The sequence below is a fragment of the Chenopodium album genome, chromosome 24 (genome assembly GCF_948465745.1).
Source record: "Chenopodium album chromosome 24, dcCheAlbu1.1, whole genome shotgun sequence".
Classification (NCBI taxonomy): domain Eukaryota; kingdom Viridiplantae; phylum Streptophyta; class Magnoliopsida; order Caryophyllales; family Amaranthaceae; genus Chenopodium; species Chenopodium album.
This window is the reverse complement of record NC_137857.1, coordinates 38574399-38716853: the sequence shown is the minus strand read 5'-3', so window position 1 is coordinate 38716853 and position 142455 is coordinate 38574399. Positions and strand designations below refer to the sequence as shown.

Below are 142455 nucleotides of genomic sequence, written 5' to 3'. Positions count from 1 at the left end.
ACCATATCATTGCAATATACATACCTACAATATTTGACATTGTAGGCCTTCAAATTCTTCTTCATAAAATCTCCAAATTCCTCATCTCCTACTCTTGGCTGTCCATATGTATAAACTCCCTCCAATCTATCAAGCAATTCTTTCTCTTCATGTAATATTAGAACACTAGCGAATAAAATCGCTAATGCACCACCTAAACTATGTCCCGCTACTACAAATTTTGCGTTCTTGTTATCTTTAATTATGTTTCTAAGGACTTGTCGAATTTTGTAATATGCAAATTGTGTTTTTTCATCCCTCGATTCGATATCCTTTGGCCATCCAACGCCATCTTTAGTGTTTTGGAGGCCTAATGCCTTCATGAATCCACCATGAACTTTGCCTACGTTCGTTAGGCTAAACCAAGAGATATCAATGTCTGCGCTACAATCGTCTGCGTCGAAGGGGTTTGTGCCTCTAAATGCCACTACTACTGTGTCTTTGTCCTTGCTTATGTTGCGAGCCATGAATGCATGCGTAGAGTTGTTTGCTTGAAAATCTACAACAAATGACATTTCAATTAAGCAAATAATTATTGTTTCCTCCATTAGGTCATGTTCACATCACCTTAAAAAAAAATATTCAATAAAAATAATTTCAGAGTAAAAATAAGTTTAGTTAAACAAAAATAAGTTCATTGGTTCACTTAAAATTAGTTTTTGCAAAGAAGAAATGTAGATGTGAATTAGTAAAATTAATTTCTTTTCAGAAAAAATAATTTCAGTTCAGTAAAATTAATTTCAATTCAGCAAAAACAATTTCAGTTTAGTAAAAAAAATTATAGTTTAGCAAAAATAAGGTGAAGTGAACAAGACCTTAGTTAAACTTCTTTGCATATTTTTATGTACACTCCAAATCAATAGCTATAGGGCCTGTTTTTCATACGTTTATTTTCAGTTCAGCTCAATTCAGTTCAGCTCAGCTCAGTTCAGTTCAGTTCAGTTCAGCTCTCAATTTCCTTCTCTTATAAAATATTCAGTTCAGTTCAGTTCAGTTCAGCTGAGTTCAGTCAATGAGAACAGGCCCTGGACAATACATATAACGTAACAATACGTAATATAAAGAACACAATGAAACTTATACTTCGTACGAGTTTTATACTCAATGCTTACCATTTCGGAAGTTATAGGCCCCTAACAATTCCATCTGTTAAAATATTGGACGAAATAAGGTTATATGTAAGAATATATAACAATGGAAAAAAATATAATGTATATAGAAATTGTATATTTGTATGAACATATGATGATATGCAATAACTAGCGATCTAGGCATAACGTATATAATATACAAGTATATAATTGTAAGAATATATAATAATGGAAAATAATATAATGTATATAGAAATTGTATGAACATATGATGATATGCAATAACTAGCGATCTAGGCATAACACAAATTTTGAATCGTGACACAGGTGAGACAAGAAGTATGTATTTGTTAAAATTCAAATTAACTTACATCCTTCGTGTAACTTACAACTACTTTTATTATTATTATTATTATTATTATTATTATTATTATTTCTTTCCCCTTTATATTTCTTTCAATAAACTACTAACCCCACTATTTTTCTTTTATAATTTTTTAATACTCCAACTATGAACTACCCCATTCACTTCTTATTTCATTTAAGTCAATAAAATTGCCTAAAACTCTGTGTCGATCAAATTAGTGTAACACTAATTTAAAATTGGAGGGAGTACCTCTAGTTAGGACTTGTTCTCTTCAATTTGTTTCAAATACTTATTAGTTATCCCTTAATAAATTCAGATTAGATCAAACCAGACCATAAACATTCAGATCATATCAGATTAGAACTATTAATTATCATTTATATATTGTTAAAATAAAAGAGCATATACGTAAAAAGTTGTACAATACCTTCCAATGGTCCTGAACAATAGTTTTAATGAAGGCAGAATTTTCATAGGATAACTTAGCAGCCATCCAAGTAAACGAAGCTTCATAATTGACATGCCCCGGTTGTATTTTTGGGTCCAAATCGACTCTTCTGTCAAGAAGTGCCATTATTGATCTATATGTGTTGCTTGACTCATTAGGCATTATCACATTCCCTGTCCACAATTTCATTAAATTCTTCAGTTGAATTATTAACTAATTAAGTAATTATAGATGAAAATTGAAAAGTATATACATATAAGGAGTATGATCATTAGTTTCTTCAATTAAATTAATATACTAATCAAGTAATTATAGATGAAAATTGAAAAGAATATACATATAAGGGTATGATATATGCATGTACGGATGTACCATCATTTTATGAATAATTCCAACTGACAATGCAAGTGACACTTCCATATTATGCTTAGACCAAATCACATTAATCTACACTGTAAAATTATGAGGTAAAACCTAACATGAACGATGAATAATTATCTTAATCAATTAAAATGCGTAAAACCTAACATGAACAATGAATAATCAACGACCATACAATTTAAACATTGTTGATTCCTTCTCAAGATGACATAATATCTTAGGAGTTACGACCACTTCACAAGTTTGCTTGGACCACGACATATCAATAAACACGTTCTTTGACTTAATTAACACAGTTGCATTCTACCCACCCACCCAAAAAAAAAAAAAAAAAAAAAAAAAACCGTAGTACAGAATATGTTGGGGGGGCGGGGGGGGGGGGGGGGGGGGGGGGAGTTTATTTATACAATTGTTGAATTCAATTAGCGGCTAGCTAGTTATTAATCAACTCATCCAAGTCTTTTTTTCAAATTCTTTTAGTGTTCAACCCGATTCATCCAATTTATCTTATGGTATCCAAATTTCTAGTTCAGTTTGGGGTTGGTTAAGTTCTAGACCCCTTCCAATTATTGTTGCGGGGGGGTTGAACACGTGGTCCTTCCTACCAAGCGGAACCCCAATTACCACTACACCAACAGCGAATTGATATCCAAATCTAAATTAGTGGGTGAGTGAACTAATACAGATTACAACCGGGGACATACATGATTATTATGCTTGGCCAATATTCATCATTGATAAGCATTAGCTGAATTATATATTCACATAAAGTATCCATAAGATACAATATACTTCGTATATTAATTATTTAAAGTTTAATTAGTGTTAATTCTTAACAGCTGGCTAATTAGACTTTATCAACAAATTGTTTAATTTTTTCATGTTGCCTTGGATCACATCTGACTAGTACAAATAAATGGGACAGATCTTTAAGAATTATAAATTATGATTAAGATCCAATTTGATTATTACTCAATTTCTAAATGGATCTAAATGGCACTTAATTGGCATAGTGTGTAAAGTTATGAGCAAAGGAATTTTCCGATGACTAGCCTTCGCTTTTTAAAATAAATTACATTTTGATTTTGTTGGCCTTAATATGGGCACTTATACACAAAATTTAACCGTATAATGTGCAATGTTGATTAATATCGTTGGCCTTCGCTTTCAAAGATTAGCTAATGTTTACAAATTTTATTTTTAAAATTGGCAAGTAACATAGCCTTTAACGTACGCAAATGTATCAATTTCTTCCAAAATTATCAACCCTCTTATTTTTCTTGGAAAAATTGGTCTAGAATAACCTTTTAAAAGACAGCTTTTGTTTAGGACAACCTTTAAAAATTTTCTTGGCAAAGTCAGACCCTATTATAATTTTATTTTTGTTAACAACGACCAATTCCCACTTTCAGGTGTTGACCCACCAGAATCTTAGAAGCTTGATATATACTACGTAAATACAATAATATCAGTTATGCTGTAGCAAAAAAATCGAGGAAATAAGGAGGTAATTGTAACGTGGGGTTCTTTTTTTTTTTTTTTTTAGACCTTTTAGGTTGGAAAAATTAAAATTGTTCATGCATGTATAAAGTGAATTAAAAGAATGAAAAATTATAAGAACAAATTTAAATATAATTAATGGAACGTGAGCACATGATAAAGTAGTGTAAATACAAGATAATGTCTGCCCAAATAGAGTAGAGTAAAAAGAGAATCAAGTTTATTTTAGACACAAACGATCAAAAGTGTGAAGTTTAAAGAGGAAGGAAGATCATATAGCTAGTTAAAATAGAACAACACTAATTTTATTGATAAAAATTTTCAAATACAGAAAATAGTGATAATTTAACATTCATTATTCTAAAATTACCGATAAATAATTATTTAGAAATTACGTACTTTCATCAAGTCTAAAAAAATATACAAATTTATGAAATATTTTTTAATTGTAGAAATTATTTACAACTAACAAGTTATCCAATGAATTTTCTATAAGCACATATAGTAGAAAAAAATAATACATATAAAGTCAAAAGCACTACTTGGAATTTATTAGAGCTAAACTACTCCTTCGATTAATTATTATTTTTATCTATTATCTTAAGAGATTATGAGATCATGTTTGATCCAGAAAATACTTAAATTACAAAAAACAAATAAATAATTATCTATCTAAAATGATATGAAATGATGAAACTAGATGATTAGTAATAAGTTATGTTCTTATGTAGTTAGATAATAGGATTAATATTGCAACGAGTATTTATTATTCAAATATTACAAAACAAAATGAAAGTACACTACGACAAAATAGTTACCTTTTTTTTGAGGCACTACAAAATAGTTACCTAATACTAATATTTTGCAATTACAAGCCACATGAAGTTCACAACCATCATTATTTTGTGAAACCCATATGCAAAATAAATACTATATAAGCTAATTTAAGAATAAATACTATTATTAAAGATATTATTTATTATATATATATATTAGCAAATTTAAATTAAGATAATAAATACTATTGCTAAGAATGCTAACCTTGGATAAAATTTAAGAACAACTTGAGCACACCACCATTATTTGTGATTAGATTCATCCATGCTATAATGAAATAACCAATGTAATTCATTGGTTTCTTCATGATACGAAACAACTTCAACATAACAACCGAAGTAACAACGAGCCATCGATAATTAAATTTTCTTAAATCTTGTTCAAATTCCCAAGGGCTTACAATGAAATTATTTCTATCATTAAAGAAAAGAAGGCGAAAAAGATCATTAAAACTAGCATTTTCTGGATTCAATTCAAGATAATCCTTGCATACTAAGCTATCTGAAGAACAGTAGTAAGACATGCCTAGCTTTGAAGAAATGAGAGAATTTGAAAATGATGCAATGGATGAGCATGTGGTGTCTTTTAGTGGATGTCACAACTTCTATTTATATATTCATTTTTGTTGCTCTATACACACGAAAGAATCTAGGATTCCAAATTTGGGGCGTTAGCATCATTATAATATTCCTTTTAACTGTTCACACAAAATAAAATAAAAAAAAAAACCAACACTTTGTTCATCACGGAGCTTTAGAAATTAAAGTTGAAATGAGTGAAGTTGTCAATTCGTGCATTTAAGCTATCAAAATCTGATTGTGATCATATTATTAGTAGAAATCTGAATCAAGTGTTATACGGGTTGGTATTGGATAGGATAGAGATTGGGCTTGACTTAGGAGTCGAGACTCTTGAGAGTGGCAATTAGTAGTTAATAACGTAGTATAAACAATTATCTTGCATGTTTCGTCATTAATAAAAACAATACACTAGGCCTGAGTCGTGTTAGTTCTTGCTTTGCCAAATCTCGGCCCCGAGTTTAACTTATACTCGTATTAGTAAGCAGATATATAATTAGTCAAAAGCTAATTATGCGTTTACACGTTTTCTTTTTGCTTCACGGCTTCACCAAACCACTGAAAAGGAAGTGTTTTTTTTTTTTTTTTTTTTTTTTTTTTTTTTTTTTTAAAAAAAAAAAAAAGAAAAAAGGAAGTGATTTTGTATATCGCAAATTCTGAAATTCAAAACCCAAAAAAATATAATAAAGGAAAATTAATACGAGTATATAGATATATAAAAACAATATACGTTTGCTAATGCACAAATTTAATAATACACATTTGCCAATGCACAAATTTAAACATTAATGTTATCAATGAACAAACATTATAAAAGTTGATATTTTAAGAATAAATATCGTCACGAATTTATCAAGATTCTATGTGACTATATTTTTTCATTACATATAAATCACAAAAAACGATCAAAGGTAACTGTGTGAATAGTACTAAGTAAAAAACGTGTCAACTAAAAAAATGGAGGTAGTATAATTAAGCTAATTGTGATAACCGGTCTCTTTGGTCGATAAAAATGGAGGTAGTATCATTTGGCGGGCCGGGCCAAGGTTAAAAAATCAGCTCACTTCTCGGGTCGGGCCAAGTTTTGGGCCGAAGTTTTTGTGCCCAAACCCGCCCAAAATGGTCCGGCCGTGCGGGCTTTTCGGGTCGAGTAAAAGAAATCAATTAAAATGCATAAAAAAGGCATTCCCAAACCCCCCCCAAAAAATTAAATTTATGGGTCGGTCCGACCTGATTCGAGGGGTGAAAATTTTTTGCCCAAAACCCGTCCAAAATCAGGCCGGACCGGTCTAACTTTAAACACCTCTAGCCAAAAAACATAAAGTCTTTACAAAAGTAACATGATAATACATTAAAGAACATGTTCTTTTTCCTAGTTACTCGGGTGATTGATTTTTATTTATTTATTTATTTTTTATAAATGTACATACATTAAAGAACATTTTGTATAATATAAAGAATCTAATAATCAAATTTAAAGAACATATTATTCTCATGTCTTTTATAAACATCTATAATGTTCGATTTTTTTTCGCCCATGTTCTTTTAAATATATCTAATGTTATTTTCCGGTGCACCATGAGTGCACCAACCATACATTATTGTTTTGGGAGCAAAAAAAAAAAGTAAAGAGGAGTTTCAATTAAGCAATAATAGATTATGTTGCTTAATCAAATTGGGAGACAATAAGGGCAAGTTAAGGAGATTCACCTCATGTGGTAGGTTTTTTTTCCTTCTTATTTTTAATGAATTATTTAATAACCCTTATTATATCCTATCTTGTCTTATTTAAACTTATTTACTCTTATACTTCGTACGAAGTATATTATCTAATATAATCGAACTTATTAAACGTCAATTATTATTAATCTATTACTCGTTTATTATTTTATCTAAACCCACTAGTAATTATCCTTATCAAAACTTATTAAATTTAAAATAAATGAAATTAAGGTCAAACATTAAATCAAAAACATGAAAAGAAAATAGATATAACCTTAATATCATCATAGATTAATAAAGATAACTAAATACATTATTGTTGTTCAAATTGGAATGAGATGCATGTAAATAAGCCAACTTTTTTTCTTAGACTAACCAAGCATTGAGGCCCTTGATAAAAAATTAAAGGGTAGCAATGCAAACGAGATTTAAATCTAGTTGAACCCTAAATTCAACTTCATATGATTAGTTTTAATGTTTTTACCATCACTTCAGCTTCTTTCTCAATTACCTTCCAAGCTGCAACCACATGACGCTTCTCTGTGAGTGTGGTCCCCACTGCAAACCTCAACATGTAGACCCCACTTGCAATTGTATGAGTCATGTAAACTTGACCTGTTGAGTTGATCCGGTCAAGTAACTCCCTATTCAAACACTCGATTTTTGTTGATTCGAACTCACTTATCGGATTAAACCGGAAACAAACTAGGGCAAAATTTGAAGGTGCTACAATCTCAAACCGATCATCCGATTTTACCAAACTCTCAAAATACCGAGCCATGCCAACGTCAGACCGAATATGATTTTGAAGGTTTGTAATCCCATAGGTCCGAAGCACGAACCATAAACGGAGCGACTTGAACCGTCGACCCGTACCAATTTGCCAATCTTTATAATCCACCACCAAATTCGAATCACTAAGTTCATTCTTCAAGTACTCCGGGTTAGTACCGAGGGCTTTAACCACCAAACTCGGGTTTTTCACCCATAAGCAACAACAATCCAAGTAAGTTAGTAACCACTTGTGTGGTGCAATACTTAGGGAGTCAACTCGGTCAACCCCGTTTAAGTGGTGCCTAAACTCGGGGCATATACAAGCACTTCCGGCATAAGCAGCGTCAACATGGACCCAAATGTCATAATCACCTAGTTAAGGGTAAAGGGTCAAACTTTGATGGTTAAACACGTAATCTCCATTTCCAACAATTAACTAATTAATGAGATGAGATAATGATCAAGAATTGATGAACAATGGCATTATATAAGTAACACATACAAAAAAAAAGTAACACATACAACTTTCCCATCAACTCTAATCAACTTTCTCCATCTTATTTGATTGTAGTGCACTATTTTACTTTGACTTATTTAGGTGCAAATAAAATAAGCTTCAACCATACTAGTGATTTCTAATAGTTAAATAAGACTCTATTCAACTAAGTTGTTTCGGTATGAGATTTTCCTATCAAGTTTGATGTGATTTTTAGATGTAACTAAACTTTAAACTTATATGTACGTAGTCGTGAAGGAAAAAAATTTTGTTAAATAAGATATCATTAAATTTTATTCATATTATTGTGTATATATTTTTCGGATATGTAATTTTTATAATTTTTTATTTAAGAAAGTAAAGAGAAAAAAGATACTCCGTATTAAAAATTAAATAAATTCGAATTTTATGGGACTAACCTGTAATATCAAAACGTTTACCAACTAAACTAATTAACATATACGTAAATAAAAATAATAAAATGTTAATGTATGTCATTAATCTTTTGAAAAAAAATATTGTTCGGTATGTATGGACTAACCTGCAATATCGAGGAGTTCTTCCAATGGATCAATGGCGGCTGTGGAAGTGGTCCCCACAGTAACACATAAGTAAAGTGGGACCATGCCAGCCGCCACGTCAGCTTTAATGCACTTGCGAAATTGAGAGGGTGGCAATGCAAAATTTGAGTCGACCGTTGTAGGAATTAATCGAATATTATTAGGTGGTATGCCGATCATCTTGCATGCCTTAGCGAAGGTAGAATGTGTTTGATCGGAGGCATAGACTACTAGTTTTGATAATGGATTATCGACGTTAGTCATCGCCATTGCTCGGTTTCGTGCTGCTACGAGTGTGCATATTATGGCCTCACTTGTTGTTCCATGTAGCACACCTCCTCCGGTCCCTTATATATTAAACCAACTTGGATACATTAGTATGGTGTATGTGTATGTATAACACACTTATGAAATTTTAAACTTATTTGTATCTACATATATGAGTAGTTTAGACATATAACAATCGGGATCACATTTTACGGTTGAAATGACAAACACTTGATGATATTTACATGTGGTTATGCCTTGTAACAAAGTAACAAGTATGAACATGGATAAAACTATTATATGGACATTGAAAACCGACAAATGCAATGCAGGCTTGGGATGCGGGTGTGGGAAAAGGACTTTTTGAGTGTTTTGACATTTTTATATACGTATTTTTTTTTAATATTTAGAGATCTACAATACTAATATTAAAAATTTCAATAAAGTTTAGTACACACTATTGTATAGTAATAGAGCTATGAGAAGAGAATGTTAGAAAACTTATATTATATTATGTGATTCAATTGGGGACACATGCAGATTCAATGAGTATGTATATACATATATAGTACATGAGCAAACAATAGAATACAACTAAATACATTTGAGCATTTGACTAGATATATTAGTTAAGAGTTATAAGTAGGGGTGTCCGTTCGGTTTTCGGTTTGGATTTAGTCCAAATCCAATCCAATCCGAAATATAATTCGGTTTTCAATTTTTCAATCCAATCCGATCCGAATTCTCCCTTGATCCAATCCGATCCAATCCGAATTAAAATTCGGTTATTTGGATCCGATCCGAAAATCCGAATTATAATACATTATTTTTTAGCTCCTAATACAATTATAAAAATAAAGCTTTAATACAATAAAAGTCTTTAAGATAATGAGTAAAATAAATAGTTCAACGTCAAGTCATTAATTAATTAATACAAAGTCTCCCTAATTTATTTTTTGTAGTAGTAAGTATTTGAGCTAAACTTAAAAAAAATAAAGAAATTCATATTTATACAAGCTTAATTTTACAATTCGGTTTTCGGTTTGGATTGGATCCAATTAGGGTAAATCCGATCCAATCCGAAAATCCGAATTTCCAAAAAATCTCTATCCGATCCAATCCGATTTAAAGTTCGGATCCGATCCGAATTGATAATTCGGTTTGGATTGGATTGGATTTCGGTTTTTATCCGAATTATGGACACCCCTAATTATAAGGATATCTTTGACTATGAAGTATGAACCTAAAAGAACTACTCCGTAGTAACTCAAGGAATTACACAACTAACAAAAACTATAAACAATAACTAATAATGATATATAGTCATCATATCCTTTACATGGTGATGTACATATATATATATATTGTCTATTTATTTTTATATTTACCAATTAATTATGTGTAAGATATATAAATTTGCCATTTCAAATATCGGTCGTGTATCAATGGTGATATCGAAAGGTGTAACAAATGTCAATATCAAAGCAGCTTCTAGCCTTCTATAATGAATTTTCTAATTATTACTAGCTATTGGTGACATACAATAATAGTTTTCATGCATAGTAGAGTATGGCGCTTTGTACTATTGGTTGTAACTCAATTATTCCATTTTTTTTTTAATAGCAATCATTCCATATTAAATGAAAAGGTCAAACAATAGTCACACAATACAAGAGATATGTTGCAACTCGATTTTAAAATGAGAAGACCAACCAATTGTTATATACTCCCCTTGCAGGAAAAGGATTTATTCCTTTATATATATATATATATATAATAGGTTTTATCACTCTTAAAGTCCTTAAGTCATTCTTTAATTAAATTTTGTACTTACGATTTTGAATACATAAAAAACAATTATTTGATCGAGAAATTTTATGTTAGTAGCTTAGCAAACAAAATGTTTTTTTTTATATCCTTCCTATATCACGTCGTTAGCCCAAATAGCATATATACACTTTTTATTTATATATAGCTTTAATTAATTACCATATTTGGAATGCATAGATATACGTGCTTGAGTGTTTCATGCATGATAAATGTATAAAAGTGTAATGCAAATTATAATTAATATATGTATAAAGTAATATAAAGCATTTGTTATTAGGAGAGGATTAATACCAGAGAACATGAAGGAGGTTGGGAGCTTAAGCATGGAAGCAAGCCAATCCATAACAACCATCTCTAACTCCGTAGAGGCCGGAGAAGCGAGCCAGTTAAACCCAACGCTATTAAAAGCGTTACAAAGCATGTCACCTACGAAAGCAGCCGAGCTAACGGTTGCAGGAAAGAATGCAAAAAAGTTAGGGTTAAGCCAATGTGTCATACCAGGGAAAATGTACTTGCTAACATCCCCTAGGATGGCCTCAAACGGCTCTGGCCTAGACGGAGCCGTTTGAGGCAGGGATGATAGCAAGTAGCCAGGTTGCACTTGGCTTAAAACGGGGAAATTTTCAATATTTTTGTAGTAGTCCGCAATATAATCTACCATTTGATGGGCTTGTTTTCGGAATTCTTCGTGGTCTAAGGGTTTAAACTCGGGTGTGTTCGAGGGGGAGGATGTGTTTGTGAGGTTAGGGTCAAGGCTTCCCATGGTAAATTTGGGGTGGTGAGAAGCCTATAGAAGGGTGTAGAAAGGGTAGGAGAGGGGTTTAAGGGACAAGCTAGTTTAAGGGGTGTAAGCCAAGGTAGGGCTATTTAAGAAGCAAAATTGGTCTATGTCTTGAGACTCTTGACACAAGGGTAGTTGATAAATTAAATGTATCAATCATGATATTCGGCTAAATTAATTTGTTTCGATGATTTATATTGTTTCTCGTTGGAGGGAATGAAAAAGGCAATTAATTGAGGACAATTTGGTGCTGATCGAAAAATCTACCGCTTAGTACGATAGTCCACCAATGAAAAAGAGTTGTGTGACTATTCTCCTTAATAGATAATTTTTGTAATATAATCCCACTATAGGCACTTTGGGAGATGAGTCCCTTACCCTTCTTCCCACTTTCAGAGTGCCTAGTCTGCTAACTCAAGTCGGGTGGACCTGTAAGAAGTTCTAATCCGATAAAACCCTTCTCCTTAAAATAAAAAAATAAAAATAAAAACTTCATAGTTTAAAATCGTCAAATAGAAAAGTATACTAGTAGAATAAAATCATCTTACCCAATACATCAAGTCGCTCATTCATCAATGACCAATAGCTAGTATCTATTTTTATAGTAATACTTTGTAGATCGATGCCAAGGGAATGTGGTAATATAATAGTCATTTAAAACGATCATGATACTCTTCATGACAAATCAAAGGTTATTAATATTGGAAAAATAATACAAAGTAAATCAAAACTTATCCAATAAAAATATAAAATTATACATCAGTATTACATAGCTCCACAATTGTAATAGTACAAATAGTACAAAATCAGATATCTAATACTACCTCCGGTCCACATTTGTTGCAACTTTGGGGGTAGTTGCGGAGGCCGAGGCAAAATTTCCTGAGCATATTTATTGAAAGATAAGGGTATACAATTAAGTATTAATCAAGTAATAAATAAAAAAAATACAAATTCAACCCAATTTTAAAAATAAAACCCACCACCAACCCAGCCAAGACCACCAACTCAGCCATGACCACCAAACCACTGACCCCAGAAACCCAACGAAACCACCAACACCGAAACCACCGACCCCCGAAACCACCGACCCCCGAAACCACCGACCCTTGAAACCACCAACACCGAAACCACCGACCCCCGAAACCACCAACCCCAACACCTAACACCGAAACCACCAACCCCAACAACCAACTCCGAAACCACCAACCCAACACCGAAACCACTAACCCCCGAAACCACCAACACCGCAACCACCGACCCCCGAAACCACCAACCCCAACAACCAACTCCGAAACCACCAACCCCAACACCGAAACCACCAACACCGATACCACCGACCCCCGAAACCACCAACATCGAAACCACAAACCCCAACAACCAACTCTGAAACCACCAACCCCGAACCCACAAACCACAGATCTGGAAAAATAGTAGAAAGGATTGAAGGAGGAGAGAGAACAAAATGGGGATGAGGAAGAATATGTAGAAATTTGATGAATAATGGTGATGAGGAGGAAGATGAAGGAGGATGAAGGTGGCTGAAATCGGTTTGGTGGCTAAGGGGTTGATTTTGATAAAATAGGTAAGTTAATTAATGTTAGGGTTTAATTAAGCTAATTAGATAAAAATCAGTTTTGTAATTAGGGTGTATTTAAAAAAAGTAAGGGTAAAATTGTAATTTTACCACTAAAAAGTTACTACAAAAGGAAATAAATGGGAAAGTTCCAACTAATGTGGACCAGCCAAAAATGGCAAAAGTTGCAACAAATGTGGACCGGAGGTAGTATACAAATTGGATAAATGCTCAACCAAACACGATAATCATTAATCAGTACAATATCGAATATCTTTATTCAACATTAACATCAACGGAATTATACTATAGCTGTCAAAAACTGACCCGACCCGAGAACTCGACCTGAACCGGCAATGATCTGAACCCAACCTGTACCCGTACAATGGGGTAAAACTAATGACTTGTAACCCGACCTGAACCTAACCATATGTTAACCGACAACCGATTTGATCCAATACTTTTTTACCTGAACCCGAACCTGCTCCCGACCTGAGAGTAACCATCAACTGATTTAATCCGACCCAACAACAATCTGTACCCGAAATAGTACCCGACCCAATTAAAACCTTTACCCGAGTCATGAAAGCTTTAATAAAATTTATATGTCTTTTGTTCAACTTATATACGGGTACAAATCTGTAAATCCACAATCCGATTCAGCTTGTATACCTTTTGTTCTGTATTACTCATATATAGGTTTAATAAAATCTTGATAAAGCTGATCAAATTATGGAATGCGTAATTATATAGGTTCAGCTTAAGCACATCGATATTTATTGGAATTGAACTTAAACCAAAACCCAACTCAACACTAACTAGAACCCGAATCTACCATCTATTAACCCAAACCAAACTCACACATAACCTGATCCTGAAATTGAATCCGATCTCAATTTGGCTTGAATTGAACCCGACATATATCCGAAAAGGTGAACGACCCAAAATAAATTCAACTAAAATTGACCTAACCCAAACTTGAATTTAATATGAGGCTAGATTGACTCAACATAACCAGATCCTAATTTCACCCGAGACATAATTTGACGCAACCCAAATCCGACTTGAATACCCGAATCAACAACTATACTATAATACACGAAACCGGAGCGATTTAGGAGGTGTTGGGAGCTGGTGCTGGAATTTCACTAAACACTAAGGGATGAGTCCCGGGATCATATAATATTGTGTGGACCCATATATGACCATTATCTGGCAACGTAAAGGCCCCGTGAGAGCTTATAGCCAATACAAGAGGCATGTACGAAAACAGGTAAAATGACCATTTAAAAGCAAATTGGATGGTTTCACCCACCTAATTAAACTATCAAAGGGTATTGGGGACCATGGCAAACATCCAGCGAAAAAAGGTTAAAAAATTACAAAATTGAAGGCTATATAATCCACAGTTTTTGGGGAATTTTTGAGGTTTCCGGCCCCGGTGGCGAAAAGTATTGAGACCCTAATTAAAACTGTTAAAAACTGACCCTACCTGAGGACCTGACCTTATCTGAACCCATATTGTACTCGAACAATGGGATGGATTATAAACTTCAATTTTGCCACTTTTCGGCATTGGGCCCCAAAACCTCAAAATTTCATTAAAAAGCATGGATTATAACCTTCAATTTTGTAATTTTTTGACCTTTTTATTTTCACCCGAAAATAAAAATTGTCGAGATGTTTACCATGTTCCCAAATATCCTCCAAGAGTCCAATTGGATTGATGGAACAATCCAATATACCCTTAAACGGTCATTTTACCCATTTAAAACTTGAAGTGATTTCGTAAGATCAAGCCTACCACGGACGTTTATCACAACATATAATGATCATATATGGTTTCAAACGGCATTATATGACCCCGAAATGTATCTCATAGGGTTTCAAGGCTTTTCGCCACCGTGCCCCAAAACATCAAAATTTCCTCAAAAAACGTGAATTATAGCCTTTAATTTTGTAATTTTTTGACATTTTTTCGCTCGCAAATAAAAATTGTCGTGATGTTAACCATAGTCCAAAATACCCACCAAGAGTCCAATTGGGTCCGTGGAACCATCTAATATGCCCTTAAACGTTCTTTTTACCCATTCACAACTTGAAAAGATTTCGTAAAAACAAGCCTACCACGGACGTTTATGACAACATATAATGATCATATGTGGTTTCAAATGGAATTATATGCCCCCGAGATGTATCGCTTTGGGTCTCAAAGCTTTTTGCCACTAGGCTCCGAAACCTAGTGCGCTAGACAAGATCTCCCTCTTTAATAGCGGTATCACTACCAAAGACAACAATCCCTACATTCTCATTCTCAAGATTTAAGGCTATTCCTTTCACACCGCTGGCAAATTCCACCACAAAATTTCTCAAAATGCCTTCAATTTTGCAATTTTTTTACCTTTTTTCGCCCATAAATAAATATTGCCGAAATGTTTACCATGGTCCCTAATATCATTCGGGAGTCAAATTGAGTCGGTGGAACAATCCAGTATGCCCTTAAACGGTAATTATACCCGTTCACAATTTGCAGTAATTTCGTAAAATCAAACCTACCACAGACTTTTATGACAACATATAATGATCATATATGGTTTCAAACGGTATTATATAATCTGGAGATGTATCCCTTAGGGTTTCAAGGCTTTTTTCCACCAAGCCTTAAAACCTCAAATTTTTCTAAAAAAGCGTGGATTATAGCCTTCAATTTTGTTATTTTTTGACATTTTTTTACCGAAAATAAACATTGCCGAGATGTTTACCATGGTCCCTAATACCCTACAAGAGTCCAATTAAATCGGTGGAACCATACAATATACCCTTAAACAGTCATTTTACCCGTTCATAATTGAAGTAATTTCGTAAACTCAAGCCTACCACGGACGTTAATGAAAACATATAATGATCATATGTTGTTACAAACGGAATTATATGACACAGAGATGTATCCCTTAGGGTCTCAAAGCTTTTCGCCACCGGGCCTAGAAACCTCAAAAAAAATTCCTCAAAAAGTGTGGATTATAGCCTTCAATTTTATAATTTTTATAACCTTTTTTCCCCCGGAAATTAAAAATAAGATGTTTACCATTGTCCTTAATACCCTCTGGGTGTACAATTGGATCGTAAAACTATCCAATATGCCCTTAAACGGTCAATTTACCCGTTCATGATTTGTAGTGATTTCGTAAACTCAAGCCTACAACGGACGTTTATGACAACATATAATGATCATATATGGTTTCAAACGACATTATATTACCTCGAGATGTATCCCTTAGGGTTTTAAGGTTTTTCGCCACCGGGCCACGAAACCTCTAAATTTCCTCAAAAAGCGAGGATTATAGCCTTTAATTTTGTAATTTTTTGACCTTTTTTCGCCCGTAAATAAAAATTGCCGATATGTTAACCATGGTCCCTAATACCCTCCAAGAGTCCAATTGCGTCGGTAGAACCATCCAATATGCCCTAAAACTGTCTTTTTAACCGTTCACAACTTGAAGAGATTTCGTAAATTCAAGCCTTTCACGGAATTTATGAAAACATAAAATGATCATATGTGGTTTCAAACGGAATATATGACCCCAAGATGTATTTCTTAGGGTCTTAAGCCTTTTCGCCACCGGGCCCCGAAACCTCAAAATTTCTCAAAAAGCCTTCAATTTTGTAATTTTTTGACTTTTTTTCGCCCATAAATTGTCAAGATGTTTACCATGATCCCTAATATACTCCGGGAGTCAAATTAGGTCGGTGGAACCATCCGATATGCCCTTAAACGGTCATTTTACCCGTTCACAATTTGCAGTGATTTCATAAACTCAAACCTACCACGAAAATTTATGACAACATATAATGATCATATATGGTTTCAAACGGCATTATATAACCCTGAGATGTATCCCTTATGGTTTCAAGGATTTTCGCCATCGGGCCCCTAAACCTCAAATTTTCATCAAAAAGTGTGGATTATATCCTTCAATTTTGTAATTTTTTATTGTTTTTCGCTCGAAAATAAAAATTGCCGAGATGTTTATCATGGTCCCCTAATACCCTTCGGGTGTCCAATTGGGTCGGTGGAACCATCCAATATGCCCTTAAACGGTCAATTTACCCGTTCACGATTTGTAGTGATTTCGTAAACTCAAGCCTAACATGGACATTTATGACAACATATAATGATTATATCCGGTTTCAAACGACAATATATGACCTCGAGATGTATCCCTTAGGGTTTCAAGGTTTTTCGCCACCGTGCCCCAAACCCTTAAATTTCCTCAAAAAGCGTGGATTATAGCCTTCAATTTTGTAATTTTTTAACCCTTTTCGCCCGAAAATAAAAATTGCTGAGATGTTTACCATGGTCCTTAATATCCTCTGGGAGTCCAATTGTGTCGGTGGAACTATCTAATATTCCCTTAAATGGTCATTTTACCCGTTCACAACTTGTAGTGATTTCGTAAATTCAAGCCTACCACGGACGTTTATGACAACATATAATGATCATATATGGTTTCAAACGGCATTATATGACACCGAGATGTATCCTCTAGGGTCTCAACACTTTTCGCCACTAGGCCATGAAACCTCAAAATTTCCTCAAAAAGCGTGTGTTATAGCCTTCGATTTTGTAATTTTTGACCTTTTTTCGTCCGAAAATAAAAATTGCCGAGATGTTTACCATGGTCCCTAATACCCTCCGGAAGCCCAATAAGGTCGTTGAAACCATCCAATATGTCCTGAAACGGTCATTGTACCCGTTCGCAACTTGTAGAGATTTCGTAAACTTAAGCCTACCACGGACGTTGATGACAACATATAATGATCATATATTGTTTCAAACGGCAGTATATGACCACGAAATGTATCCCTTAGGGTCTCAAGGCCTTTTGCTACCGGGCCCCAAAACCTCAAAATTTCATCAAAAAGCGTGGATTATAGCCTTTAATTTTGCAATTTTTTTGATCTTTTTTCGCTCGAAAATAAAAATTGTCGAGATGCTTACCATGGTCCCTAATACCCTCCGGAAGTCCAATTGGAGCGGTGGAACCATTTAATATGTTCTTAAACGGTCATTTTACCCGTTTAAAACTTGCATTGATTTCGTAAACTCAAGCCTACCACATACGTTTATGACAACATATAATGATCATATATGGTTTCAAACGGCATTATATGACCCCGATATATATCCCCTAGGGTATCAACACTTTTTGCCATCGGGCCCCGAAATCTCAAAATTTCCTCAAAAAGTGTGGATTATAGCTACAGCTGTCAAAAACTGACCTAGCGCGAGAACCTGGCCTTAACAGACAAAGATTTGAACCCTGCTTGTACTCGAACAATGGGGTGAAACTAGTGACCTGTAATCTGAGTTGAACCTTACCTGATCTTAACTGAAAACCCATTTGATCCAATACTTTATGACCTGAACACGAACCTGCCTCCGACCTGATAGTAACCGTCAACCGATTTAATCCGACCCGAAAACAATCCGAACCTTAACTAGTACCCGACCCAATTAAAACATGAACCCGAGTCATGGAATGTTTAATAAAATTTTCTTTACCTTTTATTCAACTTATATACTGGTATAATTCTGTTAACCCTCAATCCGATTTAATAAAATCTTTTGTTCAGCTTATATAACTTTTGTTCTCTATTACTCGTATATAGGTTTAATAAAATCTTGATGATGCTCGATCAAATTATGGAAGGCGTAATTATATAGTTCAACTTGGCCACATCGATATTTATTAGAATTAAACTTGAACCAGAACCTGACTCAACACTAACCCGAACCCGAATGTACCATTTTGTTAACTCATCCAAACCTGACTCAATATAACCCGAACCTGAAATTGAACCCGATCTGATTTTAACTCGAATTGAACCCGACCTATATCCGAAAAGGTGAACGACCCGTTATAATTTGAACTAAAATTGATCCAACCTTAACCTGAACCTGATTTGAAGCTAGATTGACCCGACATAACCTGATCCCGATTTAACCCGAGACCTAATTTTACTCGACCCAAACCCGACTTGAATACCGGAATTAACAGCTCTAAATTACTACGTATTAACAAATTCTCGATATAAGTGGAGTACTTCATTAAAAGAAATAGTAATTGAAATTGTCAATGAACAAATAAACAAACAAACCTTGTAATTGGAGAACGCAATTTCTCCCACTTTCTCGCTTTCCACAATTCATAGATCAAGGGCAAAATATGGAATAATGTTGGATTGTGGAATTATGTAGGATGAAAGCAGGAGCCATCCACAATCTTTTATGTACTCCGTTGTAATTGTCTAGTACTTCCTCCGTTTTTTTTAGTTCACACCGTTTGACTTTTACACTATTCACATACTACATTTTAATTCATTTTTATGATTTATAGATACGATAAAATATAATTATGTAGGATCTTATTTGAATCGTCTATATGTATATTTTATTAATATCCACTTTGTATAATTTTACAACATTGATAATTAAAGTTATTAAGCGTTAAAAACATGCATTGACAAGCGTAATAATAAAAAAAGTGTAAACTAAAAAGACAGATCGCACTCAAAAGTAACGTACTACGAAGAAAAATACAAATTTACGTGGTTCGCTGTTGTAATTTATGTTAGCTACGTCTTAGATTGGGAAGAGGCAAATTATTGTTCTTGTGGACTTGTGGTGTGACCGTGTGACACACATTCAAGTCATATTCTAGCAGGTTACGTTTATTAGTTTGGTTCACATGCAATTGGAGTCATTAAATACTGTTGCTTTGAACAATTCAATTATCAAGTACGTTATTTTAAAGTGATTGAAATTGAAGGTTTTTATACCATTTTCTATTTCATTTAATTCTTTAAGAACAATCTAAATTCACCATACTTCAACAAGACTAAGTTATTAAACTCAAATTAAAATACTTAACAAGTTTCGCCATACATGAGCACACTTCACTCATATGATGTACCAGTAGATTTATTGAAATTAATGACAAAAACATGAAAAATTAAAAATTAAAAGTCGAAAATAGTTAAATTTGCTCGAAAATTTGCATGGCTATTCCTAGCGTAAAATAGGTCCATAACAATAATATATTAACAATGGAAGTTTCAATTAGGTTCATTACCAGGTCTTACTAGTTCAATTTAAATTCAAATTAGTTTAGCTCGTGTCATCATTTTCTAACTATAATATGGCCTCAGTCCGAATTAGTTGTTCCGTTATAATTTAAGTACTAACACAATTATTGGACACATTTTTTTATAATTTATTTTATTTTTTTTTTTTTTAAAAAAAAAAGGATCTATCTTTGATTTTGTTGTTCACCCATTGACCCCACAAACAAAATAAAAACAGCCAATGGAAGCACGCAAATCTCTCGCTCTATAATTTCCATTTACACTTTGCATTTTTGCAAGCATAGCAACCCCCTCGAAAGCAGGAAGTTAAAGGTTGAGAAAAAGATATAGAAACAGAGAGAATATTGCATGAATATTATTCAAAAAAAGAGAAATAATATTATTGATAAAAATTAAATAACAACCATGGCGGCATATAGGGCTGATGATGATTATGATTATCTGTTTAAGGTTGTATTAATAGGAGATTCTGGCGTTGGAAAATCCAATCTTCTTTCTCGATTCACTCGAAACGAATTCAGCCTTGAATCCAAGTCCACCATTGGTGTCGAATTCGCTACTCGTAGCATTCGGGTTGATGATAAGATTGTTAAGGCTCAAATTTGGGACACTGCTGGCCAAGAAAGGTGACATCAACAAGTATTCATTATTATTTGCTCACATTTTTGTTTTAACAAATGTTTAGCTTCTGTTTCATATTTAATTGGTGCACGTTTAGCATGGAGTTATGTTTATCAAGTTTTGTTATGCAAAGGAATTGAAGTACATACAAAAAGTATGAGGGAAAAACAATGTGCAAGCACCTTAAATTGCATCAAACATTTAAGTGGGTGCACGCACATTGTTATTTTATTTTACTACTATTTTTATGAAACAAAAAAGGTAAGAAAAACATTAAAAGACCCTCTTTACCAAGAAAATCCTTGCATACGTATTGTGTATGCATGTGTTTTGCGTATAGGTGAAACTTGAGAGTATAAATGGAGATGTTCATAATGCCAAATTAATTGAATGCTTTACATGCAAATTTTAGGCTTTTGCTATTCGTGCAAATTTGGAATTAACATTTGGTTAAATATTTCGAGGCCAAGTAATTTGGAATCGAGTTTTGTATACAATGTGTAATGTTTTTGATGCATTGTTGCTCATGTTGTTGAATGCTAGAAAACTGTGTAATGTACTTGGGATTTGATGTACATGTGAAGTAATAACATGTAAGTGTGTTTTAGAATGATCTTATAAATTGGACACAATTAGGCTTTTGAAGCTGATTTTATGCTGTGTATAGCTCAACATTTTAAATGCAAGATTGCAAGAAAGAAAGTACTTTTACCTTGAATTAACGCCAAAACTGTTTTCTTAGAAAGAAAAGAGGCAGAGAATTAGTTTTAACAGGACATTCAGCCTTAGCTCCTCGTCTCACAGGCAGGATGACCGAGTTCTTGTGTTAGTGTATAAATAATCATGAGTTGCAATGTGCACCATCTACAAGGCATCTTCTTTGCTTTCCTATGGATTTTCAAATGTTTTGTCCTCAGTCGATTATGGTCTAACTTTAGATCTTTTGCCTTCATGAAGGTATCGTGCAATAACGAGTGCATACTATCGAGGAGCTGTTGGTGCATTGGTTGTCTATGATGTTACCCGTCATGTCACATTCGAAAATGTGCAGAGATGGCTGAAGGAACTCCGCGATCACACAGATTCCAACATCGTGATCATGCTTGTTGGGAACAAGGCTGATTTACGTCACTTGCGTGCTGTCTCTGTAGAAGATGCCAAAGGTTTTGCTGAAAGGGAGAACACTTTCTTCATGGAAACATCTGCCTTGGAAGCATTGAACGTCGAGAATGCCTTTACTGAAGTTCTATCTCAGATCTATCATGTTGTGAGCAGGAAGGCACTCGACATTGGAGATGACCCAGCAGCATTGCCTAAGGGACAGAACATAAACATTGGCTCCAAAGATGATGTATCAGCGGTCAAGCAATCCGGATGTTGTTCCAATTAGTCAACAAAAACAAGGAGGAAAAAAAAAAAGAACAGAAAAGTGCAGATTCAGAGAAACAGGAAAATTGGAGAGGATAAAAAGTTATATTCTACTGATACACCCTGTTCATATCATTAATTTGATTAGTTATTTGTATAGTTACTCAACTCTAATCATGTAACTTTGAGTGGAAAAGTAGGACTTCCTACAGATCTTTCTGATTAGGCATGGACTTACTTTGATAGTATATTTATGTTTCATTCCTCTTGAATTTCAATTTTGCAGTTTATGAATCTGTTTTTGCTTTACACTCTGGGTCTGGTGAGCATGCTTGCCTTGTTGATAAGTTGGGTCAAAAATCAAAATGTACAACGGAATTACGGAACTGTAAGCGACGTCCACTAAAGATTAAAGGACAGCATAAAAGTTGGATAAGAATCAAAACTCCAACCTCTTAAGTAGGAAAGTAATAGCAACTTGGTTTAAAGGATAGCATAAGTCAGACAAGAATCGAAATCTCAACCTACTAGTAGGAAAATAACATTACTCTATTATCTCTTGAAGCCTCAATTAATCTATCGTGATGTTGAATGACTGATAACATAATACAGGAAAGAAAAGAGTAACTTTATTGGAATTTCATCAAAGGTTAAAACAATCTCCATCACTAAAACGCAGAGTTAGCATTTCCAAAATTAATAGCTACAAATCTGCCTATGGAAAAGAGATTTCCGAATTTCTGTACAATCACATACTAGTACTATATAAGAAGTGAATCAAGCACACAGGGTAAAGCAATAAAAGTCAAGCTCTCACGTTCAACACTCAGCAGGGATTGAAAGGGAGTTTCAAAAGAGTCACCAACATACAGATTTTATAGAGCTAATGGTCTAAAGGTCAGCTCCAGCATGATACCTCAGAATGACACAATGCACATCAATAAAAAAAACCTGCACCATTCTCAGGGGCTCAGGGCACGTTCAACCTGCTACTATTTCTCCATCTGCAATATTTAAGTGCCCGAATTTTAGCCAGGCCTGACTAACATCAGAAAATGCAAACCACAAGAAGCAAGATAGGTTGAAAAGTCTAATGCTATTGCCAATAACTAACACAGAACTATGCTGAATCAATTGTAAAAGAGAAAAGCCAGGCCTGACTAACATCAGAAAATGCAAACCACAAGAAGCAAGATAGGTCGAAAAGTCTAATGCTATTGGCAATAACTAACACAGAACTATGCTGAATCAATTGAAAAAGAGAAAAGTCATCCTTCATTGAGCCATCTCAATGAGCTATATATCTGTCTGTGAGCCTGTGGGGGTTCTCTCATTAGAAAAGCACATCATAGAACCACATCAAATTTTCATCATGCACGGAGAAGGTCCAAAGTCTTCATACCCCTTTTACAAAACATGGTGTATTTCCAATTTGAAAGCATACAAGCAAGACACAACACATGCTCTGATTTAATTAATAGGAACAGAAAGGCCAAATAGCATAGCTTGCTGCTTTAGGAATTAGGTTCTTTCATTTTGGTAAAAATCTGTGCTTAAAGTTCATAGAACATCTCAACAGTAATACCATTTCAATTTTCATGAACACCGTCATGTGAAACAAAGCATGTCCCTTCAATATATCCTCTTGTTGATTACTCCATCCCAGCTTAGAGTTTCCTTTACCAAATATGGGATGTTCCGATTCAGTTAGCAGTTAGTAGTTAGCTTCTACCCATTTTCACTCTAAAGTTGAACCCTCGCCTGCCCACCCACTCACTTTTTTCCCTGTATGTTATCTCCCTCTGAAATATAATGCTCTATCTCAACCATAAGATTGATGACTTTAAGCTAGAATAAATTTTAGTGGCAATTCAAATTGCTCTTAAGTTGAACCCCCACCCGCATACCCACTCAGCTAATCATACAGAGGAGAACAATATTAGTGGCAATTTAAATACCTCTTCTCTAGATACCATAAGCAGAAATCTTCTCCAGTAACAATACTAGTGACAATTCAGATACCCATCACAATGATAACTTTGATCTGCTACGGAGTAAAATCCTTTCCCAAGCAGCTTAGCATACGGAGGTGAACAATACTAGTGAGTGGTGACTATTCAAATACCACTAAACTAGATACAACAACAAGAAATTACTAGGCAGTGCCAATCACCATGCACAAATTTATGTCAAGTAGCCTCATCCAAAATCTTGGCCATACATGGAACCCCTTTACAGATGCTGCATTTTAACTCCAACAGTCTCCTCCATGTCTATCACAAGTTTATTGTCTTGAAAGCCAACTCTACATCCAATGGAAATTCTTACGCACACCAGGGGAGAAGGCATTTAAGGCAAGTCTGTTTGCATATATTTGGCAGTTACTTCCATCTACCAATCCATTTCATCATGTCCAAAATATGAGGAACTAAAGTTGTTAATCTAACTACCACCTTTATATTTAAGTTGGACTTACATTGAGAGCCCCTCCCTATCCAGCAACTCGCTGCTAACACCCCCCCCCCCCCCCCCCTCCCTTCCCCCAACACCCAATCAACCTATCCACAAAGCATAATCATCATTACAGCCAAAAACATGCCTAAGAATACAAAGTTAATTTACTAAAATAATGATTAAATCATCCCATTATCCCCTTCCCTCTTATGTCCCCAGTCTACCCGCACAAATGCACACTCGTCCTTAAACAAAAGATTAGCTCTTTCATCAATACTTCATCTTAAGCTTGTCTAAATGACACAAATTGAAATACATATAGTTACTACATTAATCTTGAGTCCTGACCACCCTCCATTTTACCTCAACTACCTATACAAGATACTCGACACTTAGACATGGGTATGAAACTCTTCACACTTCATTTTAGACAAATAACAAAAAGATGGTTTTATGGGACTTGTATCAGACCTTGAATCCGAGTAACTTATTTACACGTATACATTCGGTATTCGGGTGCCCTGAACTTTCACATGCCTGCTCAAATCAACAATATCACAAGCAAACATGATTATCAAACACTCAAATTCACTCCACTAAATGACCAATCTCACAAGCAACCAACATGACATTCCATTATACAGTATATTACACATCACACAACCCTACTAAAATCACAAAAAATCAAGATTAAAGCTTTCAATTAAAAATGCCCTAAATAACATTTCCTCAATAAAAATACCCAGGAAAACAAAACCCCATCTGACAAATTGAGTAAAACAATAAAGTTCATAAACAAAATTGAACCAAGATCAAGTACTAACCCCAGAAATCACTTTTCTCCTTGATTATGAGCAGAAGTTGAAGAACCCTCAGATTTTTTATGATCAGATTCTTTAGAAGGAAGAGGGTTACCACCTTTGATGATCCAACCAAGAGCAAAGAAGGCCCCACCAGCAAGAATAGCAGTACCCCAAGCATGAGAATACCATCTGCTGTATTGCCTTATAGCAAACCTCCATTGATCTCTCAAAGTTGCAGCATCCGGGTTAACTGACTCGGGTGGGTTTGGAAAATGGGCCCTTTGACCCGAATTAGACCCATTAATGGTGCTGCTGCCATTGTTGTGAGCTTCAATTGAGGGTTTTGTTGAAGGTGATTTGGATGTTGATTGTGGTGTTGAGGGTTTTGGGTGTTCTTGGTGGGTTTTCGGGTTATTGGGTTCTGCCATTTTTGTGGGGTTTATTATTTAAAGCTTTTCAAATTGGAAACTCTTCAATTGCTCTTGGTTTCTCGGTCACTTTTTTTGTCACAACAAAACTGGCTGTGCGCCTGTGCACTGTTCAAACTTCAAAACATCAATTGTTCAATTGTTGTAAAGTTTGCCATCTGTTGTGGTTAGTAGATGTGCATGGAAATGGATATCTTTACCATTTACTCATTTAGATAGCACATGTAGACATGTAGTCGTGTTTGGATATTTAAAATTATATATCAATAAAAACTTTAACGACATTTAAACACGTACTCAATTTATTCAAGTCATAAGGTCGAATCTAATTAGTTTAGGGTCTGTTCTCATTGACTGAACTCAGCTGAACTGAACTGAACTGAACTGAAATGAATATTTTTTAAGAGAAGGAAATTAAGAGTTGAACTGAACTGAGCTGAACTGAAAATAAACATATGAGAATAGGTCCTTTGTCTAACCATACAATTGGGTAATGGTGCTGAAAAATCCATCTAAATCGTACAAATAACGTAAAGTAGATCAATTTGTTCCATGTAGTGGCGGACCTATTAAGGAGCCTGGGTGACACTGGTCTCGTCAAATTCTTTTTGTAAAAAATATTTTATTTAGTTAAAGGTGTAAATTTATAGGTTAAATACAATATTAAAGCCATAGATAATATTAAATTAGCTTTGTTATAGTGGTAATGCATTGAGCTTGTTTTAAAGGTCTTAGGTTCAAGTCTTTTATGCAAGCATTTTTTTGAATTAGTGCCCCTCCACACTAAATATTCTACAAAATCCATTGGTTCCATGAACCTATAAACTACTAAAGTCATGGATCACTAACACTCAAACTCACTATACTACGGGCCTGTTCTCATTGACTGAACTCAGCTGGACTGAGCTAGCTGAAATGAATATTTTATAAGAAAAGGAAATTAAGAGCTGAACTGAATTTCAACGTAAAAAAACAGGCCTTGCATCAGAACGTCACCAATCTCACAAGCAAACAACACAAGTACATACACAACATTTTGGTTACATTGCACATTACACAACCATGCTCAAATTACAATGATGTCAATAATCAACATAAAAACTTTCAAGTCAAAACCCAAAACAAAAGTTACAAAACTCAATTGAAAAATTATCTTAATAAAAACTAAAAGGTGCAAACCCAAGAAAAATCATTTATGTTGTTGATTTTGAGCTGAAGTAGAAGAAGCCAAAGATTTATGATGATCAGGATCTTTGGATTGAAGAGGATTACCACCCTTAATGATCCAACCCAAAGCGAAACAAGCCCCACCCGCAACAAAAACGGAGCTCCAAGCAAGAGATGACCACCTTATGTATCTCTTTACAGAAAACTTCCATTGATCCTTCAATGTTGCAGCATCCGGGTTCACTGACTCCCGTGGGTTCGGGTAATGGGTCTTTTGACCCAAATTTAAGTGCTTCGGGTCATCGTGTTGGGTCTTCGGGTTGTGGTGCTCTGTCATTTTTCAGCTTCAATTGGTTATTTTTTTTTTGTTCTAGGTTTATTGAATTGATTGCAAATTTTTAAAGGTATAAAAGAGGTTGTGCATGGTTGTAAGCAAAATTGTGACTTGTGAGTTTGCCACTTTGCCATCTGTTACTGTTAACAATGCTTGGTGTACAAGTAGGATAAGATGCTCATATTGTAGTGCGGTGGTGGTAATCTAGTTGTTTGGTTTGTGTTCCGGTCAGCTCATATTCGAGTTCGAGTACAAATTTTATGTTGGGCCATATATAATACACATATTTTAGCAATATCTACGAAATAATTTTTAAAATGGGTTAATTTATAAAATCAATATGAGTTATTGAAGTAATCTCTTTATTTTACACTTTTTTATTCTGTATTATTCTATACTATATTAAAGTTTTAGAGGAATTAAGTTATTTGGAATATGCATGATACACAATTACATCTGTAATTGACTAATTGTATAATTCATATTACTCCATACAATTGAATGTCCATAATAAAGTTGAGAGGCTTTATTTTTTTTTTTTTGACAGCTCAAAAATTGGAAATCAAAACCTATCAATTTAGAAAGTTGAAACTTGAGAGGCAAAGTTCATTTTTACTTGTGTTAGGTTTTGACTTTCAGATTAACTTGTAAGAGTAGAGTACTCTAAGTGTCGTTCTAACTGTTATCTTTTGAATGTAAATTATATCGAAGAAAAAATTATTATAATCTTCACATTAAAAATCATTGCGCTAGACCTTATAAACATGACAAAGTTTGACTAATGGCTTGTTTATATTAAAATGAAAGAATGAACCACCTTGATCAATTGAATCAAGGAGACGAATATAAGCTCAATATCTACTCAAACAAGTGAACAAATCTTGTATTTAATTGTGTCAAATATGGGTAATAACACAAGTACACAACATACAACTGCGTACGACTCCAAATACAAATATTGAAAATAATATGACAACTATTAAAAAAAGAAATCAATAAATGAACGTAATTTGATACAATTTCAAGCACTTCCTTATACATATATTTCCTCTTCTTAAATGGTGTTTGCTTGATGAAGTTAATTGCCACCACCGCCGTCACTAGGTCCTGATGCTAAACGTTCAAGCAAATAAGCCATTTTATTCTTTGTCCATTCAGACAAAGGGTGCTTAGAAAGGTAACTATTACTCGCATTTGTAAAATCTTCTTGTAGCATTCTGGTAGCTTGAACACGAACATGACATGAAATTGCTATCACTAGCACAAACAAAATGATCAATAGGCTACGTCGACCCATAATATTCATTTTGTTTCCTACTTTGTGATCCTAACACAAAAATTCTCTCTTAGTATGATGAAAGATATGAAGGTTTAGTTGTGATTTTGGTGTTATTTTTGCTAAGAAATGCTTAGTATATATAGTTAATTAGCTTTCTTACTAAATGGAGCTTCCACGAAAGTAGGGGACTTTTGCTTTGACCGTTAAAATGGTAACACATACCAATTTTTTTTTTTTGAGGGAACAGCATCGAGCAAATTTATTAATCAAGGGACAACGTATCCGAGAGTACATAAGGGGCAACCTCGTTTGGACAATGGTTAATCCAAACCTGTTCAACCCCGAAGGGCACAAGCCTAGCTAATTCATGAGCGACAATATTACCAGAACGTCTAACATGTGACCATGTAAATGAATTAAAAGCACAGCTCAAGGATAGGATATCTTCGATCACACCATCAAGATCAGAATAAAAGATTGCAGCCTTCGATAATCGGTTTATCAACACTTGACAATCCGATTCTAGCACCACATCAGCATACCCATAAGCTCTAGCCAGTTTCACTGCCATGGCTAAAGCCTTGGCTTCAGCGATCTCAGGGGGCCATCTTGCACGAACCCTTCGCACTGCAGACAACAAAACCTCCCCTTTGCTATCTCTAGCCACCACACCTAGGCCTACCCATCCTTCCTCTGACAAGCTAGCATCCACATTTAGCTTCGTTACACCAGCTGCTGGCGCTAACCATCTGTTTGGGCTGCTGCAAACCTTACGACTTGCTGACCCATAAATCTTTTTGCTGTAAACACCATACTCATCTGCTAATCTTCTCATCCTTTCAAGTAGGATGCTATTTGGAGTAATCTGGCCCTCAAAGACCTTTCGGTTTCTCTCAGACCATATAATCCATGCCAAATATGCTGCTCTCTGAACTAACCGAGCCTCTCTACTCTTCCACCGTTCCAACAGGTCGCAAAAGGTGCCACTTCTGTCTAGCAGTAGAGCTCCATATCCACTATCCTCCCACAACTCTTGAACTCTAATGCAGTCAAAGATCGCATGAGCACTTGTCTCTTCCTCCTGCCCACACCAAGGACAGTCAGCCACATCAAGCAAATGACGATGCTTTAGTAAACCCTTAGTTGGCAGAGTCTTATTGCATAGCCTCCAGAAGAAATGTCTCACCTTCGGGGAAGCCTCCATCCTCCAAATTTCCACCCATGCTTGGTGGAAATTGTCAAAGTTGCATCCCTTCCCCAACATGTAGGCTGTTTTCGTCGAATACAAGCCGTCTTTAGAGAAAGCCCAAGTGATAACATCTCGAGGTGCTCTTATACTTAACGGAATTGACAAAATGCAGTTTTGGTCTCGATCATTGAAATTAGCAGCAAGAACCTCCATTCTCCATTCCATACGCTGCATATCAATTAGATCACAAACTCTTGAAATCCCATCCACCGGAGCACTAGTTATAAAACGCCCTTCTTCATCTGCTAGCCAAGGGTCACACCATATATTGATATTTGTACCATTTCCCACACGCCAAATCACTCCTTCCTTAACTAAAGCCTTGCTGCTCCACACACTTCTCCAAGAAAAACTCCCACCAAAGCCTAGAGAAGCATCTAAAAATGACGTTTTTGGGTAGTACTTAGCTTTCATAACTTTGCTCAAAAGTGAATCCTCCCTGTGAACTAATCTCCATGCTTGCTTTCCGAGAAGTGCATCATTAAAAATTTCGAGGTCCTTAAACCCCATTCCTCCTAAACATTTAGGAGTACACATTGAGTCCCAAGATTTCCAATGCACCTTTCGTTGAGCTCCTTTTTGTCCCCAATAAAACCGAGCCATAACCGATCTGATATTTTGTATTACAGAGCTAGGAAATTTATACACCCCCATCAGATAAGTCGGGATTGCTTGGATGACCGCTTTTAGGAGAACTTCTTTTCCAGCTCGTGAAAGCAATTTTTCCTTCCACCCCTGCAATTTCTTCCAGATTCTATCAGTAAGTGCTGCAAAAATGGCCTTTTTTGATCTTCCTACAACCGTTGGAATCCCCAAGTACTTCTCGTGCATGTCCACCTGTCTCATATTCAGAACACCCATTAAAACACCCCTCTGCTCGACGCGAACACCTTTGCTAAAGGAGACCTCCGATTTTTCATAGTTAATTTTTTGCCCTGATGCTACTTCATATCTGTTGAGAATATCAACTATAATTTCACACTCACGTTGGTTGGCTCTAGCAAAAAGCAAACTATCGTCGGCGAACAAAAGATGGGAAATAACAGGCCCACTCCTACTTGCTCGTGCACCATGAATTTCCTTCCTCCGCACTTTATTGTTAATCATATGAGAGAAAGCATCCGCTACCAGAATAAAAAGATAAGGGGAAAGGGGATCCCCCTGTCTCAAGCCCCGGCTTGGAACAACCGACCCACACACTTTACCGTTAACAATAAAAGAGTAGGAAACCGTCATCACACAGTCCATAACCAAATTCACCCATCTACCATCAAAGCCCATAGTAAGAAGAAGTTTTCGCAGAAAGCCCCACTCCACTCGATCATATGCCTTACTCATGTCGAGTTTTAAGGCAATGATACCCCGTCTACTTCGGCTTCTCTGTTTCATAGTATGAAAAATTTCCAGAGCAATGAGAGCATTATCTGTAATAAGTCTTCCCGGGACAAATGCACTCTGATTCTCAGAAACAACTTCAGGGAGAATATGCTTCAACCGTATCACAATCGCCTTTGATACTAGCTTATACAACACATTGCATAGGCTAATAGGGCGGAATTCAGACATAAGAGTTGGATCATTCACTTTCAGAATCAGGGCTATGTTAGTATTATTCACGGAACTTGGGGAACAAATCCCATGCAAAATATTACTCACAAAACCAAACACATCATCACCAACAATATGCCAAAATTTTTGATAAAAAATTGCGTGCATACCATCAGGCCCTGGGGCTTTACACGGGTGCATTTGTTGTAAGGCAAGGAAGATCTCATCCTTAGTATAAGGGCGTAGCAGCTCCCTATTACTGTCACTGGAAATAACAGACTCCACATGTCGTAGCACTTCATGAATACTAGTCTCATCAGGTTCCGAAGAAGTAAACATATTTGAGTAGTATTGCGCTACTACCTTTTCAAGCTCGTCTTCCTCTTCCCTCCAAACACCCCCCTCATCAAACAACCCTTTAATTCTATTCTTTTTCTTTCTTTGTGAAGCCTTATGGTGAAAATAAGAAGTATTGCGGTCACCATCCCTAACTTCTAGCACACAGGAACGAAGATACCAATATGCTTCGTGCTTAGCGTGGAGGTCATCTAGTGTTTTCTCCAACTCTGAGCATTTCATACAATTGTCATGAGTTATAGGCTGCCCTTGCACTTCCCGTAAGCTATTTTCAGCCTTCACAATTTTATCACCAAGGTCATCAAACTTCTTCTTGCTCCACTCCATCAAATCTCTCCCCATCACACCCAACTTCCCCACAATATCAAGAGTACTAGCTGCTGCCCATGACTTCTTAATTACTTCCTCGCAAGACCCATCAAGAAGCCATGCCGTTTCGAATTTAAATTTCCTTCGATGCTTACTCTTTCTTTTTGCAGGCTGATGAAAGCGAACCACAATTGGTGTGTGATCAGATGTGTATCGCAACAAGTGTTCCACATTTGCTTGAGGGTACAACTGCAACCATGATAGAGAAACCAAAAATCTGTCCAACCTTTCTCTAACACGAGTTTGCACCGTATTACCTCGCTCCCAAGTCCACCATTTGCCTTCAAAGCCTAAGTCTCGCAACTCACAAACATCAAGGGTCTCTCTAAACTTGACTATCTCACGCCTTTCACGGGCTGCTCCCCCTTCTATTTCTTCGTATGAAAGCAGCTCATTAAAATCACCTCCAAAAATAATCGGACCCGGGGCTTCACTACATAGCTTCTCAATGAGTTCCCAAGTGCAATGCTTGTTAGCTTCTTCAGGCCATCCGTACATACCTACAAACCTCCACACAACATCCCCCTTCTTAACATCCCCGCAAATATGATTTTGAGAGTAAGAAATTAAGGAAAAATCAATACTCTCTTGTCTCCAGAAAACACAAAGTCCACCAGATTTTCCTCGGCTAGCCACCCCAAAAGAGTTCGAAAAATCAATTTTTTCTTTAACTTTTTCCGCCGCATCCTTACTGATCATAGTTTCCGAGATAAAAACTAGGTCAGGGGCAATCAAATTACTCCATTTGCGGAGTCGACGAACTGTCTCGGGATTGCCCATTCCCCGACAGTTCCAGCATAAAATACTCATAATGCCTGACGGGGTTGGTCATTGCCAACCTCCGTCGATAAATTTTTAGTCATCAAATCCTGCAAGTCACTCCTACTACGCTTACAGGCCTCTCCAGTTCCAAGATCATCAGCACTATCCCCTTCACCATCACACTTGCTCTTTCTTTTCTGTCCACATGCTTCAGAAATCTCAAGACTACCTCCCCCTACTTTAGAACCTACAGCAGATTGTATTATCTTTTTTCTCACCTTTCTGCCATGTACTAAATTCTTTTGTGACACACCTATGTTAAAAGGTGCAACACTGAAGCTATTCCCAGGACTATCATCATCACAGTCCATCTCTGATGATTCCTCTTGTACAATAACACCCTTAGAAGGCAATATCAACCCCACCCCCTCGTTCCTAACCTCCTGAGATACCTCCTTCTCACACTCTGTATGCTCCAAGAAAGGTACACTCACATCCTTCCCCGTACTAGTATCCCCTTCCTCCTTCTCTTGGGATTTCAATAAGGGTACAGCTTCAGATTTTGGCACAAAAACTAACTTCTTTGACACGCTCCAGTCCTTCACTTCTTCAACCTCTGTCTTTCTTCCTCTCCTAGGAGAGGCTTTAAGCCATGTCCCCCACCCGAAACCATGACTTTGCATCTCCTCCGAAACATTCACGCAGTCCTTTTCACTATGTCCCATGACTCCACACAAAAAGCAAAAGAAAGGAAGTCGTTCATACTTCAATTTGATCTTAACAATAACGCCTTCCCTGTTTTTGACATTCTGAAATCTTCTCAAGGGTTTATTAACATCCAACATAACTTTCACCCTTCGATTCTTCCCAATACCCAGCAAGTCATTCTCAATTTCAATTACATCTCCAATTCTTGAAGCAATAGTCCTCACATGGTCATCAGATCGGCAATTGAAGGGGAGATCCTCCAATCTAATCCAGAAAGGGGAATGGGTAAGAGTCACGTCATTAGGCTGTTCATCTCCATTAATTCCGTTAAGGATCAAAAGGCTCTGTTCGAAGCACCAAGGTCTGCCCGACATCACCTTCTCTTTGTCTCGCCAATGGAAAAATTGAAACACGAAGGTATTCGCTCCAATTGGTCGAATTGCTACCTTCCCCACCATCCCCCAAGACTGGGTTATAGTTCGCCGGAACGCATCTGAGTTAACCCCTCTGTTGGTCAAGAGTTTGCCCACTAACATAAGCGAAACCCTAGCCTTCGATTCCTCCGAATTCACAGCACCAACATCCACAATTTCGTTCTCATCATCTTCAATGTTCAAATTCGAGTATCTGTCAGCAAGTTCGTCAGCCATATTGGCCGGAGAAGCACCACAAGCGTGGTGGTAGGATCGCCTTTCTTTCGAGGTAGATACGCCCTTTCTTTCGAGGGAGGTTTTAGGTGATTTTATTTTCTATTTTTTCTTAACACATACCAATTAATATACCATGACAATAACAAAAAAATAAATTCAATCGGCTGCTAAAAATTTGAGTTCAAAGTTTTGAATATTTGTATAGAAAAAAGAGGCAAATTCATTCTTAGAGAAGTATCTAGTAAGGAATCTAGGATGCAAAACGTCATATTTGATTACTCAAAGAAGAGAATGTGGAATATATATTTGTCATTTGACTGTTCTGTGTTCTTGTACCTAATTTCTTTTTATATTAGGAAATTAACAGGCAGATTACCTTAAATTACGAGTAATGGAAGTAAAATAGCTTCGAAATTATGAACTTTTACTCTGTTTCAAAAAAGAAAAACTCTCTTTGAATTGAGTGAGCAACTGAGCACAGATCAGTTAAACAATACTAGGAGTATTTTTTTAGTTTAGAGGTTTAAAGCAAATCAACCACTAAGACATTTAAATTAGTTAGTACTCTAGTCATATTTGGTTCCTCTCTATTGCCTCAAAAAAAAAAAAAAAAAAAAAAAAAAAAAAAGGTTCCTCTTTATAGCTTCAGTTTTGCTTAGAATTCATTATTACCATACTCGCCAATTCGCCATGGGTGATAAAGGTGGATTTTAGGTTGTAACTGCCTGTCCGCCCCTGCCCCTTCAACATCCCTACCGTTTTTGCACGAGAAATAGAGATAAGGAAAATTGGAGTATGGTATAATTATGGGAAATTGATGAGTAAAATAGGAATATAATATGTATCATCCCATGTTTTGTACTCCGCTACTATGTATAATTTAAGATTAGGAAAAATTCACATGAATAATCTCAACTATTGGTGGTCTAACTATGAGTTAGGGCCTATTCTGATTTACTGAACTAAGCTTAACTGAACTGAATTGATTGGAGCTGAACTGAACTGAATAGAACTGAAATGAATTGCTTATGAATGAAGGAAATAAAGAGCTGAACTGAACTGATTGGAGCTGAGCCGAAAATGGAGAATTGGAGAGTGTCTTTTAGATATGATATGCGACCTGTGTTAACTGTTTTTAGGAGGTTATTCGAGCCACATGACATGTTGAGATTAGTGAATAATTAAAATAAAAAAACCCAACCCTAGTCAACTTTAAGTTAGTGTGGGTGTAGCAAGCCTGGTGGTTGGTCTACTGAAGGCAAAACAAAGGGTGGCTATGCCACGTTATATGCTGACAGGGGCGTGTTGGTGGTTGATCAGAGTGATTGTTGCCACTTCATTAATTTTGAATAAAGAGGAAGGAGAATTAGGGGCAACTGGGTAAGAGCAAACAAGAGAAATTTAAGAGCGCAATAATGGAGTTAAAAGGGAAGAGGCTTGGTCAATGTTAGCCTTGTTAGGTGAAAGGAACAGCAGCATGCCGATGATTGATGCAGGTGATTTAATGGGATGCGGTTATTGGTGGCAAATACAAAATGGTGGCTATTTGTTTGAGCCATCGAAAGGAAGGAGAATGAGAAGGTCTACATTTGTCGATGGTGGCATTAAGTAGGAGATAGGCAGCGACTTAGCGAGGGAGAGTTAGGGCGAGTAAAAGAATGGCATACGCAATTGGCCAGGTGGTGGAGTGGACCAGTGTTGTAGAGCTGGGCTAGGGGAAGAGTGCTATAACATAAAACTTTACTTGCGTAACCAATTACAAGTCATATCTGATCAATTTCAGAAGACACCCTCCATAAACCATAGTTCAGATTATGATCCCCTCGATTGAACCTAAAAGTGAGATGTAAAAGTGTAAAACACCCACCCCACCTCTCAACGTACGAATTCATACCTAGTTCCCAATCAACGTACACACTTCAAAGGTTGATAAAAACATAAACGTACACGCTTCAAAGGTTGATAAAAACATAATCATCCAAACTCAACCGTCTCTTCATACCTAATTGACATAAACTAATGCCCACGTACACCACTGAGTCCTCATAAGTCGTAATAACACAACCAAATCTATATACTCTGGAGTAGAATGAATTGCACCTCAAATTAGAACAAATATAACTTACAATGCACAAAATGGTTGTTCAATGTTTATAAAAGTATAATTTTTCATTTGCTATAAGCAGAATAACATGGTCAACCATCAAGCTAAATTAAAAACAGGGTAAATTATCACAACCAACACAAGTTGGGGCATATTTATGCATAACTTTAAAACAAACAAATTATAGCTATTAAAAAGCGAACTTGTTCAAGATTTTTCCTCTGCCTTCAAGATTTGCGGGCTTCAACTTTCTTTTGTTCCTTGGCTGTGGCAAATATGTACAGTTAGAGATTCCCAAACACTTGCATAAACACAAAAGATAACAAAATTAAAGACTACGTTTTCAAAACCACAAAAGATCTTACCAGCTTTCTCTTCCTCTCTCTTCCTAGCAGCCTCTGCCCTTTGTTCACGAATAAGTTTCAACCTCTCTACATATGAGCGTAACAAAAAGGGTAAGAGCTTTAACTTGATTAAGCATACTGTTGATAAAAATATGAGTAATATACATATATGACCGGGGATTAGTGCCAACAGGGTTAATTAGAACATCCCATTGAACCAAAAACCATGTACTTACCCAAATCTTTCTTTGCTTGTTCCGTTTTCCCTTGTTCTTGCAGTTTCATGTATCTTTCATGAGCCCTCTGTTTTTCCAACTCCTCCCTAAAAAAAAGATAAAATATACCATGGTCATATTCTGAATAGTGTCGCTCTCTTCACTCAAACTACTTAAAAGCAGCATTTTTTCATTTTAGAAAATCCATTTTTCAATCCCCTGACATATCTAGGCTGGTTGCCACAAAGTGCTATAAACATGCCAAACTTCATAAAAGATAAGGCAATTTATATAATCAGGCAAAATAATTGAGCAACTTAGTCTCATTCTTGTATGTGAAACACATAAGTGGTAGTCATGCCTACTTCTAACCAATCCAAATCAGCTGACCAATGCACAAGATCCCAACCATGAAATAGTCATAGGAAAGATGTTTAACATGTTCATAAAACTATGTAACAATATCAATCCAGTTATCTCACCAAGACAATGTTGCAAACAGCAGACCTTTCTTGGATAGGGCCATCGCACAAGACATACAATGGAATATTTCCAAAAATTATTTTTACCAGATGAAGAGCATATACAACACTTAATAAACAGCCTCAAAAAAAATAAAAAACAAAGGCATCAACGAACCTCTCACGTCTTGTAAGTTCAGTTGTTTTGTCAAGCTGTAAAAAAGCAGAAGTAAAGGTAAATCCCTTGTATTAACCATTCAAATAAAACAAGAAGCAGAAAAACATTGTACTCACATCAATATCTTTTGCCTTTAGGTTCTGTTTCTTCACCACGTTGGGGTTGTCGATCTCAATGATCCCCTGTGTCCCTTTCATTTTTCGCTGAAAAAAGAAACAGAATGATCACAAATAATAAAAGATCTAATAGGGAACAGGACACACAATCTACAAGCATAAATATACAAAATCTATGGGGAACTTTATATAAACAGACAAATTAAAATGGACCAAGAAAAAAAAATAGAAAATAAAAAGGCTTACTTCAGTATCTTCATCAGATTCTTCTTCTGATTCTTCTTCTTCCTCTTCTACCTCTTCTTCCTCTTCTTTTTTCTGATAAAAAAGGTCAGTGAAATTGAATCATAGATGCATTGAACCATGATAATTTGCATATATTATATTACAGACTATAATATTATATGACAAGTTAGACAGTTACCTGTCTAAAGGTGCGTGGACGAGAAGTTCCGCCTACTGCAGTCATTAAAAACAAAGAAAAATTATGTAAGACTTTGCTTCCAAGAGAACTAATGTGAGGTGTACGTATACATGCACATGAATACATCTCCAGCTAAACATTCACACACACACACACAAAGCATCTACACAGTAAAAAGCAACAAAAATGTGTTCAACAAATGTGCAACCCTATTTAATTCATGAACTACTCACCAATGTGCCATGGTACAACCAAGTTTTTAAAAAAGAATATGATTCAAATATGGGAGCACTGCAAATAATGGCTTGCAAAAATACACAACAGACTAATGGACATAAGATGGTTATTATATGATACCCACTTATCAGAAATAGCTTGCTCAGGTTATTTCACCAGAAATTCCAGAGAAAGTTGCTCTAAACACTTCAAACTGTCAGAAGTATTGGCAGAATGAATCTTCTAGCCTGAGATTCATAAAGAGACAGAAAGCACACATCACTTATAACAACTCGAGTCCCACTCGAGGCACGAGGCACTCGTGCCATTCATCAAACAAATCCAATGTTATAAACTATAAAGCTCCATAACATATTGTCAATTCTATTAACAAATATAACTACTGGCATCCCAGCATCCCAATGCCCATGGCTTCCATGTACAGCAGGGTTTGTGAGTAAGATCAATGTACACAACTTAGACCACACAATTCCATATGCACCTAGTTCGAATTCGCATTAACTTCCTTTGTTTAACTCATTCAAACCAAAAACTTTACAAGAATCTCAATAACATAATTTCTTAATTGTATAAAAAAACTAAAATCAACCGTCAAAATTCGAAGACTCCATCCTTTAATTCACATAAAAGACAAAATAACAAAGCAATACGCTTCAATCTTCAACTCTCAAATTTCCCAATTAGACGAAAAAGAAACAAATTGCAAGATACGAACAACCAAAACAAATACATCAAAAACAATCAATTAAGACAGCAACTAATTTCTACAATTCAATTAAAAAAAACCCCCATATAGATGTTTGAATGAACCCCCAAATTCGCAAACCCTAGATTCAAAAAAGACTCAATTTTTATGATAAAAATTGAATGAGAAACTTACGAATATCTTCAGGAGTAGAAAATTGGCGGCGGCCAGTAGGCTTGCCCTTGAATTTTCCTCTTCCCATGGTAGATGGCGTTGTTGAAGTTAGCTCTAAAACTGCGTAGAATGAAAGGAGAAAAGGAATTTGAAGAGAGAGAAAATTGGGTATGCGAAGAATCAAAGGTTTATGTAAAAAAGAAAGAAACTTTAATCAAAAAAAAATTGGGAATTTATTGGGAATCCTCTTTATCTTGTTTCGTTATCTCTCTCTAAAAAGGGTCGATTCGAAAAACCCTAATTTTGATTTATCAACGAAATTGGTGCCTACCTTGCTTGTACTCTTGTAGAGTTGTATGGTTGTTTTAGTTCTACTCGTACTAGACTTTTTTTTTTTTTTTTTTTTTTTTGAGGGAACTCGTACTAGACTTGTAGTGGTGCATTCACAAGTCAACTACTCCTTTGTGAGTTGTGAGTCTTGTGACTCCTCTTAATTTTTGTTTTATCAGGAACTGTTACAATGAAACACGTGATATCTTGTTTGAATCGTCTCGGTATATATTTTATTAATATTAACTTTTTATTATTTTACAATGTTGATAATTAGATATATTAATCGTTAAAAACATCTGCTCTCAAACGTGATAATAGAACGGTGTTAACATAAAAAACATCGTAAGGGCCTGTTCTCATTGACTGAACTCAGCTGAACTGAACTGAACTGAACTGAATTGAACTCAGCTGAACTGAACTGAACTGAACTCAGCTGAACTGAACTGAACTGAACTAAACTAAACTAAAATGAATATTTTATAAGAGAAGGAAATTAGGAGCTGAACTGAACTGAATTGAGTTGAACTGAACTGAACTGAACTCAGCTGAACTGAACTGAACTGAACTCAGCTGAACTGAACTGAACTGAACTGAACTGAACTGAATTTCAACGTAAGAGAACAGGCCCTAAGTATATTTGTTGAACAATAGAGAATTAAATTCGTTTATTACTCTGATTAGCTTAGCTTGAAAAAAAATGCTTAGAAAAACACATATCTGAAGTCGTCTCACATAATTTGGCCTTGACTATATCTATTCTTTTATCTTTTTTTTTTACCCTTTACTTTCCAGAACATGTTCGATGTTTGTTTAACCTATTACAAGCTTGGCTACTCAACAATAAAAAAAAAATAAAAAAAATAAAAAAAAAAATCTTATGCCTTTCTAATGATAAACGGAGGCAGCAAATCATGCGAGAAATCAAACTGACTTCATTTATGATATATTTTAATTGATTAATGGAGTTACAAGGATGATGCTACCATGTCAAACCTTTAAAATTTTTTATAATTTGTCATCTATATGTTGTGATTCTTAACTTTACGAAAATTGAATTGTCAAGTGCTGCTCTTTCTATCCCAGTTAATCATACATGGAGTATAAGGATAATAGTGTTATAAATCAATTATAGAGTGAATAATGAATAGTGCATGACATTTATTCATTATTGCAAAAATATAACTTCAAACATAGTCAACTTCTCTCTTATAATCCCTTAAATAATTATAACCTTTCATCGTTATATAGACATAATTGCCTGTGTTTAAAAAAAAAAAAAAAAAAGCAAAAAAAAAAAAAAAAACAAAAAACAGAATACCTTCAAGCTTTTTTGAAAATAAGTTAAGACTAAGAGCAAGATTAGTGCATTCGTGTCTTAAAACTATAATCCATTGCCACATCCGTTAATTAGGTTATTTTTTAAATTTATAATTATGTTAAGACTCCTTAAAGACTCGATCAGATTTATCATATTTATTTACTAAATTCACTTAAGACTTCTGATACCATATATTGTTATATTTTTAAACTTTTTATATTTTATTCTTAATAATAATAAAAAAAAAAAGGTATGGCGCACACAAAAGTCTTAAGTTAAGTCTTGAATTTTCACAACAATTCAAGACTCAAATTGAGACTTAATTAAGATTTCTCAAGATAAATGAGATCAAACATAAAGTCTTGTCTTAAGACTCGAGATGATGATATCAGGTGGAGTTTTAAGATTCACAGGGTTAATCTTGTTTTAACAAAGTACGAATATACTAGTCAATAAAAATAATAGGCCCGAAATAAATGAAACAATCACCCAAGACATTCCCTATCAGCCCGACACGACCTAATGCCAAGATTGGCAACTCCGGACCATCTACGGAGTAATTCCGAACCGCCTTACTAATCAGAATTAAACACAAACACTTTCTTTAAATCCTTGGTGCGCAAAATCCTTCAGTATTATTTCCCCGCTTTTCTCCTTGATAATCAAACCAATTTTTTGTTCTAGGGTTTGTTTTCTCCTTATTTTCTCTCAATCAACCAGAGAATCAAACCTTCGCAACCTCAACAATGGCGAGAAACGAAGAGAAAGCGCAGTCTATGCTCAATCGCTTCATCACTATGAAGCAAGATGAGAAGAAGAAGCCCAAAGAACGTCGACCTTTCTTAGCCTCCGAGTGCCGCGACCTCGCCGAAGCAGACAAATGGAGGCAGCAAATCATGCGAGAAATCGGTCGAAAAGTTGCCGAAATCCAGAACGAAGGTCTTGGAGAACACCGACTTCGAGATCTCAACGATGAAATTAACAAGCTAATTCGTGAGAAATCGCATTGGGAGCGTCGGATTATTGAGCTTGGAGGTCCCAATTATATGAAACAATCGGCGAAGATGACTGATTTGGAAGGAAACATTGTCGATGTTCCGAACCCTAGCGGCCGAGGGCCTGGGTATAGGTACTTTGGTGCGGCGAAGAAGCTTCCTGGAGTGCGGGAATTGTTCGAGAAGCCGCCGGAGTTGCGGAAGAGGCGAACGAGGTATGATATATACAAGAGAATAGATGCGAGTTATTATGGTTACCGAGATGAGGAAGATGGAGTTTTGGTGAAATTGGAGGGGCCGGCGGAGGCGGTGATGAGGGAGATGGCTGTGGAGGAGTGGAATTTGATGGAGGAGATTAAGAGGGAGGCGAAGAAGGCGGTGAAGAGCGGCGAGGTTGCGAACGTGAAGGATATATTGTTTGAGGAAGAGGAGGAGGTTGTGGAGGAGGAGAGGAGGGAGAAGGAGAGGCTTGAGGAGGCGGATGCTTTGCAGAAGGACTTCGTTGTGCACGTGCCGTTGCCGGATGAGAAGGAGATTGAAAGGATGGTTGTGGAGAAGAAGAAGATGGAGTTGTTGAGTAAGTATACTAGTGAGAATTTGTTGGAGGAGCAAACTGAAGCTAAGGCTATGTTGAATATCAATAGATAGAGAGATTTGCAGCGGCGTAGTAAGTGATTTGTACTTAAAGATTGCAATTGTTTTCGATTTTACGTTAGTTTGATGCTTATCAAGAACTAGCTTACATAAAGTGTTTCTTTCTATCTTGTGTTTGGTTATAATTCAGATTTAGAATATAGATTAACTATTGGTATTCTATTGCCATGTCTCAATAGATGCTTTTACTGTGTTGCCAATGCTATATCATTGATAGTGAATTATGCATTAGATGTCTAGATGATTATTTGTTTGAACAAGAAATATGCAATATACGATAATGATTTGTGATTACTCGATGTTGATGAGCTTGTTAAGAATGGTCGGCGCTGATGTAGTGTGAATTAGTCTAAGTTCTGTGTAAGGAATGTGAATTAGGCTAGACAATTATTTGGGGTTGAGCTGTTCTGCTGTTGTTGAGAAGTTGTTATAGAGCATTTTGGAATAGAACCTTTTTATGTCACATTCTGCTTCGTCTTTGAGTGGTTTAGTTTGGTTCTTTAGGTATTATGTATTTTGCTATCCTCAGTTTTAGTCTTCACTATTATAGAGAAATTTGAACTAGTCATGTGATAATCGAACTTGACAAACCTAGTTCCTCCCAAAATCTATTGTTGCTTGCAACATGTATTCTTGTTGGTTACCTGAAATTTTGTATAAGTGGATTGGATATTAAGCTTGACTCTTAATGGGTGATATTGAATCCTTGCACTTATATATGTTTACTTCCTTTTTTCTAGATGTGTTGATCATCCCTTTTGAGAAAAGGAGAAAGCATACATGACTAACATGAGAGATGATTCGTGCTCTCTTCACCCACGGATAATTTTGAATGGTGACTTTCATAATGGAGAAAGAAGTGTTACTGCTTTAAGGTTCTGTGAATTGTGGACGTTGGAAGATAGCAAAAACCTTTACTGCTGTAGCACTAAGACTTATATTGTTTCTGCTTCAGCATTCTGTGAAATTTCATTGATTTGTAGGCCTCTGATACATGGCTTTTAAGAGGGAGGTACGTGTGAGGCATTGGGTTTTGCTGCAGCATTGTTTTATGAGAGTAATGATAAGTCTTTCTTTCATCTGTTTCTTTTGCGCTGCTTTTGGATTTTTGCTTAGAAGTAGCGGTGTATGTAGTAATGTAGACATTTGAAAAGGGGGATCTTTTTGAAGAAACAGATAAGCCAATTGTTAGGTACCCCTGCATCAGTGTTCCAGTAGACGGCGTAGATTCTGAACCATATTACAGTATTATGAACTTACGAGTAATGTTAGACTCAATTTTTCATATTTCTCTTTGTTTAGAATGGCTTTTTCATCTGTCTCACTCTGTATTATGCCTTCATAATCTTTGTGATTAAACCATCGGCTTTACTTCAATCTCCATGCTCATTGGCGTTGTGTTTATTATGAACTGAACTCCATACTTTGGCAAGAATGGCAACAGCATCAGCTGGCAATCTTGGCATTCACTTGATAGGGCATTCTCATTATTAGTGACCAAAGAAATTGGTCATGAATTAAAATACTCCCTTGGTGGCTCTGTCCCCAAATAAAAGTCTTAGTTCACATAAAAACTCTGTTCCTAAATATAAGTCACGTTTCACATTTAATTACTCAAATCTTACTACTATCTTGTTTTTAATATTCATCTTTAATTAGCGACATCCCACTTGTCTTATTTTTTATCTTGATTTTATACTTATCTAATTATCAAATTTTTATACGTATAAATTTATTAAGAGAATATCAAAGATATCAACGGTCAAAGTTATGTCTCTACAATTGTAAACAAACATTTGCTACGTTGAAGAAATAGAAATCTTCATTCTCATGGTATTTGCTTCAAAGGAGTGGGGAATTGAAACTAGTTTTATTATATATAGGTCCTTTCTCTTCCTGATGGTTTGCTCAATATTCTTTTCACCTTATATAATTAATGAAACTAAAACCATTAGGAAGGGAAGTGGAGCAATGTAAAAGCCTTATAAAATATCATTGCCATTTCTTCCAAGCAAAATTTTAATACAAGAAGTCAAAGTTCTTAGTGTTGTTCTATGTAGACCAATTGGCCACACAAACACACAAGTTCCTGATGAAGTTGTCATCAAATGGTGTTGTCATATGCACGGTTGTATACCATTGCCTTACTTCCAACCCCCAATAGTTTCTCCCCTGAGATTGAAAGAATTACCACTTTTCATCTTCCTAGACTAGACTAGAGCTATGGCTCTGCGATCTTTTTTCACCATTCATAGGAAGCCTTGACATCCGATGACCAAAATTGATTTTGGCACGCTCCTATGTGAGAGCACATTTTTCTATGCTCTTCTCACATAAGGGTGTGCCAAAATCAATTTCCCAAAGAGTAAGTGTCTATATTAAAATTTCTCATAAGAGTAATAAAGGGATCAAGGAAAATAACTAAAAATTTAAGAGACCTCCAACCAACCCCTATGTTGTCAATTGCCTTTTAGAGATCCTATGTTCTTCCCCTGCAAACTCTTGATAAGCTATATGATTTGTACAGGAGTGATACTCAAATTCGGTTGTATTTCCTTATCATCAACCTCATTATCTTTCAGGTCGCTATCAGAATCAGGATCTACGATTATACATCCTACTCCTTTCCTTTATTTTCCCATTGTTTTGTTTATAATGTTTACTCTATGTATAATTTCTATTATACTGTCAAGGCTAGTTTTTGCAGCTGTAAAATACATTAGTCCTTGTGTTTGTCGATGTCTGAAACGAGTAAACATGCCCATGTACCAACAACTACAACTAGTATCGAGCTTTAACTTCTACCTTAAATAGAAGAAGATGATATTGCATTTAACAGTTCCATGTTCAACAATTACTACCTTTATTTTAAACATTCATTTTCAATGTTGCATAAGAAAAAACAGCAGATCTGGACTTTCTGTAGTTAAATCTAAGCTGATCATACGAGAATGTCGTTCAGACTCTGTATGAACCCACTGATATAAGCCTCTTCGAGTCCATCTCTTAGCAAAAACTCCCTCCATTTTGCATGGTTAGCTCGCACCTCTCTTCCCACTTCATTCTCTACCTCCATGACTGTCGTCACTGCCTTACAAACTGCCTCACGAGTAAAGAAACCATCATCGTCTCTTTTCTCAATCTCCACCCCGAGTTTAAGATCAAGGCTCATCAACCTTGCATTGATAGATTGATCTACTGCATGAGGCAACATCACCAGTTGGCAGTTGCAAACTATAGCTTCGGACAAGGACCCAGCCCCGCAGTGTGTTAAGAAGCATCCCACCGAAGGATGTTGTAGGATCAATTGTTGTTGCACCCAACCAATGTGAACTATACCTCTCCCCTTTGTTCTTTCTGTGAACCCTTCTGGTAAGGCTGACTCAAGCGTTGAGCACTCTGTAGGCAGCTTAAGGGCGGCCAAGAACGGTTTACCTGAGATATTAATAATATCATCAAACATTCTCTTTAATATCAACTAAAGATGTGGGATTGGAGTTCAGATCTTTGCTCATAATACTATGTGATCTTCAAAAGCAGATCACCTTGCAAAACATTCTATACTGCATCTCAACATGAACTTTTTTTAAGATATATACTGTATGTGTATATATTTCTTAAATGAACATATATAATCATGTACATACCTGTTAGTTCAAGTCCCAAAACAAGCTCTTGGAACTGGTTTTTCTGAAGGAAACATTCGCTCCCAAGTGCACAATAAATTACACTACCATTTCCGAAATCCTTCAACCAATTGTCAAAGTACTCATCAAGCTGACCAGCTGGTAATTCTGGCACCACTGGTCCAGCGAGAAGCACAGGCTTACGATAATTCTTCTGAACAAAGTCACAATAAGGCCCTTCCATCTCCCTACAAGTCTTGATACAAACAGCGTCACACTGTTGGAAAGCTACCGAAACTCTTTCCAACAATGACAACCCACTACCTCCAAACTCGGCTTCAGATGCTCCAGCCAGACTGCGTGCTTCATGGGCTCGCAGCCTGACAGAAGGTAAAGGAAATCCTGGTGGGGGCTTCTTCATTTCTTCTTCTGAGAAAGAGTTGATAGGCAGGTTCCTTGGCTGAGGGAGCAAGTAAGCAACTGTCACTAGGTACACTGTGGAATAAAATAGAGACTTAACCTGATGTTTTCGGGCTATTTTAGGCACCCATTCAGTGAAGTCAAAGAAGATAAAATCAGGCTTAAGACTAGAGAGATAGAACTCAATTGTATCCTGGGTTTGGTCCATGGCAGTCATAATGAGGGGCCGAGAAGAGGCAGGCACATCTGCAGTTGTTTCAGCTCCCACGGGCAATCCCTCCACAGCCGGGACTGTGATAGGAATCAAAGTGATGAGGTTTGGGTGGTGGTTGTGAGAGGCAAATATGGGTTTGATGTTGGTTGGGAGGAAGAAGGAGATTTTGTGACCCTTCTCAGCAAGTTTGTTGGCTAAGTGGAGAAAAGAAGTGATGTGACCGAAAGCATACCATGGACACATAGCTATATGCAAATGCTTGCAGTTTCCATTGCCATTGGCAATGCCATTTTCCTTGAACATTTTTTCTAACTTGTACTATTTGTGCATTCTTACTTGCATGTTTTATAAGCTATCAGGCCTTGCATACAAGAGGACAGCCTTTTCACAATGATCTATATGGCATAATCAATTTTGGAAATTTATAACTGAAATGTACCTATCAGTGGAAATATATTACTACCTACTTGTTATTACTTTTATTATTTATTTATTATTTTCCATGTTTGTCCCTTTTGATATTGCATGGTCTCCAACACATAACCTTGATTAACAATATCTATAATTACATAATTTAGAGTTATAACATTTGTTACAAGATGCATGCTATCAAGTATACCTAATGAGTACTCAAAAATGCTAATAATCCAAAGTACTAATACACGTTTGATCGGAGCTTGTCACTTGTATCTTCTCATATTTAACAACTCCATTCTTTTTGAGCCAAAATTAATTACAGCTTTTGATTGAAGCATGACTGACAAAAAAGCAATTTCCCAACCAAGAAATGAAGTGAAGAAGATGAAAACTAGGGAAGTAGCGGCTGTAGCGTCAACATCAGGAAGATCTCTTTTGATATTCACCATCCAACTAAAACTTCAATTTCTGCATGCAACAGATTCAGTCCCCACATTCTAACTCGAGCTTAGTCACTTTTATTCTGGTACTTCTAGTAAAAATTCTGTTTCTTACAGTGACTTCTTAAACAGTATCTGAAACCAACACCGCGACCAAACATAACAAAGCAATTCCAGATAGGACATGAACAGCATGCTTTTGCGCTAGCAATTGCAACCCCCATCTTGTTAGGAATGCACTCAATGTAGGGGGTGATAAAAGCCAATTCACCACTGTTGTCATTTTATGATTTTCTGAATAAAGTTAACCTGCCAAGGTAAAAAAAAAAAATTGGATTGGTGGGTAAAATCTCATAAAGCTAGATTATTTGCACAAGCCCAAACAGATTTATATCCCTTATTTATGAAATTTTGAGTATACCTTCCTGTGATCTAGCTCATGCTAGGGTCAAAACTTACATTAGAGAAGCAACAGCCAATGGCCTCACTGCATTTGTCTGACCAATGCAAAATGATTATCTTGATTCAATGACATCAATAACTCCAGCACAATCACCTTCTCGGGTTTATGGATCTTTAGACGAGGTTCCAAAAGCCCTGAAGTTCAATTATGCTCAGAAAAGGTAGGAAATCAGCAAGAGAGGGCAGCAAAATATGATGAGCTGCTAAAACATACCAGGGGACAGCTCCTTGCCACCATACAGCTCCTTGGCTATCGGATTGTTTGACCAATGATTAACTGCCACAAGACTCATAGGCTGGAACCCAACAATTCTTCCCTCAGGTGACAAAACAATCTGTATTCACTCGACATTAAACCACAAGAGCCAATTAAAGTCAATTCCTCCTTGAGTCCTTTAACAAATCTATAGAAGCAGCAAATTACACATCACACTGATCACAGTACTGGTTCACCTCTACAAAAACAATTACGCCACAGTATGAGTTACTTGCCAATAAATTCTCAGCTACATGATAGGACATGTTGGGACAAATCTATGCATAACTACAGAGGGTTAGGGGAAAAAGCCCCCCTAAAAGTCCCCTAAAAATTCTTGCCTTTTTTATGTCAAATATTTTGATATAGCTGTACAAGAATTTGATTAGCATTCTAGCCTCTAACAATGAAACTAAGCATATAGTTTTACTGTTTTAGGCAAATAGCAGCCAAATCAGAAATTCAAAACCAAAGAGGACAAGCCTGTTGTCTTAAACTTTAGAAAATGAAATTCATTAAAAAAAAAAAAAAAAAAAAATGGTCAGTAAAGGTCAGCTTTGATCAATAGTTCAATGACTGCATATGAGAAAAACACAACAGAATCATCAAATTTTAGTTTAAATCAATAAAAATAAGATATAATAAGTAACATTAAAGTTTCAGTAAAAACACTCTCTTCAAACATGTAGCCATTTAGCCCTAATTAAAGGGATTAAATTCATGATTTCACCATCAAATTCCTCAAGTCCACTTTATGTATAGTGGCTCGGAATTCTGATATTCATCACCGCTACAGAGTGACCACCTGATCAAAGGATAAGAAAAGAAATTAGCAAATGAAACATACCTGATAACTAGCAATTTCCTGGACAGATGTTTCCAGCTCCTCCTTATTTGTTGCAGACACTTCAGAACTGCTAGTACTATCTTGATCAATGGGATCAACTTGATGATTATACCTCAAATACATAGGAAATTCACCAATCCAAGCTCCAACACTTGGTTCAAATGTTACTTCTCCATTCCAACCATAAGAATCCTTAATCTTTTTAACAATTGCAGAGCAATAAGCATCCAGCTGTGAAAGAGAATTATAGCTATAAGATGATATTCCCAAATCAAAAACCACATTAACAAACTTAAACAGAGCCGAAAGAGAAAAGAAGTACAACTCATAAGAATTTTAGACGACACTTGTTGGACACAGACATCAAAACAAGAAAGTTCCAAACAATTATGATTAAATGATAAACTGCAAGCATTATCAATCATTAGAAGACGATAATGATATCTTTAACAGAGTTGCACCAATGACAGACTTCTCATAAATATCTACATATAAGCTTATAGACAATTACACTATTTTCAATTTTCAGACATATACCTCAGAATCCTCAAGTTTCAGAGGCTGCACTTGTTCACATTTGTTCTCTGAGGACGGAAGCACATAATTTTCTCCCGGATATTGTCTTCTAGTAATGTTTAGATGTGGCATAAACAGTTTGATCAGCACGCCAACAGAAACCAGTAGAGTTGCAGTGATTAGAGTGGTTCTCAGAAAACCAACCAAAGAAAAACCTCCCTGGCAGAAATCAAACCAGAAGTTTTGGATTAGAAAGGTAAACAAAGGGTCGTAAAGGTATCAATATAGTTGCAAAGCTATTTCCCCAACCTCAAAACCCTCACCCTCTGAGCAAAAGAAGGGAAGAGCCGAAGAGGTAGTCAAAAGATTACCAGATAAAATCATGCAACACTTTTGAATTTATAATAAGCTACACACTCACATTGAAGAGGTTATCAAACATTTCCTACTCACTAACCACTATATGGGTATTAGAACCATAATCTGATGAAGTCATTACCTTAAAAGCAAAAGGCAATCAATAACACCGAATAAAGGAAAAAAAAAGTTAAAAACAGAAAGTAAACATCTTCATCAAGTTCCAACTACACAAGAGCGCATTCCTAGGGGAGCTTGGAAATTATATATAACTGCATACTCACACCTTATTCTTTGACAACTTTTTTGGACTTCTGACAGCATCACATGATAGCTGTTGTTTACCGGGAAGTGTGCAGACATCCTCGAAATATATATCTAGAATGTTAGCCAATCCAACCTGCAAATAGTAACATTTGTCAAGTATATGAAGTAGGCATTACCATTGTCATGAAGCAAATATCCTTCACCAATATAATACTCCCTCCGTCCCCAAATGATAGTCCCTTATGGGCAAAAATCACGGGAATTAAGAAACTTAAATAAAAGTAGTTAAATTACATTGAAAAGATAAATTTACATTGGATATTTAAAATAGTAGAGAGAGAAAGTAATAAAAGTACATTGAAAAACAAAATTTACATGGGAAAGTTAAATTTGCACAAATATTGTTGTAATTGGAGGAAATTTTGATAAAAAATTGATATTAATGGTGCTTGAAAAAAGCAAATGGGACTATCAATTTGGGACTAGAAATAGGCCATAAGGGACTATCATTTGGGGACGGAGGGAGTACTTATTAAGCTTTAAATTATTTTACATTTGGTAATATAAATATCTTTAATAACCTCTCACAAGGCTCGTAGCCTTCTTTATCCCAACAATGAAACACTCATTTGACTAACTTTCATTCAGCCCAGATATTCTATCACATACTTTGTATTTTCAGTTACCATGGTTCAACCTACCTGGCCATAAACTCCCAAAACAAAACTCAGTCTTCCCAAGCTCACTACATATCTGAGTTTGTGTTGCTTAATAATTAGCTATAGAAATAATTTAAAGGTTGGGTATTTAAGATTACATTAAAAAAAACCAGTTAATAACAAATATTGATTTTTTTTATTAAACAAAACATTAAAATAAAGCGTCTACAAGTTACACCAGTCAAACAACATATGGTCATCTTCCTCACTTCCTATTTCCATTCCATACACATTAGCACTCTCCCCGCCTCCGGCCTCCCTATTCTTCCCTATACAACCATCTCTTCTCACATCATCCTTATTTCTTTAATTCCAGGCTTCTTCTTTACTGTAAAATCAATTTCCTCTTCTCCCCCACAACCCAACCCGACCCCCCCCCCCCCCCCCCCCCCAAAAAAAAAAAAAAAAAAAAAAAAAAAAACTCCCTCTCAATACACAAAATTCAAAGCTCTCATGAGGAGAACGCCTTTACATTGATACTTGCACACTGCAATATTTTTGTCCAAATAACAAAGTATATAGAAATGGAAACATTTCCTCATCAAATCTTTATACGTAGTACAACAAATCAAAAGAGGGGGGGAGTGATTACCATTTGCGAATGGGTTAAGAAAACTTCCCAGCAATTTCCCATTGTCCTTTTCCATCCTTCAAACTTCAGATTAGTGAGTCTATCAGCATCAATCTGAAGCTTATAAGCAGGTACATACTCCATTGTCCACATACTAAATTCAGATCCACCAATCTTTTCCAATTTAGATTGCATCAATGACGTCCATGCAGAGCTCGTTGGTTTCTTGTTTGTCATCTTATACTTTGCTCTTACCACGTTGAACTTATCAAAAAGGCTTTTGGCCTTTTCAACTATTTTATCCTCAAACCTATGTATCATCACCGATGAATCTTTTGATGAAAACTGATTAGTTTTTGAAAACCAATTGAAGAGACCATCTGATGCCTTCCCTGCTGATTCCTGAAAAAATTCCTTTTGAGTGCTTTCTAGAGCCAACATGCAAACAGCTTCTGCAAGTCCAGCAATGACCTTATCATCTGATGAGCTGAGAACAAAAGAAGCAGTAACCTGCCGATGGCAAAGGCATAAGAGAACTGAACCAATCAGTACCATGAGATACCTGCAGGCCAAACATGTTTTATGTGGTATTACAACAGAGAAAGGCGGATTATTTATCACAATATTGTCAAAACAATACTAGTAAGGAATAAAGCTTGACCTCTCTTGGGCTTCCAAGATCCTCCATATTTCTTTGTGACCCAGGTCGAAATACTGCCAATTCAAAGTTCCAGAGCTCCTGAACTACAACTTGTCTAAACGTCATTGCAAGTATATTACTTGAATTTGTGCTAGACAGCATATCTCCAGGGAGGGAACTCCTTAGCTTCCTTGCTTTCTCTTTCACCTTCTTAGCTGGGAGAAACTATGAAAACAAAGAACAGATACTCAACAATTAATCAAAAGATTAGAAATAAACTCCATCAGAAATTATCCTACATTCACTTTTGGCATCATTAACAACAATGAAAAACCAGAAAGCACCCCAAGTGGGATTGTACAGCATATCATTCAGTCTGAGGTGATTTGCAGAAAGAAATCAAGGCTTAAAATTAAGTCCTTGACTAAGTACCACCAATATAGTCAATTTACTAAATGTTTTTTTATTGCAACTGTCATGATTAATATTACCAAAAGTAAGGGCCTAAATGTTGAGATTATGCTCCATGATTCATGATATATAGGGACCAAGACACAGCAACTACCTAGCCCCTCTACTACTGGTAATTTAGTAGGCCTTGCCATCTTTAGAGAACCAAATGCACACATCCTTACAAGTTACAACTGATGAACTAAAACCTATAGCAAAAATATCAATATAGGCATCAAATTGTAGCAATACATAAGCTATAAAAATTCCCCTTCCTTGCAGAAACTAATTTAAATAAATTATCTTCCCAAACCAAACCAAAAAAAAAGTGAGGAACTTTCTGTAACAAGCAAAAATCTATTCCATCTTAATGGGCAATATCCACTTTCAAAATGGTAACAAAAAGAAAATGAATTTTTAGGAAACCTGTAAACAATGTGCAGTCACTCCATTCATAGGATTTGAGGCTAGTAGTAAGAAATGAAATTTAAGAGCATCTACCCTTATTTGAATAGATAATTCTGTGGAAAACGAATAACCCTTGGTGCTAAGAGATTTGATGTAAAATAACACTTACATCAAACAAAAAAGAAAGCCCTTTAACAACATAAATTTTGTGGGTATTCATCCTAAAAACCTAAACCCAAATGCTTCCCTAAGTAACAGCTCATTTCACCTATATATCATTTGACCTAATGTCCTTATCTAACCTAATAGTCACCAAAAGGTCCAAAACAATACATTTCTTTTCCTTTTCTTTTAAAGCAATTTGGACATTCATGTTTCCTCAATATCCACCTAAAGCCAAAGTGATATCCTTCCTAAGAAATGTGGGAGTGTATTGCAAGTTTCTCAATCCACCTCACACTCCTTGGTAAATTCCACTGCTCCTCGTACAACAAAATAAGATTATGTTGCTTTAAAAATCTCATTTAATAGGCAGAATCTCCACCTCCACCACACATTTGAAGGACTCAGAACAGCAAAGTGTTCACATAACTGACATGAGACTATCTAGATCAGTTACATAATTCAAAGGACAGCAATTTCCCAAATAATTACATGCTTTTGGCAAGGAATTCCCATACATGAACTCTCTCCCTTTATTAAGGGAATATGAGTACATTATACACCTACATTGTTCCACATTGATAGAAATCATACCCATTTTCTTCCAAATTACTGCAATAAAATTTTTGCTCATTTTTCTTCATAACAATCATGTTATATTGCCCAATTCTTTAACACTCATCGGCGGGTTGAACATATTATGAACAAGTACAGCCAGTTGTATAATCAACATACTCCAATCACTACACAATTCTAATAATTGACTAATGAAATAAAATTCCATCATACCCATTTAACACATTTGCAAAGGACAATAAATCTTCAAAGAAAAAACAACACCAATTACAACAACATAAACTAAATTACACATTCATAAGAAACATAATTCTAAAATCAAAGCACAACAATATGATTAATATCCAACTAAAATTCAAACTAACCAGTCTAGTAGAAACAGTGCTATGCTCATCATTAGGACCAGGGTAAAGAGCTTCAACAACCATGGTAGACAACCCAGCATCAACATGTTCACCGGCGGCTTCTCCGCCGTCAGAAGCGGCGGCAGTAAGGGCTTGCTCGAAGGCGACGGAGCCGGTGAGAGAGAGGCGCGCCATGTCGTTTTCGTAGGTGCGAACACAGGGGAGTGAATTGCCCTGCGACTGAGCCACGGCTTCGAGCATGGCTTGTTCTTCAGAAGAAGAAAAAGAGGAAGAAGAAGAAGGCAGGGAGTTGAAAGTGAGGTGATTTGGGGTTTTGAAGGGGAGTTTGAAAAAGGGTATGGAGGGTTTGAAGTGGGGAGAGAAGAGAGTGGAGGAAGAAGAGAGAGAAAGTTGTTGAGGAAACGCCATTGTTGGAGGTTTTTTGAGGTGGTTGTGAGAATTTTGGAAATGGAGATGGAGATGGACAAGGGGATTTGAGGGTTTAAACTTTAAAGGGTTTTAGAAGTAGAAAACAATAGAGAAATGCGTACGGGCGTTCCTAAGAACGTCCACGTGTCACATAAACTCTGCTCCATACGCTACGTCACCCACTAAACTAGAGATTATGCCATGAGGCTCTCCCTTTCATTTATTTTGCCGTCCACGTGTCACGTAAACTCCGATCGATACGCCACGTCACCCACTAAACTAGTCATTATGCCACGTGGCTCTCCCTTTCATTTGTTTTACATAGCATGTCATGCACCCATAATAATAATAAACGAAAAAACTCTCCATAAGATTTGAAAACGCAACCACAAATTCTACACCTAAGGCCCTGTTCTAATTTACTGAACTGAGCTTATTAGAGCTAAATGGAACTGAAAATAATATGAAAAGAATAGGCCATAAGTGTCTTACCACCAAGCTATAAGATCTTTTGTGTGAACTTTTGAATATAAAATATTAATATGTGGCAAATGATAATATGAACAACAAATTTAATTACAAGAAAATTGAATCATAAATTACAACGCATATTAATGATCAGTTCCATGCAATAATTCTGGGCATCGCTCGAGCCCAAAAACTAGTTGATAAACGAAATACGAGTATGTTTCTCAAATGGTAAAGTTGTACGAGTAAATAAAGTACATCTTTTTTTACTGTTCAAATGTATAAACCGCTAGTTAAAGGTATAATCGTTACTTGATTGTTGATACCCCTAAACCGCTACTTTATAAAGCGATTATACCCTAAATCACTACTTAGGGTCTGTTCTCTTACGTTGAAATTCAGTTCCGTTCAGTTCAGTTCAATTCAGTTCAGCTCCGCTCCTAATTTCCTTCTCTTATAAGATATTCAGTTCAGCTCAGTTCAGTTCACTTCAGCTGAGTTCAGTCAATGAGAACAGGTGCTTAGGGGATATTTTTCGAATGTTTCCCTTATTTGTTTAAAATTGTACGGAGGTGAATTATGTATTTAGAATGTGGATAACATGCTAATTACCTTGTTGACACTTTAAATCCAAAATCATATTAATCAGAAACTGTTTACCAAGAGTTTTCATGTCACATTTATGTGATGTATGTATACAACCTGGTTAACGATTGGAGGAGCACATTATTCCTATAAGAACTAGGAAGTGTATCTTTCTCTAAGTAGTATGAATTCTCCTGTTAGAGGTTTTGTGGCCTTTTTTTTTTTTTTTTTAGTTTTTTAACGTTCCTTTCATGCATAGCTAATCAGATATAATAAATCTGTGGGTGTTTAATTGGATTAAACTGAAGTTCAGTCCATTAGCTTCCATAGTGTTGAGGGTTGTGTGCAACATTTTTAGGTGAAAGACCGATAGTGTACATAGACAATGGAAATTAATGAACGAAATGCAAAGAGGTTCCACTGACATGAATATATGCATATATCTTTTGGAGTATAAGACGGTGTTGTGTTATGAAAGCATGATCAGGGCATTCAACGTCCACACAATTGCATTGGTTGTGATCTACACCACAGTCAAACAACTGTATTTATTATTAGTAGATCATTTATACAAGGACACCATAATTTTCATCAATTGGAGGAGGATATCATCCAACAAAAATCCAATACAATACAAAACCTGGAGCAACTGATAGTTTCCCAAATGCTTTCAGTTTGTCAACCGGAAAACAAATAGTAGAAAATTGACAACCAAAATTGGTTGACAAGAATAAAAATCAGGAACTTTCTGTGCAAATGAAACAATTTGTATTGATACTGTCCACCAGAAGCAGAATGGACAAGCGAGTTTAAAAAAAGGAAGACAGGATCTTAGCAAAATAATGGCTTCCTTGACAAGTTAGAATCATTTCATCAAATGAAATTTCTATACACCCTATCTAGCGCCTTCTATCCCCCAAAGAAAAACCCAACCAAAGAAGCTGATTGCTCTTGTATGCAAAATTGCAAAGGCAGGAGCAACTACAATATACGAATTAAATTGCCATGCCAAAAGTCTTAAGCCTCAACAATTCCAGCAGCTGTGACTGAATTGCATCCTGATCAAACAGGAATTTGATAACCCTTCTTCGCCATGCCATCTAGGATATCATTAAGGGATTGACATAAGCCAACAATCTGCAGTTTCACAAGCAACGTTAACCCAAAACAAAAATAAGAAAAAGTAAAAGCTTAATGTATTAGCGTGCCAAAGCACAGTATTTTACTCTACTTTATCTGCAACCTACGTTACAATGTCTCCATTCACACGTGTATATATTGGCATAAGAGATAAGAGGGATAAAAGCATTAAGCTTGAAATCAACAAAACTTGTATGACTACTAAACAGTTTCCAGCCTCGAGAGGCAGTGTGATTTACTTTGAGGTAGCCTAAGAGTTTAGAAAATAGGATCTAAAGATTCCCAATGTTTTATTGCAGGGAAGCTTCAAGGCAAGAAGAAACTCAGACAAGGACCATCTTTCATCTAACTAATTATTCTTAGTAACTGGTTGTCTTAGTAAACGTTTAAAAATATGTATTAAATGCTTGGTTACATGTATATTATCCCAGAAACATTACTGAAGGTTAGTTCTACAAATTTTAAATTTAACAATCCTCATGGCTTTACAACAAGGGAGCCGAGATTGGTGAAATAATTGCTTGGTCACTTTGCTTGTACATATGGGCTTCAAACAAAGTAGATATAAGAAAGTGTCTATAAGAATCCACATAGCTGCCTCAAATAAAGGGTGTTTATAACATTTAATCAAAAATGCAGCACAAATATAGACAGCTCAAACTCTAATGTACACAAGAAGACTGTAAACCAGTTAGTGATCATGAAAGTTGTAACTCTGATAATGGCTTCTTTAGGCAGTGATGTTTCACAATCTAGATTCTATCATATCAAACTCTTGTAAAGAAGAAGTGATCTACGATTCATAAATATTCTATCATATCGCACAAATGCCCTGGCTGGCTGGCGGGGAATGTAAAGCACCTGGATGTGCAATCAAGGTGTTGTTGCGTGAAAAGACAGCCCCGGTTCGGCGGCTCAAACCTTTGTAAATTCATATTTTACTTTCCTTTACATCTCTATCTCCCAGCCCCAAGGTTAGTTTATTTTTAATCTTTTTTTCTTTTTTTTTTTTTTTTTTTTTTTGGGGGGGGTGGGGGGGGGGGGGGGGGGGTTCAAGTTCTCTCAAATTTCAAGCAAGATATGATAGGAATTACCTGCTGGTCCCACTGTTGCAGTTCCTCTGTGTCGTCTTCAAAATGTATGACAGCTTCCACCTGATGCATCATGCATAAATTATTCAAACACATATTAAGATAAAGCAAGCCAACTACTTTTCTAATTGAATACCCCAACTTCAAAAAAAAAAAAACTCCCTCTCCCTCCCCCTCCCTCTCTCTCTCTCTCTCTCTCTCTCTCATAACATTTTCTCTTAGCAATTTCACTCTATCCACCACCAATAAGAGTTCACAGTGAACACTAATCCTTAATATACATGTCAACCCAAACATGAATATCTTTTAAAGGGAAAGGAGAGTAGAACTATAACATCTATTTCTCCATGCCAGGTTTAGGTCAGATGCCCACCAAGAGCAATATGATATCATCCAAGGTCTTGCGCTATGCTATGGGTATTTATTAATTATGTTTGACGTTTCAGCAGTGTCCCACACGGACAAATTATGTTGCTTTTTTATTTTTTTGGAATAATCTTACCCAAAATCCATATTCTTATAACTCATCCAAAACATGTTGCCATTTTGGACACCATACAAATCGAAAAATTTGAAATAAGAAAGATGAATCTTGGATACATAACAATCAGAACATAAATTTTTCTATTCCCTGTTCATATCATGCTCACCACTGTAAAAGCAACAATCATATATGATGTATCACATACTAAAATCTAGATTGTGTAAGAATGACTCATTTATCTATCGATTTACTTTTTTATTCAAGAACCATTACTCTTTTTCCCTCTTAAAGGACATAACTCTATTCAAAGTTTATCACCCTACCATTAATAATTTTCAATTAGTAAAGTTCAAAGACGATTCATAAGATCAAATTTAACCATACCTGATCAATTGAGCCCCTCATTCGATCTTCATATATCATTTTTGAAGCAATCTTCTCAGCCTGCCCGAAAACAAAAACAAATTCAAAAATATCCAACTCCCAAAAGCGTATTAGAACCTCGATGAGAGAGGCATATGATAAGTAAATAAGAAAATCATTTGAAACTTAAACAAGCACTGGTGTTGCAACTTAAGAGAACTTGAACCAAAAGGCCATTTACAGATTGTAGGGGACATTCAATCTAGCCAATAAGTAGTCACCAACATCTCCAAAACAAAAGATAAAATGGCAAGAAATAATAGGTATGATTGAAAAATGCAAGAATACTGATCAACACTAGTCTAAATTCCACTTTATGTCCCTATGAAACAGATGACCAAATAAAATCAAATGACCTCAAGAATAGCACAATACATTCATCATTTATCGTCCCAACGCTCAAGAGAGTCATAGCAATAACAACTCATTTTTAAAGAAAACATAAACGTGTTGAAGAATCGAACTAAGCATTACAGTTGTTACATCTTACAATTGCACAACCACGCAACCTAAAGACACCAAAAAAAACCCAAAATACCACTAAACATAAAATATATGATAGAGGTATTGAAATTCCATATAAAGCATTTCTAAAAGCAGCACAAGCAACCAAAAAAAAATACAAATTATCAAAGTATACTCAAGCAAGATAGAAACCAACCTTATGAGGAGGGATGCCAAGCAATGTACCCAATTCACCAAAGCTACACAATGACAAAAAGACATTAAGATTAAGGTCAATAGCAATTAATGGAAGTAATGAAACAGTTCAAACCTTTTCCTTTTATACAGGGGGCAGGAAGGAAGGAATTACTCACCTTATGTTCGTGTAAAGTTTACTAGCACTTAGAAGATTGTGCTCAATCATTGCTCTATCCAGCACAGTAAAGTTGTCGGGCAAAAGTGCTTTCTGTCAGAATTAGGTGTGGAATATAAAAATTAGCCGAGTACATAATTCAACGAGAAATTGAGGATTACAGGGATAGAGTGCAGTGTACAACCTGATGTGGTTTCAATTCTTCTGCAAATGCATCAATCTCAGGTTTTCTCAGAATCCTTTCTAGATACACCTAGATTATCAAGTACTCGTATTATGTTGAAGAAATAGAAGTCAAACAATTGACAGAGTTTATCACGTGTATGCTAAACTACAATGGAGAAGGCAGAGATAACCTTCTGCAGTATTGGATAGATCTTTAACTTTGAGCAACGTTCATCCTGTAAAATGTTCAAGATTTGCATCAAGGGGAAAAACAGCAACATATTCGACTCATCAAGTAAAGATACATACCTTGTACAATGTAGCAAGAACCCGAGAACGTTGGGGCCCAGCACCTGCCAATATCGTGCAGGTGACAGCAGCTGATAAAGCTTGCTCTAGTGCCGCTTCGTCAATTTCCCTTTCAAAATGAAACATATAAAAAGTCAGCATGCTAATAAAGAGTAATTCCAAGATCCGAAAGTCTCAAGCATCCCCACCCCTCTCTCACCCACCCAAAAAAATAGAAGAACAAAAAAGTAGACCATGAAGCACAGACACACAGTAAAGTTTTTGCAGTATATATATCTTATTATCTTCACTTGACTGTCTTGACCTCAACAATAACATCCAATTGTATAAAACTACAGAAAATCATGAGATTCTAATATATATATATTTATACACACACACGCACACAAATGAACAAACAAGCACAACCTATACCCATTTATTTATTCACCAGGTTTGTGTGATTGCAACAGTTGCAATTTAAAAAAAAAAAAAAAAAATTCCCCAGCTGCTATTACATTGATTTTCACAATCAGAAGCAGCCATTAATATTACTAGATACACGTATCAGGTGTTTGTTCAAGTTGACATATCAATAAACTTGTTTGTGGATGTTGGAATATAGAAAGTTGACTCAAACTGCACACTACTGGAACTCTGGAAGGCCTGTAACCAATTAACATTAAAGGAAAAGTATTAACAGCTTCTGAAAGCTACCATTATCTAACATAGATATTAATATCAAAGTGTCATACGACTCATACTCAACCTTTTTCCAAATAGTATATGTGATTTGTTACCCACAAATTAAAGCGTACATACCCCAATATCAGTATTTTACAGAAGATTTTAACTGTAGTAAGAGTCAATGTACCATGGAACCTAATTTCGGACCCTGAACTGTTTAGGGGAAATACCAGTAACACAATGGGATAGTCACAAATTTACAACTATAGACCAAGATTTCACTCTTTGCACAAGAATCATAGCAAGTCTAAAATTATCATAATTATTAGTCTTACTATACTCTGTAATAACAACAAATCAAGCCTTGATCAAAGGTACCTAGACCACAGTACATTCTGGTTCATGGAACGGGTACCAAAATATAATGTGCCACCTTACTTTTGTTAACCTAGTCCAAAAGTTTAGTACCGATGGGCACATTTCAAGTCATGGTTAATAAGGTGATCAGCAAATTCAGTACCTTGGGCTCGACAAATCAGATACATTACTATAATTCAGATCACAATAAATAAAAGAGCAAAGATCAACATAATGCTACCACTAAAAATTTCACATGGAGCACACACAGCACGGTTATTAAAGGTCCCCCTATTTGTATCTATAATAAGCAAAAATCGCATCTATTGGGAGAGTAAAAAAGTCAACGGATTGAAATATTTTTAAAATAAGAATAATAATAAGGTTTTCAACACATACTCCTCTCCTATTTGCCGCTTCTCAATCTGAGATATGTCATAATATCGTAATGCTGCTTCTAAGAACTTTCTTTTCAAGTCTAGGATCCTTGCATAACAAACCTATGCACAAATGAAGGCAAGATGCATCAGAAAATGTACAGCTTATTTAAAAATAATAATAATAATAAAATTAAATTAAATTTTTTTTTTTTAAAAAAAAAAAAAAAAAAAAAAAAAAAAAAAAAAAAAAAAAAAAAGAGAGGAAAAAAAGAAGCAGCATTTTTCACAAAAAGGTAAAATATCAACCTTATATTGCAAATTTAGTACTTCATTTTGGCTGTTGCTGACCAGGAAAGATGCTTTGTTGATAAAAGCCTCAGCATTTACTGCATCATCATCCTTCAAAAATAACAAACATAACATTAAATTTGTTGAAATACTGAAATCAAACTTCTATGATCTTTCTGAATTTTACTCTCAAATAACAAGAAAGAGCAACAATACTGGCTAGGTGAGCAACCCATCCCCCCTCCAAGATCCTATTAAGCTCTGACAACATTGTTTCATCTAGAGAAACCTTATTATTAGGATGGTTTTTGACATTGGACATTGTTTCATCTATAGAAACCTTACTAGCCAATTCCAAGGCATTGGAAGATAACTAAATAAACACTCAACAACTCAAAACCAATGAGATACGCAGAAATCTCTTTATCGAATGGATAGTATGGCTTATTTCCAATCGAGTGGGGCAAAATAAAATATATACAGAAAATTAACAATGCCAAGTACCTCTAGATACAAACGGGCAATCTGAACACATTTTAATAGCCTGTAGGAATCATCAATCCCTCTGAAGAATATAAAAAAAAAAATGGAAATTATTAAACTTAAAGGTGAAGCAGGACAACAAATAGTGCATTACGCAAGAGAGAGAGATAAAACCAAAAAAAAGTCTGACCTCATTCCAGAATCCAAATCAATTCCACTGAGCATCTGAGCTGCTTTTGACCATTGTTGCTCAGACTCATACAACTCAGCCAGCTTTTCCCTGATGGTTATGGCCTGCAAATCAAGACAAAGAAATATGAAACTCAAGATTATGTCTCATAGTTCTAAGAGTAAAAATTCTCATTTACCAATCCACAGCTGGAGCTAATCATAGAGTTACAGACTTTAGCATTACAAACATAACAGCAACTTCACGCACATAAAATATGTTCCACAGACCAAAAAGACAGTGACGAAGCTGGGTTGCAAATATATAATTCTCAAAATATGGAAACACTGATCACCAAGTGTCAAAGTGTTCTCATTTACAGAAAATATGTCTCAAACACATAATTTTATTACAAATTGACTACATCTGTTTGTAAGAGCCAGTCCCACAAGACCTTTGAAACTGATCACACATAAATCACTTATGATAGCTTCAATTCTGGATGCTTTACTAAATGTGTCAGACAAGGAAAATCCAAACTGAATAGCAACATTACCAACAAAACATTTTGCCAGAGTGCTCAAAGTGACCATTAAAAGGTGTTAGGAAAAATGCCATCACACTTTTCACTTCCTAGCTAAATCAGAATTCTGAATTCCACTCTATTAATAGATCAATGATCAGAAGATGACGATAAGATTCAAGTTAATGGTAAACAAAAATGGCCTAACTCTGCTAGCTCAGTATTACAAGTACCCCACTATTAAACAGCAATGGCTCTTGAGCCTTAAATCGTTCGCAAATGCCTCCCACTAATCATCTTTTATCTGGGATTATGGCACCATCACAATTAAGCTAATTTTTTTCGAGGAAAAGTCAAAACTCATACAGTATCAATTCTACGTCTTCTGTATTGAGTCTTGGAATTTGTTATCCACTTGTAAATACATGACCAAAATGCCAAAGGGTAGCTTTTACATGCTTCTGGCAAAGAACTTTAATAATTTCACCATCAATAGATATGACGCCCACTTCAAGAAAGATCATTTCACTACCAGTATCAACATTAAGTGAATATACTCTTCCTTCCGGAATAAATGTCCAAAACCTCTCAGGCTAACATTAAGTATCCTGTGTTCTATAATCTTTTACTACTCTAAATCACACTTGAAGACATACAAGATACCACATTGTTGCCAAACATGCTCGTTATATGGTCAGAACTTTTTACATAGGCACCAAAAAATAGAGTTCAACTTCGAAACCACATCTTTAAATCTTCAATTCAAGACAATTTGGCCATATAAAAGAAGCTCGTCATCCAAGCACTTCTTTGCATGCAGATAATTCCTCCCATTCCCCAACAACCCACTCATCAAATAGCCACTAGTATACCAAACCTTTTGACGAATTTTACACAACAATACTACTACTACTACAACAACGCCTAAGGGCCTGTTCTCTTCAGCTTAGTTTTAGTTCAGTTCAATTCTGCTTCAATCAGTACAGTTCAGTTTTTAATTTCCTTCTCTCATAAGTCAGCTCTATTCAGTTCATTACAGTTTAGTTGCGTTCCATTCAGCTCAGCTCAGCTCAGTAATCAAATTAGAACAGGCCCTTAGTCCGAAAATGATTTGGGAACAACAAGATAAATTAAACGAATTTTACACAACTAATAATACAAATTAAATCTCCAAAACTGAACGAAATGCCCCAGCAATCATCAAGAATGACCGAACTTTAAACAACCAATAAATAACCAAACAAGTAAAATCTCACAATACTGAACAAAGCGCCCCATTACTCCGAAATTTGACAAATTTAACACAACATAAGCACTCAATGAAGCACAATACAGATACTAATCCTGTGAATAAAATAACGGAGTGATAAAAAAAAAAAAAAAAAAAAAACCTGCTCCTCGAAAGAAACGACACGAGGTTGAATCTGCTGAAGGGTATAATGAGCAATTTCCTTCTGAAGTTCGGGCTCCAATTTCCCTAATTCTTGCGTAAAACTCTGCAAAAGCTGCCGCGAAACCACCAGCGGAACATCATCCGACAACACTGTAATTCATCATACAAAACCCAAACACATCATTGAAATTTCCGAAAAAATGCATCAAAATTTACAAAAAAAAAAAAAATTATTGGCAATTGAATTAGACAAAAAGTAAAGAGGAGAGAGAAAGTACTGTGATCGATGAACTTTTTGGCTTGAGAAACATCGTTGGAGGACAACACAGTAGAGAGAATGTGACGATATTGTTCGATTTTCTGCCTCTGATCGCCGATTGCAGCGGCACTTGCTAATGCACTATCCATAGTTTTGGATTTTGGCTTAATTTGATGTAAATTGGTTTCGAAATTTGGGGATTTTCAAAACCCTAGTTATGGCAGATGGAATTTCAGAGGGTTTTGTGTACAGTCGAGAACTGGATTAGAGAAGGAAATGCGAGAGTTTTGAGTCTTTGAGAGGAAAAATCAAGTTTGCAAGTGGGTCCGCCAAAAGCTGATACGACATGATAATTTGATATGAATCTGATGCAAAATAAGCGTCAAGAATTCATGACCCGTGGGTTGACACGAACCTAACACGAAATTAAACGAATTAGATTTATGTTGAAATTTTCAATCAGAAAGCGACACGCATAACCCGATTATATAAATGAGTTGAATGACAATTAATTAACCCGAACTTGACACGCTTAACTTATTAATTATTTAATAAGTAGTAAAAAGAAAAACTGAATTTTTATATTCAAAACTTGTAAATTGTCTTGGCATCATTGATACATTTTTGGTAATTTTTTTTGTGGTTAATTCGGCGGAACAATTAAAATTCTCAACTTTTGCAAATTAAACTTTGGCGGTTAATATGGTTGTGCTGATAGAACTACTAGCTTCAAACTGTTGTAGTATCTTTTGCTAAAACTACTAACTTTAACCTCTTGTAATATTTTTAATGAATTAATGATGTATGTCTTTATAATTTTTAATTTGAATATTATTTAGTTTATTATATACTAGCTATGTGGGAAAAAAGTTACCCTGGTACCCCGTTTAATAAGCGGGTTGGGTTTGGGTCAAGGATTTTCAACCCATTTACTTCGTAATAAACGGGTTAGGTTTGGATCAATGTTTTTTCAAATCGTTTAACATCGACATGAACATGAACCCGACACAATCCGTTTAACAGCCCTATTTGCAAGACAAATGTACACAAAATTGTACGGTTATTATAGCTAATAATTGAGGGGTACCATTGTCATTTTACTTGGCATATGAACGGTAGCCTTGTCATATTGAGTTAAGTATACATTTGGGTCTAAATTTTTAATTTTGCATTTTTCATTTATTGAGACCCGAAGACTTTTTTTTTTCAACGTTTGAGACCTATGTCTACTTTTCCCGTAAGCATTATTAAAAATGACGGGATAGACGGCTAACATACGTGCGTTGAGAAGCAAAATCTTAGGGCTTGTTTGGCATCATTTTTTGATTTCAGTTTCCTTTTTTTTGAAAACTAAAAACCAAAAACAGGAAACAAGAAAAAGGTGTTTCCACTTTTCTGTTGTCAGTTTTCAAAATTATCATGATTTTAATAAGTCTAAATAATTTTTGATTCATTATGTGACATATATAATATACTTTTAAAAACCAAAAAACAGAAAACCACAGTGATGCCAAACGAACCCTTAGCTACTCAAAAAAGTGTTGGGATGTTTTTTTTTTTGGTATGTTCTTCGTTTTTAATATTTTTTTTTTTTTTTGTTTATCAAGTTTAACCACGCTCAATTTCAATGACAAATAATTCTATAATTCTATCTATTAATTATTAAAATTTATAAAATGATGCTATCATGAAATTATAAATTAGGATAATTCAAACAAAATTTCGCATGCCTATGTTGTATCCAAATTATAAGTCACAAAGGTAATCAATTTAGAGTCAATGAGTGTCAAAAGTCATTATGTGTCAATTTAAAAAATAAAAGGCGAAGTATTTTATAATATATTATGTACTTCTTATTAGGCATTCAGAACGAGCATGCAATTAATTACTTGTATTACATCTCTTGATTTTTTTTGTTCCCTCCATCACAAAATAATTGACATAGTCAACTTGGTACACATGTCTTCTAATTTAATCTTAAAAATATATTTAATTATATGTTAACAAAAATAAATAAAATAATTGAAATTATATATGTATATATTAAAATCTATTTAACAACAAAAATCATGATAAAATTTGTTTTCAATACATTACTACAAAGTATGGTCAAACATAGTATATAAATAGTGAAAAAATCAAATGTATCAATTATTTAGGAACTGGGAAATTATATCATTATAGTTTTTCTAAAAGAAAATATAAGACAAAGTATAAACCAATCTATGTCGATATGGTCTAGTTTTAGGCTATATAGTTTTGCATAGGTTCATTTGAGAATTTGTACCAGCCTATATGTTTGAACTCCAGATATAGAATTATGAAAAAAACACTTATCAACGAACTTTCTACTTGGTTGATAAATTAATTTTTCTACTTTGTTGATAAATGATTATCGTGTCCGTAAAAAATGAAGATAAACGATAATCATTAAAGCCAAATAATCATAGAATTCTATCAATACAACATTGACATTAAAAATTTATATTTTTTAACCCGACTCTGTAATTTTGTGTTTTAGGTTTTTTTTTTTTTTTTTGTTAGTTTATTTTTTTCATGAAACATCCTCAAACTTGCCCCTGCTAGTGATCTAAAACTGGTACCACTTTGTTAAAAGATAACAACTTTGGGCAAAAGAGTTAGTATGGTTTAATTTTTTAACTAGTGTTTGGACCCGGACGATGCCCCGAGTTATTACATGTATAACAGTTACATTGAATGATATTAAAGATACATATACACATGTATTACATTATTTTATTTATTTATTTTTACTATTAAACACACATAGTAAGACATTATTCAATGGTTAACTTTATACTAATTAACCCTGTGATCAAGAGTTCGAACTTTACATACTTTGAATTCTAGATTGCTTTCTTCATTGCCTAAATTCCATGTTGGTACATAACCAATGGACCAACTTTGAATTTCAAATAGTTTTTCCAATCACTTAAATTCAATGTTCATAGCTTTATATGCAAATCTATTGAATCAATATTGATATTCGTACTAACAAATTTTTGTATCTTAAATTTGCGCCAAAATATTAACTCACAACACGATAATTATCGTTGCCTTAAATCACTTAGTCTTTAATCTCATCGTGTCAATGAAAATTCACAAGTCAGATTCTATGAAACAGATGCGAAGGTTATCGTTCGTCGTTAATCTCGTCATGTCAACGATGATTTTCAAGTCAGCTCCTGTGAAAGAGATGCAAATATAATGGTTATCGTTAGTCGTTAATCTCGTTATGTCAATCAGTATCTACAAGGATCTTCAAAAGAGATACATACGCGAGGATTATGATCTACAAAACAGATGCAAATGCGAAGTTTATTTTAGACCCCGTATTAATAAACGGAATAAAAAAACTAGCCAAAAAATATCTTTTACACCCTCTCACGTTTCAATTTTCAGTAGTATCAGTTTCACTCCTCACTTCGCACCAACACCACGCTGCTTCTCCTCCTTCAACCACCACCGCCACCATCAACCGCCGCTGTTACACCTTCTTCTGGAATCTTCTAGAACTTCACCGTCACTATCATCACTGCTTTCCTCGGATTTTCGATCAATCTTCCTGAACCACCGCATACGTTGTCGTTTCGTCTTCTGTAGACTAAATTGATCGAAGATCGGAAATTGTTCATGATCGTGAGTTTCTGTAAATGAATTGATGGTACTTGTGTTGTTGATTCTCAGTACTAAGATCTTTCTGAAGTTTGCTCAACAATTGCATTTATGGTATCCATTTGTTTCCTTTAATCTCATTGACAGTTTTGATTTTGATATTTTCAATTTTTGCAACTAATTTTGCTGCAGATTTTGTGAATTTGTGTTTTATTTGTTGTGTTTGATTATAATTTGAGGCATATTTAGTGTAATTTTTAGTTTGGTAGTATAGTGATTGATGTAGTAATTGAATAATATGAAAATCTGAATTACGAAGTATTATATAAGTTGATCCAAGGAAATTCGCCATTTTCTTTAGCTTGAATTTTTGGGTATTATTGATTTCATGGAATATTGTAGTAGAAAATTTATGTCATTTTAATGGTGCATTTTAGTAAGTTTGATTTTGAATGTGATTTAGAGTAGTTTTTTGAGTAAATAAGTGTTGCATGTTGCAGTCTTATCAGAATTGGATGTCGAAGGATGGTGGGTGTTTAACTGATGGGGAGATAAGTTATGATAATACTACTAGAATTGAACCCAAGCGCTCACACCAATGGTTTATCGATGGTGGCGAGGCAGGGTATTTACCGAACAAGAAGCAAGCTGTAGAAGTTCCCGGTAGCAATTCATTTGTTGGAATACCGACCTCTACTCTTTCTCCTTGGGGAGGGGTGGCTGGTTTTAACTCGGTTCCTAGTCAATTTACTGAACAATTGTTTGATACTGAGGCTATTAGGTCTACTAGTTTTGATGAGAGAAATATTGCGTCTGTCAGCATGGGTAGTTTGAATACGGGAAGAAAGGTTACGGATGATCCATTTGGGAGTAATTCCTCATTTGGTCTATCTATGACTCATTCGTTGGAAGATCCTAAGGCAGGGATTAATTATGGTGGGATAAGGAAAGTCAAAGTTAGTGAAGTAAGAGATCCTGCGGACTTCCTGCCATTGCCTACAAGGCCTGCATATGCTAGAGAATCTGAGGGTGCTATGTCAACTGCTCATGGTTATGGCAAGGTAGATGATAGCGGTATATCAATGGGTCTGACATATGGTCGAGAGGAGGAAAATATTGTAGCAGTTGGGGACTCTTATGGTAGGGAAGATGATGGCTTTATATCAATTGACCAATCATTTAGTAAAGATGCTGGCAACACATTGGGAATGGGGCAGTCCTACAAGGCTGATGTTAGCACTATGTCAATGGCGAATACATTCAGTGGTGCTGATTGTAATATAATGCCAATGGCTGAAAACTTTAGTAAGGGGGGTAACAATGTCATTTGCATGGGAAACCTCAGCAAAGGAGACAATATGGTCTCCATAAATCATACGTACACAGGTGAGGGATCCATCCCAGCTACTAACAATTACAACAAAGGGGATGACAGCACCACAACAATTGCTCTATCTAGCAACAAAGGTCAAAGCCATGCATTGTCCATGGGTCACTCATTCAACAAGGGAGACAGTAACATAATATCCTTTGGTGGCTATAATGGTGATAATGTTATAGATGCTTCAGGGACACTCGTATGCAATTATGAAGCGCTAATGGGTCAACCTTCAATTCAAAGGTCTGACACATTAAATCAGAAGGATTTGACTGTCTCGAATGCTGATGCAGCCATAGTTGCTGCTCAGGTTATTGCTTCTAGAGCAGAAAGTACCTCCAGGAAGAAAGAGGACATTAAATCAACGAAGAAGACACCTCCCAACAATTTTCCTTCGAATGTGAGAAGTTTGCTTTCTACTGGTATTTTGGATGAGGTTCCAGTGAAATATATTGCTTGGTCACGAGAGGTAAATCTACTTATTTTGTATTCATTTTTGACTTGGGGAAATTGATATTAACAGTCCCAACTAGTGTTTAATTGATAGTAGTCCCACCTTTGGGGGTGTCTTCTTAACATCGTTCTCACCGGCACTCCTTTGGGGGTAACTATTCAAAATAGTCCTCACCTGCACTAGCCTGTTAAAAAGGTTAAAAAGTGCCACATTTATAGTTAGATGGGTTGGCCTTTTCGTAAACTGCTTCCATTTTGTTTTGGAAAACATGTCAAAAATAAACCAACATTTTTGTGGTTAGCTCACAATATGTTGAACTTTTGATTAACTATGAGTAAGTCGACCTATGTTAAAAAATAACTTTCAATGGGTTTTTTTTACCGGTAACCAGCAAGCTAAAGAATCAGCAGGTTCCCAAGCCATCCAACCACCACAACCCCTCTCAAGCCACCCAAAACAACCAACAACCTTCTTCATTACCGCTGCCCCAGCTCTCCCTTTCTATCTCCTTCACTATTTCTTTCTCCTTCCACTCTCTCTCCTCCAAACCCCTCCTAAGACCAGGAAGCAGCCTGCAATAGATGATCAACCTTCAAGGTTTTATTTGGTGGTTTTGCCGCTAAAAAATGGATGATTAAGTGACGGTCCATGGACAATGGTGAGGTTTGAAGGATGGTGGTCTACGCAGATTAGACATGAAGAGGAGAGTAGAAAATGGCCGGCTTATCTACGTCTGCATCTGTGGCTGCCTTTGCCATGGTCATTGCAAGGTGGTCCGCCTCTTCCTCCATCGAAGCCACTACTCAAAACAGGTCTGCCAGTGGAGGGAGGAGGAGAAGAAGAGAGAAAGGGGGTCTGGTGGAGGGAGGAGAGAAGGGGTGGTGGAGAAGAGAGAAAAGAAGGGATGGTAACCGGTGGAGGAGAGAGAGAAAGTAGTGGTGATCAGTGGAAGGGAGGATGAGGGGTTGAGGTTTATGAAGAGGAGGGAGAAAGAGTTGTAGAGAGAGGAAGTGGGAGAGGTTTTTTTTTTTTTTTTTTTTTTATAAATAATTAATTTATAATTAGAATATATAAACTAATTAAAAATTAACACATGGCATGTTTAACCTTTACATTCGGTTACTAACAAGTCATAACTCGTTTTTGGGAAATACCCAACAAAGATTAGTAAATCAAAAGTTCGACTTACAGCTAAAAGGTTGGCTTGTTTTTGACAATATTTCCTTCTTTATTCTATATTGTTTTATATTTTAATATTTGGAACATGTACCCCCACCTCCTCCCTATCTCGCCCTTCTTGTCTAGCTTCTCACTTGGTCTTGCTGGCAAGGTGGCAACCTATTTCCTGATCAGAATAGCAGCACCTGCATCCCTTTCTAGCAACTCCATTCCTTGGTTATCCTTGTAGCGTAGCTCATCCCTTCATATTTCCATTCTCCCCCTCTCTTTCCTCCTAGCTTAGCTTTTGTTTATTATTCTAAATTTGGGGATGTCATTGATTTTGCTATTTTTTCATATAATTACCAGCTATGATGACAGAATCAAGCTTTAAGCTTTTGTTTTGAGATGGCGTATAGGTTACAGAGGATAAAATTAGAAGTGGAAATAGAGGCAACCAGATATTTGATTATTATGGCTGTGTTAAGATTAAATGGTTAGGGTAGTGGCACATTTTTTTTTTCTTTCCCGGCCAATATGATTTATTTTTTGAATTTATTGAAATCTTATATAAACTTTTGGTGTACTTTGATAGTTTAGAAGCAATTACCTGGCTTACGGGTATGGTATGGTGACATGTAGAGGAAGTGGAAGGAGATTTAAAGGAAGAAGGATAAGAAGTAGGCCTGTTCACGGATCGGATATCCGATCCGAAATGATCAGATATCCGAAGACTCGGATATCAAAAATTGATATCCAAATCCGATTTGAAAAATTCGGATATCCGATATTCAGATATCCAAAATTTTCGGATCGGATGCTTCGGATATCCATTATCCAATATTAAGTAAAATTGTTATGATTACTTTCTAAATTTCACTAATTTTCCCGTTTTTTATCGCTAAGTTGTACAAAATATTTTAACAAAAATAGTAGTCCTTTTGCAATTAATATTATCATCAAATATATTAAGAATATTACAATAAGTTAATAATACAGGGTTAGTTTTATAATAACAATTTAAAAATTATATTATTTTAGGCTTTATATTTCGGATATCTTTCGGATATCCGAAATTCTGAAAATTAATATCCAAATCCGCATCCGATATCCGCTTTTTCGGATCGGATATCCGATCCGAAATGAAAACTCGGATCGGATATCCAAAAATTCGGATCGGTTGCGGATCGAATTTTCGGATTTTCGGATTCTCGGATAGTTTTGTACAGGCCTAATAAGAAGGTGAGTATGGTGGGGGTAAGAAAGAGAATAGGTCCAAGAGGGCACGGAAGCTATCAACGGTGGGCTTCCTTTTCTGATGGTGGTCTGGTGGATGTTAGTTCTCACGTAGTCACGTGGCATTGGGAGTTAGAGCTAGGAAGGATGGTTTGGGACTTGGGAGGGTGAACTTAACTTATCTGAACTTATTAAAACTTATTTTAGTTGTAATTTGAACTTGGCAACCCTTACCAGAACTTATTATTCCTGTATTGAACTTATTTGAACTTATTTTTCCTAAACTGAATTTTTCTGAACTTATTTTTCCTGATGTGAACTTATCTTAACTTATTTGAACTTTTTAGAACTTATAAAACCTGAAATAAGTGAAAATAAGGTGAACAAAAAAGACCTGAAATTGCACCCCTTAAAGCTAACTGCAATTTGAACCTTTAGAGAAGATGGGTCATAGTTGGGATTGTTAGTATCAAAGTCTCCTTTTGGCTTTAGCTTATTAATGGTTATATTACTGTACTTTTATATCCTAGAAGGAGCTCCGTGGCATCATAAAAGGTTCTGGATATCTTTGTGGATGTCAGTCATGCAACTTTTCCAAGGTCTGTTGTCTTATATTCTTTAAACTTCTTGTTGGAAATTTGGGCCGGCATTTGATCTGATGAGTAGATTTATTTTCTGTTTGTTTAGGTTATTAATGCTTATGAGTATGAGCGTCATGCTGGGTGCAAAACAAAACACCCCAACAATCACATATACTTTGAGAACGGGAAAACCATTTACGGGATTGTTCAAGAGCTTAGGAATACTCCACAGAATATGCTTTTTGATGTTATACAAACAATAACAGGCTCACCCATCAATCAAAAATCATTCAGGCTTTGGAAAGGTGACTGCAGTTTAATTTGACTGTTTCATTTTTTTTATTGAACAAATTAGTCCAACTTTTGTTATTAATAGTATTTCTTTCAATGGAATTTACAGTTTCTCATATTCTTCTTTTTCATGTTTGTCAGAATCTTTCCTGGCTGCAACCCGGGAACTTCAGCGCATTTATGGTAAGGATGAGCGTAACCAGTCATTATAAACTCATTTGCAGCTTCAGTATAAAGCCTGGTAAGCACATCCCTACTCTTCTGTAAAATTTTACTGATTAAGTTGTAAATTGTGTGATGGAAATTATGTGATAAAACTTGTCTGGCGTGTAATGAGATGATAATAAAAGAAAAAAAATAAAATTGTGCCCAAACTTATTTAGATTATAGAATAGAGTCTATAGGAAAGAAGAAATTTTCTTGTAGACTTGTATTTCTAATGTCTGCTCTTTGTAGTGGGGGAGAAAAGATATTAATTGTGAGGGATTGAGGCATAGCTTTCCCTCCTGAATCACTCATCCAAAGAGAATCTCCCTCCTTTATTTTTATCATGTATGCCATAAAATGACTGGGGATGATGCTCTATACCTGGTGTGATCTATATTTACTGGATGCTCTATAACAAGGTTTACAGTGATGCTGGTAACAGTGTGGTTAGGGCTTGATTATAGCATGCTTTGGTTACAAGTTTTAATGCTTGAAACTACATTGAAAGTAACTCTAGGCTTTTTGAGTGATTTAGAAATGAATATATGGAATACGTTTTGAAATGCCCCTGAACATGCCAAAGAAAGACTTTATTTTATTACATTTATCTGATTAAATGTTTATTGTGTGGTGACTTCATTTATAGTACTCCATGCTCCTTATTCTGGGATTTATCTATCCATTTTTCAATTAAAGGACTTGAACGCTGTATAAATAGAGCTTGGAAACATGAATAAGGGATTTGGATGGGAAGAAAGCGAACTGGAAGGATTCATTTATCTTCTTTTTTCAAGATTCCAAGTCCTTATAATTTCAGAAAGAATTTGAAGTGGAAATGCAAGCTCACCCTTCCCTTCCCTCTCCTGCATGCTCCTCCCCTCTTCTGTATAATTCAAACACACTCTTAGCTCTAATTAACGTCCCAATTAAAGTAAGGACAGATGAGAGCCAGTAAGCTCAGTTGAAGGTCAATAGCTAAAATAAGTTTAAAACTTGAAATAAAGGAATAAGTTTAGATTAGGAATTTTGGGTGAAGAACAAAGCCTTAGTCATGAAACATCTATTTTTCACTCTTTGTTTTTAAAGTTTACATTGCTGCATTTAGAAGCTAAAAGATTATTGTGTGGCTGACCTTGTTTCAATGGTTTTAGTGTGATGCTTGCAGCACTAAACGTAGAGTGTGTGTTTTGGGATATTGGATGACATAGTTGGTGATTGCTAAAGCAAGAACTGGTTTTCATCTTTCAAGTGAACATTCTGACATGTACTTGTATTAATGTATTATCTAGGAAGCACAAAATTTTCTGGTCCCAGTTTCTGAGTCCCCAAAGTCCCAAACGTTTCTGAATACTGGCGTTTTTGTGCTAATGTAGCTAGATATGCCTGGGACTTGAGATTTTCCCTTTTTCGATATGCTTCCGTTTTTGGTATTAAGCTGTTTCCGTGTTACACAGTGTAATTATTACCTATCAGTTCAAGAGCCCTTACATAAGTTTTTGTTTCCACATACCTAGATACTAATGGTTGACCCACTTTATGATTCGTAAATCATTTTACTTTATACTTCCAAGAATTTTTTTAGCTGAATGGACCTCTAAATTTCACGGGATCTACATTTTTGAATGACATAAGAAAAGGAGAGATAGGAGCAAGGGATAGGGAGGGAGTGAGGGACACTATTGTGATTTGTGACTGCTAGGCTTGTTAAGTTTGTTGGGATATATGATATATCAGCACTCAGCAGCTTTTTGAGGGACTTTTGTTTTAAATTTGAATGCCTAATTTTCTGTAGGGACTTTTATTTCTTTTGCTGATCATTTGGATGTGGCAAGAGCAACTTTTTAATTTTATTAATTTATCCAATTTCATTGTGATCATCATTGTGATCCCATTTAAACACCGTGTCTGATCTACAATTTGTATTGCCGTTTGAGCCCTTCACATTTGTCTTTTATCTGTATCTGTAATGACTGTTAATTTTTCTTCTCCTTTTATAACTAATTCATTAAAAAAACATTGAATATATCTTTTGTTCTTTCAGCCAATATCAGTAAATAACCTTATTATTATTGTTTAAATTTGACTTATGCTTCAAATATTCCATAAAATGTAGTTTGCAGATCCTTTAACATGGTTGGAATTAGTTATATCTTAATGGCTGAGTTTCTTAATTCATGTATTTGGCTTCGTTTATTGCGTTGAAAATATCTTATTGTGCAGGTAAGGATGGCAAGGTTCTCTGATGCACTGGTTAATTTATCTACTTATAGTTTTGCTTCTAGGTATTAACTCCTTCAAATCTTCAATACCAACTGTATAAAAGTGGGATTAGTAATATGCTATGTTGACCAAAGTTAATTTTTTATAAGATTTGGTCTCAACTTTTGTAATAGTTATTTTTGTTTTCCGGATTACCATATTAGACCAGTGCTTGTAAATGATGAAAGTGTTGAATGTAGATGAATTTTTGTATAAAGAATGGAATGCTGTTTCTTTTGCTCACTTTTACTCACCTTTGTTCTTTCAAATGATTATCTTATTATGTCCCTTATATCGTACGATTCTTTATGACGATTCATGTTAATTGACCCAAATTATTTTGGGACTAACGCTTTGTTGTTGTTGGTGTTGTACAATTTTACCCAATAAGAATGATTTTTCTACAATATGGGTTATAACAACCAAAACTTCAAGATAGTACTTTCACTAGATCGTGAATTGTTAGTATGCAGTTGGAAAATTTTAGTGCATGGAAAATTTTGTTTGGACATCATGCTTCACATTAGAGCTGACTGACCATTACCCTGTTCGACATTCTCCTTGGAGAGAGGAAGATGGCTGATGCCCATGATTCATCAAGCCATGTCCTTGGGGTGAAACTACGCATGACTTAGGGTTTATTCTCTTACGTTGAAATTCAGTTTAGTTCAGTTGAGCTGAGTTCAGCTCAATTCAATTCAATTCAGTTCAGTTCAGTTCAGTTCCTAATTTCCTTCTCTTATAATTTATTCATTTCAGTTCAGTTCAGTTCAGTTCAGCTGAGTTCAGTTCAGTTCAGCTCAGCTCAGTTCAGTTCAGTTCAGCTGAGTTCAGTCAATGAGAACATGCCCTTAGAGTTATTATTGATTATAGGCCTCTACCGAAAGTTTAAACTTTAGGGCGTGTTTAACATTGGTGTTTGAGTAACTTTTAGTAGTTTGACTAATTCAAACTACTACTTAATAAAACATAAACTAAACGTTTGACAATGTAGTATTTGGGGTAACTTTTAGGGGTCGTTTGGTTCGCACGGGGTAATCGGAATGGAATGAACAAAGGGAAAGACAAGGAATGAAATGAAAATACCTAAAATGTTATATGTTGTTTGTTTTAAAAACAAAGGGAATGAGACCCACCATACCACCACACAACCACCAGAAGCCTTCACTCTCCAGCGTTTCCAGCCACCAAACCACTCGCCACACCTCCCTCGCCATTCGCCTCCCTTCTCCGGCCATCCCCGCCCCTTGCAACACCTCCCCTCAGCCCCCCCCCCCCCCCCCCCCCCCCCCGAAAAAAACCCTAGAAACCAATCGAAATGAACTTCACTTATCGAAATAAGGCAGCGATGGGGGAGAAGCGAAAACCTCCGACGAGGGTTGAGGGAGGTGCAAACATGGACAACGAGTTCCGACGAGGGGTCTAGGAAGATTTTCAATCGAAATTGACCTTCACTTAATTGAAACAGGCAGTGATGGGGGAGGTGCAACAACCTCCGACGAGGGTTAAGGGAGATGTGAACATGGCCAGCGACTTCCGACGAGGGTCTAGGAAGATTTTCAAGGTCGGGGAGTGGTAGAGGAGGGACGACGACGGCCAGAGTTATGTTTTTGCGGGGAGAAGACAAGCGGCGAGGCTCGGTGGAGGGGCGGCGAGGATCGGGGGAGGGTCGGCGAAGGTCAGGGGAGGAAGGTGGTTGGGTTTTCCGGTGGTGTGGGTAGGTAGGTAGATGGTGATGAAGTGGTGTGGTGGTGGTGGGGAATGGGAATGGAAATACCTAGGGGGGAGGGAATGAACTTAAGAGGGATTTGGGGGGAATGGAGGAGGTAAAGGGAATGAAAAAAAGCGACTAACAAACAACAACCAACGGAATCAGGGTGGTTGATTCCCTTTCCCTTTGATGATTACCCCCAACCAAACGGCCCCTTAGTGGAAAAGGTAACTTTCATTAAAAGTTAATTATATTAACTTTTGAAAATTAAAAGTAGTGGTTTATAATTTTTTTTGTACTTTAGGTCATGTCTAGCAATATAATTGTTGATGTAGCTGTTAACAATTTACAAGCTATAAATTATGAATATAGATAATTAGATTTCAAGTTAATAAATTTTTTCCCTTACTATCCTTATTATGAATTTATGACCTCTGTTTTTTTTTTTGGAGTCATATAAAATTATCTAGTTAATTCGTATCATAAGTGATATGTACTCTCTCCATACTTTTTTTTTTTTTTTTTTTTTTTTTTGAGGAAAACTAGATGGTGCCTTATATTATTAATTTATCCATAAGAAACTCCCTCCATACTTTAATACAGTGAGATTAGTCACCTAATCAATAAAAGGAGGTATATTTAGTAGATTTTTTTTTTTTTTTTTTTTTTTGGGGGGGGGGGGGCTTTCCGGAGGTAAAGTGAAATTGTCCAAGGACATGAATTTTACTAAAGAGTATGATTTGTGTTAGATAAGTGAGGATATATAATAAAAAATTAGTTAATATTAATATGAAGTAAAAGTAGAAAAATTGCGAGTGTAAATATAAAACTCGAGAATTTAATAAAATCGAAGGAAGTATCCCATAAACGTGAAGCTCCAAAAAAATTAAATGCAAGTATACACATAGACATAGAAAAAGGAGTATTTGAAATAACTTATTATGTAAATGAAAAATCAAGTGTCCCGTAATATTTAGTTTAGTGGTAAGAATTATTTTCTAACAATCATGAGGTGGGATTCTTTTATTTTCCACCAATCAAAGGGACTTTTCTGTGTTTTCGAGCCGACTTGTTTTGTGAGAGGCTCCAATTTGATAAGACTTTTTTTGCTTTAATAAAAAAAACCGAGGAAAAAAACCAATTAATAACGAACCAAATAAAACTTGATAAGATTCTTATCATAGATCCTATTCTACACGTGTGCATTATATACATGGCGGTCATAGCGATGTAACTAAAAAAAATTTGGAGGGAGTAAAAAAGCGCAAAAGTTAAGATTTGATTGATTATTTTAAAATTTCGTTACCTTACAAATTAATAAAATAAATACAAACCGTTGATAATATTTAGATTTGGTGGTTCACAATATATGCGTATGATTAATCTTCCTCTTCTTGTTTAACATCGTTTTTTATTTTAAGTTTGATAATTTTTATTTTTATTTTTTTGAAAAAAACCAAAAAACAGAAAACCAATACCGAATGGATCCTTATGTATTCGGTTTTTTTACCTCTTTAAATAACTGCAAACCAGCCCCGCTCTTTCTCTCTCCTCCATTGAAACGCGTACTCCGAATTCTCCATTAGAGCGCCTTCAGAGCTTTCTCTCCTCCGTTGAAGCAATTTCTGAGGTAAAATATCTTATTCTTGATCAAATTACTGAATATCAATTTTCTTATCTAGGGTTTATCGTTGATTTAATTCTCAATATAGTCAATTTAGGGTTTTTCTAAGGTGGATTCTTTAACTATTGATTCTAATTACTCAAGTTATGAAAGATTATAACGCTCGAATTTGTTGCTTGAATCATTCTTTGTGCATTTTTCGTTGATATTCTTTAGCAAGAAGAATTTTATGTGATTGTTCTAGCCTAATATGGTTTTTGAGAGTTTGAAACAAATTTGATTGCCAGTTTGTTGATTGTTCTTGCCTAATTGAGTAAACAAGATGAACCCTTTAACTAATTTGACTTGTGCTTTGTTGTTTATCAACGAAATTGTGTTTTGTGTCACTTTAATGGTCTTGTAACTCTTGTTAGACTAAAACCTTGTTTTGATTGTTCTTTGTTGGGTCGGTGTGGTATAGATCTGTTATGATACTTATGAACGTTGTTCTTCGTCGTCTTTCTCTCTCAAATTACAATTATGAATAATTCGAAGCGAAAATATGCCGAATCTATCTTCCATATCTTAAACCAGTCAGATTCTCATCCACAACTTTTCTTGGTATGAAGGGGTTCATATTCCTTTGAATTGATTAGGATGAAAGTACTACTTTTAAATTTTGGCAACAATCAATGTGTAATGCTTGTTATTTTTGACGATTCATTTTTTTTTGGAAAAACATTTGCTCGCTTGTTTTAATTTTCGAAATCTCTAAATATGTAGAAAAGACCGACTTCAAAAAATAAAAGTTGTATTTTAGTTTTCATGATTTTTATTTAAATCTGATTGGTTAAAGCTTATGAAATGTTACATTTGATTGGTTACTTGTAATGGTATTGGATTAATGAAATGGCAATTAAATCCTAGCTCAGTCGCATGCTCACCGCAATTATGGTTTATACACCCCCCCCCCCCCCCCCCAAAAAAAAATGTACTTTAATGCTAGATTCTTAAGATTCTTATTTTACGTTATTGATTCCATATGGGACTAAAATATGGAAACGGAGGGAGTAACTATTTTGTGTCGCTTTCTTTCCAATATAACTGCCATCCAGAAGGTTGTGCTTTAATGGAAATGTTATCGGAAAAAGATTACACCGTGTGAAAGCATAGACCAAAACACTACTTCTTATTTTCTTCAGTTGCTTTGAATGATTTAGCTTTACAATTTCCTACATAAGAATTCATATACTATCTTTTTTATCTTTCAAAAAGGCTTTATAAGCGCCAACCTCTTTTTATTTCAAACCTTTAGTGTGGACTGTGGAGCAAGTGGAACAATGTTTTTAGTTATAAAGGCTGTAGATAGACTAGATTTACTGACTTTTTTCTCATGGATGAATTCTTTTATTGATTCAATATGTGCACCTGAACAAATTCTCCAAGTATTTTATGATAAGCTAAGGTTGATGATAATGACTAAAATGATGATTGGTATCACCTTGAATTATTATTGATGTCATTAAAGCTTTATTACATCACCGGTTTGCATAATTTGGAGACTATTGCTCTTGGTAAATGGTAATAGTATCCAATGGTCATCAATCCTCTGTGTGCCATGAGAACGAGCCAATCTCATTCTTGCAGTTCATCATACCTGGGTGCTCTTTGTCCACTTGTTCAGTCATGTCATACTATGTCAATTCATAAACTTTTCTGGTATCTTGTTTACTATAATCCTTGTATAATCTTTTGTGTGTGTGTGTGTGTGTGTGTGTGTGTGTATTTTCCCTGTATGCACATTCTATGGGTTTTCTGTTTCTGTAGCATTTATTGCTTTCTTTGTCTTTTTTGAGGGTTGTATTGTGTACGATTGGCCACATGGGACATACTTTTCATTTATGTGTTTTCTAAACTGTGATTCACTCTGTCAGTCAGTTTAATGGAGTACAAAGTTCATGCATTTCTTTCATAAAGGGGTTTAAGATGTATTTTCTTTTGCATTGTCAATTACTTTTGTTATGTGTCTTGTCTTGACTGTTCTTTTTCAGTGTTGTTAGCCTCACGATATGGGGAAGAGAAAGTCAAGAGCTAAGCCTCCTCCAAAGAAGAGCATCAAACTTGATACTGTTTTTAGCTGCCCCTTCTGCAATCATGGGACTAGTGTAGAATGCCGCATGTAAGTATACTTTGCATCTGACTTATGTTTTTCTGTTTGAGTTCATGAATCTAAAGTGGAAGTTAGATTTGCCGATTAAGTCCTGTTAATCAATGATAACTGTGTAATTGCTTGTTTGGGTGACGTGGAAAAATATGAGAAGTTGAATTTCCTAGGAAGTGGAAATATGAGATGTTTGGTTTGAAAATATATTGGAATTTATATTGTCTATGAAGTTCTACTTTACACAAATTGAAGAAAGTGGCAAGTGGAATGTTTAGTGTGTAGTTGGATTTTCTATGTTGCTCAAACTCTTCATTTTACCTCAAATGCCTGTTCAAGAATCCTTGACACGCTTACATGGGTATGAACACTTAACACTTAACTTTGGCTAATAAGAATATTTTTAAAAAGCGAAGTATGTCGCTTTGGACATGCACCTAAGCCTGTAAAGTATCCAAGGAAAATAGCAAATCAAATGAGGCAAATTAGTATACTTCCTTGGAAATGTATTTGAGTATATCCTATGGGCAAACAAACATCCTAGGAAACGGTACTTCCTGATTTCCTATGTTCTAACCAAACACCCATAAAGTTGCATTAGGCTTCATTAGTTAACAAATTAATTTTTGTCTTAGTCCAAATTTGTAGGAAGTAATAAAGGATAGAACTATAAGACCCAAGAAGTTGACAGTTTGACATGTTAACACCCATATGCTTACTATATGACAGTTTTGCACTGCTCACGAGTTAAAATTTGATCCCAGCTAAACAAAAGCTCACAAACTGAAACTATTATCTTGAAAGATCTGTTAGCCTGTTTCCTTCCAAATGCATTACCAAATCGCCTACAGAGCTGAGCCCTTTTCCAAACTTCAGCAAACCCACTTTCATCCTTCTTATCCAATCAACAATAAATCTAGCACATCTTTTCACCGAACAAGGTTGAAATGATATCACTTTTTAAGCAATTAAAACCCTGCCTAGAGGAAATAATGAAATTAACATGAACGGAGAGTGAATAATGAATTTGACACAGCTATGTTCTAACCTTACCACGAGTCCACGACTATTTCTTTCTTCTTTGTGTTGTTTAGATCTTACTGTATTCATGAAGAATTTTTTATATAAAAGCAGTGTTATTGGGCTAAATTTTGAGCTGACATTTTATTACTTAACCTGATTTCTAGTGATATGAAGAACTTGATAGGCGAAGCCCAATGCAGGATCTGTCAAGAGAGCTTCAGCACTTCAATTACAGGTACTTTTCTGAGCTTTACTAATCGATCATCAACTCGCTCTACATGCTGTCTGGCTTTGCATGATTTAATTACATGCAACCGTAATTATATTAGAGAATTTTGCTTGTCATTGGGTTCATTTTGAAATGATGAACAAGATCATATTTCAGCTAGTATTAATTCTGGACATCTTAGTGGGTTTGTAAACTGTTTGTTTGCTTTTTTTATTTATTTTTATTATTACTATTACTTTATGAAACCCATTTCTTTTTCCATAGTAGCGAGATTTTCCTGCCATTGGGATGATTGTGATTTGGTGATCAATGAATAAAATTTACCTAGTGGAACTGGTATTTGAATAATTTTTTATCTGGTCTCATGTTGGTAGATTAGTTGATTGTCCACCCAAAAGAAAAAAAACCCCAAACCTCTTATCATGGAAAACAGTCTTCCTCTACTTGCTCTATTTCTCTAACCTCACTTTCCTTCCCTGCTAATCTGCTATGGCAAACGAGGTTGATTTTTTGCTTGTTATATTGGCATATTAAAGCTGATGCTGATGCTAATGCTAGTACTGTCCATTGCAAATTTTGGGTTCAATTTCCGTCTACTATTGTTTGTGTATAATTCGTGAGGATTTGAGTTTATCTGATTTTATTTTTTGTTCCTTTCCTTTTGTTTTTCGCAGCTCTGACTGAACCGGTTGACATGTAAGTCTGACTTACCCAATATCTTGTGAGTTCTACTGTCTATTATATTCTCTTTATCTTTACATTACTTTTGGATTTACAGATACAGCGAGTGGATTGACGAGTGTGAGCGAGTCAATACTGTGGAAGATGATGCTGAATAATAAGATTACAAAGGGCAAGAAGGCTGTTGTTCTGTCCAATGAAATAATCGTCCCTTGCCCATTGTTTATGCTATGGATGTGCTGGATTAGTGGAACCATATGTCTCTAACTACTAAAATGTGGACTGTATGTAAACTTTGTATTATGGGAAATTCAGCATTTCAATGTTCAGTGACTGGTAGATCTTAGGTGCAGCAACTGGTTTGTCCTTGTAAGTTGTAATATATGCCATCTTGGTAGCTTGCTTTCTGAATGTAACACAATTATAATACTGATCAGCCTAGAATACTCTGAAGTCTGAACTAGAATGTTTGGCCTTATTTAAACTTTTTATCAGCCTAGAATACTCTGAAGTATTATCTAGAATGTGTTGGTGAATCATCTAACCTCCAAAAGACGGTAGCTAGCATTGCACCAGCAAGGACCACTGCACCAAATCAAAACCTGAATGATTTAGGCATTCTTTTTGGGTTGAGCAATGATCTTTTTGCGAGCACATAGGTCTCAACCCAAATTGGATTGTAAAACTCATGAACCATTATACTTGATAATGTTGACAATTTGCCTTTTGAAATCCTTGCATTTACTGCATCAGTGAAAGACAAGGCTGATAAATCAGTGGCAAGCTCTGGATGATTATTATTATCCTTACAATTATCCGTCTTTTGGTAAGAGTTGTTGAATTCCACCAAACTTGTGACACCACCAGCAGAATTCGAGCTCGGAGATGAGATCAAGAGCAAACTCGGCCTTGTTTACAATTTCTGAAATCGAGTGATTACATGCTGCAAAAAACTCTGTGATACCTGAAGGCGATCCACAATAGTCTGTTTGTCCTTCAGAAAGAATGATCAGATAATCCATGATGCTTAAAAGCCGAGAACTAGGCTGATGTACTGATAAGATCACAACGCTCCCCCTTCGAGCAATGTCCTGCAGAACACAGGCCACTGAGTAGGCTCATCTAACAGCAAGATAGCTGGATCGCGAATGATTTCAATGCCTATTGAAACCCGTTTCCTTTCACCTCCAGAGATTCCTCTATGCTCATCATCTCCAATCACTGTCTAAGCAGCCTGCCTTAGACTGAGCTGGTTGATTAGTCCTTGAACTCTCGCTTCGACATTGAGAGGCTTCTTGGCAGGCAAAGCTCTGCAGAATACATAAAAGTCTCCTCTACTGTTAGCCCTGAAAATATCAGAACATCCTGCACATAAGCTGATTTTGATTTCAGAATGTTGGCATTAGACCTCAAAACTTCTTGTCCATTTAAAGTTACTGACCCTTTTAATCTTTCCTTCAATATTCGACCCGCCAAAGCATCAATTAAGGTTGATTTTCCAGACCCACTAGCACCCAAAACTGCCATGATTTGCCCCTCTTTCAGTTTCCCTGATATATCATTCAACAACAGCTTCTCTTCACAGTCATTTCTTGAAGCATTTCTACAATAAACATGTGTTAGTTTTGGGTGTATTTTGGTGCTGTATCTTAGGCTTTGGAATGCAAGTACAAATGGGTTTAATGGTATTGTTGTGATTTCAGCATCATAAGGGTTTACTTGACTACCATCACATTCAAGACGTTAACTAGGTTTACAAATATTGTACTTTTTATATCTTACATGATGGTGATGAAATTGACAGATCTTTGTGCAAAACTGCTACTCCCTTCGTTTTTATTAAAGCGCCCTAGTTTGACTTTGAAGCCATTCACATACACCGCATTAACTAATGTTTATGCTTTATACATAAGATAAAATATAACCAATGAGTACTTGTTAGAACTTAGAACCATCTCAATGCATAGTTTTTCAAATATCAAATTTTTGTACAGAGATGGAGGGAGTAATCCATACTTACTGATAATTAAAGATATCATTAGTTAAAGTTGTGCATTGACAAGTGTGTCAGTCAAAGTGGGGCACTTCAATTGTCTTCAAATACTCCATCTATTTCAAAATAACCGACACAGTTAAATTTTACACACACGTCGATGCGACAGTTTAACCTTACTAGTTAATACCAATTCCTATCTAACCATTTATTTGACAAAAGCAATAGTTTATAGCCCCTTTAAGCCATCAACAGTTTAAGTTTATACTGATCATTCTCATGGGGCAAACAGAAGACTTGTAGAACAAGAAGAAGAAGAAGAAAATGAGCGAATTCAAACAAGTGCATTGACAAACATCCATTGAGAAAATGCCCAAAACATCGAATTTCAAATTCCTACGAATAATCAATGAAGCATCAATTACCTGCATCATCTCCCCCAATAATCACCCTTTTGAAATCCTGCAACACTCTTCGATGTTTCGAGCAAATCCACGTTCAAATCATTCAAAAGGGTCTTGAACATGACAATTACTTGATTTCCAGCTTCATTTCACGTTGCTGTACATCTTTCTCTCTCCTCCGATATGCAACGAGTGTGTTCAACTCTGTATCATGCGCCAACACTTGTCTTTGGAACTCCCTGTTAAAGGGTCACTGTAATTACTCTTCTTTGTCATCTTCTCTTTCTGTGTTTTCCGCCATGAGAGCTTCTTCTGAAGGTGCTCCAGATAAGTACACTTTCCCGCCATTGATGAAGTGTTGTTCGAATGAATTGGATGCTTTTGTTGGGGTTGGGATTCATGGGTTGTTGATTAAATATGGGGTTCAGGATGATGTGTTTGTGGGTTCGAGTTTGGTTGATTTATATGGGAAATGTAGGTTGATTAGGGATGCCCAGAGAGTGTTTGATGAAATGTCTGTGAGAAATGTGGTTTCTTGGACTAGTTTGCTTGTTGGGTATGTTAATTCTGAGGATTTGCTTAATGCACGAAGAGTGTTTGATGTAATGCCCAAGAGAAATCAGGTTTCGTGGAATGCCATGATAAGTGGGTATGTAAAGCTCGGACAGTTAGATAGTGCTAGGAAATTGTTTGATGAATTGCCTTTCAAGAATGTGGTTTCGTACACGATGATGATTGATGGGTATGCTAAATGCGGCGACATGTCCTCCGCGAACTTCTTCTTTGAGCAGTGCTCAGTAAAGGATCTTGTCCTATGGTCAGCTTTGATATCAGGGTATGCACAGAATGGGCTTCCTTACGAGGCTGTGAAGTCTTTTCTAGAGATGAAGTTGAGCAATACTAGGCCAGATGAACATATAATGGTGAGTGTAATGTCCGCTTGTGCGCAAGTAGGGAATTTGAAACTTGCTAATGAGATTGATTCATACATGAACCGAAGCTCTTTTGATCTCAAACGTACGCATGTTGTTGCAGCATTAGTAGATATGAATGCGAAATGTGGTAACATGGAGAGAGCAAGGAGTTTGTTTGATAATATGCCTAAACGGGATTTAGTCTCATACTGCTCCATGATTCAAGGCCATGCTCTTCATGGTCAAGGACCAGAGGCTGTTAAATTATTCTATAACATGCTTTCTGAAGGGATAACGCCTGATGCTGTGGCCTTCACTGTCATCCTGACAGCCTGCAGCCATGCGGCACTGGTAGAGGAAGGTTACTGCTTATTTAGTATGATGAGTAAATATTCGATTACCCCCTCGCCTGACCATTATGCATGCATGATTGATCTTCTAGGTCGATCTGGCCATTTAGAAGCAGCCTATGATCTTCTTAAGTCATTACCAGTTGAGGCCCACGCTGAATGTTGGGGAGCACTTCTTGGGGCATGTAGATTGCATTTTGATACTGAATTGGCTGAAATAGTAGCCAATCAGCTACTTGAACTTGAGCCTCATAATGCAGGAAATTTTGTTTTGTTATCCAATGTCTATGCAGCAGCAGATCGTTGGTTGGATGTTTCTAATGTAAGGAACCAAATGGTTGATCGGGGACTAAATAAAATTCTTGGCCGTAGTTGGGTTTAGGGTCAAAAGGTTATTGGTAAGCTGGGTACTTCTTAGACCTCATCCACAGCAGGAGACTTTACCTTGTTGGATTTTTGCAACATTATATAATACCCTAGTCTTTCATCAAAGTTTTTGCTGTCATATCGAATTCCACTGATTGCTCACTGAAAGGATTTTGCTCCCTTTTCTGAAAGAACATGTGTGGTTGTGCACAAAGTGCCTCTCCTAGGCATAGAGCTGGGTATGTTGAAACTCTGTAGCCCATGACAGGTGACCTTTGTCACCTGTTGTTATGGAGCATTAGTCCTGCTATGTGGAAGACATTCTGGAACTTGCATGTGGGTCTAAGAGACAGTTGCAAAGTATGTACTATCACAAGTGCCTCTCCCTTGAGTTTCTATAACCACCATTAATACTTGAAAATTAACAATGCTAACTATTTTGATCTTGTTGCTAATCCTACTTTAGGCTTTCTTCAGTTAATCAATAACTTGATCTATGCTCTTATCCATCAGAAAATTTGTACTCGTTCAATGTTTTTGACCAATTTATGTTGACATTTTGGACTAAATAGGATGTTAAAAAAAGTTGTCTTTCCTGAAAAGTCACAAGTCCCAGTATATATATTAGCCATGGGGAGAAAGATAGAAGTGATTCGATGGTTGTAAAGTGTGTCATATTTTGGACAGAAAGAGTATGGTTTTGTCTTCTGATCTTGTTTGTATTACTAGTACCACTGCTGCAATCACTCAGATGTTATTGGCTGCGTTGGTGCATAATAATTGACAGCATTTGTTATTATGCAATTGAATGCAGATACTGATATCATTCAGAAGGAAACTGCCAGATTTAAAGAATATATGGTGCTTGCAGAATCTGCTATGTTGCTTCAGATGATGTAGAGCCGTAGAGGTAAATGGGCTTCAGTGTTCTATTCCAGCAGATTGAAAACTGAGTGTATAATGTCATACCCTCGAAGACTAAAATCTGAAGCATCAACAGCATACCAACTCAGGGTCAGCCATGGTTTTTTCACATTTTTGTGTAGTTTAGTGTATAGGATTGTTATTGACTGACAAATTGATTTCCTTGTGCAACTATGGTATGGAATAAGATATGTGTAAGCTTGATTACCTATTTCTAGAAGAGAACATATTGGGCGCACCTCAGAGTTTAACTAATGCGACTTTAGGAGAAAAGGAATTCACCATCTATAAATCTCTACTGTCATTACATCACCCGAGTGCAGCTATTCTACGAGCATGTGTTATAATTCGCCTTTAAAGAGCTAGCTTCAGTTTCTCTATACCACAGGATTTTGCTTGCCCCTTTAATAGTGTGGTTGTAAAATGAAGAACCCCTTTCTCTTTCAATGAGATGAAGTCAGGAGACTTTTTCAAAAGTCATCCACCCACTAATGATGGTCACTAGCGAGATTGGAAATATAGTGCCTTTTGTTGGTAAATTGATAGCAGTGATTGCACAGACCACGCTTGTTAGTTGATTTTGAAAGGCATTTTTCCAATCAACAGTAGGAGTTGTAGGACAAAAGTGCAGTATTTTTTGGATTTGACCAAGTTCAATTCATTCTTAATTCGGTTTTAGGATTTTGACTTTAATTTAATCTGAATTGCCATCAACTCAAATTTGATATGATATAGATATATTCCGTAAATTTAAGTTTTATACTTCGTATAACAAATTTAATGTTGTGGTGTTATATATAAGCTCAAACATTGACGGTTGATCCATAAGCTTTAAATAAGTCAAAGATATAACATCGTGTTTCAAGTTTTAGGCGGATTAATTAATTATCCATAATAATCTAAGCAATTCGGTTTTTAGGATGTAAACACCCAAAATCCAATTTAAAGATCCAATTTTTGAAATGAAAAAAACAAGAAAAAAAAAATTAGAATTAATACTATTCAAATGAGTCATTCGATTAGGATTGGATTTGATTCAAATAACTTTCAACCCTAATCACTTTCGTCTAAAATAAATTGGATAAAACCGTCAGATTCACTGATTTGTTGAAACATTGTGCATATTTAGCTCATTGTAATACTCATTTTCATTAAAAACAAATCAAGTATCCAAATTTTTTCTGTCACTAATTAGTACGAAGTGATCAGCAAAAATATAGGCATCTTCTAATATCCGAAGTTACAGCAAAATATCAAGGATCTCTTGTCATACATGACATGATAGGTTGTTTACATAGATGTGGGAGATGATGACAACGATTGAGAGTTGACATGTATCTCATCTCATAGACGAAAATGAAGTGCAACAGCAGCTAATACATAAATTTTTGTAGGACATTAAAAGCATCCGACGAGCAGTCTCCAAATCATGTAGAAACCAGCATAGAATGTACATCCACCTTACCAAATGTGATACCCTTCACTATAAAAGTAAACAGCAGCGATTTTTAAGCTGTTTGTAACCCCTCTTCATTTGTCAGATATACTCCAGCAATGACAAAAGCCATTGTCTATTTGTTTAGGCTAAAAACCACGATAAATTATATACAAGATCCCCAGATTTAAAAAATGAGGATCTCACCAATGTTATTGGAGACGATCAAAACCTAAAATGGAACTGTCAGTAGATGAACTAAACCCGCCAACTAGACATGTCAGAGATTGTTGCTCGCTCTCACTATTTCAGGAAGTAATCACCTATATTCTCCACAAGATACCCATATGGCGGGCCAACTCCATGATCAAATGTTTTATCTCCATTGATCAATTGATTTGGATCAGAGCGGAGATTTCCAACACCATCTTTGCTGTTAAACTTGGCCCTTCCTTTAAGTGGACGCCTGTTATCAAGCGGAAACTCAGCAGTCAGTCTACCCATCTGCTTTTGGAGCTCAGAAACAGTATCATTTGCTGTTTTCCCTCTAGGAGTTTTCTTACGATCCACCAACTTGAGTTCCAATCTATACAGTGCACACACATCACACTTGTTGATCTCGTACTCATAAAGATGCCATTCATAGTTGTTCAGTGGTTGAGGATCCATATAATAAGATCTTTTCAGACCACTGAACTCATCCATAACTTGCTTTCTCGACTCATGCCACCCTCGGCCACTGTAATCTGGTAATGATCTCTGCTTTCTGTTTCCACTCTCAAATGCTCTTCGAGGTTTGTCAAAGAAGAGCCACTCCCTAATAGTCTCCCCCTCAAGAACGGAGAGATCAAAAAGTTCTGCAATAATATGGAAAATACACGCTAAATGAACACAGTGCAAATGGGAAACGGAAAGATAATAACAAATCCATGAAAAAATAGGAACTATATGCCGTCCCACTAAGATTACCACACAATCTCTTAGTGATTAATAAAGGCTATCAACCATTAACAAAGTAGAATGTGATCTGAAGGGTAATTTGGGGGAACAATTTTGTTGAACCTTGACAAATGTGCCCATCAATGAAGTAGAGCGTGACCACAAAGGTAATTTGGGGAAATAATTTTGCTGAATCTTACAGTAGCAAATGCGATTTCTACTATGTGAAATTATGACAATTATTGAAAAAGGGGGTAACAGGTTGATAAGCAAGTAACAGAAACTTACCAGGGGCGTTCCAAGGGGACTTTGCAGTTGCTGCCCCCTCACATTCCGGAATGCCAACATCTTTTCCTTGTGCTTTTGCACTCAAAGCAGCAAAAAGCAAGCCATCCTTTAGGCCGATGCCTCCAGGACGTAAGACCGGAGTCATTCCAGGAGGGCCCTCATTCAGTGCAAGAGTAGCATGGAAGCTACTGCAGTAATCTAACCACCAGTCTGATCCTTGAGCAGGCCTAGGACAATCCCATAATGCACATTTTGGACCCAAAAAAGCAGCAGGTGGTGGGCATACATTTGGCAGAAATCCTGAAATTGGATGTGCATACAGAGCACTTACATCAACACCATTATATCCACTAAGATAATGATGCTCAAGGTCCACATGCAGATTAAATTGATTGTAATCCAGCTGATTAGCCATTTCCATATTAGTCGTTGTCAAACTGCGTAAACCAGGAGATCCTTTGCATTGATCAACTGATGAGAAATGTTGCTCCAGTGATCCAGGCTTGACTTCAGGGCCCTGTTAAAGTCAATTACCATATTAATTTCTAAACTTTTTATCAAGATTAGTTTAACTGTCACAGTTTAGAACAAGCTCTAAGAGAAATTAGAGATAATGATTATTTTTTTTTCAGTTTTTTATTTAAATGAATCATAAAACATGACTGATTTTAAAAAAAAAAACGAAAAAAGATGTTTTATTAAAAAGAAAAGAAAATCACTGAAATTAAAACACAGGCACAACTCAAAGGACTTCATTTACAAATTAAATATTAGGGCTTTCACTCCAAAATCTAGATCTAAAATATATTCCTTTGTTTACACAAATGCCACAAATTATTAGTGAAATAGGTGTCAAAGGATCAGATCACACCATCCTGGGTTTGATTCATTCGCAGGTTCTAATCTTGTGTCAGATTGGGTGGACAGGAGAAACAGCCCTTTCCAATTATATAAGATAGAGGTTAATATTTTGCAGCTTTTCTCCATTCCTAAAAATATTATTCACTTTCTTGCAATTTCTTTTTGTTCCTCAGAATAGGATAGCATATCTTGAACATTCATTTTTTTTTTTTCGTCCTATCTAGCAAAGGTCCAACAGATTGCATAATATTTCATAGAAAAGGAGTGATACATAGTCAAGAAGTTCTCCTACACACATGTAACAGACTAACCTAAGAGGGGTAATATGGGGTATTCTAATAATGTTAGTTTGCTAGGTTAATAGTCCTTAGTATAAAGCCATTGTTGGAGAGTTGTGAGCTAAACTTGCAATTGGAGATTAATAGCCTTAAGTTATTAAACCTAACTTTTGCAATCCTTTTTCCATTATCAATCAAAATATAAAGCTTTCACCTTTATTAATCCTTAGTAATTTTATAATATACTTCACATTGGCATAATAAGTCAGCATTTGTTATCATGTGGTACAGGCAAGATACTACACCATAAGTAAAGGAGGGTTTATTAGGCCTGTATTTTGTTTTCCAAAAATCAGATATATCCATCACAAAGCTCATATAAATGAGGCTACGATCAACAGAAAGAACTTAGAGTTGGTTAGATTTCAAAATATATATTGGAAGTCCTCTACTCAAACCATACATTGTACCTGATAAACCTAAAAAAAGATCAAAACAGGAATGCAAAATTGAAGGTAACTGCAAAAGTCAATCAAGAAATAAATAAAATATGCACCAGCAATTCCATTCCCCACTACTGTTTGAGAGCTGTAACTCCCATGACTCGCAACATTTAAATCCAATAGTTCCAAAGTAATCATACAATTTGGGATGGGGAGAGTAACCTAAATTTGACATCTCTAATACAACAATGGGGTTTGGTTGATTAGAGGTGAATATTAAAAAATAAATAAATAACTGATTAGAAAATAACAACAAAATAAAGTTGTTTAAAAATGAAGAAAAGATGTAATGGGACTTTTATTTAGGGACAAGATTTTTGGGTGAAACCATGAATTGAGACCTTTATTTTAGAACAGAGGGAGTAGAACAAAAGCCAAGGAGTTTCCAAAAGTCAGGTGAGTGTCTGCTGATATGATCTCTCTAATGCAAAGGTAACCCAGATCTTTGAGCCTTGTCTAGGGAGTTATTATTCTTTTGAGAAATGAGAGAAGAGAATTCATGCATTCACATGCTGATGAACTTAAAACATGCACAAAGCTAACTCAACAAGGTTGCACTATGTAGCCTCAATCATATCCCAACTTCTTTCACTAACATTCATGAGAAGCCTCCTGGTGCATAAAGGATTGACAACAGCTATGGCATACTAATTACTCATGTCACACTTCTTCTACCAGAGGTGGGAAGCTAGGTGCAAAGCAGAGCCATTTTATTCAAGTTTTTGCTTTCAAGTATGTCTTAGGTTTCCTCTATCCCTGCATCTTGTGTCATTTCTAGAAGTGCCAAACACGGATCTCTATGACATTATGTGACACTGAATGCCTACGCAACATTTGTAAAATAATCAAAATATGTTAGACTAAAGAATCCACAATGTGCAAGGTGAGATAGGTGTTCCTCACCAAAGCATATGCCACATAACAATTTGGCAGAGAAACGCAAATGCAAATTTCCTTAGTTTCCATATTATTGAGAACCATGAAAATGAAAGAGGAAGTAGACTACCTCTTGGAAGCCTATAGCATCTCCAGCTTGAAACTTTTGAACATCAGGTTCAGGCTTTGGCAGAGGAAGCTCAAATGGACTTGTAGCATCATCTTCTTCATCACAAAGGTGCAACAGCCGATAGATGTCCGAAGAGAATGTACCAAGACTATCGTTCTACAAGAAGCCATTTCAGTCATAATTGTCCATACTCCTTTTCTTCATCATAGAACATGCAGCACTAATAATAGGAAGTAAAGAAACAAATATATGAAATCCTCACTTGTACAGACGACGCAGGTGAGGGCTCATTAAGTTCAGATTTCCATTCACGTAACATTAGATAGACCTGCTCTTCAAGAACTGCAGCATCAAGTGTGCGGCTATCCTTCCTTGCTGACTGCAGATCTGAAAATATCATCTGAAGATCATCGACTCGATTCTTTGCTTTATCCTTAAAGAGCTGGTGTGATGCTGACTTGCAGCTGTTTCTCTTCAAACCCTTCCTCATTACCACTCTCACAATTCAAAGCAACCTATGTAGCTACAATAAAATAAAGAGCACAACTACAATCATGTCAGAAATATTAATGCAATATTACAAGACTTCACACTTGATAGCATGTCTAATGGTTTAGCCATAAGAGAATAATACAGTACAGATCCTGCAACAGATCAATTCAACAGAACACAATTGATTCAGAACGAAACTTATCAGAAATTGAAAATGGTATCCTCTAGTTCTAAGCTTCCAACTACCAACGCCCTCTCAAGAACAGTACAAAGCAGCTTTCACAGGTGAAATATGCTAATACGACATCATTTGGTTTAATAACCCTACACAATTTGATATCTTATCCCCATCCGGCCATCCCCCATCTCTCTTGGGAAGCGGAATCTATACAACAATACGAAGTACTAGTTATTGTTCCATACCAAACTCAATCCATGAGATGTCTATTCATTAAGAAAACACAGAAGCCCACAAAATTATTCCCTCACGAACTACGATCCAATGGCATCAAAATCAAAATATTTAGAGCACACTCAGAAAGCAAATAATTTCACTTCTGATCCTAAACCCTCATAAAACACCACAATTGAACTCCGAAACAACACTTCCACTTCAGTGAACAATCCAATCATACACAAACTTCTCCAAACAAATACATAAATCATCATAAACAAAAGCCAAATTGTGATTTCAAATTCACTACAAAAACAACAGTAGAGCACTAATCACACCTGAAATTCTCCAAACGATAAATGATCTTAAACACAAACCCAATTGATAGTTTCACTTTTTTAGGTCCAATCACACCCAAATTTCTCCAAACAATCATACATATGATCTTAACACAAAAACCAATTAAGAATAAAATAAAACAATTCCAATCACACCCAAATTTCCCCCAACAATCACACATGATCCTAACACAAAACCCATCTGAGAATCAAATGAAACAACTCCAATCATACCCAAGTTCTCCCAACAATCATATAAATGATCTTAAACACATACACCCAATTAAGAACTAGGGTTCAAAAGGACAAATAAGCACCAAAGTTTAAAATAAATCAGGAACTAAATACATTAAAGTATCATCATAAAATCAAAGAGATAACAAAACTTACAGAAAATCAGGATGTAAAACCTCAAAAAAACTAAATGGGTATCAACAAAAATGGATGCAGTACACAAACAAACAAGATATGTAAAGGGGTCAAAAAAGATTAAAAATTGCAAGTGATAATCTTGAATATTAAGAAAAAAAACATGGGGTTGAAATAAAATGAAAAGTAGATGCTCACCCAGAATAAATGAGAGGTCGATCGCCAAAAATGAGAATCGAGAAAGTGTGAGCACTGAGATGGCAGTAGAAGGAAGAGGAGAGAGAAAGAGAAAGAGAGAGTGAAGGTTGGTTAAGTAGAGAGAGAAGAGAAGCAAAATTCTGTAGGCAATTACAGATTCTTTGGGCACTCGTATAAATGCGGGGGTCCAACAAACCATGTATGAACGCGGTAAAATGATGTGAATTCAAGGATAGAATGTCTTTTTTTCTCTCTTTTATTGGAAAATGGAAACTAGGAAGTAATATTTTTGTCATGCTAATGCGCACTTCTCAAAATGTACCAACAAGGTATTACTCTATTAACGAGTGTTTGGATTAATTGGTAAGGGAGTTGTTTCATCTTTGTCAAAGGTTTAAGTTTTGCTCTCGGTTTTACCCATTATCTTCTATCTAGGTCGGTAATAGTTTATCGCCTAACTAAGCACTAGGTACCTGCACAATTAGTTGCCTTCAGGGTTGTGTCCTAGGATAACCACTTCGATTAAAGTCATTATTGATTTAATATGGTTAAAAAAATAATTTGAGAGTGTTTAAGCTTAAAATATTGTACCTTTAAATTATAATATTTCTATTCATCCACAAGTAAGAATTTACTAAACTTATATTATTTCTGTTAAATTTAAATTATTTTGCTGATTAAAACATATAATACCAATATTATATTTTTTATTTTAAGTTACTGATTTATACTGACCATAACTTAGCTTTGCTGAACATAACTTATTTTTAATTTTAATTATTTTTTAACTGCACTTAAATTATTAAGACATCATACCATAAAGTGGGTCTCAAATTTACAACATAATAATTACGAAGTACTTGTATATTATTTGACTGAGTGTGAAGCACAAAGTAAGTTGTTTAATTTTTCTTTGTTGATAATATATATACAAGTATTTTTTTTCCAAGTTTTACCTTTTTGATCAAATTGAATTCATTTTAATACAACTACAATTTTATTTTAATTATCAATCTAATTAATAAAAAATATTTGAAAAAATTATTTATTTTATAAATATGTGAATTGTGTGACGTAAAATTGATTTACTGGTGCTAACATATTTATCTTAACATAATCTTTGATACTCGCCTAAATCCAAAACTTTACTTAATACTCCGTATCTCTTTCCATGAGTGTCAAATGAACACTTTTGTGAGTGTCACATAAGGAATGACTAGTTATTGTTATCTAATAATCATCCTTTAAAAATACCAAGCAAAGCTTGGTTTAATGAACATATTTGCATTTGATCAAAGTATAAAAGTTATTGTATTAGGCCATGTTCTTGCACAAAAGTATTTGAATAACACAAAGCATGAAATCACTCATTTACTTTCTATTGGAGTTAGGAGAATTACCAAGCTCAAAATTACTTAGCTTATTTTCTTTGTACAGTGCCAAAATTAAATGAGAATGATAACAACACATACAAGGTACAACTTGATGAAAAAAGAAATGAGAAGGTAGTTAACTCATCATTTTGTACACTTCGTATAAGTTAACAAATACGAGTACTCGTTTGTTGCTTGACCATTTTGCTAGGTAGTTATTGGATTATTACTTCCATACTTTTGCAATCAAACAATATCTATAGATTGTCCCTTCAATTTATATACTTCTTTAGAAATTCTTTTTTCTACCCATCTAAAACATAAATAAATAAATAAAACATTTTTCGAGAAATAGATGAGATTATATTTATAATTATCAGTTGCGTCAACATTGACTAACAGAAAAGTAAGGGAATCATAAAAAACTTAAGAATCAATTCCTGATCCATTCGCAAACATATGATAATTGATACATGTCCTTAACTATCCACCTACTTTTGGTCCAACGAAATAAAGAATTTGATGCTTATCATCATTAATTAATAAGTGGTTCTAATCAACTTATAAACAGCCTATTTCTTCAAGCATTTCATCAGCAGATTCAACTGTACCAAAGAAAAGAAAGAACCTAAACCATCCCTTTGTATCATATAATCAAGGCCAAGCAAACCAGTATAAGAAACGAATAAAGAGTCCCCCCCCCCCCCCCCCCCCCCCCCCCACTAAACAGAACCATATTATTCTCTGTTTTTCTTTGACACACCGCCTCGTAATTAGAATTTGAAGCTGTATGCCCATCATTCATGTGTTTAGGCATAAAATATCATATGATGCTTTTTTTTTTTTTTAACTAAACACACGAAATATGGAAAAATCTTATGTGCACAATAACAGTTTAACACAGATACGTCGTGCTGCATGTATGAAACTGGTTTAAAACAGATCAGAACAGAAATCAGATGAGAGAACAGAGAAGAAAAATTGCACTACAAAGTGCTAGCAACTTTATTTAGACAAAAATAAAGCTTTTCAATCTGTTAGGTTACAGTTTTATTCGTAATTTACAGGGTTGGAATGAAGGAATCGAACTAACAGTGTGAGAGATTGACAATCACTTTGACAGTGAATATGGTTACTAATAATTAATAATGATCTCCTAAAAATCATATACAGAAAATATGGGCACAGATCACCCAAAAAGTTAAACTAAATAAAGCTAAAAATAAAAAAATTAAGGCTGCTAGTGAATTTAGTCAAGAGATGAATTATCAGTCAGTTCAAGCACCTTGTGCTGACTTTTCAGTTCCTGAATGACCAAAAAATCTGAAGTTGAAAATACCAGCTATACCTTGTCCCTTTGCTAGCTTCTCGATTTCTACGAGTTTGTGCTTAAGTTGCTCCACTTCCTTATATAGAGCTTCGTTTTTTTGTCTCAATGCCTGTAGGATAAAGCAAGATATATCTTGAGAAGCTTGAACATGAGTGCAACAAAGTAGAAGCAATGAGAAAAGAGACCAGGAAAATTACAAGGGCTTCTGTAAAAAAATTTAATCCCAAAATTCTTAGCAACCCCCAAATCATAAAATTCAATCTCAGGAAAGGAAGATGCAATCTAATAAAATTTTTAAAAAAAAAAAATGAAAAATGTGCATATTTTTGCCAACATTTCTGCACAAAAAATAACAAAGAAAGTTAATCTTGATTAGAAGTAACAAAGCTGTAAAGCAGCAATCAAAGAATTTTAATCTTTGCAGTTCCCAAGGTAGCACATTTGCGCTAATACACTCGGCTTCAGGTCTATTGTCATGTGTCAAACTGTCAATGGTTAAGGAAGTGTCCTCAATGCCTTTAACCATTCAATCATGCAGATTTAGCACAAATCTTTAGCTAGAGGGTATATTAAGATCCACAATGATATGTGGACTCCTAAGTCCTAGTCATAAATTTTGTCTCATCACCAAATAAAGGGGCCTTCAACGTAGAAGAAGTCACCAATCTTCACAATCAGCTATCAGACGCATCAGAACAGCAAACAAAAGGCACCTTCACAGGAATATAGCTTTTGAAAGATAGGCCACTATATTTTACCTTTCCGAATAAAGAAAGCAAATACGTAGTAAAAAGATACAATTTGAAGAAGAACATCTATCCTAAGGTCAATTCATGTTATGCAACAATCTACACAGATCAGGCACCTCATGAAAAAGGGACTAAAAGAGATAAGATATTCCTGCCAAATCTCATCAATACCGTTACGATTTTGTGTAGTCTAACAAAATACTCAAAGCTGTTATTACAAGGGCCTGACTAAGATTATATAGTCTTGAAAAAATTAAGGACCTTGATAGGGTTGCAACCAAGACAACTAAATCAAACCTCCGGAGGAAGAATCAAGTGGGGTAACATCATGCCAAAAGCGAAGGCGGGATCATCAACAACGAAAATATTATGTAAAAAGTAGGAATGGAAAAACTGGTTAGTCCCTGCTTATCCAATCCAATTACCAGAATTAAATACAAACTCTACCTAAACAAAGTTATCTGAACTTGACCCTTAAGGAAATTGATCTATAAACCAACCCAAGACTTGATTGACTAGTGCTGAAAAGAATTCAAACTGAATATCTTATCAACCAAAAATAACAGAAACCGAGTAATACTCCATCTGAGCCCAATTTGAATCGTCTGTTCACCCAGATAGATCAAAAAACACATGTCAACCATTCATAAATGTATAAATCTGTAAAAGAAAGTAGCTCGAATAGTTTTATAATCTATGTTTTCGAGAGCATCATAATTACATGGTATCCAGGCTAAATATTCACTCTAAAGGACAAACTCAACCTTAGCTAGAGAGTCTTTAAGCATCTTCTGAAGCTCACCAAAACGAAGAATACTTAAGTGGTGTGAGGTGCTCATGAATACACCAGAGGCCAAAAGGGATAAGCACCAAAATGATACCAACATCATACAAACATTTTAGAGATTTTACCTCAATGCCTTTAAAAAGGCTCCTGCCACAGGCGATATAAAGGAGAACCAGATTTTAATAAGAAGATGTTCTAAGTTATCCTTAATCAAATGCCTAATGTGATTTTAAAATTAGTCTAACATAAATTATAAGTTGAAGAAGAAATGACCCATTGACCTCATTCAGAAAAGTCATATATTCCAAATTGAATTTACAATCAACCATATGAACTTATGAAGTACATAAACTATGGTTAGTTAAGTCAATGCAGACAACGGAAAAATTGAATTTATACAGTTTCCCTTTTATCCAGGACTCCAATCGACAACTATAAATAATTTCTTTAATAGCTTCAGTAGTATTACAATAATTTTTTACGCCAGAAGTCTAAATAAAATAAAGAGAAGATGCCACAAGGTCCACCCCTGAGGAACATACATCTAATGATGAATATTAAGGTTGGCAGTGTGCGGTGCCAGAATGGCCTGTCACAACCACGAGCACCCATATAGCTTACATATGGAATGATGGAATGAATAAGTGGTTATTTTGCTGTGAGGGAAGAGGACAGTTAAGAATCAACTGGAACCTTAGCATATAGCTCCAGTAGTGTTAGTCAAATGAACTTTTGCATTTGTTATTTTTGCATTATGAACCATCCTAGTACTACTCTCAATCATTGTGGCTCATGTCAAGCGATGTGACATACTTCAATGTTGATGAATTCAACATTGAGAAGTATTAGTCAAATGAAAATCCTTTAACTAAGGATCTAAAGAAAGCTCAAGCACAAACCATTCCAAATTTTTCATTGAAAGACTCATGGTTAATAGACATCAAGAGATACACAGTCTGCAGGAAATACATCCAGAAAGAGATTTATTTGTAGACAGTGATTCTTTACATTACCTCCAATTCTTGCAGCCGTTTCTCCTCCTTTTTAGCTTCTGATTTTGCACTTCTTTGCACTTCAAATATCACAGCAGCGCCTGCAACCTGTGTTAATCTAAAATATTAGTTATACATATATGGGGTCAACAGAGGTCTGCTGGTTAATTTTAGTAGCGTGTTCTGTTTCAATTCAAGTAAACTGAAGCATTGGCTCATAAAAAAGAATCTTAAGTTTGAAAGCAACGTAGGACTATAAGTGCACAGTGTCTTTAAGACTTGTTATGAACCAATGATAACTTGCAATAACGAGCAAACAGCATGGAGCAACTCCAACTTCAATAAGATGAAATAGTCACTAATTGTTTAGTTACATTCTTGAAGTCATGATGTCCGTAAGACCAAAAGTGATTCCAAGAATATGTCTGCGGGCTGAAATGAATGAGTGCACACATGTACCATACAAGGGACTATATATAATAGATGAATGTCATTGAATAGCTATTTTTATCAGCATGATTCCATCGCATTAAAGTGCACATTTAAGGAAAAAAATAAGATGTTGAATATATTGGGAATGAAAATAAATCCTTTGTTTTCTTAAGACAATATGTATACATTGTCTACTTTCTTGGTGGAATCACTTATATTTAACATGAGCAATTAATAACTATCTTTAATATAGCAAGCTTATTATGCTTTTGTTATAGACTAGGGTGGCTGCTGTAAATATTGTAATTTGATTGCATGATTAATAAGAAAGCTTGAGTCTTTTTTATTGAAACTAGTAAAAGGTTACAAGGATAAATATAGCTTTAGGCTATAACTCTCAATGATAGCTAGAGGCTGCTAATCTCACATTCAAAATATCACTCAATTTATGCCTCCCTTCACCACCCCCCCCCCCCCCCCCCCTCTCTATCTATTTTTACTAAAGCTAGGACTATAAACCTAATAATACTAGACTTTCCAAATTTCCCCTCCTAAGATTAGTCTATTACAGCTTTTGGACATCATGCTTCATAACATCATGCTTCGTATCCATCCAGATCCATGCAAAGGTCTTACTAGGTTATCCAGAGCACGAAACTTGGATTATCAAAACAAATGAAGCAAATCAGCTACTGCTGGTTTGTACCCAGCGAGCTTATCATATCCATCGATTTGATGCATGGCTCAAAAAAAATCAAAAGGGGTTGCGGGAGGAGAATTAAACCAGTTATAAACAATAACATCAGAAGGTGAAGTCTTACCAGAAATATAAACAATTCTCCTAGAAGATCTGAGGCAGCCTGAACAGCTCTTTCCTGATTTAGTGGGCGAATTTCAACATCTGTCTCATGGCCATATATGCGTCTTTGCAGTGTAGTTGTGAGCCGATGATTTGCCTAGTTTCACCAACCACAGCAAACGAACAGTTAAATGCTTTACAGGAAAATGCTGGAATACAGCAAAGGTTCCATCCTCCCATGCCACTAATTTTTCCTTTACATATTTCGATATGAAAAACATAGATGCAGGAGTATATTTACTTAGAATATTAATTTTTATATGTTCATATTGCTTTGTCTAGGTTTAAGAATGGTCACTTCAGAACAATAACCAATCTGTGAGGAAACCTCTACTTAATATGCCAAACTTAGGCAACTCTCCACCAAGTTGACTTTAATGTGACATAATTGATTTGCATCTCCCTCACTTCGCTCCCCTTTCCTCTCCCTATATAGTGGATCCTTGCAGTTTGGTCAGCACAACCACCAGCTCATGCCAAGTAAGCAGCATTACTAAACTGTAAAGAGATACAGATAATGTTCGAAATTCCGTTTGACTACTCTCCCTCTTCTTTTCTCTTTTTGAAATTCACTTCCTCATACCTCACAACAGAGTTTTGTAAAATTGTAGCTTGCTTTAAATGTTTTTATATAGAAAACTGCAATAAAGGTTTGCGTTACGAGGGCAGAAACATAGAATAAACTGTGCCAAAGTATTTTCTAGCTAACAGATGGAGCACAAATCTTTGTAGCGTATGTTATTGTCACAACTGACATGACAACCCATATAATAATGATGTCTTCTAGGGTATTTATTGGACAACTAACACTTCTAGGCCACAATTTCCAATAATCCATACTCCTTTGACCAGCTCTATGTATTGGAGGAACAGAGAACACTTCTGCATTACAATTCAAACATAATAAGTAATGTGTGCTGCTTTATTACTACATACTGGGCTACTGGTACATCTAGAATATGTACATTCAGTAATTAAAAAACCTGAACTCAAAATCTGTTAGCCAAAGAGCTCCATGAGAATGAAGGTAAAGTGGTAAACCATTTTGTTCTTGTTCTTCAAGCACAGCCACTCCTAAATCATTCAAAGAGGTTATAGTTGCACCCTTTGCTACCAATTAGCTTGCCAGTTAGTAAAATCCTATAAGTCTTTACCTTATTAGATAACACTAAATACCTCCATGTAGGCTCAGAGAACTCAATTAGATTCATACTCCGTATCAAGTATACAATGCTGCTGATTGAAATCTTTCCAAGATAAAGTGATAATTATTTTTGATACCATCAATGTGAATCTTAATTATTATTCTAACTTTCTTTGCAGCTGTTAACATAGGGCTTCATTGAAGCAATAATAATAGTAAACCAAACCTCAGACCTTAAGGTAAGCAATTTTTACACTTCACACAGATGATTCCCCATCACATGACTACATAAGCCAGGGAGGCAGGGATTGCAAACCTTAACACTCTTGCCACAGTTGTCCAGATTTTTTTTGGCCCTTCTTAAGTTTTCTAGAAAGCAATGTCTTTCAATCATCACAAATTCCTATCAGCTAAGGTGCTCTTCACATTGCACATCAAGATGATCTTTTTCTATAGACTAGTCTTCAATCGCTCCATGCACTGCATTTTTATGTAATGTGGTTCAACAACCTCCACATTCCTTCTTTATCTTTTGACCAACATCTTCATTTTTAATAAACTCCATTATGTGAACAATTTTATGCTTTATGGCCAATATGGTATACCAGATAGCACCTTGGTCCCCAATTCATTCCATCATTGCAAACTAGTCTTTCAATGTATGAAATGGTACCAATTCATTGCAAAGATATTCCAACAGACTTCTCCCTTCCATCCATTCTGCCTGAATCCAATGTGTATACACACATTCATATCTTGGCAATAACATAAATAGATCCTGATCTTCAGTTTCTTATCAACTCCCCTTCATTTTGTACATATTCTTATCAACACAATCTATAACCTCTCATTTAGAGCCTTCCACCAATCCACCTAGCTTTAACTCTACATGAAAACCTTGAAACTACTCCTCTGATATAAAGAAACTTCAGTTCTGTGCTATTTGTGTTTAATATCCATGTCCAATTTGCACGTTCTCTATAGACTAGTGTAGAAAGAGAATTGAGGGACATAATTCATACCTCTATTTAATCATTATAATGGAATTTAACTAAGAATGAAAACTAAGAGACATTCCAGAAACAAGTCATCTTCCTCATGTGGTATACGACTCCCTGTGCTTTTCACAGACATTTCAATATGTAAGCAGCTATAACATTCGTTAGCCCTCCCTAAGCAGCTAGCTTTAGTGTTCCAAATTACATCACACTTCTATCTAAGACCCAAAAATTCCTTTAAGCTTATCTTTTATACCAAAGAAAAAGGGTGTTATTCCATTGCATGCAATGCTACTTCCACGGACCAACAACTTCTTACAATATATAGTCAATCACACTGACACCTTAACCAATATGAATGGCGGGATCAACAACACTGACCCACTATATGTACTCTCCCGTCCCATTTTATTAGGCCACATTTGGTTCAAGGTCATTTATAAGAAAATTGGCTTGAAATAGCATAATTTTCCTTGATAAATTATCGACAACTATCTAATTATGACACAATGCATCCTAAAAATAGTAGAGTAAATATGAAAAATGGCCTATTATATTGGGAGTAAATCATACCAAACAATGACACTGATCACACATTCACATTGGCCATACTTAAGACAAAGATCCATGATTTCCATTGCTGTACCCATTTCACATTGATCAACATCAAAATTACTCAAAAAAAAAAAAAAACAGCAAAATCAACCAATTTAGCTTACCCTAAACAAATAAATAACTCATCAAAATGCTCAATGTCAAAAATGAAAATACCCACAAACAAATCACTTCTAAAAACCAAAATTCAATAAAACCCAGAATTTAAACAAACAATTTAGAAAGAAAACATGAAAGAATTAGAAGAAAGAGTAACCTGAGCAAGACTAATGATCAATTCACGAAATTTAGGGTGTAACCCAGCTTGTTGTTTGAGACGACTTGCAATGGGTTTACTGAGTGTTCTCAATGCGAGTGTCCCAATCTTAATTACAGGAAAAACCATTGCTTTGCTATTTCTTAATCTGTTCATACAGATTTCTGGGTAATTTTCAGAGAGGTAAGTTCAAGTCTACCAGGTGTTTGATGTTTTGCTTGAGAGAGAAGAGAGCATAATAAGAATGACATGAAATGAGATATGTGTGTTTTTAATCACTACTCGTATTTTGTAAATTTTTGCTCTGTTTTCTTGGGAGAAAAGTAATGATCTACATTTTACATTGTTTCGCGCTATTGAGAAGGGAAGTTGCGAAGATGGTCAAAGGAGAGAGAGGGAGTTGGAAGTAGGGAGGTTGGACATTTTACTTTGGGGCTTTGACTTTTGAGTTTTGACCCAAGGTTAACTTTTGGTCTAATAAAACTCACAAAGTTAAAAATCTTAGGGTCTGTTTTCTTCAACTTCAATTCGATTTGGTTTGGTTCGGTTCAGCTCAGTTTAGTTCTCTCATAACAATTTAGCTTAGTTCAATTCAGCTCAGTTCAATAAATTAGAACATGCCCTTACTTTAAAAACATTGTCTTCCTCTTCACATTCAAAAACATTCACATCCAAAGAAGGTGAATGTACGAGTAACAAACATATGACGAGCCTAATAGAGAGACAAAAGAACGATTTAAAAACCGTTTTAAAAAATTAAGGCCCTGTTCTTTAGAGTTGTTTTGCTCTGTTGAAAGCTGCTCTACTCTACTCAGCTGGCACCTACTCTATTGACACCTGGTATGCTGAAATCTGCTTTATCCAAAAGCTCAAAAGAAGCAAGCCTAAAAGTACAACATTTTCATCAATGAGGATATAAAAATGCACTCATTAAACCGAAATTCAATCTTATCCAAATCAAATTACTCTTGTAGATTGGATTTTTTTCAAAATTAAAGAATGGACTGGATTGGAAAATTTTTAAAATCAAATTTAGATTGGATTGGATTAAAGTAATTTTGAAAGGTTTCCCTTAAATGCCCCAAACTCCCCAAGGTTAACTTGTTACGTGTATTTGTGTGCAAACAAACCAATCAAATAAGGCAAAATTGTATTGACACCTTGTTTAGAATTCAAGATCGAAATCAACTTAACAAGGTAATTGTGGGAAATGATTTTGGCACATCTTTATGTGAGAAGCACAATTTTCTATGCTTTTCTCATGTAAGGGATTAAGAGTGTGCCAAAATCAATTAAGGGTGTGCCAATATCAATTTCCGGTGATTGTTTCACACTCGAAACAATATATTTTGATCAAGTTGAATCGCTCTGGATCTCCTGCCAACGTCCCAGTCTCCTTCAAGGTATTGGGCAAATTGATGAATGACGAGTAAGCAATAATCATTGCTTGTAATTTGCTTTTGTGAATGTGACAAAGTGATGAGGTCACCAAATAAGTCAATTGCTTCAAAATTAGGAAACTTGTTAGAGTAGCTAGTTATAGCTTATCAAACTCGTGTTATCAAAACTCAAAGGCAAAGCAATTCCATTTTAAGTTGTAAATTCTTGCATTATTACATTGCATTCAGAAATTTTAGGAGAGAACGAAAATAATGGGTTTCCAAAAGGAGTACCTTGATTTAGTTCTTGTACCCTGTGGTATTACATTGATGTTTGTTTATCATATCGCCTTACTCTTTAGATACTTGAATCGTCCAGAAACTACTGTTGTGGGCTTTGAGAATCATAACAAGAGAGCTTGGGTTGAAAGAGTTATGGAGGTATGTAATTAAGTCTCTCTAAACTTTCATTTATTTTGTTGTATGGTGGAGATCATATATAACTTGTGTTGTGATATGATGATCCATAATTAGTCATATATGTATATTGCATAGCTAGTGTGACATTTAATTTTGCGTTTATATATGTAGATGTCAACTAGCTTAGTTGGTTAAAGAATTGGAAATGATATCTAATCTTAGATATGAAATTAAATTTTGTCTACATCGTTTGTCTTTTATGACTCTCTTTACACTAAAAATAGTATTTTATGTATTATTGTACTGAGATGGAGCAAAGTGCATGGATGATCTATCATTTCTCGTCTTTACAAGTTTTTAGTATGGTATAAATGTTAATTTTGAACTCTCAATTTATAACTCGATCAAATTTAGGTTGAACTACAACTCGTTATTTTCGTTTGATTAAATTAATAGTGAGTCCAATCCTTCGAAAAAATCTTGTAAGTAAAATTGTCGGGTAAATGAGCATGAAAACAAACAATAATTAGCATGTAAATCCTGTGCAGCTTGATGATTTGAGTAGCATGGAGCTACCCTTATCAGCATTATCCTCCAACACATCAGCAGCAACATATCTAGCCTCAATCTCCTTAGGCTTGAGCTCCTTGATTGGTGCATGGATTGCAAGCAACAACAAGGTTTTCGAAAGCGAAATTATATATGGTGATAGAACTCCAACAACCATGATGTTGAAGTACATAAGCCTTCTAATTTGCTTCTTCTTGGCCTTTTTTTGCTTTGTGCAAGCAACAAGATACTTCATGAACGCAACTTATCTCATAAGCATGCCAAATAGTAACACACCTAATTACTATGTTGAAGTTGCTATTATTAGGGGTGGTGAATTTTGGCAACTTGGACTTAGAGCACTTTATTTTGCCCTCAATTTGTTGCTTTGGTTCTTTGGACCTATCCCTATGTTTGTTTCTTCGGTTTTTATGGTTGTACTTTTGCATTATCTTGACTTGAATTCGACCCCGTTGCATCAATTTCAAGCTTCGTCGAAACAAAGAGGTCAGAGATCAATTAATACTATGGTAGCTACATCCGTTGAACTTGATGTATAATAATTAAGATGATTAAGAAATATAATTAGTTTGTCGTGGCTAATTATGATGTTATTTACGTGTTTTTGGTCAGGTTCCCAATGGTCTCCTATAGGTCCCTATTTCAAGATAGAAAGTGATGTGTAATGACATCTGATCTTTGGAAGGGATATGAGAATCCACTCCCTCAAACGAGGTATAAGAGATCCTCCTACCACTTGAACCCCCTACACTCCTTGATTACACAACTTCGTATGAGTCGAAAAGTTTTAAGACTTTTTTTTTATTTGAGTGACATTGAAATACAATGGTTGGATAAAGTTAATAACCAACAATCTAAATTTGTACTCGTATCATATTCGTAAGTTAATCATGCAGTAAAGTGATTGGTTGGTAGTCTTGATACAATGATACTAATTAAATATTGAAAGGAAGGGAAGAATAGTATGGCCAATATTGTAAAAATCTAATTTCCTTCCTTTTGCTTCAAGCAAAATATATGAATTATTTAATTATACTACTTTAAATTATCTATTGGTTTTTACTTTCTTCAGTAAATTTTACTTGACCTATTTTGACTTTTGCATTATTTACATCCACCTTTGATCGTCTTTTGTGATTCATACATAAGGAAAAACATAATAGTCATGTGAGATTTTGTTTGAATCGTTTCAATAAATTTTTTTATAATATCTATTTGTTATAATAACTACTTACTAAACATTGAAGATATTGGTGATTCGATTATGATTAGCAAGCATGATTATGCTTTCCAATGATTAGGATTGGAAATCTGAATACGTTGTATGGACATATGTTCCTTACCATTTATTTTGAGAGGTCACATTTAACTGGGTTTTGTAGGCCCATTTACCTAATTAAGGCCCAAAGTGCTGAATTTGGCCTGGGCTTAACACATTGGTTATTGGGCCTGTAGCCTGTATCTTTGTACTTTTTTTTTTTGAATGAAGTACGTGACCAAAATTAACTTATTTTTATACTCAAAACTAAATTTGAAATTGAAATACCTATAATTTAGTAATTTACTCTAATCAACATTGACATAACATGAATTGAATCCACTCAATTATTGATATGTATATCATTCCCTCCTAAAATTAGCTCCATTTCAAACGTGTTCTTCCTACAATGCACAATCACTTAACTTTGGTAGTGTCTCCATACTTTCTACGCGAATTTAACAACTTAATTAGTATCCCCACCAAACCAATAACATCATCGACTCGTAAACAATGTTATATGCTACTCATTAATTATCAAAAACTATAGTTATTCCTTATTCCTATTAGTAACTCCATATATGAATTGCCAATAACCTTCGTTTTAGATTATTAGCAACTTTATATATGTTTGCACAGTCGATAACCCCTGCAATAACTTTATACGTGCACTGTAAAGTGTCGAATATATCAGAACCCGTACTAGTGTACAACTAATGATATAAGTATATAACACATCACATTTCACATATTCACATACATACAAATTGGTGAAAGATTAATACAATTACTATATGGGTCAAAGAATAGGAAAAAGATGAAATTCACAAATAGTGGTAAAACAGCATAATAATGGCCCACACAATGTAACATCAAAATGAAAGGAGATCCATCCTTTGCCTGTGACACCAGACCCATTTAGTAGTGTAGTGTTAGTGGGGCTTTGGTCTTTCTTGTTTGATTCTTTCCCTCACAATTTTCTACTCTATACTCTTTTTCCTTTTTTTTTTTTTTTTTTTAACTCCCTCGATATTCTATTTCTTACTCCATTTATTCATACGCTAAATTTTAAGAGAAATAGTATAAATTAATAAAATATGAAAGAAGAGTGCATCTAGGCGCATAAGGCCTATGTATTTGGCAAGCATAGAGGAGGACAATCTGGGATTTGATGGTACATTTTCTCTTTTGTTTTGGTACATTTTTGTGTACTACTATACATGTATAATGTACCATTAAAGTATAAGATATTTGAATAGTATTTATTATGCATATAGTGGTACTTTTTGCCATGATATTATCCACCCTCAGATTTCCAATATTTACAAAAATGTCATCCTATTTGCATTCTAAAAATATAGGGCCTATACGTCAATCCTTCTCTTAAGTATAATAGTTACAGGGTCCACTAGATTGAGAAAATTTCATAAAATATTGTGAAAGTTTCCAATAAAGAAAATGGAGCGAGTTATAAAATATGGTCGCAAAAGAAAAGTATAACAAATACTCCCTCTGTTTATTTATATAGGCTAAAGATGAGATTGCGCGAGTTTTAGGCGCTTTTATAAAATAAAATGTTAGTGGGATAGATAAGTTATTAATTTATTAAAAAGTAAAGTGGTATGAGAGGGCGTGAGAACCATTGGAAGAGCAGGAAATGATAAAATAAGAAAGAATGGGGATATTAGTAGATAAAGATGATAAATAAAAAAAACGAACGGAAATAGTAAATCTAACTTATAAATAAAATAGAGGGAAGTTTTAAAATACGGAGGGAATAATATATACTTCCTCCGTTTTCTTTTACTTGCAACACTTTTCTAAAAAGGAAATGTCACAATACTTGCAACACACTATAAGAGAAAATTTACTATAGGGAAAAACTATATTATTTCTCTTATTTAAAGCACATGGCCCACTAAATTACACTCCTAACAACTACTCATCCTATTTTAACTGTATTATATCATGTGAACCCCACATTTCTTAAATACTGTGAAAAAGTATGTGTTACGTCTAAAAGAAAACGGAGGAAGTATTTTTTTTTAATAATAAGGATTAATTAGGATAATTAAGAGCCGTAGGATCAAAATGAAGGGTTGGATGATACTCTTTACTTTTGTTATTAATAGAACACATTGAGTAGCCGACAGGTTCTGCAAACCAGCATGACAACGATTGGTCTAGTTCTTTTTGGCAAGAGAAGGTCTTTGATGGTGAGCCTTTTTCTTTGTATTTTTTAGAGTATGGGGTCCAGCCTGTTCTCCATTCATCTATTGCCACGTGTCCTTTTTTTACATGTTGGAGATAAGAGTGTTTTTTTATTTTTTTTGGTGTGTGATTTAAAAGGGGACAATAGTTTTCAATGCTTTGGGTTTTCATTCAATTAATTGACTATAGGAGGTGCAATTTGCCTCTCCCATCAATCTTTTTTGTCGATATTTTCTCCGTTTTTAAACATTGTCCTAATTTTATTTGGTTATTCAAAAGGTGAATTTGGATCAATTGCAAACCAGGTTTAAATATGATTGCATTTTATTAAGTCAATGCAGGTCGCAAGTTGATATTAATGGGCCTGTAAAATATTTGTTAAATTTTGAAACAATATGAAATAGGACTGGGCACCCCGAACAAGAAGGAGGAGAGTTTGGTCCACAAATAAGGCTTAGGAGCTTCCATATTAAAACAAATTGACAATAATAGGAGTTAATCCTCTACTTTATTGAGTAGAACCACATCTCCTCTTTCTCCAATTTGAAAAGCTCACAAGTGGGCTACAATGGATTTCAGGCTTTCAGCACTATTTACGAAAGATATTAAAGGAGAGTGTCAAAATTAAGTATATATGTAAATACAAAAAATTACATAAACTATTTTTATGAAATCTATTTAATAAGGGCCCCGTTCATTAAGGGTCTTTTAAGCATGACCAAAAGATACTCCCTCCGTATTTATAAATGAAATGTTTCTCTTGTGCATGTATGTCAATGCAAAACTTTGAAACTAATATCTTTAATTATCAATAAGTAAAATAATCAATCAATCAAAGCCTTAATCTCATAAGTGGGGTTGGCTATATGAACCAAAAGTGATTATTCCGCATAGTCATCCACAAAAAAACTCCCTACATACTCTATCCCTTACGATCAAATGCCTCAATCTCATGCAAATCCGTGTACTTCATATCCTTCCTAACTCTTTCCAATAAAGTCATTTTCGATCTGCCTCTCACCCCTACCTCAATCCATGGTCCCACTCTTCCACTATTCGTACCTGTACACTACCCCGGGTCTCCGTCTTACATCCCCAAACCAACGCATGTGATTTTCTCTTAGCTTATCTGCAATGCCTGCCACACCCATTTTCTTGCGAATAACCTCATTTCTAAATCTATCTTTTAAAGTGTTCCCGCACATCCAAATTTATAACTAAATCTTTGAGTTAATGAAGCTCAAGTATTACTCCTTCAAACTCTCATATGTTACCCTATTATATTTGGGGCCAAAATTTATAAACATGGACCATTATTTTACATTAACCTGCGAGAAAAAGTATAGTCGTCTGAGATCTTGTTTAATTCGCTTCAATGTATATGTTTAAATGACAACTTTTTATATTTGCTAAGCCTATGAAAATGAGGATATTTACGATTTAATAAACGTTGTCTTGGAAACTAAAAATAGTTAAATAGGACAATTGTTAAGGGATGAAAGGGGTAGCAAACAATGTTCGCTTGCTTAATAATAATTTGACCTCAATTTGATCCTAGTGGTGGGAATCCCCTTACCTCCCTCCCCCCCCCCCCCCCTCCCCAAAAAAAAAAAAAAAAATTCCAAGTTCAGGTACATGGCACATGAAACTAATGCAGATGGGACGGAGGACTAATGTTAGGTCAAAGTCTTTCTCTTTATCTCAAAAAAATGAAGTTTAACTACTATTTTTATTATTATTTTTTTAAGTAAGAATTTTAATACTGGTAAATATATATTGTTTTTGCTGGATATTCATCACTTTTGTCTTCTAGTTAAATTACTAACAATATAATATCATTATATATAATGACAAATAATAAATCGAATAACACAACCCTAGTTTGAACTTTTCTATGAAGTATATCAAAAATAAAACAAATTATGTTCTATACCTTAATATTATGTCAAAAATTAAGTCAAAAATTTATAGACTTATACAAAAATTATAAAGCTTAATATGTGATAATATACCTTAATATTTGTAAACTTATTACCTGAATTATATTGTTTGAATGTATCTTAACTTTTTTTCCATACTCAAGTCAACAAAATAAGGTCTTTTATATTATCTAGTACAGAGTATCGTACATGCTTATTGCATGAATTGTACTTCATTTTGGGATAAATTAAAGCTGATTTTACCATCAAGAAAAACGCCGTTTATCTAACGCTTCTGAATGCTTTAAAAAGATAATAAAAAGCTATTTACCAAATAAGCACCCAATAAGAAAATCAAAGTTAAAAGCTCATTTTGTCTAGATATCCAAATCTCCTTTATGAAGTTGTGCAAAAGGAGTAAAGAAAAGAAAAGTGTATAAGTAAATATCCAAAGTGTAGAGGAATGGTACTTAAACGTACGCTGTCTCCATTATTGCACACAAAAAAGTAATCTACCACCTATCAATCTAACTATCATCTACATTTAATTCGAAATGGGGATTGCTAATTTATTATCTGTATTTATGCTGTTTGCAAAACTCCACTACTCATCACATATTTAATGTTTTCTATAAATATAGTTGCTGTAGTGCAATTGTTATCTACTTGTAAAAATTTGAAGATGCAATAATAATACTACCTCCGTTTCGCATTATCTGCAACAAAGGAATATTTTATATCTCACAAATAATACCCCTTTGTTGCAGATAATGCGAAACGGAGGTAGTATAATTATATTTCAACCTACATTTTATAAATTTAGTATAGAATGTCCTACTAATAAATAATTTGTGTAAAAATGAATTATTTGATGTAATTAATAGATTTACCTAGCTTTGAAGTTGTCATGGCTAGAGGAGTGTGTATATAGGTTGGTGTCATAAAGTGTAGGCAATTTGTCATTTGAGGAAGATTATAAAAAATTGTGATGAGGTCATTTAACTGGACTTGTACCTAAATATCCAGTTGATATTTTGTAATTGAGTACTCCGTGGAATAATAATTAAGTGTAGGTAAGAAAATGGACCTTGACCAAACTTCAACCTCATAGTAATTTTTTTGTCCTAGTATTTACGGTTCAGATTTTCTGAAATTGGGGAGAACAGTAAGAGATTTCACTTTTAAATGTCCTTAGTGGGGATTGAGAATTGAACCATTTGAACCCCTAACTTCAAAATTAAAAGGTACCCACTCGATACAATTTAATTTAGTATATCCATAATTTAGTATGTGCTTATATATTACTTACTCCTATATATACTCGATCTCTTCATTTCAATGTATGAAATGTGTAATCTTCAAGCAAGTGAGGTATCTTAAAATGACATTTATTGATATAACATAAAAAGCTAATTGACTGTTGGAGTAGTGGTGATTGGGACTACACTTTGGAGAAATCATGTTCGATCCCCCGCAACAACAATCGGGAGGTGACTGTAACCTAACCACGCAGAACTGATCCTTGAATCCAGATTTGCCCAAAGGGTGAACCGTTTGGAGCACCAAAAATAAAATAAAAAATAATTAAAAAAAAAAAAGTACTCGTATCTACTAGCTAGTACGGAGTACGACGTATAGGGTAATAACTTTTGTATAACAGTTATGTACTAGAGGTTATACTGTGACAACTGTGTTAGGCTTAGATTGATTTGAAATATGATGGCGTTGAATAAAACATGTGTGTTTGACTTAAAGATCCTCCTGAAGTTAGCAATTTGTTCAGTTCAATAATAATACCCACAGAATTTTGACAATCTCACTTGTTTTGACGGTTTCTTTTTTCAGTTTTACTTACTATACTAGGTTTATAACACTTCAATAGTTCAATAGATCGACATGCCTAGTTATCTATGTAAAATAATACTGGTAGTGTTACAAAATCTATTGAGTATTTCAATGATATGTGTTTGTTATCCAAACAATTTATTATTAAGACCTACAGTAATTAATTAGCAAATATCTAGAAATCTATAATCAGTAACAAAGTCAAGTAAGGCCTTGGAGTAGTTTAAAGGTGATATATGGGTCAAATTTTGTTTGAATTGACATAATAATTTGTTTGGGTCGCTTATAATATTGGGTGAATGAGTTATTTATGTTGACTTTAAAACAAATCATGTTTTGAGTTTAATTAATACTCGCACTCTCTTGTATTTTAATATTTGCTCAATTTCTTCATGCGCGGAATTTTAGAAAAAATAGTATAAAGTAATAAAATATGATGAAATTGTGGATGGTTGAAGAATAAAAATCTAAAAATATAAGACCATGTTCATTTCACCTTAAAATAACTGTATTCCCTCCGTCCCTAAATTACATTCCTCTTTCTCTCTATTATGTGAGGAATTAATGCTAGAAAGAGGAATGTAATTTAGGACGGAGGGAGTAATATTAAGTAAAATTATTTTAGTTCAAAAATTCAGTATTAATACAATTGAAAATCAATAAAAAAAATAATTTCAGTTTAATAAAAATAATTTAAGTTCAGCAAAAATAAAGGTGAAGTGAACGAGATCTAAGTGGGGAAGAGAGAGAGAGAGCATGAAAAATACGAGTATTAAAACTAATATATAATGTGGGTGGATCACTAGTGGGGAGAACATAGTGTAAACTATTGTTAAAAGTTTCTTAAAAAGATATGCAACAAGTGATAAAATACGGTCGTAAAGAAAAGGTGAAGCAAGTAATAAAATACGGAGGGAGTTGTTTGTATATAAATTTTGTTATCAGCATCAATTATACCAATTTGGGTATTAATTTTCAAGTTAGGCCAAATAGGGTATTAATTTTAAAGCTAAGGGTCTGTTCACATTTACTGAACTGAGCTGAACTGGACTAAACTGAACTGACTAGAGCTAAATTGAAGTGAACTGAACTAAACTGAAATGAATATTTTATGAGAGAAGAAAATTAGAAGCTGAACTAATTGGAGTTGAACTGAACTTATTGGAGCTGAATTGAAGTGAACTTATTGGAGCTGAATTGAAGTGAACTTATTGGAGCTGAATTGAACTGAACCACTGAACTGAAATTAAGCTGAAGTGAATAGGCCCTAAGTATACTACAGAGTAGTTATGAGCAAGAATGTTTAATAAACCAATAATAATGTGTCAAATAGGTTGTTGTTTGTTCATATGGAAATTAGAACTTCCTATGAATTGCAAATGTATACGAATTTATTAAAATTATTGTTTGGTTGACAATGAGGAAAGTAATTAAGGCCTGTTTATATTTATCGAACTGAACTTGGCTGAACTAATCGAACGGATAAAAGTGGGAAAGAAGTGGCATAGAGGAGCGTGAAAAGGGGGGATGAATGACATGACTAAAGTACGATGAAAGCCTGGAAGCTTACGCAGAAGAGAGTACAGTAACAAAAACAGCATCCTCCCGCGTAAAAGTCGAGGGACTTCTCCACTCTCAAGCCACACCATTTTAAAGGTGTTTGTCCCCACCACCCTCCTCCTCTTTTTTCTCTCTTTTCTTCCTGCTTCCCTTGTCATTTCCTTCCATTTTTTGCTTTTTTCACTTCCACCTTTTCTTTTTTTTTTTTTTTAAAAAAAAAATTCTTACAAATAAACTTTTTATATTAAGTAAATTAATTTAATAATTATAGGCGGTACAAATTCTTAAATGGACCTGGTTCACACTAATTTATTGTGGGCCACTAACATTAAAGAAAATATGGTTATTTTATTAATAAAAAAAAAGTCACTATAATAAAATGAAGGTCACTATGTTGAAAATAAAAGTCATTTTGGTAATATAAGGCTATAAGAAGTTATTTTTCTAAGGAAATATTTTATAAGGTCAATATAAATAATAAAGGTCACTATGTTAAAATTAGAGTCATAACGTCGTACTTCAAGTTCACAATAGTATTAAACGTTATACAACTTTTAATAAAGGTTATTATGTTAAAAATAAGGTTACCATGTTAAAAATAAGGGTCACTATGTTCAATGTAATGTCAGTTGCGTGTGTCTAGACCTCGGGTCCACGCAAGTATTTCTGTGTATGCGGAGTATTCCGTCGGAGATATACATGATACAATCGGTTGTACAAACACGAGTTTTTCAATCTTTCCAATAAGAGATTAGTTTGTGCTTTTCACTTGATGATTAAATGAAAAACAATCATCAAAATGAGAACAAAATACTTATGGGTATACGGTGCACCCGGGTGTATATAAAAACTCTAGCGTCCAATTGAAGTGTGTATTATTGATCAATAATTCAATATATATAAATTTACAAATCTATTCTTAATCACGTTAGAAAACCTAATTAGATAAAATTAAATTACAAAATTTATCCAAATAAATCCTTAGTATGCGACAAATTTTAGCTTTCTATAATATCTATCAGTTAGCAAAAAATTATTAAATGAACAAATAATATAATTGGGGTTAAATTTTCGCGGATATCTACCATGAATTCCGCAAATAATTACATATGCCATTGAAAAATCGAAGGGTCTACAAGAGCATAGAAATTATGGTTTTGATGCATGACTCAGCATGAGTATTTTTTTTCGGTGTTCCACCCGGTTTACCCTTTGGGTTAATCCGGATTCGGGATCAGTTTTAGGTGGTTAGTTTCCAGTCCCCTCCATTTGTTGTAGCGCTGGATCGAACACGGACCAAGGGTAGTCCCAATCACCACTACACCAAGAACATGAGTATGAATGATATAATCTCTTATTTAATTTTATTTTTATTTTTTTAAAGAAAAGATACACAAGAAGTACGTTAGGACATTTTTCTCTTGACACTACGGACCTATTCTGTTCAGCTTAATTTCTATTTAGTTCAGTTGAGTTCGATTCAATTCAGCTCCAATCGGTTCAGTTCCTAATTTCCTTCTCTCATAAACAATTCATTTCAGTTCAGTTCAGTCCCAATCACTTCATTTCAGTTCAGTTCTGTTAAATTATTTTCAATAAATCGAAACATGCCCTACATCATAACATTAACTTATCGGCTACAATGATGTAACCTCTATGAGGCCCTGTGCAACTTTCCAAATGAGGCTTAAACTAAGTAAATTACAGTATAAATAATAAAAATTTAGGAGCTCTAATCTAACCTTTATTCTATCTTATGCAAGCTTATGAAACTAATATGCTTATATCCAAAACTTTGGCCCTAAATTGTGGGGATCTCTGTTCCGTCGACCACCCCACACCTCCTATAACCGACTCTAGGAAAAAGAAAATTTTCTATCTACAAAAAGATTAATATTTTGGTGTGCTTGTATGAATTGACACAAGAAAGTAACTTAAACTTTAGCTCTATTTTGTTCTTACTTCTTTCGGTTATTTATTAGTTGACATTGACAAATTAGGGAGAAGAGAGAATAATATGGCTTGTATTGTTTTATTATTATTGATGTATTGTTTTATTATTTTCAACAAAAAAAAAAAAAAATTATTGATTTATTATTATTTATCAATGGGTTGAGTATTTATACAAAATCTACGCTCATAAGATAGGAAATAATCTACATAAATAAACTTAAATATATACATACGGAAATTATATCACACTTATATATCCCGATATCTCATATCTCCAACACTGAACTGAATTGAACTGAACTGAATTGAAATTAAGCTGAAGTGAACAGACCCTTAATGATGCATGTCCTTGTATCATAAGTTAGCACCACAGAGAGGTACGTGTACTCGTGTACCATGTAGGAGAACATGGTAATACCATCACTACGAATGTATCAGGCTTGTTTGGTTCAACCTTATTTTTGCTTATGTGAACTTGTCTCATCTGGTTTGATCTGATCTGATTTGGTTGATCTAATCTGACCTGAATGTCAGATTTGATCAAACTTTGACCTTAAAAATACGATAATTTATATGGAGAAAATATATAAAGTGGGGTATTTTTAGATTCGTAATAATGTGTACTTTATTAATATGTGATTTTCATTTTTTTTTTCATTACGAAATTAAAAATATTTAGCGATAAAAATTGCACATATATAAAATGATGATTTGATCTGAACTTATTTTTTCTGAAATATGTAAACATAAGGTAAATTAAACAAGGCCTTATACATTAATACATACTAGGACAAGTGGATCTTTATAAAATTAAACATTTCTTTATCATTCTTTAAGTATATTTTGTCTTATTCCAATAATAATTCTTGTGTCTATTTTTTTATTTTTTTTTTTAATTTTTTGGTGCAAATAATTCTTGTGTCTGATAATTATGCATGTTTAATTTGCTTATTATAATTCCCTAAATTCTACGTTCCTGTTTTGGCAATATTATGCATTTAAGTGAAAGGCTACCGACCGTTTGCTTTGCTCCGGCAATATAATTACTCATCTATTATAACATTTGTCAGGCAATAATAAAGCAAAATAGAGTATTAATATTTAGGACATAATCATTAACTCTTGTAGTTACACGTGTTTGGAATCTCAATTTCCACACTAATTGAAAGTTAGACTAGTGCATGCAAACTTTATCGTGATTTTGCATGCTTTGTTGACGATATAGATCTTCATCATCATCAATACTTGTCTCAACTGAAACACATAATATATAGGGTTATTATTGAATGGAATCCTGGTCAAATGATCAATTTCAACTAACTAATAAGACCTGTTCTTTTAAGCTTCTGAATAGAGTAGAGGAGAGCAAATTTCAGCAAAACAGAATAGGGCTTAGCAGATCAGAGCTGATCGAACAACTCAAAAGAACAGGGTCTTCAATAGTTATCTACTTCGTTCTAGGATGATTTAATTTCTCATACATTTGTAACATATACGTGGTATATGTGTCAATGTGTGGCCTTTCGTTTGGTACGCTACTATAAATGTATACGGAGTACATATATTGATATTGACAATGATATTGAATTTATATCCAATTTGGCATATACAAGCACATGTTTATATACTTTTATATATACTTCGTATATGGTAACTAAGAATCGACATTGGACGGGTTAAGCAAGGTGAGATCCATCTAGCTAGTGACTTGGCGAGACTCATACATATATACATACCCTAATTTTTCATATGGATCCATACGCGATGTCGCGATCAACATCGATCATATCCATAGAACCTAGAATTTTCAGATGCTTACCCAAATCCAATGGTTCTAGAAGTTGTATAGGAACTAAAATGGTTACTTGGTTAGGAGTTACTCGACCGGTCAGGGGATACTCAGTTGGTCAGGGGTTATCCAATCAGTGTTTGATGTGTGTGTCAATCGGTTGCACGGTGTGACCAGCCAGACAGAAAATGGGTTGTATTATTATCATAAATTCATAACTACTACATACGTATAATTAAATTGACTTTTATCTTTTTTTTTCTTTTTTTTTTTTTTTTTTTGGACTTCTGATGACCCATATGGCCATATGCATCTCATTAATTAGAAAATTGTAAGTAGATAACTGAGGCCAAATTAAAGGGATGGTTTTGCCCCTTATGAATACGAGAGTTAATATTGTTCTCTATAAGGAACTTTGCCATTTTATCATTTGACCTCTACAAAAGGTAATAAAGCTCTACCCTTTTTTGTAATATGATTGAAGAATCAATTACTTTTAACATTACTGTGATTGTTACCTACCACTAGTTGCCCTTCATTCACCAATAACTATTCAAAATTCCCAAAACAATAATGTTCCTAAGTGCTATATGCATCTCATAGTTAGCCCTAGATAAAGTATTGTTTTAAGTGGTATCTAGATTGCCCTAGAGGTCACAACTCGCTAATTATTGATAAAGTATGTAATTTATTTAATTTATCGAGTGAGTGATCGAGGTAGTACGTACTTGATTCACCTCAGCTATGAAGCTTAGGCCACAAGTTCGGAGTTTCTTCTTTCTATCTTCAATTTTTACGCATGATATTCCTTTAACCAGCTTAAGATAAAAGTATTGACTTTATTTAAGAGAATATATTCATCTTTGTATTCTAAATAGTACGAGTAATTTTTGGTTGTTAAGAATTATCATTTTCATTAGGTAAGCCCTATTTAAAGGGGACAAAATGGATTTGTCCATAATCTACCTCTAAATAACACTTTATGGCTATAATTATTATACGAAGAAAAGAATGGGAAAGCAAAAGTACAGAAAAGAAACTTTGGCATCTAAGCTGTTCTACTTGGCTACAATATTTGTTTGTGGTGGGTGGCCTAGTAATATTTTAATATTTAATTTATTAATTTGTTTACCTTTAAATTTTTTTTCGTTATACGGTACTACGTATTTTTAAAAAAAAAAAAATAATACAAAGAGTGAAAATATTTACTGTGGTGAGGGAGAAGATATTTGTCGAAGGTGCAAAGCCTACTGCTCCAATCTAGCGCGTCTACTGCACGTCTAATTATGGCACTTTGCAAGCTGAGCATTTTTTGGGTAAATTATTTATACTTTTATACCAATACATACGATATAATAAGTCCTTGGGTTCGAGCCTCACCGAGTCACATCCGGATATAGTCGGAGCTAAGTTCTAATGAATTGGGTGGACATCTTAAAAAAATACATACGATATGATAAGTTCAAAATATAATAATATAGATATAGATTTTGTGGTGATGTCAAAATTTTGTCTTTTGTTTCCACTATACCATGATAATTAGGCATTTACACTTGATAGAACCAACCATATATATTTGGTGCTACTATACCTACGTTATACGTAGTATATTTTGTCTACTACTCCATACTCTAACTTCGTTATATACAGTATTAGTTAAAAATAATTGTTGAGTTTATGCAGTGGCGGATCCAGAAATAATATTTTACGGGGTCAAAATGCATTTGATAAATTTTTATGGGGTCATTCGGTTAAAAAATATAGGTAATTTTTATATGTAAAAAAAATAATTTAATAAGATTTTTTTTTTTAATATTCAAGTGGGGTCAAGGGACCCCACTAAATAGCCCTCAATCCGCCGCTGAGTTTATGAGCAAAACCCACATGTGAGTGGAAGTGTTGCCCCACATTGAAAGAGTATAAAAGTGTTGGAAACTGTATCTCACATTAAAGAAATAAAAAAGTTGTGTCCACTATATAAAACTAAGGGGCTACTCCCCTAATTGCCATATGGTTTTGAGGTGGAACCTCATCGGTTGTGTAAAGTGGACACTTCTTGTGACGGTTGTGGCCAAACCTGTTTATCAAATATATTGTTTAAAATCATAGGATATATATTGTTATTTTAACTGGGTACATCACGAGCATTGCAAATAATTGGGTTGTTGGGGGCATGAATGAATCGTTGCTTAACTTGACAACTTGTGTTGGTAATTGGGTATAAATATACAGGTAAAAGGTTAATTAACGCTTACGCAGGGCATGAGAGGAGATCAGAGTTCTCGATTCATGCAAGTTAGCAACATTACTTTTCTTTGACCAAGGAATATATTTCAATTCGTATTTAAATACGGAGTAATAACTCAAATCTCATAATAATGACATGCCAGAAACCCCAAATCATTTTCGGCCAATTAGCCTGGTAAATACAATCTACAAAGCCATATCAAAAATCATGGTTAGTCGTCTATGTCCGATTCTAAAAAAGTCGGTCAGCCCCTTACAAAATGCTTTTACCCCCGATCGCTCGATACATGACAACATCCTTATAGTACAAGAAATACTTAACACCTTCCATAAATCAAAAAATAAGACAGGTTGGTGTGCACTAAAACTGGACATGGAAAAAGCATATGATAGGATTGAATGGGATTTTTTGTGGGAAACCCTTAAATGTTTTGGATTCCCTTTGAAATGGATTCATTGGATCCAGGAATGTGTCACCAAAGTGTCATATTCTCTTAAAATCAATGGAGAAACTACAGAATGGTTCAAGCCTTCAAGAGGGCTAAGACAAGGGGACCCTCTCTCTCCGTATCTGTTTATCTTATGCATGGAAGTTCTAATCAGAAAATTATCCCTAGAAAGCCAAAAAAATAAATCAGGGATCGGGTTCAAAATTGCTCCTCGCTCTTTTAATATTCCATGCCTCCTTTTTGCAGATGACAGCTTAGTTTTATGTAAAGCTACAACGTCGGCTTGTAATAATTTAAAGAGAATACTAGATGAATTCTGCTCCTCCTCTGGTCAACTAATTAACTTCCATAAATCGTCAATCATTTTTTCACGTCAAATTACAAATAGTCATCGCACTGCCCTTGCAACCCATTTCAACATGACTCCCAAGTCCTCTCTCGGAAGATATTTAGGGGTCTTTTTTAGCTCTTATTACCCTATGAAAAAAGATTTTAAGAGAGTGCTTGATAGCACCAAACAACGAATAAACTCTTGGGAAGCCAATTACCTCTCTAAAGCAGGTCGCCATACTTTAATCCAAAGTAATCTAGAAGCCCTTCCATCCTACATTTGCTCTTCTTCTCTTCTTCCCACTGATATGGCGAAAAATCTAGACTCCCTCCATAGAAATTTCTTCTGGAGGCAGCAAAAAGAAAAAAATGGTACCCCTCTAGTAGCATGGAATAAAGTTTGCAAACCCAAGACCCATGGCGGCCTAGGTTTAAGGCGAACCCTTCCCTTAAATCAAGCATTCCTCGCTAAGTTAGGTTGGAAGATTCTTTCAGACCCTACTAATCTTTGGGTTAAACTTATAAAAGAGAAATATCTCCATAGCTCCTCTTTTTTTGACTATCATCTTCAACCTAAAGACTCACATATATGGAAAACAATTCTTGCACAGAGGGAAATTCTGCGCAAAGGCATTCGTTGGAAAATTGGCAATGGCAATGACATTTATTTCTGGCTAGACAACTGGGTGATGAACAAGAGTCTCCTAAAAGCCTTAGAGTTACAAGGCCACCAAGTCAACATTAACTTAAAGGTTGCAGACTTTATTCTCCCTGACCGAACTTGGAATAAACACAAGCTTTGTTCTTTAGTACCGAATTATATTGTACAGCTAATCATCGGCATTCCCTTACCTAACTCTCAAATGTCTGACACACCAGTATGGGGCCCTACGCCTTCGGGAAATTTTTCAGTAAAGTCGGCGACATGGATAACACATGATTTAGAGCCAAATTCTGTAAAATGGCCCCATCATTGGATATGGAAATTGGACATCCCACCTAAACTCCAAATTTTCTTATGGCAAATAATGCATAATAGTCTTGGAGTTAGAGACATCCTTTATAAAAGAAAGATTATTCCTTTCAATCATTGCACCTTTTATGTTCCGCCTATCCGGAATCTCACGACCACTTATTTCTTACTTGTGATAAGGCCAAAGAAATTTGGAACAACACTTTAACTCAAAACTGGTTTCCTGGTACACTCCCACCCACAGACTTGATAACGACATTATATACGCTTCGGAAAAACAACTCCGCCCTCCGAAGATTTATTTTCCTTTTATGGAGTATCTGGAAGGAACGAAACTCTATTATTTTCAAGAATGAGATTTTTAGCATCTCTAGAACCTTCCACCGAGCGCAATTTGCGTTTGAAGAGTGGAATTATCGTATTCTCATAGATACCTCTTTAAGCTCGGGGTCTCCAATGCAGAGATCCCAAACCTATCATCTACCTCACCCAAACCACCCAAACACTCAGTTGGTTGCATGGGAGGCACCTCCTTTCAATTCTTTCAAACTCAACTTCGACGGTTCGGTAAAAAACAACTCAGCAGCAGCAGGAGTCATCATCAGAGATAGTGAAGGTACACCCATTGCAGCACAAGCTTTCAACCTGGGAACCACCAACGTCTTCGTCGCTGAAGCTTTTGGCCTCCACAAGGGAATCATTCTCGCCCTCCAACAAGGTATACAAAATCTTCACATTGAAGGGGACAACCTCCTAGTTGTCAACGCAGTAAACGGTATTTGGTCGGCCCCATGGCAAATTGATCACATTATAGAAGATATCAAGATCTTACTTCACAGATTCCCCCATTGGGAACTCCGGCATGTCTACAGAGAAGCAAATAGAGCAGCAGATTGGATAACAAATGTTGGGCATATTGTCACCGACAAATTGGATATTCCTTTTTGTACCTCTTCGGCTTTATACCCTATTCTCACTTCAGATGCTTTAGGATCGCCCCTCGTGAGGAGGGGGTCCTAATTCTTTCCTTTTTCTTACCTTTAAAAAAAAATAAAAAAATAAAATAAAAAATAATGACATGCGGTAATTAATGAGGTTACCATATATTCCATTCAAGTCTAAATCAATTAGATTGATCAGATCATCAGAGGGTGATGATGAGCATCAGACTTAATAATGGAATGTTATGTTATCTTCGACTTATTTTGACTACTATTACTCTTGACAAAATAAGTTCCAATAAGATAAGTTGAAAATATTTAGAAAATAAATTTCAATTGACTTATCAAACACATTCATGTTCTAATCAACTTATTTTAGCTTATACAAGTACTGGATTCATTGAATACTAATTGATTTATATTAATTTCACTTTAGAGTTGACTATGCATGGGTTGCCAAGTCAAAATATGGGCCAAGTTGACTTAAGAGCATAATGGTATAAAAATGCTATTCATAAATGGCCGATGAGTATGGTGGATTCATAATTTATATTTATTATTGCTATTTAAGTCATCCATTGGACCATTGCCTATATATTTCGCTTACTTTCATGTTAATTATGTGTAAGTAAGGGCATGTTCACATTTACTTATTTTCAGTTCAGTTCAGCTTCAATCAGTTCAGTTCAACTCCTAATTTCAATCTCTCATAAAATATTAATTTCAGCGCCATTCGGTTCAGTTCAGCTCTAATCAGTTCAGTTCAGTTCAATTCAGCTCAGCTCAATTCAGTAAATGTGAACAGGCCATAAGGCATGTCAAATGAGTCGATTATATCGAGTTTTATTTGGTTTAATTGATAATCTAAATAAATTGGTTAGTTTGAGGTGTTTTTCTAGTGCAACTTTTAATGGTATTCTTTGTTAATTTTTTCTTTGGTCATTATATCTCTTAGTTTTTTTTTTTTTTTTTTTTTTTTTTTTTTTTTTTTTTTTGAAGAACATTATATCTCTTAGTTATCCATGTTTTCTAGTTAATCCTTTGGAATTAAGTTGGATGTAGGGCGACTAACCTCATACTCTCATAGTCCAATCTCTTTTGTAAATGACTTATCATATCTTTTCAAATTCCGATTTGTTTGATTCTATTCTTAACGGATCAGGTTAGGTTTAGGTCGGGTCAAGTTGTGTGCTAGTATCCGATTATCTACATGTACATTTTAGGTCAAGGACTCATGGTATGGTTAGCGCGTGGAGTTGAAGAGGTACAAATAGAAGGTGAAAGAAGAAAATAGGAAGAAAGAGTGATAGGCACAATAGCCAACGGACAATGAGTTGTAACCCGTTTTGTCCGGGGATTCCAAATTATGGACCCCTCAACCATCACTCTCTTTTTAGCATCCTTCTTTTGGGTCCTTTGCTAATTGCTATTCATGACTCTGATAGATACTTGTCCCTTTTCTTTTTATTTTTATTTTCCTTTTTTACAATTTTTTAATAAATTTCCATATTATAATAGTGATACTATTGTCTTCACATTACTTGATGTTACATTTTGCCTCTTCGTTAGATTAGGGTCTAACCGTAGGTTTAGCTTTTAGTACAACGTAAAAGGTTAGCAACACTACCAAAAAAGAAGGCTAGTATTCACTATTCTCTAAATTTAAAAGGATGGTTTTTAACTTGTGATATCTTTGTTGGCTTCAATGTGGTGTCTAATGAGATGTGATAGCCGGAGGCTTTGAGATAGGCATGTTATTATCTGTTACTCTATTTGCTTCTCTGTTAATTTGATTAGCATAATTACTCAAAATCAATTAAAGTAGAAATAATAATAATAATAATAATAATAATAATAACAATAATAATAGTAATAATAAAGTTTCTTTGCAAATTTGCAGAATACTCTATAAGCCATGTATATAATACGAGTATGGTTTAAGTTTGTATATCCTCATCTTTAAAAGATGCTTTTATTTAGAACCTTTGGGTTTCAATTGCAAAATAAATCTAATAATTTCTCGATAAGTATATTAGGAAAAACATATTTGATCTTGTTTGATTCACTTTCGATTTGCAAATTCAAAATATCTAAATTTTAATTTAATATATTTAAAGTTTGTTAAAAAAAACCTAAACAGTTAATAATTATGTAGAAAGGCAAAATGAAAATGTCTTTTAGGAATAGATGCAATTATAATAATCTAGATCGATGAAACTAAATGATTAATAATAATCTCAACATCAATCATCTTTTCTAAAATCCATATATATCGTGATTTCATGTTAAATTAGACTTTACAAGTACTTAAACAAGACAAAATTAATATGTTACGTACCAATTTAATTGCATTTGCAAATAAAATAGTTATTGATTTGGATTGATGAAACTGAATGATAAATAATTATTTCAACATCAATCATATATCTTTCTAAATACATATACATTGTGATTTCATGTTAAATTAGGTTGTAGCCCTTGTAGGTTCTACAAGTTCTTAAACTAGATACATTATTAAATATGTTGTATGTGTTCCAACTTAATTGCATTTGAAAATAAAACACAGTAGTAATTTTGATTTGTTCAACTATGTAGCCCTATCTTGCTAATTGTGTTACCATAATATATTACAATTATAGTCTACCAAATAGACCATCATAACAACTGTTGGAAATTAAACACGCGAGGAGATCAAAATATGAACCATGCAAGCTTAGCCTTAAGGCTTTTACTTCCCTTTTAGCTCCAAAAAAATACTTGAAATTCCTTGTTGTTTTTATCTTAAAGTCAATCATATTGTCGGGTTGTTATAAATTGGCACCACAAAAATTGATCTAGGTATTTTTGTTTGTGGTTGATAGATGTTGGCTCAAAGTGGTGTTTCTAAAATCTTCTAAGTTGCGCTAATTCTCTCTCAAATTAATTAGGCAACATGAGATTGATTCCTCATCCAATTGACAGTGATATCATGTCCTTGACTTGTCGGCAAAAAATTGAAAACTCATGTGTAACACAACTTTGATTATATATTAACACTAGAATGCAAAACATCCCATGTCCTTATTGTATAATCTTGCTATATATCAATTAATGAAGGTCAATTAGTAAGGTATGTATTTAAATTATCATTTTTTTTTGTCGTAATGTCATATTGGTATAAAAAATGTCTACAAATTACAGAAAACAAGTGATGGTAAAAATTTAGGTTAGTGTTTCCGTATGAGCCGCTTTCACATAAAATACAATTCTTCGCTTTGTTTTCACTAATTTTCTCCATTTTGCACTTGATTTTATGTCATTCGTCCCCATCATGTCGAGGTAGCTACTTGTAATAATGCACATATTGTAAGAAACATTGTTAGGGTTGGGATTGTTGTGAACAAAAAGCCATAATATATCTTAACTTTAACTAATTGTATGTACTTATTTCGAGTATGCATTAACTAGTTACGTGTTTCAAAAAAAAAAAATGCATTAACTAGTTAATAATCAATATTCCCTATGCCCTTTATTATACTTCGGTATTTTTTTTCCGCACGCGGCCACTATAGGTACATAATTTTATAATGGATCTTGCAAACGGACGCTCTCGGAGTGTTGGATAAGCATTTTAAATTTTTCCTAAAAGTCGTACTCCCTCCATCCCTAAATTACATTCCTCTATCTCTCTATTATGTGAGGAATAAATGCTAGAAAGAGGAATGTAATTTAGAGACGGAGGGAGTATTAATTTGGAAATGTATGCCAAAATCACGCGTCGATTGGTGTAATTAATATTCATTTAAATTTGATATTTCTACTTTTAGTTATCTAATCTAATGCCTTCGGGGCGTTCATTAGCATTTACCTTATGTAATACTATATAATTTTCTAAACTAATACTCGATCTACATCATTTTAGAAGATTATATGAATATTATGATGCTTATACTTATTATTATTTTTTTTAATAGTTATGATGCTTATACTTAATCCTGAAAGTTGTATACATCTTCAAATTTAATATTATGATATTCGGTAAATCATTAACTCTCAAATCTTAACCCTAAAACCTCCTAAATCCAAAGTAATTTTGGTAGCAACATGATTTTCTACACTTCTTCTTGATCATTTGAATGGCTGCCATGCTTCTATAGTTCTATATACATACAACCCTACTTCGTTGATTTTTTTTTTTCAAAAATATTATAGAGGAAAATTGGGAATAACATAAAGTGGACTTTATTACTTTATATAGATGGACTTGAAGAGTTGAAGAGAGGACGACAAAAAGAGAATGAGATATTAAGTTTTGTGTAAAAACACTATTGGTTAAACCTTTGTCATGTTAAATTATTTTGTGTGCTCTTTTTTTTTTTTTTACAATCGTTTTGAGTTTTATGTCCGGCTTAGGCCTGGTCCACGACTAATCTTAACAAACAAAGTAACAATCCTATTATTTTAAAGTTGAACTATGCACGAAACATGATGATAATATATCATTAATTTGATTAATGAGGTTCATATCTTTTTGCTAGGTACGCTTACTTACGATGATAGATTGATGGAAACCACAAAAGTGCACCTCGGTGTACATAATCTCCTACACGTTTAGCATATGTACCTTATGCATTAATATCAAATAATAATCAAATGTACACGTACAATAAAAATTAGTACACCTTAATGCATTTATACTCCGTAAAATGCAAAATCCTTTGTACTCTATCCCTTTATTTCCAAATATTTGATACATAAATTAGATTATCTAACAAAAAAGTTAAAGTAGAAACAATATTTAAAAACAGAGGGAATATTTAATACGAGTAAATAATTTAGACTCGTTTATCCAAGTTGGTGAAGTGGCAACCACAATAATGGATCTTCCTTTTGTTGATTGCTCCTCTTACTAATAACAACCTCGAATACTGATTGCCTTTATACATGGGAGAGTACGATCGATCGATCATGATAGATACTAATTGAAACAAGTCACTTTCTTCAAGATATAAAATTTAATTCATTTAAAATGATTTTACTAATAATAAAAATATGTGCAGTGGACTGCCTAACGACTTCTGGCATAAATTCAGTCAAAAGAAATACAAGATTACAAGTAAAAATAAAAGGGACGTCTGTAAATTTAAAAATTAAAAAAGAAAAATAATAATGAAGTGAGTTTTAAAGACGAATGAAAGCTGCATAATAATGAAGGTATGCATTCATGGCTTTGCTTCTTGTAACACTGACAATATTATTTATGAATAAATGAATGAATGAATGCATGTAAAGTAGATTGATGTATTAATATACATGATGTACCCCCATTTATATCTCTAGTTCATTTTATATTATCTCTACTAGTTTAAAATAGAATGAAACAAAAAATCATTAAGAAATTGCTTTCCATTTTAATTAATTTAAAATAGAAATATTATGATATTTTATCTCATCATAAGCCAAATAATTGGAATTAAAATTATTGAATAATGATCATTAAAAAAAGTTACAAGCTGATGGATGGATTGATTATTGATATCATCAAGTATTATGGGATGGAGGGAGTAACTTTTACACTGTTGCTAACTATTATATGTGGTTGACCACGCTGTGTGACCAGCTATCACAAACTTTACTTTGTCGGTGTACAAGGGGTATTCAGTGTTATAGGGGTTACTCGATCAATGCTATAAGGGTTACACGTATACATGTTGCGTACGGCTGGGGTTACTTCGTCAGTGATTTAGGCATAATCTTATTCTTTTCACCTTATAAAGATAATATGCAAAAAATTATGGAGTACAAAGTATAAGTTTATTTAATACTTTGTACATAAAGTTAATTTTTAATCCGTAAAATAGAACTTCAAGTAACAAATATACTAGCAAATTAATGTAAAAAAGTATAAGTCTGTAAAATTAATTTTAATTTAGCAAAAATAAATAATTTTTCAGTATATATTAGTTGAATTCGAAGTGAACATGTCCTTATTAATCAGCAAAATTTTGACCTAACTAGTGGTAGAGATTAAGGAAGTGGATTGGACCTCTTGGCTGCATTAGTTAGGCCTTAAGTTCAAATACCTTTCTTAATGTACATGTGGTACATACTTAATTTGGGAGGTTTACTTAAATTTTAAAGTACATAATTAGCTGCATACATAGTATTACATACTCCTTCACATAAAGGGTAATTTGTAAGTTTCTGATTAACTTATTTTATCATTTATGAGTAGTTGCTAAATCTGCCTCAAATTTGATCTTAACAATAGCTCATAAGTCGATTTGACTCTTCTTAGTTTTCTTTGGCTACAGATTTTCCACATCATCATAAAAAACTAGTTGGACAATTAATTGTCCATCCACACACTCAAAAAATATTTTCCTTATTTTTTTAGTCAATATATATGATTACTCGTATTTAATTCCCCTGAAAGGGAACAAGATATATGGAGTATCATTCAATAGAAATACGGAGTATATATTATCATAATTAAAATTTCTTAAAGATGTAAATTGAGCTAGTATTTGTGTCATATAATATTTACTTAAATTATTTCTTACTTTTAATTTGTTCTTTCTTATAAGTTTGAAATGAGTACCCCTTAGATTGCGTTTTACTCTTTCTAAATGAAACAAAATAGGATTGTAATTTCATTACCAAATGAAGAATGTTATACAGATTTAGCTATAAGTAAGTTATCTCAATTCATGATTTATTATAAAAGAAAAAAAGAAACATTTATTCATCTTACAAACTATGAAGTACCTAGTATTATTAGTTTATTACACCGTAATATATATATGCAAAGAATATAATACTACGTGTGTGAAAAGAGACAATTCAATTATATATGTTACATACATTATAATTATAACTAACTCTAAAAAGAAGATCCTAAACCTAAAGATTTAAAATTGCAAAGGTGCTATAATTGTTTGATTGGTTCGTGGCCCCGATAACATGATTATTAAGGTTTAATAAGAATTTTTTATTTTTGATTTGGGATGAGTGAGGAGAAATCAGAAAAGGAATGTTTTAAGACTGGTCTTGCAGTTATCATCTAAGCATCGCTTGTGAGTTGTGACTTTTCCCACCTCAAAAGTGACTTTGTCTTTCTATTTCAAGCCTTTGTTTAATTCCTTATTCACCTTCTTTCATTTACTTGTACTTTGTATTTCAGATCCCATTAGGGGGGAAAAAAATTGAGCATAATTTATCGTTTTGTGTGTGATTTTTTTATCACTAAATATCTTTGGATTATGTAATGAAAAAAAGTACACATTAATACAAATCTAGTAAGAACTCATTTGATATACGGAGTATATTTGCCTTATAGATTAAGGAACATATAAGATTAATGTTTAGTCAAATCACGGTAATCAGATCAAATCAATAAAATAAAACGCTATTCATTTCACCTTATTTTTGCTGAATAGAAATTAATTTTACTGAACTAGAAAATTATTTTTGCTTTACCATGTTTATATTTTGTTATCTGCTGTTTGTTATTTTTTATCTGTCCTATTCGAAACCTTCATTGTGATTTGAGAAAAAAGAGATTCTAATCGTAAGACATGAATACATGAGGTAGATGCATACATCGTGTATACCATGTTCAACATGTATCATAACTAATACACATCCATCAAATTTCAATAAGATTCACCGAAAAAAGTATACTCTGCGTAATTGGTTGGGAATTCACCTTATAATATTGAAGTCAACATGTTAAATCCCCTCAACCGTATTAATTAGTTCAAAGTGAGGACCTCTTATCCTTTCTCCCTTGTTTATAAGTGTCTGGCCGGTAAAAACTAAGCAAAAAACAATAAATATTTTATAAGGTTGGGCTAAGATATGATCATAGTCATTCTCTTTATTTGTGACATTGCATATTTACTTGACAACACTAAGCTAGTGTTGCTTCAACCTTTGAACAAAGTAAAATCATTTGATTTTGTTTTTTAAAAAAAAGGAAAAAGAAGAAAGTCATTGATATAAAAGTATAACAACAAAAGTGAAAAGATATGTCTATTTCTATCATCATCATTAACCCTTAATGCTCCTTACCTATAAACACCCGTATAATCAATTCCTCAACTTTTTATTATTCCACTAATTCACACTTACTTTCCAAATTACCTAAAATCACCCCCTCATAGTATTCAGTAACATATACAAAATAGATATCAGCGCGTATCATATATCCTTTCAATGCAACCTAATCTAACTTATCTAATAACCTAGTAAAAGTATCAACACCCTCTCCTCGAGATCTATATAGTGTTATTTAGTTTTTTTTCATCAGTATTCAGTAACATAAACAGAATAGATATCATCAGTTCGCGTATCCTATATCCTATTAATGCAACCTAATCTAACCTAACTATAATAACCTAGTAAAAGTATCAAGATGAAGATTATGATTGCAGCACAATGAGAGAGATGAATGAAATAATTAAAAGAGCAAAAGAAAGAGAAAATGTAACAAGTGGACATAAAACACATAGCCATAGATAGAGAGGGGGGGACATGTGAAAGAGAGGGGCAAGGCAGAAGGAGAGGATAAAATAGACAAAGGCGCCCGGAAATATAGGGGGTTGTGCAAAAAAGCGAATTTTATTCACTTCTACTTTTGTTATTTTTTCCCCCTTTTTTTTCTCCTAATTTTATCCAACAACTCACTCTCCCATTTTTACTCATTACATTACACCACTCACTCTCTCACTTTCTCTCTCCTCTGCCACACTTCACAGGCTGCTGCCCCCCGTCTTTCTCTCTCCTCAGCAGCGCGCAGCAGCAGCAGCATCAGCAGCAGCAGCAGCATCAGCAGCAGCAGTCTGTGCACTGCAAACAAAGCAACACTCTTTGGCAGATCAAAACAATATAATGTCCAAATTTATAAAGATTAAAACTTTACCCACAAAAAATATCCCAAATAATAACCCATTAATTTAAATCATACCCATTTCATAAAATTGAGAATTAATCAACCCCTTTTGATTTGACACCTTAAATCTCAAAAATCAAAACCCCCCTCTTCTGTTCCTAGAGAGAGAAAGTGATAAAAATCAAAACTTTAGCTTCCTAGAGAGAGAAAGCTTTCTTCTTTCTCCCCTTCTTCTTTTAGCAATGCTGTGGGTTTTCAGTTTAAGTACCTGTCTTACCTAAGTTAAATCCCCTTGTAGCAATTTTCACAGTCTCCCATTTTTACCCCTTGTTTCTCTCTCTAGAATTCTTCACTTTCTCTCTCTAGAATTCTGCCATGATGGGTGTCTTAATCGACTTGAACACTGTTAATGAAGATGAAGAAGATAACAACAACAACAACAGCAGCAGCAACAATAGTAGCAGCAACAATTACCAAAATACCCTCCAAAATTTCTGTGCTTCATCTTCATCATCTGTTTGTATGGAGCTATGGCATGCTTGTGCGGGCCCACTCATCTCTTTGCCCAAAAAGGGTAGTTTGGTAGTTTACTTGCCTCAAGGTCACCTTGAAGAACAAAATCAGCAAAATAATTTGCCAGAATTTGATTTTTCATGTGGGATTATTAATACTAATAGTAATATTAGTAATAATAATAATAATTATAATCATACTTTTGATTCCCACCAAAACAATATTCCTCCTCACGTGTTCTGTCGTGTTCTTGATGTCAAGCTTCATGTAAGTTCTCCTTTTTCTTTATACCCTCTTTTTTAATTTTCTGTGATGGTCTTTTTTTGGTAATTTTCTGGTAATTTTTATTTGGGGTTTCATGTTTCAAATTTGGGTAACATGGGGTTTAAATGAATTCTTTCTGGGTATATAATAGATAGCCACATAGCATAGCAAAATGATGTAGACGGGATTCGATTCCATCCCGAACTTGAGTACTAATTCTGGGTATATGCTGTTTCTGCTAGTTGTTTGGTTCTAAGTAGTTATGTGATTTTTATTTATTTTTATGGGTTAGGTTAAGAAAATTGATTATGGGTTTGGTTCTTTTTGGCTTTTTAAGAAAGTTTGCTTTTTTTGGGTAAGTCAAGTGTTTTCTTAAATGTGTGTGAATGTTGGTTTGAGTATGTAATGATTTAATTTTTTGGGGATTATTTATTTAATTCTGGGAATTTGGGATTTTTTTTAGTAGTTTGATTAATAATCTTTTTGTGTTTGCTCCTTTGAAATTGGGTGTTGCAATTTGTGGAGAAGAAAATATAATTAACAATTTTGAAATGTGTGCTCATTTTTGGTAGGCGGAAGTTGCAACAGATGAGGTTTATGCTCAAGTTTCTCTAATCCCAGAGAGCCAGGTAAGAATGTGTAAAATAATCACTCATTGTTTTGGTAAAAAATGTACATAAATACTATACTTTAATCTTCATATGAAGTTTAAAATAGGGTAATTAATTCACATTTGAAGTTTCCTAATCAAACTATGTTTGTTTAATTGTTATTGTTCCTAATGTTTTGTGCTTTAATTAAACAATGTTCTGAATTTCTGACAATGTTTTGTGCATTGTTCTTATAATTGTAGCAGTTTGAGGAGAAATTGAAAGAGAGTGAGACTGATGTAGAGGGAGATGAAGAGGATTTTGAGGACATTGTCAAGTCCACAACACCTCACATGTTTTGCAAGACTCTAACTGCTTCGGATACCAGCACTCATGGTGGATTCTCTGTCCCTCGCCGTGCTGCTGAGGATTGCTTTCCTCCCCTGGTAATTTCACCTCCAATTTCACTGGAATACCGCGTTTTTGTGTGTTTTTTGCTTGCCTATTTCTGATTAAATGCCTGTCTTTTTGGAATTTTCTTAATGGGCATTTTTGGTGAAAATAGGATTACAAGCAGCAGAGGCCATCTCAGGAGCTGGTTGCAAAGGATTTGCATGGATTAGAGTGGAGGTTTAGGCACATTTACAGAGGTACATTGGAGGTTAGGGGCATTGAGTTCAGTTTTCTAGGTCCTAGGTCCTCATATAATTAAGGCTTTATCTATAATTATTGTTGTTTAAGGTCAATGTTTGCTAGAAACTAGTGACATTGTTCCCCAATATGCATACTGTCTCCCTAGTGTTTGAGAAATTCTCTCTTAGATTAAGTATCCTAAGCTTCTTAACTTTTCTGTGATTTTGTTATTATGATGTTTTCAAAGGCTTGAGTTTGGATTTTTTCTAGGCTTGTTGCATGTTTATGAGTTTGATTTAGACAGTTCGGGTGTACTTGTTTATAGTTTTGACATTAAATTTTCAAGGGTTCTTTCTTCTTTCAAGCTATGTTACTCAGGCATTTCATATTACCTCAACTGCTTGCTGATTTTTTTTCTTGCTTATTTACTTAATGTGGTGTTCTTTACTATGCTTGATTATTAGGCCAGCCGAGGAGGCATTTGCTTACAACTGGGTGGAGTGCTTTTGTGAACAAGAAGAAGCTAGTCTCTGGAGATGCAGTGCTCTTCCTCAGGTTTTATAATTTTCCTTCTTCAAGAAGGTTTTATGGTTGCTTTAATGTTGTTCTAATCATATTATGTTTTGGAACAATAGAGGCGCCGATGGAGAGCTGAGGTTAGGAATCCGAAGAGCAGTTCAGCTGAAAGGACCAACCTCTTTTTCTGCTCTCCCCACTAGACCAATGAGCAACAACAGTGTGTCGGCTGCATTTGACGCAATATCTTCTGGACGTGTTTTCAATGTCTGCTATAACCCAAGGTATTTGTAGTTGAAATTATGTGAGCTGCTCTGTAGTTGATTTCACTCACTTTTCTTCTGTAAATGAGCTTCACAGTTTACCAAATTTTGTTTGACAATTTATGATGAAATTATTGTACTAGTAAAATTTGCCCTTACAATTTTGTATGTGCATGAGTCCCCTGGAGTATTTATCCCTATGCTTTCTTGTTCATGACATCTTCTCTATGACTTTCAACTTTTATTATAATTCAAGGTATAAATTGATCGGCCCAATATTTCTACTTATGCTGAAAGCTTTGCATATGTCTTGCTACAGGCATACATTATTTGAATTGTTGTGTTTGATTGATCATATATATCATATAATTAAATAATGTTGTAAGCTTTATATTTGTCTTACTATTCATGATGTGCCATAGACATCATAGCTACTTTTTTCTGTATCATATTCTTTAATTGGAGTTAATATTTTTGGGCAGAAAATGACTAGAAATCTGTGTGAATAGCAGCTCATTAAGGATGCAGGTCTTTCCTTGTGTCAGTTGTGTGTGACTGTATATGCAAATTTTTGGATCTTTCTCTGTTGGAAATATCAGCAACCTGTTCTTTTGATTGGATTATTTGTTATATCAACTAGAAGTTATTCTTGTACTTGTGAGGTGTTTAACTTTATGTGATACTTTTTTTACGACCCGAAGTCCCGAAGTACCTCCATCCGACCCTTTAAATCATAGTAGACAGTAGAGAAAGTCCATAAAATTATTGTACCTGGTCCTTGTCTTTAAGTGCAAGTTACAGTCTTCTAGCACATGAGATCACATGCTCCATTGTTATCCTTTGGTTAATGTGAATTCCGATCATTCTTTCCTTCTTGTAGGGCAAGCTCGTCTGAGTTTGTTGTACCACTCCGGAGGTTCTTGAAGAGTTTGGATACTTCTTTCAATGTGGGAATGAGATTCAAAATGCGCTTTGAGGCAGAAGATGCTGGTGAAAGAAGGTTAGGAAATGCCTTCTTACTCTTAACAGCGTTAATGTTAAAGCTTTTATGGCTTCATCTAAGATGTGTGCTCTTGCAATAGGTACACCGGAGTGGTCACTGGAATGGCTGAGTTGGATCCAATGAGATGGTCTGGTTCGAAATGGAGATGCTTAATGGTATGTGTGTAGCTGTTTAGGATACCACGCGGTTTTCTTTTTCTTTTCTTTTTTTTTTTTTTTTAAATATTTTTATGCACTTCTTATATTAGTGGAAATAGACTTGGAAATTATATTTTGCAATTCATATCAGACGGGGAATATAGATATTAAAAAAGGACACCCTGCAAAGTTCTTCCTCTCACAAACTGAAATTTTTGTGTTGTATGTGATGATTGAACAAGTCTATAAGAGTAAATAACATCCTTTGCAGTTTGTACCATATGACATATTTCCTAGAGTACGACGGATTTTAAAGGAATTCATTCCCCTTCTTCACGCAACAGTAGTCTTTTGTTCTTTTCTCTTATTTCTTCCTACATTCCTGATGAGCTTTTAGATTTTAAGTTCTTGACTTGGGTAAATCATCGAGCTTGCAAATCATGTTTCCTTCAATTGTAACAACGAATTGATTTTGCATCTAACCTTCAAAGAGATTGTATATCCTAAATTATACTCCGTAATAATTAATCCGGATGGCTAAATTTGGACTCTCCATCTTTAGGAAGGCTGCCTGAAGTTCAAGGGAATTAGGCAATGATACAACATCAAGTATATCTAGGACTTGTGTTAGTAATAGATTGCTTGGTTATTGTGTGAAATAATAGAAAATGAAATGGCATGCATCACCAAATTAGTGTGTTGTCATTTCGACTCCAGGATTGTTCATACAGGTTGTAAATCTTTTTTGCTCATAATGTCACAGGTAAGGTGGGATGATGTAGAGGTGAACCGCCATGGCAGAGTTTCTCCTTGGGAGATTGAGCCAACCGGTTCTTTTCCGAGTCCCAGTAGCTTAATGGCATCTGGTCTAAAGAGGAGCAGAATTGGTTTGCCATTAACAAAACCAGAATTTCCAATTCCAAGTAGGTCTTTTGAGCACAGAAATCAACTTCCAAGAATTTCTTGTTCTGTTTTTGGTGGTTGCAAAACTGATGTTCCATTGAATTCTGTGCAGGTGGAGTTGGAATGCCAGACTTCGGAGAATCCATGGGATTCCGGAAGGTCTTGCAAGGTCAAGAAAAATTGGGTTCTCGTTCTGCCTGTGATGGTAATGACAACCCTCATCTTTCCTCATCTGATCCAGGAAGATGCTATCCTAGCTCGATTCCTCCAGGTGATTTTGGCAGAACTGCCAAAGGCATAGGCTTCAGGGAATCATTCCGATTCCAAAAGGTCTTGCAAGGTCAAGAAATACGCCATCTTAGTCCGGCTCAAGTAGATGGTTTAACATCTTCAGCCAACCGGGGGCATGAGGGTGGTGGACCCCTTGAAATTTACGAGGGTGTGCAAGTGCCTAACTGTGGAAACGGATGGCTAAAAGCACAAGTGTCTTCACCATCCTCGGTATTAATGTTCCCACATCCAAGCATTCAACAAGCTAGGAGCTTCAGATCGCCCATGTGTCAACCCAGGCTGATGAATATGGAACATATGAATTATACCGGTGTTCCTGCATACAATTCTCTCTCGAAAGCAAGTGATGAGTTGGTTCCTGCCGGTAAAGCCAGCTGCAGGTTATTTGGTTTTTCTCTCACTGAGGGGGAACACAGGGTGGATAAAGAGAGAAGCCATAACAGCTCGTTTCCACCTCCTGAGACTTCGTTTTGGCCTCTCGTTGAAGGGCAGCCATGTTACAAGTCTCCATCTGTGACCAAAGTTGGGAGCAATTGTCCCGGAGCAAATGATCTATATGCTGTAAGAGATATGCTTCTTGATATTGCTCTTTAAACAGAAAGAACCTGCCTTTAATAAGATCTAGATCACTTTGCGGCTTTGAACCAAACAATGGTTCGATGGCCTAGTGACAGTTTAGTAGGAAGAACTTCAGAATGCGTTGGCTACAATATCGGTAATTAAGTCACTGATGGAAAAAAAATCTCAAGATATTTGCTCAAGTTGTTTTGTATTCAAAAGAATGATTTGTAATTGTCTAACTTGCTTTTTAGTTTAGACCAAACCTTATGATGCATGTATGAATTTTTTCCCTTGAAGATTTGATTGTAATTTTAATCACACGATTTCTTCCCGGATAATTATGCTATGTACAAGTATTTATTTGCTTCAGATTATTGTGCAACAGCACAGCAGTATAGCAAATATTAGAAGAGCCTACAATTTGATCTGTGTCAAGGACTTAGCAGCCACACAATTAAAGTATATCAGAGCTGAAAGTAGAAAAAACTAACATGTTTACCAATCTTCCCATACCTTCATTAATAGAAGAGATAGTAGAAGGTAGAGGTGTAGAGCTTGTTCACTTCGGGTTACAGCGCTGACAGCAACATTGTTACTTTAGAAGAATACTACAAAAGGGGGGGGTGAATTGTAGTTTAAGAGAATTGAGCTAACTTTGTGCGGAATTGAAAACAATTAAGCTACAGGAACTTAAAGTGAACACAGAGAGACTTTACGTGGAAAACCTCTTGGCCCTAACAAGAGGAAAAACCACGACCACTTGGGATTTTAGGAAAGATTCTCCACTATTACAGGGCAAACAACCTATTACAAGCTAAAGAATCAATCTTTAAGTTCTTCTACGAACTTGAAGTTCCCAGCAGCAAGTCCCACTACTTGCTACTTGCTACTCTTCTCTTCTCTATTCTCTTCTCTCTCTTTCTCTTCTAACTTCTCTAAGAGTTCACTCAAACTCCCAATTCCCAAATTACAACTCAATGACAAACTCTAGTGAAAGTAAATAAGAAATACACTTAAGTGGAATGCGACTCTTGACTCTTTTATGAACAAGAAAGATAGATAAAAGTATTTTTGAGCAAGGTGAAGTTATTCAGAAAATAACTTCAATATTTATAGGAAAACATTGCTTGGAGAAAACGCCATAATCTCCACCACTTACACCACCACTGTTGCATATCAACTCCACTACTCTACACCACTTCCAGAACTCTCAATCGTGTCCTAAAAACCAGGGCACGTTCAAGCCTTAAGGAAGCAGTATGTTCGTGAGTGGAGAAGACTGAATCAAACAGTCAGTTGCGCAAGTTTAGGAAATCAGTTTTGCAAAGATATTTTTTCTAGAAGATAACTTATCAACGTTAAAGATAAAATCATAAAAGATTTTCTTAAACAACTTCTCCTATTTTCTAGCAAGACAATATTTATCCTTTTTCAAACGCATTCCATCACTTAGTATTAATCCTAATTAATTTTCACTTACATAAAATCTAAAAGAGAAAAATACTTCAAACTTTATGGTTCTCTAAGAAGTCTCTTCTCCGAGTCTTCTTTCCTTAGCTTTTGCTCCGAAACTTTAGTTCCTTCTCAGGAACTCTTCAGCTGATCTCTTGAATTTTTAGCTCCTTGTGTTCCTTAGCCTTAAGTGATTCCTGTAACTTATAAACAAACTACAAGACTCACAAAATTCATTAGTTCACTTGTTTGACTTGTGTTATCATCAAAACATCAAGGGCAACAAACATGGGTTGGGAGGAAGAGGATTGAGCGAACCGAGAGCCATGGTTGTTTACTTATAGGTTTATCTGATGCTGCTTGTTTAATCTGTCATGCATACTGCAGCAAGGAATATCTTTCCATGGTTGATGCATCAAAGTCTTGGCCTTTCTGATATTAGGGCAGATTTGTTTTCTAGTAACCATTGCTTGTGGCATTCAATCATGACACTCTGTCAGTAAAATCAATCATATGCTCCACAACCCTTTGGCTTTTGTGAGCCCTATGTTGGAATAGTTGGATATTGCTCAAGAAATGCATTTAAGTAAGTTTTTGCAGAGAAATTGAAGATGGTTGAAACATGTAAATCATATGGTTGGATTTTAGTTCTCTCTCACAAGCATTTATAAGCTATGTTGCCCGGACTTAGGTACTTGTGTTTGACACGCATTTATGTCCAACTGTGTAGCTCGATTATTTTGCAAATTCTTTTTCTTGCTTTAGGCCTCTAGTGAAGGGTTCAAATGTTCCCAAGTCGAGGATCCAACACAAATACTTGAGGTAAAACAAAGATTGCAAGTAATATAGTTTATAAGTACGAAGTAGTTTTGGCATGTATAAGAATATTATGAGAATTACACAAGCTAAATAATGGATATACTTGAATTTCGCAGACTAAAAATAATAGAAATTTGGAATAGAAACTCTAGGGATGGTTAATAATCTACCTTCAAATATGTGTTTATCCTTTCTCATAAAAGAGTGACCTTAATATGTTAAAACTCGAGTTGTCCTTAAATTTAAATGGTTCTTAAGCATGTGATTTTTAAAATTATTAAATTAATATAATCGGTGGATCTCAAATGATTCCCGAGTGGAAAAAAAAAAGAAAAGAAAGAAAAGAAACATTCATATTGGATTTTAAGCATATGATCTCCATATATGATGTACGGGTGTACCCATGCATGACACAAACTACCGTATAATGTAAAATATTAAGCTCATATTGCACGCAACAATCCGGTATGTCTTACGGGTCAATCTAGTAGTAATATAATTGTTTGAAACAGACCATGTCCTGGACAAAGTTTTGCATTTTCACACACGAAAAGATTGAGAAAGTGGCCTTATTTTATCATCAACAATTGGGCTTATATTGAATAGAATTAGACCAAATATCTATTTCATTGATCCAAACTTACACTTTTCTAGTTTGTTTTTTTTTTTATTTTTTTATTTTTTTATTTTTTTTTTTATTAAAAAAAAAAAATTGTAAAGAAGATTTTAGATATCTTGATGAAAAAGATA

The 142455-nt window shown here is 34.9% G+C and overlaps 15 protein-coding genes and 2 pseudogenes across 20 annotated transcripts in view; 7 read left to right on the top strand and 10 right to left on the bottom strand.

Moving 5' to 3' along the window:
* Nucleotides 1–5194, bottom strand: part of LOC145612383 (triacylglycerol lipase OBL1-like) — a 5959-nt gene extending 765 nt beyond the window's left edge. Inside the window, exons 1-4 of the mRNA XM_081667759.1 lie at nt 4868–5194; nt 1925–2118; nt 1152–1185; nt 1–538 (exon numbers count right to left, since the gene is read on the bottom strand). The exon at nt 1–538 is cut by the window's left edge and continues 85 nt beyond it. Coding sequence (XP_081523885.1) covers nt 1–538; nt 1152–1185; nt 1925–2118; nt 4868–5186 — 1085 coding nt within the window. The 5' untranslated portion in view covers nt 5187–5194. The remainder of the gene's footprint in view (nt 539–1151; nt 1186–1924; nt 2119–4867) is intronic.
* A 2226-nt stretch (nt 5195–7420) lies between these two features.
* LOC145611052 (tryptophan decarboxylase TDC1-like) lies at nt 7421–11653 on the bottom strand. Its single transcript, XM_081666285.1, has 3 exons — nt 11182–11653; nt 8775–9140; nt 7421–8109 (listed from the first exon to the last, which is right to left on the bottom strand). The coding sequence occupies exons 1-3, from the start codon at nt 11651–11653 to the stop codon at nt 7421–7423; spliced, it is 1527 nt and encodes a 508-aa protein (XP_081522411.1).
* Nucleotides 11654–20798: 9145 nt separating this feature from the next.
* LOC145610053 (ras-related protein RABA1f) lies at nt 20799–22404 on the top strand. The gene is made up of 2 exons (XM_081665301.1): nt 20799–21019; nt 21972–22404. The coding sequence occupies exons 1-2, from the start codon at nt 20799–20801 to the stop codon at nt 22402–22404; spliced, it is 654 nt and encodes a 217-aa protein (XP_081521427.1).
* A 597-nt stretch (nt 22405–23001) lies between these two features.
* LOC145610052 (uncharacterized) lies at nt 23002–26291 on the bottom strand. The gene is made up of 2 exons (XM_081665300.1): nt 25661–26291; nt 23002–23386 (listed from the first exon to the last, which is right to left on the bottom strand). Exon 1 carries the CDS (start codon nt 26065–26067, stop codon nt 25669–25671), a length of 399 nt encoding a protein of 132 aa, XP_081521426.1. The 5' UTR covers nt 26068–26291; the 3' UTR covers nt 23002–23386; nt 25661–25668.
* Nucleotides 26292–36565: 10274 nt separating this feature from the next.
* Nucleotides 36566–39783, bottom strand: LOC145611216 (uncharacterized). Its single transcript, XM_081666513.1, has 9 exons — nt 39760–39783; nt 39450–39548; nt 38333–38367; nt 38155–38226; nt 37909–37995; nt 37793–37827; nt 37175–37260; nt 36960–37025; nt 36566–36859 (listed from the first exon to the last, which is right to left on the bottom strand). The coding sequence occupies exons 2-9, from the start codon at nt 39514–39516 to the stop codon at nt 36822–36824; spliced, it is 486 nt and encodes a 161-aa protein (XP_081522639.1). The 5' UTR covers nt 39517–39548; nt 39760–39783; the 3' UTR covers nt 36566–36821.
* Nucleotides 39784–41676: 1893 nt separating this feature from the next.
* Nucleotides 41677–44084, top strand: LOC145611624 (uncharacterized). Its single transcript, XM_081666967.1, has 2 exons — nt 41677–42741; nt 43469–44084. Exon 1 carries the CDS (start codon nt 41826–41828, stop codon nt 42720–42722), a length of 897 nt encoding a protein of 298 aa, XP_081523093.1. The 5' UTR covers nt 41677–41825; the 3' UTR covers nt 42723–42741; nt 43469–44084.
* A 1585-nt stretch (nt 44085–45669) lies between these two features.
* Nucleotides 45670–48128, bottom strand: LOC145611050 (cyanidin 3-O-galactoside 2''-O-xylosyltransferase FGGT1-like). Its single transcript, XM_081666284.1, has 3 exons — nt 47976–48128; nt 46376–47306; nt 45670–46163 (listed from the first exon to the last, which is right to left on the bottom strand). The coding sequence occupies exons 1-3, from the start codon at nt 48126–48128 to the stop codon at nt 45670–45672; spliced, it is 1578 nt and encodes a 525-aa protein (XP_081522410.1).
* On the bottom strand, nt 47560–54885 carry LOC145612122 (uncharacterized). Its single transcript, XM_081667492.1, has 9 exons — nt 54442–54885; nt 52502–52705; nt 51862–52350; nt 50570–50683; nt 49948–50145; nt 49411–49641; nt 48522–48642; nt 48305–48442; nt 47560–48154 (listed from the first exon to the last, which is right to left on the bottom strand). Exons 1-8 carry the CDS (start codon nt 54847–54849, stop codon nt 48330–48332), a joined length of 1878 nt encoding a protein of 625 aa, XP_081523618.1. The 5' UTR covers nt 54850–54885; the 3' UTR covers nt 47560–48154; nt 48305–48329.
* A 1714-nt stretch (nt 54886–56599) lies between these two features.
* LOC145611084 (COP9 signalosome complex subunit 4-like) lies at nt 56600–65170 on the bottom strand. Its single transcript, XM_081666319.1, has 14 exons — nt 64869–65170; nt 64589–64740; nt 62696–62799; nt 62527–62587; nt 62041–62133; nt 61754–61854; nt 60332–60440; nt 60214–60258; nt 60042–60110; nt 59859–59950; nt 59702–59744; nt 59002–59061; nt 58137–58196; nt 56600–57039 (listed from the first exon to the last, which is right to left on the bottom strand). The coding sequence occupies exons 1-14, from the start codon at nt 64996–64998 to the stop codon at nt 56965–56967; spliced, it is 1194 nt and encodes a 397-aa protein (XP_081522445.1). The 5' UTR covers nt 64999–65170; the 3' UTR covers nt 56600–56964.
* Nucleotides 65171–67994: 2824 nt separating this feature from the next.
* Nucleotides 67995–76292, top strand: LOC145611989 (uncharacterized). 2 transcript variants are annotated; one of them, XM_081667369.1, is made up of 6 exons: nt 67995–68599; nt 68986–70332; nt 73245–73310; nt 73399–73597; nt 73725–73824; nt 76011–76292. In XM_081667369.1, the coding sequence occupies exons 1-5, from the start codon at nt 68597–68599 to the stop codon at nt 73793–73795; spliced, it is 1686 nt and encodes a 561-aa protein (XP_081523495.1). In that variant the 5' UTR covers nt 67995–68596; the 3' UTR covers nt 73796–73824; nt 76011–76292. The 2 variants fall into 2 exon arrangements, with proteins under 2 accessions (XP_081523495.1, XP_081523494.1); XM_081667368.1 differs by having other exon boundaries at nt 73242–73310.
* Nucleotides 76293–79242: 2950 nt separating this feature from the next.
* On the top strand, nt 79243–83959 carry LOC145611263 (transcription elongation factor 1 homolog). Its single transcript, XM_081666575.1, has 5 exons — nt 79243–79390; nt 81415–81542; nt 82712–82782; nt 83451–83472; nt 83555–83959. Exons 2-5 carry the CDS (start codon nt 81433–81435, stop codon nt 83613–83615), a joined length of 264 nt encoding a protein of 87 aa, XP_081522701.1. The 5' UTR covers nt 79243–79390; nt 81415–81432; the 3' UTR covers nt 83616–83959.
* Nucleotides 83960–83971: 12 nt separating this feature from the next.
* LOC145611049 (ABC transporter G family member 2 pseudogene) lies at nt 83972–85342 on the bottom strand (annotated as a pseudogene).
* Nucleotides 85343–85859: 517 nt separating this feature from the next.
* Nucleotides 85860–87615, top strand: LOC145612496 (putative pentatricopeptide repeat-containing protein At5g37570 pseudogene; annotated as a pseudogene).
* Nucleotides 87616–89613: 1998 nt separating this feature from the next.
* LOC145610291 (transcription factor VOZ1-like) lies at nt 89614–95659 on the bottom strand. 3 transcript variants are annotated; one of them, XM_081665612.1, is made up of 5 exons: nt 95510–95659; nt 93981–94241; nt 93719–93874; nt 91071–91587; nt 89614–90700 (listed from the first exon to the last, which is right to left on the bottom strand). In XM_081665612.1, exons 2-5 carry the CDS (start codon nt 94206–94208, stop codon nt 90147–90149), a joined length of 1455 nt encoding a protein of 484 aa, XP_081521738.1. In that variant the 5' UTR covers nt 94209–94241; nt 95510–95659; the 3' UTR covers nt 89614–90146. The 3 variants fall into 3 exon arrangements, with proteins under 3 accessions (XP_081521738.1, XP_081521740.1, XP_081521739.1); XM_081665614.1 differs by having other exon boundaries at nt 93981–94264; nt 95510–95650; XM_081665613.1 differs by lacking the exon at nt 95510–95659 and adding an exon at nt 95333–95485.
* A 2271-nt stretch (nt 95660–97930) lies between these two features.
* LOC145612488 (uncharacterized) lies at nt 97931–105199 on the bottom strand. Its single transcript, XM_081667848.1, has 4 exons — nt 105045–105199; nt 101994–102128; nt 100762–100848; nt 97931–98321 (listed from the first exon to the last, which is right to left on the bottom strand). Exons 1-4 carry the CDS (start codon nt 105171–105173, stop codon nt 98160–98162), a joined length of 513 nt encoding a protein of 170 aa, XP_081523974.1. The 5' UTR covers nt 105174–105199; the 3' UTR covers nt 97931–98159.
* Nucleotides 105200–106617: 1418 nt separating this feature from the next.
* Nucleotides 106618–108370, top strand: LOC145612560 (uncharacterized). Of its 2 annotated transcripts, none has more exons than XM_081667907.1 (3): nt 106618–106864; nt 107392–107899; nt 108026–108370. In XM_081667907.1, exons 1-3 carry the CDS (start codon nt 106697–106699, stop codon nt 108076–108078), a joined length of 729 nt encoding a protein of 242 aa, XP_081524033.1. In that variant the 5' UTR covers nt 106618–106696; the 3' UTR covers nt 108079–108370. The 2 variants fall into 2 exon arrangements, with proteins under 2 accessions (XP_081524033.1, XP_081524034.1); XM_081667908.1 differs by having other exon boundaries at nt 107392–107922.
* A 25140-nt stretch (nt 108371–133510) lies between these two features.
* On the top strand, nt 133511–139803 carry LOC145610377 (auxin response factor 3-like). 2 transcript variants are annotated; one of them, XM_081665722.1, is made up of 10 exons: nt 133511–134540; nt 135110–135166; nt 135394–135573; nt 135693–135777; nt 136225–136315; nt 136396–136560; nt 137420–137539; nt 137622–137697; nt 138443–138602; nt 138695–139803. In XM_081665722.1, the coding sequence occupies exons 1-10, from the start codon at nt 134136–134138 to the stop codon at nt 139465–139467; spliced, it is 2112 nt and encodes a 703-aa protein (XP_081521848.1). In that variant the 5' UTR covers nt 133511–134135; the 3' UTR covers nt 139468–139803. The 2 variants fall into 2 exon arrangements, with proteins under 2 accessions (XP_081521848.1, XP_081521847.1); XM_081665721.1 differs by having other exon boundaries at nt 135391–135573.
* The last annotated feature ends 2652 nt before the right edge of the window (nt 139804–142455 follow it).

Excerpts from the sequence above, each read along its gene's own strand:
- LOC145611052 (XM_081666285.1), bottom strand. The coding sequence starts at position 11,653 with ATGGGAAGCCTTGACCCTAACCTCACAAACACATCCTCCCCCTCGAAC. Across the intron at positions 9,141-11,181 it reads AACCTCCTTCATGTTCTCTG|GGACCGGAGGAGGTGTGCTA; the intron begins GTATTAATCCTC and ends TTAATATATAAG. Across the intron at positions 8,110-8,774 it reads AGAACTCCTCGATATTGCAG|GTGATTATGACATTTGGGTC; the intron begins GTTAGTCCATAC and ends ACCCTTAACTAG.
- LOC145610053 (XM_081665301.1), top strand. The coding sequence starts at position 20,799 with ATGGCGGCATATAGGGCTGATGATGATTATGATTATCTGTTTAAGGTT. Across the intron at positions 21,020-21,971 it reads GACACTGCTGGCCAAGAAAG|GTATCGTGCAATAACGAGTG; the intron begins GTGACATCAACA and ends GCCTTCATGAAG.
- LOC145610052 (XM_081665300.1), bottom strand. The coding sequence starts at position 26,067 with ATGGCAGAACCCAATAACCCGAAAACCCACCAAGAACACCCAAAACCC.
- LOC145611216 (XM_081666513.1), bottom strand. The coding sequence starts at position 39,516 with ATGGGAAGAGGAAAATTCAAGGGCAAGCCTACTGGCCGCCGCCAATTT. Across the intron at positions 38,227-38,332 it reads GTCCACGCACCTTTAGACAG|AAAAAAGAAGAGGAAGAAGA; the intron begins GTAACTGTCTAA and ends CTTTTTTATCAG. Across the intron at positions 37,026-37,174 it reads ACAAGCAAAGAAAGATTTGG|AGAGGTTGAAACTTATTCGT; the intron begins GTAAGTACATGG and ends GCTCATATGTAG.
- LOC145611624 (XM_081666967.1), top strand. The coding sequence starts at position 41,826 with ATGGCGAGAAACGAAGAGAAAGCGCAGTCTATGCTCAATCGCTTCATC.
- LOC145611050 (XM_081666284.1), bottom strand. The coding sequence starts at position 48,128 with ATGACAACAGTGGTGAATTGGCTTTTATCACCCCCTACATTGAGTGCA. Across the intron at positions 47,307-47,975 it reads CGGTGTTGGTTTCAGATACT|TACAAGTTAGAAAAAATGTT; the intron begins GTTTAAGAAGTC and ends ATGCACAAATAG. Across the intron at positions 46,164-46,375 it reads TTTGGGACTTGAACTAACAG|GTAAACCGTTCTTGGCCGCC; the intron begins GTATGTACATGA and ends TTAATATCTCAG.
- LOC145612122 (XM_081667492.1), bottom strand. The coding sequence starts at position 54,849 with ATGGCGTTTCCTCAACAACTTTCTCTCTCTTCTTCCTCCACTCTCTTC. Across the intron at positions 52,706-54,441 it reads GCACTGTTTCTACTAGACTG|TTTCTCCCAGCTAAGAAGGT; the intron begins GTTAGTTTGAAT and ends TTGTTTTCATAG. Across the intron at positions 50,146-50,569 it reads AAAAGTTGTCAAAGAATAAG|GGAGGTTTTTCTTTGGTTGG; the intron begins GTGTGAGTATGC and ends GATTTCTGCCAG.
- LOC145611084 (XM_081666319.1), bottom strand. The coding sequence starts at position 64,998 with ATGGATAGTGCATTAGCAAGTGCCGCTGCAATCGGCGATCAGAGGCAG. Across the intron at positions 62,588-62,695 it reads GATTTGGATTCTGGAATGAG|AGGGATTGATGATTCCTACA; the intron begins GTCAGACTTTTT and ends TATATTCTTCAG. Across the intron at positions 59,745-59,858 it reads AAACTTTACACGAACATAAG|CTTTGGTGAATTGGGTACAT; the intron begins GTGAGTAATTCC and ends GTCATTGTGTAG.
- LOC145611989 (XM_081667368.1), top strand. Across the intron at positions 70,333-73,241 it reads ATATTGCTTGGTCACGAGAG|AAGGAGCTCCGTGGCATCAT; the intron begins GTAAATCTACTT and ends TTTATATCCTAG. Across the intron at positions 73,598-73,724 it reads ATCATTCAGGCTTTGGAAAG|AATCTTTCCTGGCTGCAACC; the intron begins GTGACTGCAGTT and ends CATGTTTGTCAG.
- LOC145611263 (XM_081666575.1), top strand. The coding sequence starts at position 81,433 with ATGGGGAAGAGAAAGTCAAGAGCTAAGCCTCCTCCAAAGAAGAGCATC. Across the intron at positions 81,543-82,711 it reads ACTAGTGTAGAATGCCGCAT|TGATATGAAGAACTTGATAG; the intron begins GTAAGTATACTT and ends CCTGATTTCTAG. Across the intron at positions 82,783-83,450 it reads CTTCAGCACTTCAATTACAG|CTCTGACTGAACCGGTTGAC; the intron begins GTACTTTTCTGA and ends TGTTTTTCGCAG.
- LOC145610291 (XM_081665612.1), bottom strand. The coding sequence starts at position 94,208 with ATGAGGAAGGGTTTGAAGAGAAACAGCTGCAAGTCAGCATCACACCAG. Across the intron at positions 93,875-93,980 it reads CACCTGCGTCGTCTGTACAA|AACGATAGTCTTGGTACATT; the intron begins GTGAGGATTTCA and ends GGCTTCTTGTAG. Across the intron at positions 90,701-91,070 it reads GTCCCCTTGGAACGCCCCTG|AACTTTTTGATCTCTCCGTT; the intron begins GTAAGTTTCTGT and ends ATATTATTGCAG.
- LOC145612488 (XM_081667848.1), bottom strand. The coding sequence starts at position 105,173 with ATGGTTTTTCCTGTAATTAAGATTGGGACACTCGCATTGAGAACACTC. Across the intron at positions 100,849-101,993 it reads GAGAATTGTTTATATTTCTG|GTTGCAGGCGCTGCTGTGAT; the intron begins GTAAGACTTCAC and ends AGATTAACACAG. Across the intron at positions 98,322-100,761 it reads AACGGCTGCAAGAATTGGAG|GCATTGAGACAAAAAAACGA; the intron begins GTAATGTAAAGA and ends TTTATCCTACAG.
- LOC145612560 (XM_081667907.1), top strand. The coding sequence starts at position 106,697 with ATGGGTTTCCAAAAGGAGTACCTTGATTTAGTTCTTGTACCCTGTGGT. Across the intron at positions 106,865-107,391 it reads GGGTTGAAAGAGTTATGGAG|CTTGATGATTTGAGTAGCAT; the intron begins GTATGTAATTAA and ends AATCCTGTGCAG. Across the intron at positions 107,900-108,025 it reads AGCTTCGTCGAAACAAAGAG|GTTCCCAATGGTCTCCTATA; the intron begins GTCAGAGATCAA and ends GTTTTTGGTCAG.
- LOC145610377 (XM_081665721.1), top strand. The coding sequence starts at position 134,136 with ATGATGGGTGTCTTAATCGACTTGAACACTGTTAATGAAGATGAAGAA. Across the intron at positions 134,541-135,109 it reads TTCTTGATGTCAAGCTTCAT|GCGGAAGTTGCAACAGATGA; the intron begins GTAAGTTCTCCT and ends CATTTTTGGTAG. Across the intron at positions 137,540-137,621 it reads GAAGATGCTGGTGAAAGAAG|GTACACCGGAGTGGTCACTG; the intron begins GTTAGGAAATGC and ends CTCTTGCAATAG.